At 41.1% G+C, this 144179-nt stretch overlaps 3 protein-coding genes across 10 annotated transcripts; 2 read left to right on the top strand and 1 right to left on the bottom strand.

Annotated features, from left to right (window-relative positions):
- Nucleotides 1-89050: 89050 nt before the first annotated feature.
- HNRNPA3 (heterogeneous nuclear ribonucleoprotein A3) lies at nt 89051-104715 on the top strand. Of its 4 annotated transcripts, none has more exons than XM_045066690.1 (11): nt 89051-89149; nt 91140-91262; nt 91347-91493; nt 91572-91782; nt 92046-92135; nt 92220-92312; nt 92392-92472; nt 93349-93492; nt 94605-94727; nt 94834-94906; nt 94999-96944. In XM_045066690.1, the coding sequence occupies exons 1-10, from the start codon at nt 89144-89146 to the stop codon at nt 94884-94886; spliced, it is 1071 nt and encodes a 356-aa protein (XP_044922625.1). In that variant the 5' UTR covers nt 89051-89143; the 3' UTR covers nt 94887-94906; nt 94999-96944. The 4 variants fall into 4 exon arrangements, with proteins under 4 accessions (XP_044922625.1, XP_044922623.1, XP_044922624.1 ...); XM_045066688.1 differs by lacking the exon at nt 94999-96944 and adding an exon at nt 97675-104715 and having other exon boundaries at nt 89060-89215; XM_045066689.1 differs by having other exon boundaries at nt 89060-89215; nt 93349-93489.
- Nucleotides 104265-138554, bottom strand: NFE2L2 (NFE2 like bZIP transcription factor 2). 5 transcript variants are annotated; one of them, XM_013046813.2, is made up of 6 exons: nt 138339-138554; nt 117241-117439; nt 108310-108576; nt 107721-107810; nt 106668-106859; nt 104265-105994 (listed from the first exon to the last, which is right to left on the bottom strand). In XM_013046813.2, exons 2-6 carry the CDS (start codon nt 117247-117249, stop codon nt 104768-104770), a joined length of 1785 nt encoding a protein of 594 aa, XP_012902267.1. In that variant the 5' UTR covers nt 117250-117439; nt 138339-138554; the 3' UTR covers nt 104265-104767. The 5 variants fall into 5 exon arrangements, with proteins under 5 accessions (XP_012902267.1, XP_004774465.1, XP_004774464.1 ...); XM_004774408.3 differs by lacking the exon at nt 138339-138554 and adding an exon at nt 137179-137647; XM_004774407.3 differs by lacking the exon at nt 117241-117439 and having other exon boundaries at nt 138339-138553.
- On the top strand, nt 124361-126013 carry LOC101672114 (securin-like). The gene has a single exon (XM_013046816.2). It carries the CDS (start codon nt 125249-125251, stop codon nt 125942-125944), a length of 696 nt encoding a protein of 231 aa, XP_012902270.1. The 5' UTR covers nt 124361-125248; the 3' UTR covers nt 125945-126013.
- Nucleotides 138555-144179: the final 5625 nt, after the last annotated feature.

Genomic DNA, 144179 nt, shown 5'->3' with positions numbered 1-144179 from the left:
CTCTGCTCATACTCTCTATCTCTCTGTCTCAAATAAATAAATAAAATTCTTTAAAAAATCATAATTTCACTTTTTACTCTTAAAGTGTGGCTACTAGAAAATTTTAAATTACATATGTGGCTCACATCATAATTCTATCAGACAACACTGCATTGAGTGGAGGGTCTCAGTGCAGTCTCAGGGCCCGTAGCCTTGGCATCCCCTGGGAATGAACATATGAGAAGTGTAAATTCTGACAGCACCCCAGACATACTGAATCAGAATCTTTAAGGACAGAACCCATCAATTTGTTTCAATAAACCTTCCAAAAGATTCTGATCCAGGTTAAAGTCTGAGAACCATTGCTAACCAATGCTTCTCAAATTTTAATATATATGCGAATCGCCCAAGGGGTGATTCAGGTTCTAGTTTTGAAAGTGAACAGTGGAACTCGGGATTCTGCAATTTTAACAAGCTCCCACCAGATGTTAGACACTGCAGGTTCTGGGCCATTCCGCAGCTACAGAGACCTAGAACACTGACTCCTCATCTAACATTCTAACCAATACCCATTACAAACAAATCAGCCCATTTCTCCAAACTCCAAATTCACATCTCAAGATTCCAGCTGGACTGCTAGAAGAGAAGGGAAGTGTGTTTCTCCGACAGAGGGATTCTGCCAAGACCACTGGAAAGCCATAAAGAAATTCTTCTGCTTCTTTGCCTTATCAGACAACCTGCCACGTTCATTGAATGAGAAAGTGTGTATTTGTGTTCCCATTTTTCCAGTAGGTTAATAGTGATTCAATAGACGTAGAGTTGGAAGCTACTTTGACTAGCCTGGATCATTTGAATGAAAAATGGGCACTCCAGCTGAATCTCCCTTGGCAGAGGGATCCTTTTAATCAGCACTCTTGTTTCTAACCAGATAGCAGGTTTTGTTTGTTTGTTTGTTTTAAAGATTTTATTTATTCACTTGACAGAGAGAGATGGCAAGCAGGCAGAGAGGCAGGCACAGAGAGAGGAGGAAGCAGGCTCCCCGCCGAGCAGAGAGCCCAATGCGGGGCTCGATCCCAGGACCCTGAGATCATGACCTGAGCCAAAGGCAGCAGCTTAACCCACTGAGCCACCCAGGTGCCCCCAGATAGCAGGTTTTAATCTGAGTTACTATCTGCTGGTTTTAACTAAGAAAAGGCAAAGAAAATAAGGAAAGGAGAGGGAACTCTTCTCTAAAACTGTTCTGAGTCCATTTCTAGTTTATCCATCACGACGAGAGCCACTAGAGATGGGCTAGACCTTCTCGGATTCTGCTTGCTTCCCGGGAGACTCCACCATACACCCAAGAAACAGCTGCTCCCATATTTGGAAGGGGTGTTATTTTTCTTGATTTCCTCCTCCTCTGAGTCTCTTATTATATTTTCCCCACAATCTGCTATAGTGGAAGAATACAGAAAAGCAAACACATTTACAATTGTCAGGGGGGGTGGGACACAGCTTACACTCCAACTGAAATGATAGAAAGTGACGATTAACTGTTTAGCTTGTATCGTACCGTATTTTTTTAATAAGCCAGAACACAGAAAGGAGAAGTTAGGTAATGTGTCCTCTATAAAATTTTGCCAATAGTCTTTGAAATACAACTACAGAATGCTTTCTTTTTTAACCAAAATCTCTCTCTTTCATTGTTTACTCTAAGTATAAGAAAGAAAAAAAAAAACAGAATTAAATGGGCGAGGCTCTTTTTTAAAATACATGATTTATTACCCTTCTCCTTCAGTTTTGACAAAAACCTATAACACACAGTACATTATCCATGCTAGGTACAAGAATAGACTGTAAAATGGATTTTTGGTATCTACACATATACATGTATATACAGACTATGTATGTGTATACTTGTTTTTTTCAGCATTTATGCAGTGACTTAAATCCAGCCATTAAATTTATAAAACTCTTTAAAATTTGTTTTTAAAGATTAAAAAAAAACTCTTAGTCGTGAAGTGCATGTGGGTGGCTCAGTCAGCTAAGTGTCTGCCTTCGGCTCGGGTCATGACCCCAGGGTCCTGGGATTGAGTCCCGCATTGGGTTCATTGCTCCGTGGGGAGCCTGCTTCTCCCTCTGCCTGCCTCTCCCCTCCTTGTGCTTTCTCTCTCTGTGTGACAAATAAATAAATAAAATCTTTTAAAAAATCTTAGTCACAAGAAGTCAGTCCATTTTGTGCCTAGGCCACATGCCATTTGAAGAGACAAAGAGTCATATAATGCTGGGCCAATAAAATGAAAAATCTGGCAGTTGAGATCTGTGAAGATTGCTCCTTATTGGCTATAAATATAAAACAATCATTTATTGTTTAGACCGAGACCATAAAAACAAATCCCATAAATCATTAGCTACAATACAGTAAAAGGTTAAATCCAAACATTCACTGCACTTGAAAACAGACAATTTGTATCTTTCGCACAAATTTAGATCTACGTGTGGTCATGGTGAGGCATGTGCTGTGGAAATTGCATTTGCAGGGAAAGGAAAGCAGCTTGTAGAGCCAGTGAAGAACATCCTGGCATGGCTGGACTTCAACAGGCCATCTCCTAGGGTAGGACACTCAGTCTCCCTCTGATCCCACGGAGCAGTAGGACAAATGCCCTTACACTGTCCTGCTTTCGGATCCTGGCTGTTCCCATTCTAAGCATGTTGACTTTGAACAAGTCACTTCCCCTTCTTCCAGCCCAGCTTCCTATGCCCAGGCAGATCCTGAGTGCAGAGTAATGTTCTTCCCAGTGATCTCTGGATAAATCGTTTTCTTCCTCAGACTCCAAAACCCTGTGATTTTTAGTTTCTTTCTAAAGGCAGGCCAACGGCATTATTGAATATGTTAAAAAATAGTATGTGTCCGTTTCCCAGAACAAGCTGGTGTTCAGTAATCACACTGTGCAAATGTGGAGGCAAACCCAGGGGACTGGAAATGAGCAGGGAGAGAAGCAGCAAGTCTCTCCATCGCCCTCCGATACGGTGATTCTGCCTCCTTTACTTCTTCGAGTAAACCGGTACTCCTCAAAAACCATGGGATTTTCCGTTAGTTCAGAAACAATGCTTACTCGGCCATGTTCACATTATACATTTTCCTTGCCATCACAAGTCCTAGCTTTGTCCACTTTTCCACGTTCATTCACCAAATGTTTATTTAACGCCTACTGGGTTCAAAGTTTTCATGCCAGAGGAACTGTTTTTGTCTAGATGTCTCTAACTTTTCATTCTGTGGGAGCACATGAAGCACAGGGCCCTAACCCCGCACCACTCAGCTGAAAGACCAGCAGAAAGATGATACCGAGTACAAACTACACGGATATAGGGTCAGGAAGAGTCCACACCGCATTCAGAGTCAAATGCCAACTTCTCTGTGTGGTCCCAGCTGACGTCTCCAGGAGCTCTTCTCCCGACTCTGCACCAACAATTCTCAGAGTTCAGACATTGCCTTCCCCTAGAAGCAGCCCTAAAGCCTCCATCCAGCCCTCTCTACATCCCCACAGCACCTACCACCATCTGCTAAACTGATGTTCCTCATAGAGACCAGCGGTTATCAAACTTCATCTACGCCACTGGAGGACTTGTTAAAGGCCCGTGCTGGGCCCCACCCCCGACGTTCGGAATTCGGAGGTCTGGGGTGGGGCATGAGAACTTGCTTTTCGGAGAAGTTCCCAGAAAGGCTACTGCAGCTGGTCCAAGATCACAGCTGGAAAACCACTGCTCTAGACGACTAGCTTCTTTTATTCGCTTCTCCCTAGCATCCAATACAGAGCATGACCGACAGTCGATATGCAACTATCTATCGAGTAGAAGCAATGTGCGAACTGCTGAATCCCTGGCTATTTCATTCGGAGATTGACAAATTCATCTCACAGGATAAGAACCCAAGACACTCCCCCATTCGTATTAAGCTCCCTCGAGAAACCATCAGAGACTCTTTTTTTTTTTTTTTAAGGTTTTATTTATTTGACAGAGATCACAAGTAGGCAGAGCAGCAGGCAGAGAGACAGAGAGAAAAGCAGGCTCCCTCCCGAGCAGAGAGCCCAATGCGGGGCTCGATCCCAGGACCCTGAGATCATGTCCTGAACCGAAGGCAGAGGCTTAACCCATTGAGCCACCCAGGTGCCCCCATAAGCGACTCTTAATCATAGAAAACAAACTGAGCGTTGCTGGCAGGGAGAGGGTTGGAGGGATGGGGTCACTGGGTGACGGACAGTAAGGAGGGCACCTGAGGTAATGAGCAGTGGGTGTTACATAAGACTGATGAGTAGTACTCCATGTCACTCGGCATCAGGGAGATATCACCTCACACCAGTCAGAATGGCTAAAATCAACAAGTCAGGAAATGACAGATGCTGGCGAGGATGTGGAGAAAGGGGAACCCTCCTACACTGTTGGTGGGAATGCAAGCTGGTGCAACCACTCTGGAAAACAGCATGGAGGTTCCTCAAAATGTTGAAAATAGAGCTACCTTACAACCCAGCAATTGCACTACTGGGCATTTACCCTAAAGATACAAACATAGTGATCCAAAGGGGCACGTGCACCCGAATGTTCATAGCAGCAATGTCCACAATAGCCAAACTATGGAAAGAACCTAGATGTCCATCAACAGATGAATGGATAAAGAAGATGTGGTATATATACACAACGGAATACTATGCAGCCATCAAAAGAAATGAAATCTTGCCATTTGCGACAACATGGATGGAACTAGAGCGTATCATGCTTAGCGAAATAAGTCAAGCAGAGAAAGACAACTATCATATGATCTCCCGGATATGAGGAAGTGGTGATGCAACATGGGGGCTTAAGTGGGTAGGAGAAGAATCAATGAAACAAGATGGGATTGGGAGGGAGACAAACCATAAGTGACTCTTAATCTCACAAAACAAACTGAGGGTTGCTGGGGGGAGGGGGTTTGGGGGAAGGGGGTGGGATTATGGACATTGGGGAGGGTATGTGCTTTGGTGAGTGCTGTGAAGTGTGTAAACCTGGCGATTCACAGACCTGTACCCCTGGGGATAAAAATATATGTTTATAAAAAATAAAAAATTTAAAAATAAAAAAAAATTTAAAAAGAAGACTGATGAGTCACTGACCTCTACTTCTGAAACTAATAACGCATTATATGTTAATTAACTGAATTTAAATTTAAAAAATAAATTAAGCTCCCTCTTAAAACGGGCAGAAGCTGAGAGCCCCTGCGCTAGGCTCTGAGACACAACATGCTGACTGGTGTTGCTGAAAGCTGCCGTAGGAAAATCTTCCCCTTACTACCTGAAATCTCCCCTCTAGGATCAGAGCCTTGGTTTGATTGAATATTAAAATGGTAAACCTTCTCTTCTGTTAAATATCTCTTCTACGATAGTATTCATATGTGAATAAGTAGAAGACAACAAATAAGCCACCAGCATTAGAACTAGCTTCATTTTAAAAAATGGGATATTAAGTGCTCTTTCCCAAGACTGACACCCTAAATCAAGTCAGCCAAATTTCTCTGACCATCTGGGAGTCTTGTTTAAAATACGGGTACCCAAGGCCCTCCCGCGGAGAGTCTCAATTCAGATAGGTATGTGATGGGGCCCCCGAATCAGTCTTTTTAACAAGTTTCCAAAGGGGCCCAAATGGTTGTTTTTTTAATCACCCCAGCCAATTTTTTTTTCACTTTTTTCTTCTTTTTTTAGTCTCCAGCCAATTTAATGTACAGTTAGGACTGAGGACCACTGCAAGAACCCAGGTAAAAGTTTTCCTCTGACATTACTTTTGACCTAGTATTTTTCACCTGGAACAGGTTAGGTCATGGTGCAAAAGGCCAGGTTCTCAACATGGAATGTGGCTTTGTTGCCCTTTAGTTTCCTGGAAGGAATAAATGTGTAAGGTATTTCTACCAAAGATCAAGTTTTGCGTCATGGCTCTATGGAGCTCGACCCACTCCAACAATAACAATAGAGCCATTAATCAGAAGACCTCAGGAAAAGGGGAAACTTCTCACAGGATGACGCGAATTACCCAATTATTCTGAACTCAAAAACTAAACCTTGAACACTTGTCTTATAGCATCAGAACCATGGGTATGATCTGGAGAAGTAATTAGCATATCAAAATTCTATGCTGGGACAATGTCAGAGTAAAATACAGATAGGCTCTGGAATGTTACAGGGGATGGAACTAGGAATGGTCTTGCACTTCAGTGTAAATATGGTGATGTCAACAATTAATCTTCCATTGAAAAAATTTTTCCTGTTTATACATATGCTCTGGTGGGGGAAAAAATTTGATGTCATTGAATATTATGTTTTGAATAGAACTTCCTCTGCGCCAAGTTTATTTAAGGTGAATTATAGTTTTAATTCAGAAAGTCAGAATTTCTATTTTTTTTTTTTTAAGTAGACTCCATGCCCCACATGGGGCTCGAACTCAGGACCCTGAGATCAAGAATTGCACATTCTAACACTGAGCCAGCCAGGCGCCTCTATCTTTTTATAAATCACAATGTCTCAGAATTATTCTTGCTTTCCTACCTCTCTTCATTCTCTTGCCTTCATCAAGCCCCAAGAATAAAATCTAAGCATCTTGCCAACACATTCTGTATTGGCCTCTGCTCAAGGGTCTACGGGAGGCCAGTCAGGCTACGTGAGGTCTGATGTACCTCGGTTCATTAAATTATTTAGTATCAGCACTAACTTTTACAATTGTGTAATAAAAGCAAATGTTTTCCAGAACAGACAGCAGACAAAAGGAGAACGGTATTTAGGATTCTAGGAAACAACTCAGGGGGACTTGACAGCTAAGGAGTCATTTTTTTAAATACAAATAGTGGGGGCACCTGGGTGGCTCAGTGGGTTAAGCCTCTGCCTTCGGCTCAGGTCATGATTTCAGGGTCCTGGGATTGAGCATCGGGCTCTCTGCTCAGCAGGGAGCCTGCTTCCCCCCACCCCCTGCCTGCCTCTCTGCCTACTTGTGATCTCTGTCTGTCAAATAAATAAATAAATAAATAAATAAATAAATAAATAAATAATCTTAAATAAATAAAATAAAATACAAATAGTGTTGCAATTTCCCATTCATTCTTAGCCCAGCATCAGCACACAGGAGCCGCCTGGTGAATGCTTGACGGCATTCCCTTCCTTTAGATAACTGCCCGTGTCTTTCATTAAACTCCTACCATCAAAAAAATCGTTTCTTACAAAAGAATGCTTTGAGGGATAAAAGGCTGCCAATGTGCAAACTAAAGTTCATTGCATTTTTAATAAGAATTTCGAGCACAATAAAGATTTTATATCCAAATATATTACAAAGAAATAGATGTAATGCTACATTAAATGATTACTACACTAGCTTCATTTACTCCTTTCTCTTTTTCCCATGCCCAATGCCATCGCCTTCCTTTTTTTTTTAAGATTTTATTTATTTATTTATTTATTTGACAGCGGCAGGCAGAGAGAGAGGGGGAAGCAGGCTCCCTGCTGAGCAGAGAGCCCCATGTGGGACTTGATCCCAGGACCCTGGGATCATGATGAGCCAATTAAAGGCAGCTGCTTAACCAACTGAGCCACCCAGGTGCCCCTCGCCTTCCTTTTGAAAAGGACGAGGTCTGGGGCACCAGGTGGCTCAGTCAGTTAAGGGGCCAACTCTTGGTTTCAGCTCAGGGCCCTGATCTCAGGGTTGTGAGACTGAGCCCAGTGTGAGGCTCTATGCTCAACACAGAGTCTGCTTGTCCCTGTCCCTCCTACTCTGCCCCTCTCTCCTCTCTTTCTCTATAAAATAAATACAGTCTTTTAAAAAAAATAAAAAGTATGAAGTCTGAGATTCATGTGATAGTCCCCCATTTTTATGTCTGCAAATCTTTGGGCATCATGTGGTCCCCTGGCCCCCACTGTTGATGACAGGAGCCTGGGCTACCTGGGCCAAAGAAGGGGCCAGGGCTCCCAGCTCAGGTCTCCACAAGGTCTTCCCCTTACCCCTCTCTCGAACTGGCCAAACTCATCCTTAACAATCCCTTGTGTGAGAGATTCAGTAGTTGTCCTGTGCAGAAGAGCCTACACCAGGAAAGCAAGAACAAGGGAACCCCCTATCTCCCATCACCCACATTCGTGTGGCTATTTAAATGTGTTAAATTCAGGACACCTGGGTTAAGCTTCTGCCTTTGGCTCAGGTCATGATCCCAGGGTCCTGGGATGAGCCCCACTCGGGCTCCCTGCTTGGTGGAGTGACTGCTTCTCCCTCTCCCTCTGCCTGCTGCTCTGCCTACTTGTGTTCTCTATCACTCTGTCAAATAAAGAAAGATAATCTTTAAAAAATTAAATGTGTCGGGGCACCTAAGTGGCTCTGTGGGTTGGGCCGCTGCCTTTGGTTCGGGTCATGACCTCAGGGTCCTAGGATCGAGCCCCGCATCAGGCTCTCTGCTCAACGGGAAGCCTGCTTCTCTCTCTCTCTCTGCCTGCCTCTCTGTCTACTTGTGATCTCTGTCTGTCAAATAAATAAATAAGATCTTAAAAAAAGAAAAAAAATTAAATGTGGTAAGTTCAGTAAAATCCAAAATTTCATTCCTCATTTGCACTAGGCACACTTCAAAGTGCTCCACAGCCTCTGGTGCCTAGAGATGGCCGTATTCAACAGCGCAGACATAGAAAGGGCTATTGGACAGCACTAGTCTCCGGAGGACGTAGCTAAAGAGGGGAGTAACAGTGCCCTTACCACTTGGAGCATCAATCAAGGAAAGAAGGAAGACCTAGGGCAAGCCACTATTTCTCAGAGCGTTTGTTTAGTCCCACCACATTGGTCCCTTTCTCCCACCTCCAAAGATTCCACCCTCCCCCCTCCTCAAATCTTTCCCATATTTCCTGAGCCCAGGGGAGGGTGGGATGGCAATGTGTGAGAGACTGTGAAGGCAACTTCAAAAACAACACAAAAACAGGGGCACCTGGGTGGCTCAGTGGTAGCTCATTAAGCCTCTGCCTTTGGCTCAGGTCGTGATCCCAGGGTCCTGGGATTGAGCCCCACATGGGGCTCTCTGCTCGGCAAGAAGCCTGCTTCCCCCTCTCCCTCCACCTGCTGCTCTGCCTACTTGTGCACACTCTCTCTCTGTCAAATAAACAAATAAAATCTTAAAAAAGAAAAAAAAAACAACAGCGAATTCCTCTTGTGTGCAGCTCACTGGAATAGCTTCCATATGGACGTTGCTCTTATAATCCCTAGATGTTCAGCAGGGGCACATTTATCCAGTTATAATTATAATTATTTCATATATTATTAGGTTACCCTATATACAGTTAATGTTATAGTTATAATTATTTCTGTCATAGAATCCTCATACTGGTTGAAATTTGGAATTCATATTCATGTTGTCTCAAGTAATAGCTATGGTAGTTTAATTTCAAAGCTTTAAAAGAATAGTTTTAATATTGAGGAAAACTGATCTTCTACTACTTTTAAATAAAAACTAATGGCCAAGAATCCCATATATGTTAAAATATAAAAAGAATGAGGGCACCTGGAGGTACTCAGTTGTCTGGTGACTGCCTTTGGCTTAGGTCGTGATCCCAGAGTCCTGGGATCAAACCCCGCTTCAGACTTCCTGCTCAGCTAGGAGCCTGCTTCTCCCTCTCCCTCTGCCGGCTACTTCCCCTACTTGTGCATGCTCTCTGTCAAATACGTAAATAAATAAAATCTTTAAAGTAAAATATTAAAGAAATGATGACCGATAGTAACAAAGTCATTTTGTGCTTCATGTGGGGAAAACACAACCTTTTTATTTCCAACACACATGAGGAGTGTAGCTGAGGAGACTGGCTTTAGCAGACATAGTTACAGACCCCAATATTCAAGAAACACAAAGATTCTAACACTCTCATCCCTTTGAACTTAGACATGACCCTGTAATTATTTGTGACCAATGAAATGAAGGCAGAAGTGAATCACTTCCAGGCAGAAGCGTTAATTGGCAGTTCTTGACTCCATGCTTTGAGGAGCCCTGAAATACTGTACTGCAGGTCACATCTGAAGATGGTAGAACTGCCATCTCTCTAAGAGATGTAGAATGTAGCAGAACTCCCTCCCCTCCTCTACGTACCATCCAACACTGGACATCGAAGGTGATCAAGAAATAAACCTTTCTTGTTTTAGCCACTGATGTTCGGGGTTATTTTTATTGCAAGCCCAACTAGCCTATTCTGACTAGTACACCAAACCAGACCCAACGTAGTCTCCCTGTTGGCAGAGCAAACCGTTGCTGTTACTTAGAGCGACAAAAACAGATTTTTCCAGACATTTGTCAGTTAGACACCTTCTGAAATACCACTTATTATTGCTTTTAGGGATTTCCTGAGAGTGGGTCTCTAGCAAAACTCCACGATGATATGCCATGGATTTAATCACACACAAACACATCATACCTCACATGCCCAGAGCTGTCCCCTCAGTACCCTCTGAAATGTTACCGTTGCCCTCTGACACCATTGCTCTGTATTACGCTAGTGTAGTTTAGCGAATCCCTCCCTGACGCTTCTTCCCTCCTGCACTCCCAGCGGCAGACCTCTGTTCTGGCACAACACATCACGCTATTGCTACCCAGATACAAGAACGTGAATTGCTGGGAGGGAGGAATCCTATTGACTCATCTCCATTTCCCCAGCACATTAGCTGAGAGTAGCTAACTACTAACCATTTGGGTGGGGAAGGAATAGATGTATTGACAGGTTTGGTCATGCTCTCTTTAGCCCCTCTCTATTTTTATACCCCTCGTCCGGCACCATCTCAGGCAAATACATAACCCTGTAAAAATACCGTTCTATGAACACTGCTCTGGGGCTAAGTCCCTGAACGATCCATCCTGCTGCTGAAACTGTAGTACGTCGTGGTTAAGCTCATCACCTCTGAAACCCTCGGTTTCGACTCAGATTCTAGTTCTGCTACTTACCAGCATGACGATTCTGGGCAAGTTGCTGACCTTGGCCAGGGCTCAGTCTTCCCCTCTGTAGAACAGGACCTCTGGCACAGGCTTGTGAGAATCCAGTGACTCCAGGGCGCCCAGCGCAGGGTCTGGCACAGCCTCAGCCACCCACTACTAGCAGATCTAAGGCTTTGCTGTGCTCCACGTGCTCCTCCGCCCTTCAGTTCCCACATCACGTGGATGGTCGTGAGCAATGCCTCGTGGTAGGTCCCACTTTCAGCCACTTAAACCAAAATCTGCTCTTTCACAACCCCCCCCCCCAGGGAATCTGCAAGCTCATTGATGTATGAGAAGCACTACTCTAGAATGTTGCAAATTCGCCCTATTTTAAATGATTTCAGGGGCACCTGGCTGGTTCCGTCTGAAGAGCATGCGAAGCCTGATTTCAGGGTTGTGCGTTCGAGCCTCATGTTGGGTGTAGAGATTACTTTAAAAAAAATTATTTCAAATGGTGTGAATGACCCTGTTTGCTCAAAACTGGAGGGCTTAAAGCAGTGGTTCTCTACCCTCACTGTGCCTCAGAATCCCGGGTGAATTTTCTTTTTTTAAACATTTTATTTATTTCTTTGACAGAGATCACAAGCAGGCAGAGAGGCAGGCAGAGAGAGAGGAGGAAGCAGGCTCTCCACGGAGCAGAGAGCCCAAAGCGGGGCTCAATCCCAGGACCCTGGGACCATGACCTGAGCCGAAGGCAGAGGCTTTAACCCACTGAGACACCCAGGCACCCCCACCAGGGTGAATTTTAAGAAAAAATTACACATGCCTAGTCTAACCCCACCTAAACCCATACCACCCCCCACTAAGCCCACCCTACCCCCTGCCAGAGACGAATTCTATGGATCTCAGGTGGGTGCAATTTGGCATCTTAGTTGTTTTACAAAATCTCCCCAGGTGATTCTCATGAGATTGAGACCCGCCTGTTTAAAGACAGCATTAAATTCTGACAAGATCTGTGGTGACCTCGATCACCAGGAAAAGAAAGAAACGGGATCAGTAAAAAAAAAAAAAAAAAAAAAAGGCTACCCTGCCACTTGAGGAAAAGATTGAAGCAGCAAGCCCTGTCAGGTTTTTAGGGACTTCCACATTCTCCCCTCGACCATGAGGACCTACGAGAGTTTTTCACACCTGCTCCTCCAATCCTGACCCAGCTGCTTGGACTGTAGCCTGGAACCTTCGCCTACATGCCCTCTCTGTCTGCCTCATGCGGGCGCCATCTATCCCCACTTCAGGCAATGTCTGCTGCCCTGGTCCTGACTTCTCAGTGCCCTTCCGCTGGTTCACCCACATCCTGTGTTGACTCCGGGCTGCTCCTGGATCCCGATTCCAATCAGAGCTATAAGAGACTTTCTTAGGGCCATGGTTCTGAGGAGAAAACAATACAAACCCTTCCCCCCAAAACTGAAGACTAGGGGAGCCAGGGAGAGATGCTCACCTGCTTAAAGACTACAGAAACCAGGGGCACCTGGCTGGGTCAGTCTGTGGAGCTTGTGGCTCTTAATCTCGGGGTTGTGAGTTCAAGCCCCATGTTGGGTATAGAGATTGCTCAAAAATAAAATCTTTAAGAAAAAGAAAAAAAGGCTGTAGAAACCAGCCTCTCACAGCTGAGACTGCCAGCAGCTATGAGGCATTAGCTATGCCTCAGTCTTCCCCCTTCCCAAGCCAACTAATTTTATCAGCACAATATCTAGTAACAGAGAATATTCAACAAATGTTGCACTTGTGCTTTTTCCTTAATTTTGAAAATTAATAGCTAAAATCTCTGGAATTAAAACTTACTCTTACCAAAGAGAAAGACAAGTGCTGTTTGATATCACTTATATGTGAAATCTAAAAATGTTAAACCTACAAAAAACAGTAAAATGGTAGTTACCCGGGATTGAGGTTGGGGATGAGAAAGAAGGTGTTTAAGGGTACAAACTTATAACAAGTACTATAAGCCATAGGATCTTAATGCACTATATAATGAATATAGACAAGAATTTTATAAGGATGTAATATGATAAGTATCAATATACCAGCAATCATATTATTATAAAATATAAATGTATCAAAGTAACAAATTATACATTTTTAACTTACACAATGTTACACATCAAATTTATTTAATTTTAAAAACTTGCTTCTGGGGACGCCTGGGTGGCTCAGTTGGTTAAGCATCTGCCTTCAGCTCTGGTCATGATTCCAGGGTCCTGGGATCCAGTCCCTGCTCAGTGAGGAGTCTGCTTCTCCCTCTGCCTGCCACTCCCCCTGCTTATGTGCTCTCTCTCTCTCTCTGACAAATAAAATCTTAAAAAAAAAAAAAAAGAATGAAAGCAGGGAAAACAGCTAAGAAGCTACTGCAGAGGACCTAGCATAAGGTGACAAGTTGAACTTGGGTGATGACAGCAGATTCAAGAGGTATTTTAGAAGTAGAATTAGCAAGACTTGCTGATGGATTTGATTAGGTAGAGAAAGAAGGAGGAATAAAACCTAACTCCTAGGTTTCTGGCTGGAAACTCTGGGAAGAACTTTTACTATAATGGAAAGATTAACAAAGACAGAATCTTTGGGCAGACCCACTAATGTCCCGGCAAGCACCCAGCAAAAAGAGAAGCGGCAAGTGGAACCACCAGGTGGAAGCTACAAAAGTAGTTATCATGTGTGCATTTAAACTCTATAAGAATCTAGTGCCTAGAGTGGGTCCTCAAATACCAGTGCACCTCTCCAGGTATCCAAACCTTCAGTAATTAGGATATTTGTCAGAGAACAAAGATAGATTCAAACAAGGGAGAAGAAAACAAAGACCAAGGCACAGAGATAGATGGAGCCTGGAGATGAACCATGAAGCAAGTTCTAAGACCCAGGACTCCAGGTCCAGGGTAGATGAAGAACAGCAAACAAGGTCCTCTTTCCTGAGATGTAGTCCCAGAGTCCCAGCACAGTGCTTGCTTACGTTTGGTGCTCCAGTATTTGTCAAATAGCTTTATTTATTTAATAAGTACTTGCATAATGCTTACTATGTATCAAGCACCACTCCAAGGGCTTTAAAATATTAACTTGTTTAATCCTTACAACAACCTTATACAATAAGAACCACAATTCTCCCCATCTTTCAGATGACAAAACTGAGGCATGTCAGATTAAGTAACTTGCCCACAGTCGTACAGTAAGTAATGGCAGAGCCAGGAGCCGGCCTCAGGGCTCATGCCCTCAACCACCCTGCCACATGCGTGAATGAATAAATAAAGCCAGAGGTGCCTCCTTAACCAAGACAGAGACTTTGACACAGATTTCTTGTTTCAGCTGCTGCAAAACACAGGTAAGTTCGAAGCTGTTGCTGAGAGGGTAGGTGGTCAGCTGTCCTTCCTACCCCTCTCCACTACATGCTTCCATACTTGGGCTCTATACCTTAATTTGTCCGAATCCTTTGGAATTATGTTGTGTTACTCTCTTTGTGGCTGTTTTAAATTTCTCTCTCTCTCTCTCTCTCATACACTCTTCACTAAACACTGTCTTTTAAAATCATAAGATGTTACCGTAAATCTCTATTTTCCCCCCTATGGCAAGATAGGCCTCCACCACGTTTTAGTCACTCACTCTTTGTGGTGGACACATTGGGTGCTTCCAACACCCCGCTACTGCAGACAAGACTGGGATGAACTTTTTGTGCCTACCCTACTGGACGTGGGGAAGGATTTATCTGGAATATATACATAGAAGGGATCATAAGATATTCATACACTTGAACTAAATACTGACACATGACTTTCCAGAATAGCTATATAGTCCAGACCTGCATCGACAGTTCTTAAGGGTTCCCAATGCCCACATCCTTGCCAATACTTGCTGTTCTCCACCTTTTAATTTTTGCCATTTGGATGAGGATGAAGCGATAACTTGTATAAATCTGCTGTTCTCTGATTACTGATAAGGTTCAGCATGTCTTCATACATATTTTTGTTAGATTTTCCAGTATTCCCTCGTGAAAATAATTTATCTGTATCTTTTGAGCATTTCTCTGTTGGGTTTCTTATTCTCCTCCTGTTGATTTGCAGTAGGTCATTGTATATTCTTTGTATTCATTCTTTGTTGCTTTTAAACATTGAAACTATCTTTTCCCAGTCTATCACCTGTCAGTCAGGTGTATCTACAAACTTTCTACAATTTCTATGGCAAATAATATGAACTTTTGATAAAATGACTTTTTTTTTTTCAAGTAGAATGGAGAAATGTGAAGACCTTCAACTTTCATTATTGTAAATTCACTCCTCCATCAAACCAGGGGACACGAAGACTAAAGAGAGAACCTGAAAATAAATAAATTTGAACTTCTAGTTCCCAAACTACTAAATTGGTGATTAATGAACACTTTTGGCATATGCTATTAATAAGCTGAAGCCATTTTTTATTTACCCCCACCTTGTTCCACAAAGGATCTGAGGAAGCTTACAAGAAAACAAGCAATAAAATTGAAAAATATAAATAACCGAAAAATATAAATAACCAAAAAATCAGGAACACACAGCAGAATAGAAGGTCAAGACCAGGAGGAAACTAAGAATGCAGATGTGTAGGCCACAGGTTCGATAAAATTACTAATGTTAAGCCAAAAATTTGGCTCTGAGCTTCTTGGCAACCAGAGGGAAAAGGGAAAAGGGAATACAATCAGGCACAATCAACGATATTCTTTGTTGATAAGAAAACATACAAGTTCCTCAGAGGAAGATAAGCTTTTCCTGGCCCCAAGTTCTAAAAGAATTTCTCAGGTGGGCTTCGTACTGGGAACGGTTCCCTCACCAACATTTCTGCAGTCAAAGCCTGTGTCTCATTTCTTGTAACATTTCTGTAAAAGCTAATGGCCACCAAACTATATTCTCGAGCATGAAAAATCATCCCGTCTCTGATCTGCCAGTTAAATGTGAGAGGGGGAAAATGAAGAGGAGAAGAAGAGACCAAAGAAAAGTTCATCCTAGCGTGCAGTGCTTGAAACTTCAATTTAGTATGAGTGAAGCCAAAAACATCTGGAAGAATTAACGATGTATTAGTTAAGATAACACTAGTTGCAGACATAGAAATGCCTGAAAATCTCAGAGGCTTAGCACTGAATTTGAGTGATTTGGGAATAGAAGATCTTTCTTTCTTTCTTTCTTTCTTTTTTTCTTTCCTTCCTTCCTTCCTCTTTCTTTCTTTCTTTCTTTCTCTTTTCTTTCCCCTTCCTTCCTTCCTTCCTTCCTTTTTCTTTTTAAGGTGGCTCCAGGCCCATCATTCACGACCCTGAGATCAAGAGTTACATGCTCTACTGACAGAGTCAGCCAGGAGCCCCTAGAAATGTGTTTCTCGTTCATGTAAAGCCAAAATGAGAACCAGGCTCCTTCCATTGAGTCCCCACCTACTCAGCATATGGGAAAAGAACAAAGAGCAACGTGCCTGGGAGGTTTTTATGGGTCAGACCTGGAAACAACAACACATCACTTCCACTCATGTTCCACTGGCTAGAACTTAGAATACTCTCAGCCACAAATTATCAGTTATATCTTTCCAATATTTCTTCACAAATAATTTTCTATACTAAGGTTCAGCAAATTACAGCCTGTAGGCCACGTCCACCTCACTGCCTGGTTTTGCATGGTTCACAAGATAAGAATGATTTTTTTATTTGTTTAATGGTTGAAAGAGAAATCGAAAGTGGAATAATAGTATACAGCACTTGAAAAGTACATAAAATTCAAGTTTCAGTCTCCATAAATAAAGTTGTATTGGAACACAGCCAGTATAGCTTGCACTGCACGACAACAGAGTTGGATAGTTCCAACAGAGACCATATAATTGACAAAACTGAAATATTTTTCTACCTGGCCCTTTATTGAAAAGGTTTGCCCACCTCCTGTTTAAACTAATAAAAATTGATGGGATTTGAGCAACAGGTACTTTTAGGCCTAAATGACTAAAATTCTTGATTGGTGATTGAAGTGATTCTGTAAGCGTTAGTAATCAAATGAACTGATAGTAAAATTCATATCTTTGGATAACATTAGGGAGTCTGGCCATTCTTCTATATGCAGAATTGGATCAATAAGAACCTGCAGGCAAAGCCAGGATTTTTCATAAGAATTATTTCTGGATCCATAACAGTTCAAAAACAAATAACCAATTAGCCATTTTTACATACACAAGTAAAGAAACATTGCTTATTTGGAAATTTGTTTTCCAAACTTCTCAAATAAGAAAGTATTTCTTCAGTGGAATGATGAGATATTACACTAGCATGGTTTGCGTTTTAAAATAATTCAAATAAATTTTAGGGTGCCTGGGTGGCTCAGTGGGTTAAAGCCTCTGTCTTCAGCTCGGGCCATGATCTCAGAGTCCTGGGATCGAGCCCCGCATCAGGCTCACTGCTCAAGCGGGGAGCCTGCTTCCTCCTCTCTCCTTCTGCCTGCCTCTCTGCCTACTTGTGATTTCTGTCTGTCAAATAAATAAATAAAAATATTTTTTAAAAATAATAATTTAAATAAATTTTAAATAGCTGGTCATTTTATTATAGGGAGGATACTATTTTTTGAGGATTGTACATACCTTAATTCTAAAGGTGAAAAGGTAGAGGATAAAGGTAAATAGCTAGGAATCATATTTCATGAAATTATTTATCAGGAAGTTTATTTATAAATAGCTTCCTGATGATTCACATAACCTTCTTTGTTTCTTGATAATTTGAGAGTCAGATCAAGAACATAGTAACTCCTTTTTATCAGAATGCCTTATCGCCCTAACATTAACTGACAGCATTTCTTTCTACTGAAGTTCAAAAATAAAAAGGTTCACAGGGAATATGCGCTGTTATACATACACGAAACCAATTTAAGACTTTAAGAAAGAGTAAAATATAAGAACACATCAAAATAAGCTTTAGGGGCTCCTGGGTGGCTCAGTGGGTTAAGCCTCTGCCTTTGGTTCAGGTCACAGTCTCAGGGTCCTGGGAGGAGCCCCTGCTGAGAAGAGAGCCTGCTTCCCCCTCTCCCTCTGCTTGCCTTTCTGCCTACTTGTGATCTCATTCTCTCTCTCAAATAAATAAATAAATAATATCTTTTTTTAAAAAAAGCTTTAAAAATAACCTCAATACTCATGGCAATAGGCATTCCTCTTGAGCATTCATGGTGACATAAAGGACAAAGTCTGTCTCGTAGCCACTGTGACTGCAATTATCCTGAGCAAAAAAACCTCCCAGTCCTGAGGACTCAGGCTCCCTGAGAATAGGATCCCTGAGAACATTGGGAATGATCTAAGAGATAATAACTGTACCAGGATCCAATATGAAACTCTTGCTCTGTATAAGAGGAAACTGAGCACAGACCGGGTAAGAGACTCTTCCAGGGGACGCAGCCAGCGTTAGAATCCAGCCAACCCATTTCCCACCCTGTGCTGCTTCCTTACACTACAATTCATCCTGCTAGGCACCGGCTCTCTGGAGCTATCAGTTTGCAAGCAAGGTTCCAGTAGCTTCCTTCTCAGAAAGATAAATTCATGAGGCACCTGGGTGGTTCCATCAGTTAGGTGCCCAACCGTTGATCTCAGCTCAGGTCTTGATCTCAGGGTCCTGAGTTCAGGCCCTGCTTTGGGATTCATGTTGGGCACGGAGCCTCCTTAGAAAAAAATAAAATAGAGGCACCTGGGTGGCTCAGTCGGTTAAGTGTCTGCCTTTGGCTTAGGGTATGATCCCAGAGTCCTGGAATCAAGCCCTGTGTCGGGTTCCCTGCTCTGTGGGGAGCCTGCTCCTTCCTCTCCCTCTGCTGCTCCCCCTGCTTGTGCTCTCTCTCTTTCTGTCAAATGAATAAATAAAATCTTTAAAAAGGAAAGGAAGGAAGGAAGAAAAAGAAAAGAAAGTAGGTGAGTTCAAATTCAAGTCCCATACCACTTTCTGCAGGAATGTCTCCCAGTGAGACCTATAAAACAGTGGCCTGTCAGTTCTGTGGGCCCCAAAGATCCCACACTTTTTTATAAGAGCTGAGTTTACCTTGACTCTTTGGCCTAAGACTTAGATGTCTTCCACCTTTCCCTTCAGGCTGCATTGCTTAGCCATGGTTCTTTTCTTCCCTTCTTGCTTCCTACCTCTTTCCTCCCTGCCCTCGGCTTTGCAGATCATTCTGTGGTGTGCTGGGATGGTTACGCCAAGAAGCACACAACAGCTCAGCTGCTAGAGAACAGTTCTGGGCAGCCAGACCCACCACTTTTACCTGAATATTCCAAATTTCTGTGTGAAAATCCATGACATGTTTATAGATTTATTTCTGTTAACACAATGAGCTTATTAACTAAAACCATGATGAAATTTTGCCGATTTATAAAGTTTTTTCATTCTTCTTCTTCTTTTTTTTTTTTTTTTTAATTCTAAGACATCACAACCTGGGCCACTTCCTCCTGGTACGTTATTTGGGGGAGAAAAAAATCTCTAATCAACTAAATTTAATGTTATTTGTATTACTTGACAAAACTAGTGACTTCCTATTTCCCTCCATTTTTTAATAAGACTAGATCTCAGTTTATAGCACTGATTCATTTAAAAATAAAAATAGCAATCACTCTTTATTCTCTAGCTCCCAATTGTAAAATCTCACAATCTCTAATTAACAGGGATTCATTTTAAGCAAAAATTGTAGCAACTTTTAATTTTCTCTCCCATTCCCAAAATCTATAGTGTTTTTTAGTGCTTCTTCTACCGCAAATCGGATAGCTGAAGTTCTTTAAAAATCTAGCATGAGGGACACCTGGGTGGCTCAGTAGGTTAAGCATCTGCCTTCGGCTCAGGTCATAATTGCAAGGTCCCTGCTCAGTGGGGAGTCTGCTTCTTCCTCTTCCACTCCCCCTGCTTATGTTTTCTTTCTCTCTGCCATCTCTCTCTCTGTCAAATAAATAAAATCGTAAAAAAAAATAAAATCTAGCATGATAGATACCATCAAAATGAGTAAACACTGCAATCCCAGTTTTCGAACTTCTTTTGTAGTAATGGCTTTCTTTTCTTTCTAGAGCTTGAACTATGACACTTTCAGGTAGTCAGCTCCTACAGTTTCTGATTTTTTTTCACCTAGACCTAACCAGCATTAAAACACAAAAACATGACAGTACAACCTCAGAGGCTGGGGACACAGAATGTAAAGCATCAAGATTAAAAACTTTAAAAAGGCAGACATCTTGGGGTAGCTGGGTGGCTCAGCTGGTTAACTGCAATCTCAGGCTCAGCTCAGGTCTTAATCTCAGGTTTCTGAATTCAAACCCCACTTTGGGCCCCACACTGGGTACAGAGCCTACTTTAAAAAATTTAAAAAAAAAAAAAAAAGGCAGCGATCAGATATCTGGATGTTTGGGAGCATATATAAGTCATCAAGAGACGGGTTTGTTTTCTGGGGTTTTGTTTTGTTTTAAATATGTATATACTTTTTTTAACTTTTCCCCATGTTTTCATTTTTTTTCCACAGAGACATTTGAAGTTTGAGTTTTATATGAGTTACAGATGGAAGAAAACATGAAGATCATACTGTCCTACCTTTTTTAATAAATAAATAAATAAATAAATAAATAAAGCAACCTAGTTCTGTGGCTAAGAGTTCACACTCTGGAATTTGTTGGTCAGGGTTCAAATCTTGACTCCATCATCTTCCACTCTATAAAGTCGATCAAGTAGACTATCATCTATATAGCTCTATCTTCTATAAAACAGGGTAATGATGAAATTTACCTCATTAGTTTTATAAAGATTAACCAAAAGTAAAAAACACATATTTCGGAGGAACACCAGGAAAAAAACCTATCTTTTAGTAAATGCTTTTTTCTTTTTTTCTTTTTTTTTTTTTTTTTTTAGTAAATGCTTAATAAATATTAGATATTTTAAATATGAATTAAGGGGCCGCCTGGGTGGCTCAGTGGGTTAAAACCTCTGCCTTCGGCTCGGGTCATGATCCCAGGGTCCTGGGATCAAGCCCCGTGTCGGACTCTCTGCTCATCGGGGAGCCTGCTTCCTCCTCTCTCTCTCTCTGCCTGCCTCTCTGCCTACTTGTAATCTCTGCCTGTCAAATAAATAAATAAAATCTTTTTTATAAATAAATAAATAAATATGAATTAAGAAGTTAAGGCCAGAGAGAGTATGTGACTTACCCAGTCTGACAACACGGGAGCACTGGAGTTCCTGGTCTTCCTACTCTATCTATACCAGTGACTCGACTTAGCCATTTTCTTTCTTACAAACGTTTTGATCCAATAAATGTTTCAATCTGGTATAAACATTGCTTAGCATTAAAGCAACAGCTGAGGCAAATGCAAGTGCTTTTCTCAAGAATAAAAAAAGAGATTTCACAGACATGGATGCAAGTTGCATGGAGTTTTCTAATTGAAGGCACTTCTTTAATACTGCCCACAGTTACATAGCCAATTATGGTGACTTTGCTGTTATTCCCATTAGTTGTTACTCTTACTGTCCTGTGAGAAGGGGGATTAGTATTATCCCTACCTACAAAAAGGGAAGCTGGAGAACAGAGTTGATCACAGAAACCAGGCTCCCTATAAGCCTGTGCTTTCATGAAATGACACAAAAATTTAGCTAGATTTATCAACTCCTTCCAGGACATGTAAACATTTAAATTTTTATTTCTTCTATACATAAGACTAACTCTAAGGAAAAAATAAATCCCATTTGTATGTCATAGAAGATCAAATGAAGCCAAACAAATCTTCTAAAATGAATTTGAGATAGAAAGTAATTCCATTATCATCATCAGAGGAACATGCCCTGGTTTAATAATTTTTTAAATCTTAGGCCATCTCATACACTAAAGAAATGCAAATAGGTTATGTTTTGTTTTAATATGAGGATGGAAGGGAAAGGGACTATAAGCTCACTCAACTTCTGATAGTTTAAAAGAAGATTTTAAAACCTTTTGTAGGCAAGTGCCCAAAGATGTACGAACCAGGGTATCTTTTATAATGTTGTTTGTATCATGTATAAAGTAGACAACCCGGGGCACCTGGATGGCTCAGTTGGTTAAGTATCTACCTTCAGCTCAGGTCATGATCCAGAGTTCTGGGATTAAGCCCTGCATCGGGCTCCCTGTTTGGCTGGAAGCCTGCTTTCCCTCTCCCTCTGTCCCTCCCTGCCTTAAGATTCTCTTTCTCTTGCTTGCTCTCTAATATAAATAAATAAAATTTTTAAAAAATAATTAAAATAAATAAAGTAGACAATAATTTAAATACCCAATAAGGGAGGACAGAGTAAGTTAATTATGGCATATCACTATTATAGAATATTATACAACCATCAACACAGATTATTGGGCATATATCTATCATGTAAAAATGTTATATTGATTAAAAAACAGCAATTATAAATGGCAATTTGTTATGGTCCCACTTTGATAAAAATCTAAGTGAAAATCATGTTTCATATGCATAGGAATACATAGAAAGGAAAGGTTGGAAAAACACATCAAAATAATAATAGGTTTATTTCTGGGTAGTAGAATTATTTTCTTTTTTATATTTTCTAGCTGCTTAATATGTTTCACTTGCTTTAAAAAAAGTAATAAAGTTTGGGACACCTGGGTGGCTCAGTCAGGTAAGCTTTTGTCTTCAGCTCAGTTCAGGATCCCACGGTTCTGGGATCGAGTCCCACATCGGGCTACTAGCTCAGCAGAGAGCCTGCTTCTCCCTCTCTCACTGCTGCTCCCCCTGCTTGTGCCTGCTCTCTCTCTGTCAAATAAATAAATAAAATCTATTTAAAAAGTAAATAAAATCAGAAGCAGACCTAAGACCAAAACCCAAAGGTTCAGAATTTCAATTCCCATTACTAAAGTTCATTAATTCAATAAATATTTATTATGCAGCTAAAATTTAAGGAGCATAAGAATAAGTTATAAACAGATCCTACTCTCAGAGACCACAGTTACTAAGAGCATAAAGAATCTACTTGAATTAAAAGAGATAGTGCTACAGAAAGGTATGTATGAAGGAAGAGTTTCTTTCTACTCAGGGAGTTAAGTATTAGTAAACAATAAAAAACAACAAAGTTTTGATATTGGCAAGTTGAATTTGTATGGTTATATGATGGGTGTTACCTTAGAAAAATAAACTCTGTATAGTTCTAGGTGAAAAAAGCAAGTTTCAAAATACTATGTGTGTTTAATAAACAGATATGCCTCAGAAACGTAGATGCCAAAATGTTAAAATGATCATCTCTCGATAGGGGAATTACAGGTGTTTTTTTTTTTCAATCATTTTGCTATCTATCATGTCCTACTTTGCAACAATAAACCTAAAGGGTGTAGTCCAATCAGTAAACGGGGAAAACCTGCCCACGGTGACCAAATAAAATCTTGCATCATGCCATGATTAGTGCCGACCATGAAGGAACTAATGCTGACGTGATCGATTGCAACCAGGATAAGAGACTTGCCACCTTTTCTGAATATACCTGGTTCTGACTTTCTCCATCTGACAACATTGAATGAGTCATACGAAATTATCATCTCTGCTTTGGTGTAATATTGAGAACTAAGTAGATTATCTACAGACTGAAAAAAGGACCAAAACAACCAGAACTCGTAAGTGTGTTCGCTAGTATATGATCATGAACCAACAGTAGGACTTCACGAAGAATGTCTGGGTGGTAGAAAGTCAGCTTCTTACGTAGGAAAGTAGCAGACCTGGTAGATCACAGAACTTAAGCCGATGAAAACCTAGCTTTATTTGAGGAAGGCTTTTAGATCCTGTCCTATAAGACATGCTGGGAAAATAGCAACAGGAGCAGACAACTCTTCCCATGCTGATGAGGAAGCAGTAAGCTAAACTTCTCGAATTTAGGAGATCACAAACAGTGTTTTGTAACATCAAACTGAACAACAATGAGAGGCTAGAAAGGGTGTTCAGGAGGGAAAACACCAAGCTAAGACGAACCAGTATAAATAACCAGAAACCATATTCAGATTAAACTTACTAAGAAAAGTGTGCTCCAAATATACCTTGATTGTGGGAGATAAAGAATTAGAAATGATTTGGATAGAAAGCTGACTTACCAATAGGCATTGCAATAGCAGTTAGAACAGTGTTCTGACACGGCTAGGGAATCAGGCTGTAACATACAAACGCACGTGGTTCACACCCACATCAGCCTTTACCACAGGCTGCTGGTCATTATTTCTTGGCCACCTTGCTCTCCCTCAAGTTTTTTTCTTTCTTTTTCCTTTGCTGTATTTCCAGCACCTAGCCAAGCCTGGCAAGAGGGACCTTTCTATAAATCCTTAAGAATGAGATCATCCTCCCGTCTTCCTCAGGATACCCCAATAAAACACTGAGCTCGCTCTTGGAACTCTATATTTAAAGATGGATATGAGTAATTTTCCAACCATTCAGGGGAGAACTTAGAAATGCTGAGAGGTCAGTAAATGAGAACAGGATTATCAGTTTATAGAAATGGATTCTTCCATTTTTGAAAGAGAAAGCTGAGGTGTATTAGGTACAATCTCAAATTCTGAAGAAATCTGACAAAGGAGACTTTTTTCCTCCAAAATCTGACAAAGGAGATGTCTTTTTCTGCTAAAAATGTCCCCAAGTGGATGAGTAAGAAGCCCAGATTAGAGAAATGGGCCATTAAATGTTGTAATGGAGAGTAACAATATCAACAATGACAAAATTAAAATATATTTTACCAAATGCTTTCACAAAAGGGCTGGCTCCTCAGCTCCACTGATGAGGGTTATATGTGAGCCCATGTCAGTTAAGGATCTGACCTCTTAAACCAACCCCTTCCAGAGCCAGAGCCCCACAATTTCATAATTTCATGATAAATATGAATAATCAGACATCATCAGAAGCTTTGCATAAAAATGCAAAACCCAATTTTATTTTTATATTTATGTTGAATACATCATAGAGGTCCATAACAACAGAAAAGAAAATACACTGTGGAGTGATAGGAAGTAGATTTCTGGAAAATCCCATATTTTCTCTTCGTGTATATTTGCATATATTTATACATCTTAAAAATTAGCTGGTTATTTAGTAATTCAGAATGCTCTATATAAAACCTGATATTGAATATAATAGAATAATTTCAGTTTCAAAATGCATGACCTTTGTACTTAATGTGTTCAGAATACCCAGTAATATATGGTTGTAGTGAGAAATTGTGAGAAAACAACCCAACTCTTATTGATTCATCCAATGTAGTTATTGAATATTATAGTCTTCTATTCTTCGGCCATTGTTTTTATTTGCAATACATAACTGTTCTAATAACTCATCTGCCACCATAAAGAACCTTTGGGTTTCTTCTCCTTTCCAAATAGCAGTGAAAGGGTCCCCCAAACCTACTGATTTAGCACCAAATTTAAATAAGCCTAGACACCCTCTCACTTTTCACATTGAGTAGAACAAGGTCAGATTGGGCATCTTCCAAATGCAAAGGCTTAATTGGACTAATTCTTTCATGATAATAATGTATATTTAAGATAGCCACTAAAAATTGTCAATGCTAATTTAGTAGATCAATTCCATTAAATGCTTTGAACTTTTCACCACTTGCTAATCTCATTTATTAAAGCTGCTGTTTTTGTTGAAAATCTGAAGCTATAACTTAATATCAAATTACAATTGCAGCCAGACCTAAGAAATATTTCTTTATATGTGAAATATAACCTTCAAGGATCTTGTGTTCAATTGTAAGAGTCTAGCCATAAAATTTCTTGCAACCAAAATGCAGAGAAGTCCTAGGAGTCTACTGGCAATTGGTGTTATTGTAAGAAACGTGCAGCAGTGTTTCTGTTTCAGAAATACACGTTTCTGGTCTCTGAAGCAAAGCTTTACCACCTGTGATTATTGATTATAGACCAACCTTCATAGAACTATATGGTTTGTATTTTTATACCAAACACCATGTCGTTGAGGTAATAGTTCAATTCAGTTCAATAAAAATATCAAGATTTCGTTCAACATTCTGATGAACAGCTTAAGAATGTAACTCACCAAGGTAAAAATAATAATATATCTATTAATCAGCTAAGGAAGAATTCGGAGAGAAGAGACTCCACGGCACGATCACATAGCCAACCATGTGTAACATTTGTTTGGAACTAGACTTCCAAGGCTATTTTTATTCCCTGTGATTTACCACCAGTATCCTCTGGGTGATAGTGGAGGAAACAGATGCTGGGAATCTCTCTCTGCTCAGTTCCTGAGAGGAGAATTCTGACTCACAGCCCTGCCAGCTCCTGGCTTTGTACTCACATGCCGAGGGTGGCGGAGAAAAACGTAAATGACTGCCTGATTTCCAGTCTCCTATTGCCAGTTTCCTCAAAGTTTCCACTTACGCATTTGACTCCTTTACCAACTTCGTTTGAAGTTCCCATTCCAAAATCCTGAACGGCATGTTCCCAGGATACATTTGATTTTTTTTTTTTAATTCATTCAGTGGGGATTTTCCACCTGAAATAAAAAATGAACTGAAACTGGGAAGTGGGCATTCTTTTTTGGGGAGGAGTTTTTCTTTCACTGTTGACTGAGAGTACTGATTTCCGCAGAGGGAAGATGCAGGGGAAAAAGAAATTGAAAAATATTCCCTGCCAAGCTCTAAGCACACTTTCTTAGGGAAAACCGTAAACCTTACCCAAGTTTCCTGGACCTCGTTATTTATTGTGAACAGATTTGAACTAAAACAGATCTGCATCTATTTGGAGATTATATTTAAATTGTTAATAAAAAATTAATGTTTATTAAATTTCCACAAAGCTTAGAGGCTTATTCTTTCTTAATGCATCTACACTAACAAGAAGATAAGAGAGGTGGATGGAATCTACACAGTTTAAATACGTTTCGCAGTGGATTTATAACAGAAGCACATTACAGATGGAGAACTCCATTTCACAAGGCAAGAGTTTCTCTTAAAATACTATTTTATGGAGAAATTAATTTCACTGGCTAGTCTATGTTCTTACAAAGTTTTTTTTTTTTAAAAAACCTACTTGAGTTGAAACAATAGGACCTATACAGGTGACTTTTACAATTTAATTTTAGGTAAATCAATGAGTTTCCTTATCAAGCACCACTGAATTACTAAATGTTTACTTACTAATCCTGTTATTCAGTGTTTAAGGATAGCCTAGAATAACTGAATTAGGATATTTTTTACATTAGGAAAACTTAGCAATTGTTATTGCATTTCGGATAAAATGAGTTAAGCGGATGAATTAGGCCTCACAATATAACTGCAACAACTTCTGCTGGTGTGTCTATGTGACACTGAGGCGCCAAGTCAATTTACTAATCTAAAGGAAATCTATCCATGGGGGGGTTATTAGCATATAGATCAAGCAAACCACCTAAAGACTAAATTATTGCTTTTCCTTCATAAAGACATCTAACCTCACTCAAGGTTACCACCATATGATTCTCTGTGGGAGACCCCACTGGTAGATTGAACACAAAATCACTACAACCAAATAAATATTTCTTCCTAGCCACACACACACACACACATACACATACACACACACACACACACACACACACACACACACATACACTATATATATATGTATATATGTATTATATATATATATACACACACACACATAAACACACACTCTGTGCCAAATTAGTAACATTCTATTGGAAAATTAGGCAATTCGAAAGGAGAAAACTACTTCATGAAAAAATTTGGTAAGATGCCTACACTGAGGGGTGCCTGGGTGGCTCAGTGGATTAAAGCCTCTGCCTTCAGCCCAGGTCATGGGTCCTGGGATCGAACCCCGTGTCAGGTTCTCTGCTCCACAGAGAACCTGCTTCCTCCTCTCTGTCTGCCTCTCTGCCTACTTGTGATCTCTCTCTGTCAAATAAATAAAATCTTGAAAATAAAATTAAAAATAATTTTTTTTAATTTTATTTAATGAATACTTCAACTCGGGTACATGAATCACAAAACTAAAACCCCTCCAATATACTCAAATACAGTTGCTTAATTTAAAAGTCCCAGCCTCAGCACCAACAGAGATAAAACATACTCTCATTTTAATGCATCTGTGATGTTGTCAAATGGCCTAATAAGTGTAATATTGAAGATCAATTCTATGGCACCTCAAGGGTTAAGTTCTGTGTTGTGACTAATTTTGAAAAAATATTCTAGTATGAATCAGGTTTAGGCTAGTTCAGCAAGAGGAACCGTTCTATAATGAGGCTTGGCCTGGCCCAGTCCCAGCAGAATTAATTTTGTGCCGTAGAACACCTAGATAAATAGTTTTGCTTTAAATATTGAGTCCTAAAAGAGTTAAAAGAGGGAGAATATCAATCAATAATTTTTAGATTAACTACTTTATATATGACAAAACAAAATTAACTTTGGCATTATAACCCCTTCTTCTGGCATTTCAGATGAACCCCAAGTTTAAAATAAATAATTGGAGATTTAAAAACTAACCAAACATGTGCATTTGCTTCTTGATACAGAATACTAATTCATTGCTTGGTTTGTAAAAAGAAAAAATTACTTGTACATTTTGCAAAATTACAAATATGGTTCTTATTTTTAGTTATTAAAATAATTGTGCCTGAGAATTAAGACTTGTGAAAATATACAGAAATATATTTTGTAGGGTTTTTTTTTTTATGGGAACACTGAAGTAGTTAAGCTTTAAAATTAAGTGGAAAAATAATATCTCAGTTAATAATGTTAGATTCTCAAAATTGTATTTTAATTGATTAATTTCTCCCATGTCCACCCATTATTTCCCTTTATAAAATTGATTTCTATGGAAATATTTGTGCAGAATTAAAATCATGTCTACAGATGGCAACAAATTTAAGCTAAAACTCCCTTGTGTCTTGATGGCTTTTTCTGGTTAAATGCCTACCAAAAGGTAAGTATAAGATTTATTTCCACGGGAGATGAAATCAGGCTTTTAACCTGGCCAATTGCCCATATAAACAATCTTCAATGTTATTTGGTCATCATTCGGTAATTAAAATGGCAAATCGCAACCATGCTGAATTTACATCCATGTGCCGAAAAGTTATTTAGCAGATAACTAGAGATAGAGGAAATGTCTCTTTAACAGATTCTTTTAAGAACACATCTACAGGAAGCATCCGGCTTTCAACAGTCATAAAAAACAAGAAGCAGTTGAACAGTGGCACCCAGAGGTGAAAAGTATATTACTTGTAGAGATTTATACGGTTAACCGTTGTCTGGTTTTTAGACATCCTTCTCGTCACCTCCAGATATTTTTACTAGTAATGTACCAGAAATCATTTTTTCTGAGTTACATACTGAAATACCATAGTTTAATGAAGAAAAATTAATGTCTTCACTTTCAAAAAGTACTTTACTTCTGGATTACAAGGCATATCAATCCCTCCCTCAAAACAATAAGCTAACCAACTAAACACCAGGCAAAATACTTTCCAGAATTGAGTTTAAAGCCTACTTGTCTGCTTCTAGCCTAACGAACATTATTAACAAAAACAGTTTTTTAAGAAATAGTTCTGTTGATTGCTATACAATTTCCATATACCCCATATTATGTGTTTTTCTAAAAACATTTCTTTGAACTATTGTGTAGCCCTGAACCCAAATTATAAGTCTGAGGAGATGTTAAGAATTTTCTATTGAACCCTTCCATTATCGTGACAGCAAAAGATGGGGACGGAATAAGAGGTGGGCGAATTCGAGCAAAGGAAATAAGAGTACTGTTTTATTCCACAGGAACTTTAAAAATAACAGAATCTCTTTTGACCAAAATTAAAACGAACCTACAATTCCTTTAATTAACAAAGCTCCAAACCTTTTAACCTGCCAACTCGCAGCTGCATGAAGCATTTGACTGGTGCTGAGTTCCTAAACTAACTGCAGGAAAAAACATCCCCTCCTGAGTATAATCACCTTCAGGAGCCCCAAATAAACCTCAGTTTCTGGGGCCAGAGTAGGTCAGTTTTTTTAAGAGCCTCAGAATAGTCTTATTTCTGCTCTCGAGCCGAAATGCATTATGTGTCCTTTAGGAGAGAGGGTTTTCGCCGCTGGTTCTGCCTAACCCATCGCCGATTTTCATCTATTAACTGTGTTTCCATTACCTTTTGTCAGATGTTTTCTCCAAGATTCCACTGCTTCTTTTTAATCACCTAAGAAGCCACACTGATGTGACAAGCTCCAGAACGAGGCTCATTCTTTCTGATCTGCATCTTAAGCCTAATGATGAGAAATGGGCTCCCATAAACTTGAAAGAGGCAAGGAAATGCTGCCAAAGTCATTATCCACTACTCTGAATTGGAAAGAAGAGATGTGTCCCTTTCCAGAAGAATCTTAATAAAGTATAAAATAATTCTACACAGCCTTCAACCTTTCATTTGTGAAATAAAGGCAACTGCCCAGTGTCATTCAAAAGAAAAACAAAACACGTCATCTCCTAATATGTGAAATCTACATCGGAATATACCCTCGATTTTTGCATCTGGAGTGTTCAGTTGTTGACAGAAAAGGCAGAGGATCATGCATGCATGAAAGCTAATATTAAGATCTCTCCTTTTCCCTGTCCATCTTCTTGTCCCTTTTCCCGTTCCCCACAAACAGCAGTGTCGTGGCCTAAATCAGTATTTTGGCTTTAAGAGTAGCTACTATGTTAAAAAAAAAAAAAAAAAAGAGTAGCTACTATGTAGCTTCTAAGTCGCCAGCAAGCCATTTGCCCCCGAAAAGGCTGTGAACTGCAGCTAAATAAACGTCCGTCTGCCCGCTGCCTGGGGCTAAGTCTGCTGCTGCGAAATGGCAGGCGTTCTCGACTCAAAACCACAATGTCGTTGCCCGTACTTGGTGATTCCATTACAATAACAGTGTGAACGGGCTTAGGGCATTTTGGCTTACAGCATTTGGAGCAGATCTTTAGGAAGCTGTTGCACACGGACCTTACTGATCTCTCCAGCCGTTCTTAGAAAATCCACCGCTGTTCCCAGGACCTGCGCCCCGCGGAGGCAGGACGCTGCGGTAGATCTGGGCGCCATCTAGTGGACTCCACGGACCTAGGGAAGTCGGCAAGAGATTGGGGAGCTGTGTGAGATTCTGGGAACAATCCCTACTGCCTCCTTGTTTAAAAAAAAAAAAATGTTTTGCCTCAAACGACAATCGAAGCAGTGGGGAAGGAGGTTTATCTAAAAACAAAGGGAAAGAAGAATATATATTAACTCAAATGATTTTTGAAGGAATTTCATCCCTGGTTTTTCAATACGAATTTTTAAGTCTCTGAAATGTCAAACGTGTTTCACTATTTATATATTTATTATAAGAAGGAAAATACGAAAAGTTTATTTTGCCCAAATATTACCATTTTCTCTTTCCTATAATCTGTCAAAGTGGATACTGTAAGATTATGTTTTACTTTAAGTATCTGTGATTCAATAGGGCAATCCAAATGAAACTGAATCCTTATTTTTCCTAACATCTAATAAATATATGCATGTTAAAGATGCTTCTTATAAAATACTCCACCAACTATTTCTCTCTTCCTCACCCCAATACCGTATGCTCCTAACATTTCCCGAAAGAGATGGTCTTTGCACACACGTACCTTCTGGGAGAAAGGCCTTCAACTTTCTTCTTGGCCACGTTATGTTCGTTAGTATAAAATCAAATTCAAAAGACAACTCCTGGGAAGCTGCACCCCTGGCTGATCCACGATTACTTTTTACTTTATGTTACCAATCATGTCTTTGTTTTTTATCAAAGTATAATTGCCATACAGTGTTATATTAGCTTCTGCTGTATTGTCGAATCACACGGTGATTCGACAATTCTATACATCATGCAGGGCTCATCACAACAAGTGTACTCACCATCTGTCCCCATATGTGATTACAGTATTATTGACTATGCCCTATGCTGTTCTTTTCAAATTTTTTTACTGAACTATAATTAACATACGGTGTTACATTAGTTTCAGGTATACGACATCCCAACATGTCATATTGAACAGTTGTCCCTTGTCTGTGATTTCCTAATTGCTTATCTCCACAAATAGTACTTTAGTACAACTCAGCCTCTGCGACAGCCCAGGAGCCTATTAAATGCTGAATACATAGCCATGACATTAAGTAGATGACTGGCTCTGTTAAGATCTGTTAATAAATACTCTAGTATTTATTATAAATACATCAACAACAACAACTAACTTCATTGACCCTTACTAAATTTAGCAGGCCTTGTAAGTACTCATAATTTTCTTATTGGGTGATGACAACAGTCTTATGAAATAAGTACTACTACCATCTCTATTGTATAGTTCAGGAGAGCCAAGTCTGAAAGGTTAAGAAATTCACCCTGCTGACATGGGGAGTAAGAGGTAGAGCAGGAACCTGATTTCAGCCTGCCTCCAGAGCCTGGACTCAGAACCACTGTGCTACACTCTGTCTGTCTTCTATGTTGTTATTAAATATATAATACACTCTGATCTTATTACTGGTTGTATTATATTTCAACGATTCGTGTCACACAAGCTAAATAGTTATCATTTTATCCCATGTAAAACCAGTTATTTTAGATAGCTGCTAAAATTATTCAAGTTGTTCATATTTTTTACCATGTTTGTTCTTCAAAGAATGAGCTTACTATAATTAAAAGACTTGTACAGAGGAAGGAAAAGAAATTACTTTGCTGATCAAAGGACTGATGTAGGAAAATATGCAAGCTGACTGCGTTCAGCTAAGATTGCAACAATGAAGTGGAAAAGCTAGGGGAAATGGGGGATCTGGTAATAACTCTTTCTTTGTTTTTTCAGTTCACCTGACCTCTTTAAACATTCTAATTTAGAAATGCTCCTCACAGTCCTCAGGCTTGGCCTCATGAGTAAGCAAATCAGGAACCCAACAGCAGCCACCTGTGGGGTTTCATTTCAAGAAAATTAGAAAGAGTTCCCAACCCCCTAAAATATTTGAGGATATTTAAAATCGCATTCTTAGAGCATCTTGCCTTTCTTGCCTTTGACTTAACTGAAAAAGGGACAACATTGGTCATAATCACTCAAAACTGGAAATAACCCACATGTCCCTAGACAATCAAACAGATAATATGGTAAATTCATACAATCAAATATTATTCAGCATTGAAAATGAATGCACTAATGTCACATACAACACAAAATATAATTTTTTATAAACACAATTTTTTTTTTTAGATTTTATTTATTTGACAGAGACACAGTGAGAGAGGGGATGAGAGCGGGGGTGTGGGAGAGGGAGAAGCAGCCTTCCTGCTGAAATAGGGAGTTTGATCTGGGGCTCAATATTAGGACTCTGCGATAGTGACCTGAGCCAAAGGCAGATGCTTAACAACTAAGCTACCCAAGCGCCCCAAACACTGTATTTTTTAAAATCTGTTTTATTTTAAGTAAACTCTATCCCCAACATGGGGCTCATGAACTCATGACTCCAAGATCAAGTCACGTGTTCTACCAAATGAGGTCAGGCACCCCAACACAAAATATAATTTTGAGCAAAAGCAGCAAGCCTCAGAACACATACAATTCTCCCTGCATCAAGTGCCCATGAAGGCACAACTAAACTATTGTTTAGGGCTGCATAAGTCAGATAGGGAAACTATTGAGACACCAAAGCTGGGCTAGTGGCAGCCTCAGAGAAGAAGGAATAACAGGAAGGGAGACAGACAATTTCTGGAGGTCTGGTAATGCTCCCTCAAACTGTACGCTCATGTCATGTTTCTATTTGTAAGTTATAGTTCACAATAAAAAATGTAAAATAAGCACATCTAATGCTCATTCCAAAAATGCATCAGGAAAAAGAACACATTAAGCTTTACTCATCATTTATGCAGATGTGCAGGGAGAGGGGAAAAGAGCAGGCATGAAGACTCCCAAATTCTAGAAGACAGAAGTAGCAGACAGACCTGGATTTGAACTAGGGGCTGCTACTTGCCAACTATGGGCCTTGGGCTGTTGTATAAGCCTCTCAAACTCTGTGCTCTCTCCACCTATGAAACGAGATCACAGTAGGGCCTCTCACAGGGTCATTATGAAGCTCCCATTATGAGGCTGGTTCTCATTAATCGCCTGATGGGTTTTTTTGTTTGTTTTTTCTTTCTCTGAGATTGGGGATAGAGGAGGAAATCTCACAGGGAGTAGAAAAGGAGAAAACTCAAGAAACTGCACTCGTTATATTTCCTTTCCACTCAGCCCTGGGTGATTCCTCAGCCCCACCAGCTTCAAGAACCACTCAGTTGAGACGGCTCTAGTAAGAGTCACCAGGGACCTACTTGGAACCCAACAAACATATTTTCTTGACATCACTAAACACTGTCCTTGAGCTGTCCTCTTCTCACCAAACCCCTCTCACGTGTCAGGCCTTTGTCATTTCTCTCCTGTCCTCTCCCAGCCACCTACCTGGTCCTCTCTGTTGTGACCCTCCCCCAATTCTTTCCCACACTTTAGCCAGAGGGCTTATCCTAACTGGTAGATCTCATCACGCCTCTTCCCTTGAGCCCTCATATGAACCTCTATAATCCTCAGCGCTGGAGAACCTGGTCTGTCTGCCCATCTGCAGGCTCATCTACTGCTATGCTAACCCACCCAAATTCCTTTGGACCTTCTTGCCTTTCTCCCACCTGCTCTCTCTACCTGGAAAGCCCCCCACGGCCACCTCACACTTCACTATATTGTCTGCCTCACTTGTCAATCTTCAAAACTCAGGACAAGTCTCCCTTCCAGGTACCACCCACCTTTTTCTAGATTACATACCTTCTTTTGTCATTGGTATAATTCCTGATCATTCTTAAGTTATTACACTATTTGTATAATGGTCTATATTCTCATAAGGCTGTATACAACTCTTCAAAAGTGGACACTGTTTCTTACCCACTTTGGTACACCACCACCCATCACAGTGACCAACAAAATCCTGCTTAAGTGAATTAATAAATTGGGCAAATAATCGATGCTCACCTCACAGTATTACAGGACTGCACGGCTCTCTCTTCTATTGTAATCTCTCTCTCTCTTTCTTTCTACAAGGGAAGAGAGTAATGTGCCATATTCTTGGCCCTTAAACCCTGTCTTCCAGCATTTCCTGGTCTTGTCATAATTATTATGCTTTTCCACCTGATATTTAACCAATCAAAAACTTTACAAGTAAGGGGCGCCTGGGTGGCTCAGTGGGTTAAGCCGCTGCCTTCAGCTCAGGTCATGATCTCAGGGTCCTGGGATCGAGTCCCATATTGGGCTCTCTGCTCAGCAGGGAACCTGCTTCCCTCTCTCTCTCTGCCTGCCTCTCTGCCTACTTGTGATCTCTCTCTGTCAAATAAATAAATAAAATCATTAAAAAAAAAAAACTTTACAAGTAAATTAAAGCTGTCTGATCTTGTTCAATGTACTATGGGTATAAATGGACAGCCATGGGTTAAAATCCTAGCTCAACCAGTAACTAGCTCTGGGACCTTAAATAAATCATCCATCCCAAGTTTGTTTTTCACTCTAAAGTGAGGGTAAAAATATCTACCCTCCCTGACTTGTGAGGCTAATGAACTAATGTACATAAAGCACTTAGCACATTGCCTAACACAAATAACTATGCAATAAGCATTATTTATTATTATTATTATTAATGCACAATTACGACACTTGTGCACTTTGCAAACTTAAATTTGTTAACCATTCATTATAGTGCTCTCTACTTTTCAAAACTGAGGGTCACCTGAGTTTTAAATGAAGGCCTTGGGCTCCTGGGTGGCTCAGTGGGTTAAGCCTCTGCCTTTTGCTCAGGTCATGGTCTCAGGGTCCTGGGATCAAGCCCCGCATCAGGCTCTCTGCTCAGGAAAAATTTTATAACTGAAAAAATGTCAGAAGTATGGAAAGTTAAATGAATATATAAATAGGTTCCACTCAACAAATGCTGGAATTTTCACTGTGGAATCAACATTGTTTATTAAATACACATTAATCATATACATTATTCACTGGTGAAATATGCCTTAAAGTATATAAAATGAAAAACGCAATACCACAAGCTTAAACTGCTATTGCTGTTTTCTGTGCTTCATATTGTAATTCAAATCTGGTTAAGTGATAGTTTTGAAGAACACAGTAAGAACAGAAAAATAAAAATAAAAGGAAACAAAATTCATTAGCTAGAACTGTATGAGGAGACATGCATGGCCTTTGGAAATACGAAGACAATAACTTTGGAATTTATTCCTGATCTCCATTTATATTAGAGGGATATTATATACTTGTATTTTTAAAAATCACTCATCTAAAAGTGAAGGATCTGTTTGTTTTATCTATGAAACTTACTTTCTCTCTCCCAATTGCCCCCAAAAAAGGAAAACCAAACATGAGCCACTTTATTCAAAAAGAAGAATCTCATGACAATAGGATTATTATGACAAGCATTTCCCATACTTTATTCTTCATGCCCAGAATGACATTGGTAAGATAAGACATTTTAAAAGTCAATAGCACTTATTTTGAAGTTTAAACTATCATGTAAAAAAAAAGTCATTTCCTTAAACAGGAAATGTATTAATAATGGCACAAAAGACAGTACCAGTCACACTATAGAGTACAATGTTGCCCTTCAAAAAGAAAATAATATCCTTATCCTCAAAGGGTAGTAATTCTTGAACAGAGTTGTTTAAAAAATAAATACAGGGGGGGAAATCTTGACCCCCCTCATCTCACATTCACATATATTTTGTTGAATTCTGATCATGTGTTTTAACTAAAGATTTAAGCTGAAGCCATCTAAAATTTAAAGTTGCAACAATATTCTCCAGTTCTTACCAATCAAATAAGTTCTCTTTGCTTTATATATAAATTTTTACACCAATATTTGCAAAATGATCATATTTTTGCAGCTAGTCCATTCTGTTAGCATTACACCCCAGAAAGCTCTGCGAAGAATGACTTACTAAAATACCTTTTTAGAGACTCCTAAGGCCTTTAAAGTTATAGAATAAAAATTTAAGATGAAAACATTTGGGTTATTGTTTAACTTGTATTTTATTTCCTATTACTTCAGATTAGATAGTATTGGGGGGCGGGATTCCAAGAAATGTAATTATGCATGGATTCAAAGTCTTGAGTTGTCGCAAACAGTAGATTTTAATTTCCTATTAGCTAAAAATATAACCTTACATTCTGTTTCAATTCACTGCCTATCTCAATTTATTGAAGATTTCTTAAAATTTATTTATTTTAGAGGGCATGGTGGGACAGAGCAGAAGAGGGACAAGCAGACTCGTACTGAGTGGGTAGCCCACAAGTGTTTTGATTCCACAACCCTGAGATCATGACCTGAGCCAAAACCAAGAGTCAGCCACTTTAACTGACTTGAGCCCCTCTGCCTAACTCATTCTACCAACAGGTCAGATTTTCCTACTCTTGGATTGAGGCAGTTCATTGAGTCAGAATGTTTGTATGTAAACGTTACAGAAAAATTGTTAACCCCAAACAAGTCCCGTATTCTCTAGGGTCTGGATTTAAATTGGGTTCTGGAAACAAACTGCTCTTTACTTGCTAAAACTAACTTTCTAAGATGGGACACTCCTGAGCTTCCAAAATTGTTGGTTTGCTCTTGAATCGAGATGTAGATTACACTCCTGAAAATAACTTTTTACTAAAAACTGGTTCGAGAAGTGATCCAGAAATAGTAATTCTTGGGGCACCTGGGTAGCTACGTCGGTTAAGTGTCTGCCTTTGGCTTGGGTTCTGATCTCAGGGCCCTGGGACTGAGCCCTCCTGGGATGAGCCCGACATCAGGCTCCTGCTCAGCAGAAGTCCCCTTCTCCCTCTCCCCCTGCCCCTCTCCCACCCCACCCATCCCCCTGAGCACTCTCTCTCATAGATAAATAAAATCTTTTTAAAAAATAATAAAAATAATACAAGAAAATAAATAAAAAGAAAAAAGACTTATTCTTAAAGTCTCGTTTTTATGAGCAAAGAGGATCAGTTTGGGCTTGGTAATAGAAACAGCAAGGAGGGGATTTTATTTTTGCATAAAACTGGAGGTTGCATAAATACACGAACATGAAGACACATCTTTTTAATGTGAATTACCTGAAAGTTGATTTTAACCAAAAGATGAGCTAGAGAAAACACAGTAAGATCAAATCTGCCTCGCTAATAGACGGATTTGTTTGAGCTGAGCTTGGGGGGCTGGGAGGGGGGTAGGCGGGGTTTGGCAGAATCACTCCAATTGGTTGATTTAGTAAAAATTAAGAAATATACTCCTGAGCACATCATGGATGTAGGATGACTCACTCTTCCACTGTTTTTTGAACTGTTTTATGAGCAAAGATGCCTGTTACTTTGGTATGATTTGAAGGACTTTAAGGAATCTAGAATTTCCTCATCCATTCAAAAGACAAACAGACCCCAAATGAGAATTCTTTTTCTGTCCCAAAATATCTTCCTTACTAATGTGTAAAATTTCACCACCATTTTATTAAAGTAAATAAAAGAGCAAGTCTGTATATTTTAAGAAGACAGAGGCTATAACTATCTCACAGTTCTGTCCCCAGGATGAGATTCATGCCTGCCACAGAGGCTAATCAACAAATATCTATCTGTTGAATGAACACATTTCCTGACACTTTTATGCAAAGGAGAATTTTTTAATGTTGTTTGCTTTTTTTTAATCAATTTTTTTCCAATCCATAAATGCTAGAAATTACCGAAACTTTAAGAAATTATTGAAAGGCAAGAGAAGGGAGAATTTGAGAGTAAATAAAGTATACTTATTCTTTCAAAATAATGGAAATGATGGCAAATGTCTGATTTTTAACAATTTTTTTTGGTCAACCTAGCTACGATCTAATAAATGAAAAAGGAAAGAATGTGTTGTCTTTTAATATATGGATTTAGTTACTAATCACTGGAGTACATTCTTTACCATCAAAATTTTGTGACCCCAAAATCAGTGGGTGGTAGTGTGTCCTTGTCTTCATAATTCCTATGAATCCTAACTCTAACCTTATTTAATTAAACAGTTGGGGTGAGAGTGGTGGGTTAACTGACAGATAATTCTAGTGCACAGATTTCTCACCAGCCCCTTCATGCTCTCAGATCCCACAGTAATAACATTTACTGTTGGGACTGAGCATTAACACACTAAAGAAGAACAAATAACTGATGCTGGAGACCTCTTTTTTTTTTTTTTTTTTTTTAGATAATTTTAATCTTTATGAAAATTCTTATGTGAACAAAGTCATTCCCCCACACCCTCAAGGGCCTGTGGGCCTGGGTTAATCTGCATAGTCTGTAACCTTAAGTCTGGGTAAAGTGTTGGTATAAGTCAAATGCAGGGCTGTGTACTGTCGTATTATGCCAACTACTGGATTACCTTTTAAAGAGGGAAAAAATATATGGCACGTTTCATTTCAACACTCGAAAGAAAAGGCAATTGGGGGATGTTAAATTCAGAAAGGAAAATTGTTTCGTTGCATCTTTGTTAACAATTTGGAAGCATCCATTGTATTACTTCTGCAGTGGTATTGAGCTAGTTTTATTAAGGCAAATTTATAGCAATGTTAGAAATTAATACCACTCTTATTTCCTCCACTGCCTGACTTTATTGAATGCCATGGGGCATATTAATCAGTAAAGCCAAGTAGTGCATGAAATAAAAGTATAAATTAACCTGTAACATGAATGTAAAAGGGGCTTAATAAAATAGAAATAAATAACACTTTAATGATAATCAACCTGCCCTGTCTGAGCCAAGCAAAAATTGTGATAATGCCAAACACGGGGTCTAAAGAGCCCTATATATTTTCGTAAAGTTAGATGGAACCGAGCATTGACACAGAAGTCAAAGTAGATCATTATGGCTATATAAACCACAAATGATGTGTTGCAGGAATCCTGGTACTATTAGTCCAATAGACAAACATATGCAATGCATTAAGAGAGTTTGAACAAGGAGCAGCTAACTATTCAAATTTTCCACTTTTTTACCACCCTGAACGTGCCCAGTCTCATCTAAGTTCCCACTTTGGGTGAGGTAATTTAGAAAAACATGATTGTCTTACTGGGCTCCCTCAGCCAATATATTCTGGCATTTTTTTAAAGTATAATATATGCTTTTTAAATTTATTGATGTAAACTGTATTTTCTTCAAATTTTTATATAAACTGTATTTGCCTCAATTTTTAAAAAAATATATTTTACTAAAATTTTAAAGATCTTTGTCTACAATTTAGAGTCACTTTTGCTACTTTAATGTTACTGTACCTTTTCTCATTCTTTCTGGATCAAGTAAAAGACACTATTAATAACAATACCAATATAGCATATGCTATAGCAACATATATAACTGGATGACACTCTGTTTCCCTCCCAAAAGGGTTTGCTGTGAGTATATAATTGAAGCAAAATAGGACCACAGTGAAAGACACCTACAAAATGAAATTCAAAGCTTCTTTGAAACAAATAGCCATAGGGGGCACTTGGGTGGCTCAGTCAGTTAAACGTCCAGTTCTTGATTTTGGCTCAGGTCATGATCTCGGGGTCCTGGGATCTTGCCTGTGTAGGGTTCCCTGCTCAGCAGGGGGTATGCTTCTTCCTCTTCCTTTGCCCTCCTGCTCATTCTCACTCTCTCTCAAAAAATAAATTAAATAATTTTTAAAATAACCAGAGAATAATACTGTCAGCACTTCACAGAGAACCAACAGAGCCATAAGCTTCAGTCTAATCTCTCAATCTACATTTACATATGCAACCAAAAAGACAACATGGGGGCTAAGGGTCGGGCTTGTAACACCTGTTATTTTTATAAGTATCCGTTAACCTTACCAGGTTGATGAAAGAACAAAATAATATGTTGATATCTGGAATAACAAAACATGCTCTCCCCAAATGCAAGATGCTATTATTAATATTCATGGAAAGAAAATATTCACACACAGCTCTACTCAGACTTGTTCTCCTGGATTTCAGCACGGACTCTAATAATCAAGGAAGATGATATAAAAACACTTTACATCATATGCTAAAATTATGTGAACAGAAACTTTATTTTTTTGAAGATTTTATTTATTTGAGAGCGAGCGAGGACAAGCAGGGGGAGGGGCAGACAGAGAGGGAGAAGCCAACTCCCCACTGAGTAGGGAGCCCAACTTGGAGCTCCATCCCAGGATTCTGGGATCATGACCTGAGCTGAAGACACACGTTTAACCGACTGAGCCACCCAGGAGCCCAAAACAATAACTTTAAATTATAACTTCTTTTTGCTTTCTAATGCTAACGCTAAATCAGTTTGATTAAATCTTCAAGGATCCTATTCCCTGTCACCAAATCAATCTCCCTGGAATATTATTCCTCTGAGTATGTCTCCCTCTAAAACCCTTCCTGGCTCCCTCTGCTTCCAGAATAAAGTTCTAACTCCTTAGCTGCACATCAAAACTTCATGATAACGCTAATTCCTTGTAGGTAGCCAAGGTTCCTATGCTCTGGTCTGTGACCCTTTCCAACTATGACCCTCTTGCCTGAAGTGTCCTTCCCTCTCACTACAGCTACCTGCTACAACCCCACCATCATCCCCACGACATTCTTCCCAAACTTCAAAGCTCTGCTCAAATGCTACTCTTCCTAAACTTTTCTGATCACTCTGATTGCATTTTTTTAAAAAATTTCAGTGTGGGGGCGCCTGGGTGGCTCAGTGGGTTAAAGCCTCTGCTTTGGGCTCAGGTCATGATCCCAAAGTCTTGGGATTGAGCCCCGCATCGGGCTCTCTGCTCAGCAGGGAGCCTGCTTCCTCCTCTCTCTCTCTGCCTCTCTGCCTACTTGTGATCGATGTCTGTCAAATAAATAAATAAAATCTTTAAAAAAAATTTCAGTGTGGAGGGAACCAGAAATGTGGATCCACAGAATTGCTGATCCATCATAGGATTTTAAATCTTAAAGTCTATTGGCAAAAAAAAGAAAGAAAGAAAAAAGAAAAAAAGAAATGAAATGAAAAAAAGAAAAAATTAATTATTTTTAAAAAATTACATGTATTGTACCAACATTCAGTATTCCCATCAATGTACAGTTGATGCTCAGTTTTAAGCTATTTCTTTTTCTTTAGGGTTTTATTTATTTATTTGACACAGAGAGATCACAAGTAGGCAGAGAGGCAGGCTGGGGGTGGGGAGCAGGCTCGATCCCAGGACCCTGAAATCATGACCTGAGCTGAAGGCAGAGGCTTTACCCCACTGAGCCACCCAGGCACCCCAGTTTTAAGCTATTTCTTAAGAAATTCAAAAATTATTCAATATGAATTGTTTAAATTTATAAACCCCTTTTAACATCACAATGAAACGTCATGCTGTGAGGGGGCTTTTCTGATAGCACGGGCAAAATCACCAATGCAGGTATGTGAGTATCACTCTAGGGTTCCTTCCCCTCCAATAGAGCAGAATAATCGAGGAGGGACTCCAGTATATAGAACGCATGCCTAGACATTACAGTGGCTTATTTAGAGAGCAAAAAGGCATTCAGATATTCTGAATTACTTTATGGTAGTGAAAACCTACTGACCCAAGGATCTCATCAAGAATAAGAAAACAATATTAAAGGCCACTGCGCTTTTGCATTTTATTAACTTCAAAATGGAAAATTAAGTCTGGGTCATATTAGAATACCAAGCAATTGTGGTAGGACCTCCCCCACTATTACAGTCTCAAAAATATGTCAGTTGGTATATTTTAATTTTTACACTTTATTTCAAGGAAAAAAAAATAATAAAAGGTGTAAAGTGTAAATGCCAGAGAATAGCCACAAGAAATTATATAGGGATTTTTAGCTGATTTCATTTTCTGATAAATAAAATTCAGAACAAGTTTTTCCCTAGGTTAAAAGGCAGGGAAGAAAATCCCTACTGCCAGATTGTTACCTATCAATTATTCTTAGTGCTATCCTAATAATTTCATATAATTAAAGAATAAAAATTGACCCTCTGTGACTTAAAATTATAATAGTCTGGCACATGGTGATTATCTGAATTCTAAACATCTATGTTATAAATGTGCATAGACTGTAAACATCTCTGTTATAACTGTAAAACAACAACTATAATAATTATTATAATAATCCTTCAGTCAGAGAAACTGCAGAGCATAAAACAGTATGGGCTCCCCCTGCTGTTTCTACTGCTAAACTTAACTAACATTTCCGGTTGCCAGGGCTCGGTGCCCTGATTTTAAGGCTGATTCATAAACAAAGGGTAAACAAAACAAAATTAAAATGCCATTCTATCAATAAATCAGTAGGTCCAGGCGGGGAAGGAGAAGCGAGCTTGTCAGTGCATTTCGTGTAATAAAGAAGCAGGTACGTGAAGGTAAGCATTGCCTGGAATTCCAAAAGCTACGCTAATGAGCTTCTGGGGAGCATCAGGACTGTCCTGCCACTGCATTTAGATAAAGAAGTTTGTAAGTCGGACTTGCCATGGAACTTCGTCAAGCCTGAAAAACCACATAACGCCCCTCGGCCAGGTGGACACGGCGCCGCCATCTTGACTCTCTGCGAGCGGGACACGTCGACCAGCCCAAGCCTGACAGGGTACACTAAGGAGATTATTTTGGAGAAGTCCTAATGACATTGAACAGGAGGCTAGCTTAACATCTTGTCCAAGTGAGATCCCAGGCCTCCTCCGTGATGGTTGCTTGGAGTTCTGTAGGCTAATGAGGGGAACCATCTGTAGCATTTTGCTGGCAGATGCGTCCCCTCCTCATACTGTGCCAGAGTCTCCTAATGAGGAGGTCTGTAGAGGGCCCCGGTACCACTCTGTGAGGGACGACTGCGCTATTTAGGAACCGTGCAATCTAGAAGCCAGACCAAAATTTGATTATTTGTACATAGGCGTTTTGGTATGCCTTGTCTTTTTGAATGTGAACCTCTGAATGTGTGACTGTATTTACGTTTGGTTTTATGTTGCTACATTCAAGAACACCACCTACCAGTAAAAATGATATCCTATGTTTATTTCTTTTGTAAAAACTTTATAGACTATTTCAAGTGAAAGGAGAATCCAAATTGAGTGAACCGGTTATAAATAGTGATAACAATTTCAAAATCATCAGAGAGGTCTCCAAAGGGGAAAATATATATATACACACACTCGGGTATATTCCTTATTCCTTCAAATGTGTTTATTTTGCAATGTAGAATTAATGTCTAACTTTATAATATCAAAAAGTAATAAGAAATCAAACCCAAATGATAAATCTTAAATTCTTCATGAGTAAATTTCAAATTATGATGGAAAGACATTTCAAAGCATTTACTTGGCAGCATATGGGAAATTACATAAGGATTATAGTAGGCATCAAAATATTTTAAAGCGACCATTAAACCGTTTTAAAGATAGATCTAATCACAAACTCAGCGTTTAAAATAAGTAGTTACATACTACAAAACTGTTTTAAATGAACATAAATTAGTTTATCTTACTGTAATTCCCCAAATTTTATAACAATTCCACTCTATCATTTACTTCAGTTTCAATTAATCTACTGTCATTGAAAGAGCCTCTTTAAAATTAATTTTCTTTTTTCCAAAAATAATAAAAATAATACTACTTAAAACTCACATTCATTTAGATAAGTTCAGCTTCCATCACAAAGAAAGATAAAAGAGACTCAGAGGAGACCAGATAAACTGAAGATTTTAAGATTTTTAACTAGGGCCTTAATTATAGACCAAAAGTTACAAGATGCTTAAAAACCAGAGAGATGTCTACACTTTCACTTGGTTGAAAGGGAGGTTAGGTGAATTTTTAATATGAAACATGCAGCTTTTAGCAGAAGTGCAAAGTAAGTTCAAAGTTCCAGTTTACGTAAATCTCACAGAGCAGCCCCATGAGCAGCTGGTTATTTTAGCATCTGATATCTCCCATAGAGAAGATTTTAAATGTGTTTCCCCAACAGCAGAGTAACACTTTCGGCTGCCAGGGAAGACTGTGACAATAATTTCTGCCTGAAACCCCCACTTAAATTAGATCTGCCTTCTAAAAATGTTATTATAAGAAATTTTCATTCAGATTATCCTTATTCTCTAGAACTGACATAGAGATAAACAAATGACATTTCTTTTAAAATAATAAATTATTTATTTAAATTCAATTTAGTTAGTAAATACTGTATTATTAGTTTCAGGTGTAGAATTCAGTGATTCATCTGCTGCAAACAACACCCAGTAATCAGTAACAAATGACATTTTTTTTAAGTTCTTTACAAGCTTCAGCTTGTTTTCCTTATAAATTCCACATCGAATATTAGTACTAATAATTGATTTTAGCAACAAGTAATAAAGTTATAAACACTCCTGCTATTTAATGAAAAATCTCCCAGATTCAGGTTTTATTTCTTAGCATTTGAAGTCCCTCCATAACCCTAGTAAGATCAGCTATAGCTTAATTAAATTAGAGAAATGGCCTGCCAACAATTCTTTGTTCTTAAAGTACATATTGTATGTTTGAAGTTTTCCTGCAGATCCTTATAACCTATTTCAACTTGAGAACAGATTGGGCTCCAAGCCTAGGTTCACTTCGTGCTTCCCCCAACAAAGTGTCTTTTGCCTGAAATTATTATATATATTTTTTTCACAATGTACCAGCTACAAACACTGTCCTAAGAGGTTTCTGTTTTATTAACCACTTGAGAGTTACTCATCTAGAGTTGTACCAGTGAGAAGATAGCAGAGCCTGTTCATGTAGAAATATTTGCTACTTAAAAATGAACACAAATTTAGACTTACAACATGTCTGTCTTCAGTGCTGTGTTTGTGGTGAAGTTCCAGAGTTATTACATGTCCTAAGTATATATTCAAATATCTCTACAAATGAAAAACAAAAAGCTAAGCATTCATTTGCAAAAGATTGAGCTGCTCCATCAACATGGCAGGAATATTTTAAATAAATGATTTCTTCTCAAATCCATTGGAAGAACGAAATGCATTTGTCTGGCCTTTCCTCTCTCCGCCCCTGCCCACCATTTTTCCCTACTTTGATCTGCAATTCCGCCTGCCCCTCTCTGGCCAAGCGGCACTGATCCTCCATTACAATGATGGAGGGAAAAAATGGGGAAGGACGAGGGCTAAGGGGAGACAAGATGAGAGCCGCCTCCCCTGATTTGAAAAGGACCACGCGGCTCCCCTCTCCTACCACTAGCTGGCGCCAGAGCTCTAAAGATGCAGTGATATATTGCGTCACAGCCTGCCAAATTAACAAGGCTGTTTCCAAACTGACCGCAGTTAATCCGAGGAAAACATGAAATGATTTTAATTGTGATCATGTAGCAAAGCAGCACCGCAGAGGCTGCCATTTTGATTAAAATAAGCCCATTTTATGCCTCCTAGCTTTTGTCGAAAGGAAGAAAGAAAAAAGAAAGGGAGGGAGGGAAAGAGAAAGAGAGAGAAAGAAGGAAAGAAAGAGACATCACTGAAGAATTTGAAGAATTTTTTCTTATCTAAATAATAAACCTAGGAGAAGCCTTTTTTCCCTCCACCAACTATTCACTATACATATAAAACTGTAAGATTTTCCAGTTATATAATGCTCTGTTAACCTAAATAAAGTGCCGTCTTTTATTATGCCTTTAGTCTAAGAAATGTCCAACATAGGAGGGTCACACATGAAAAGCGACTTTACTGCCTTCGCTCCTAATTCGCTCTTCCGCCCTCCTTCCTTGTAACAAGCTTCAGCTTTGCACTCCCAGCAAGCATGCTCCGCAAGACCAGCTTCTCTCAGGCTGTCCTTGCTTCCTCTCAGGCAAGCAGAACACGGGTCATCCAGACACCACCATGGCTGCAACTCTGTGGCCAGGAATGGCAGCCAAACGCACATAATTGCTCATTTTAGGGAAAGATGGCTCCTGGACAAAAGAGAGGAAACAGCACTGACAACATAAATGATTGTCATGCGAGTAGATACTCTGAGACAGAGGTCTGGCTCAAACAAAACTGTATGTGAAAAATTCAAAGCATTTGCTGCCATGGAAAATACTGGTTTTCATCTGAGCAAACGTCATATATATATATATATATATATATATATATATATGTACTACAATTTTACAATTAGAAAAGTGGCAGACAGATTATTTTGGCAAGAGAAGGAGAATTTAGACAAAACTACAGTGAAATATAATTTTCTGGAGCAATACTTTTTAGTTTAACTTAGCAATAGTCTAAATGGCAGGTAATCCCCATTCGGATCTTGTACCTATTACCCACTCTGTTTCCTCCTGTCCTCCAGGACAGTAGAGGTGGACCACATGGGCCTGGGGAGGAGGGAACAGGCTTCTCACAAACAGCCTTCCCCTGGCTTTCCGGGGCACAAAACCGGCAAGCTTTCCTTCCCTCACCCTTGCGCTAATTCCTCAAAGAATGAATACTAAGCTTTATCTTGGGCGGATTTGCTTCACCTCCAGAACGAATGAGATAAACGTGTTTTCTGTACTTAGGAGCCCGTCCCTCCCTGAGCCAAAGTATACAAGGGGTGCCTCAGACTTGCAGTTTTAAACCTTTCCTGAACTGAGTTTTCCCTTGGGATATCAGTGAGTCATTGTCCTTTCCTCTCCAAATAAGGTCCCAGAAATGAACCGGGACAGAGTGTGACGTGTTATACCAACTGATGTTTGTTTTGGTGGCTTTTCAGTCTAACACTTGCAAACGCTTATACAATGACACCCAGGTGACTTTGATGAAGGAGGGAACATTCAGAAGGTGATAATAAAGTTTCAAGACTGTCAAAAATTCTGCAGAGCAGACACAATGGAAGAGCTCAGCATATCTGCAGCGTGGAGAGTCAGACTTACTCTTTGTTATCAGTCCTGATTTGGCTGGGACTTTCCAGGAGACATAATGACAGGGGAACTACGTTAACCACAATTTGGAATGCCTTGATCTTCATGCTAACTGCCGTTTTCTTTTGTTACTTACTGGCCTTGACCTATAGATGGACTGCATCAGTTGCTACTGAACCCAGCAGGTTCCTAGTGCAAGCCTGAGTCTTACGCATAGTTTAATTCATATTCCATTCAACATGCCCATTTTATTTCCAGTGGAAATTGCTCATTTAATTGCACTGTAAGTTTTATGGGGTATGCCCCAGGCTGTGTTCTTTATGCTAGGCATTTCAGTATTTATGAGCAGAGCTATACCCAAAACTTCAAACATAAAGTAAAACCAGCAAAATGTGCTCTCCTCCAGTTCCATAAATACTTTTCCCCAGTTTCATTATTTTTTTCCCATGAAATTAAAGGAGTGTGTTAAACCTGTAACGTAGGCTATTGCTTGGTGTCTTCAGACCTGCTTTTGTCCTTCAGGTTCATATCTGATACAGTTCTGCTTTCCTGCTCAAGGATGAAACTACAAGAGATAAAGAGCAGACCATTCCACGCATGGGTTTTCTTTCCAGTAACAGAGAAGACTTCCTCTGTCCATAGCCTATAGAATGTTTCCCATAAGACTAACCTGATTTTTTTGTTGTTGTTTTTTTTTAATGAACTGTGCCTGCTTCTAGGTGACACCTATACACAGTAAATAAACACTCTGGATTACAAATTTAATGGATGTGTTGCACAATAGTCTGGGTAAAAGAAAGAAATATGTCAGCCTTCTGCCACAGATGCCTTCTGTGTTGGTGCGCAGGGGCAGACAGACCTGATTTTACCTGTAGCGGATCAGAATACGTTCCTAAACCACTCAAATGCTGAGGTTATACTGTGTTTTATTAAACCTATCATTGCTTTTATCTACTACTGTTATCCAGGGTATTCTAGAGATTTCGACAAACACTTCCTACTGACTACAGCATTGATGCCATCATTCCTGTATTGGTTGGGATTCAGTGAAGCTGCAAGTAGCTGAAAAACCAAAATAACAGCGGCTTAAACAAGATAGAAATTCTCATACTCATCAGGATAGTTCACATATTCTGCTTCTTCTCCCATTGGGGCACAAAGAAGGATTGTACTTCCCTACCCTCTTCGAGGTTAGGCTTTTTCTTTTTTTTTTTTTTAAGATTTTATTTATTTATTTCACAGGCAGAGATCATGAGTAGGCAGAGAGGCAGGCAGAGAGAGAGGAGGAAGCAGGCTCCCTGCTGAGCAGAGAGCCTGATGTGGGGCTCCATCCCAGGACCCTGGGATCATGACCTGAGCCGAAGGCAGAGGCTTTAACCCACTGAGCCACCCACGCATCCTGAGGTTAGGCATTTTGATCTGACTTACATTAGCCAATAAAGGGATGTGTGTTTTCACATGTGTGAAAATGTAGGTTTTCAGGTGGAAGCTTGGAGAATATACAATTGACTACATTCCCTTTGTCTGTCTGGACAGTCCGTGGAAGCACTGACTGAGAGAGAATGCTTCAGCCCGGGTCTCTCAGGGCCCTCAACGAGGAGATTTCTCTACTGACCAGCACTGGACAAGTGGTAGGATCAGGAAATAAACGTTTGTTGTGTTAAGCCACAGATTAAATTTCATTGTCACATAAAAGTCGGGATGGAAGGGCCAGAACTGATATAGTATCCATGGTTTTAGGAACCCAAGCTCCCCTGCTGGGTTGTTCAGGGGAGCATAGCCAGGTGCTCATGTTCTAAAATCCTAAATGGCAGGAGGCTCCCAGAAGAGGTCTCCCTTCCATTCAGCTCCCCTTGGGTGGGACTTGGTGGCCTGGCACATCTGGAGCTGCAAGGGAAGAGGGATAGATGAAAGCTCGTTGAGGCTCCACCAGAACTTGTGGACTGCTTTCCTACATGAGAGGAGACAGCTTGCTGCTGCTGCTCGGCTCTCACTCTCAAAAAGTCCTTTTGTGGGGCGCCTGGGTGGCTCAGTCGGTTGTGTCTGCCTTGGGCTCAGGTCATGATCCCGGGATCCTGCATTTGAGCCCCACATCAGGCTCCCTGCTTATCAGAGAGTCTGTTTCTCCCTCTGTCTGGTGCTCCCCCTCCTCGTGCTCTCTCTCTCTCTCTCTCTGACAAATAAATTTTTTTTAAAGTTGTTTTGTAAATAGATGCTGGTGCTAGGATTGTACAGCCCCCATCACAATCATCTTTTATAAAATGTAGAAGTAATTAGAATTACTGATTAATGTGGGTGATGAGAGATTGAGGCCACCTGAATTTATTTTGTTGTTGGGAATAGGTTCTTTCCTTCCCCAACATCTGTGTTGGTAAGAAATTCTGAGACAAAAATCCTCACTTACAACCTTCAACAGAATTTGAAATGATACCGTCTGTATTAATTCCATATACTTGTTCATCTGGCTACTTTGATCTTATATATTTTTTAAAGATTTTGTTTATGTACTGAGAGAGAGAGAGCACACCAGGGGTGCCTAGCTGGCTCAGTCAGTGGAGAATGCGACACCTGATCTCAGTAGCAGTTCGGGCCCCACACTGAGTGTTGAGATTACTTAAAAATAAAAATCACAAAAATCAAATTTCTTTTCTCTTCTATGATATCTCACTACCAGTCCCAGAAATACAAAAACAGGGATAGTGAGTTTGGCTTCACCTTCACTGTTTCTTGCACAGACCAGACCTGAAGAAAACCCGATCAATGTGATCGATTCCAACTCTGGGGAGTTGTTTCCCCATCGTGTCTCACTGAAGCTGACAGCAGGAGTTAGTGATGACGTCTTACATGCACACCGCAAGTGATCTGGTGACACTGGGCACATTCAAACGTTACGATAATGCAGAAGGAGCCTTGTTCTTTTAACAAAGCACTCAGGGCAAAGCAAAGTAAAAGCCTTTTTGCTGGCTTTAGTTTCACATCTAAGTTCACTTTTGGTCATCCTTTGGTCATCCTTCCTTGTGCAGGAAAAAAAAAATTTTTTTTTTTAATTGTAAAAAATGTTTCCAAAGCAGTTCTAGTAAACACTACAGCTCAGCCGGGAGGGAGTCTGACTCTCCAAGGATTTATGGTCTACAATGGGGAGGGAAGCAGGATAGACCAGTGGGAGGACCCGATGTGAATTGCTGAATTGGCCGCCCACATGCAAATCTGAAGTGGACCTGGGGCAGCACCAAGTTGTGCTGCATTTTCACTCTCCTTTCTGACTTTCACTTCTCTTCCCGCTTCCTGGCCTTGTTTGTATGGTGGGAAATCTACTGTCTATTGGAGGAGTTCCTGAACATGATTGCCAGACCGGTGGGGCAGGCCTTGGGGAAGCCTAAGGGGCCTCTGGCAATGAACTCAAACTGGGTCTGCTACTTAAATTTAAACACATCCAGACAAGTCTGGCAAATGAGCAGGGGTAGAAGGGCGTCTGGGTGAGACGCACAAGCCTCCCCGCAGAAGAACTGCATTTTCAGGGAAGAGCAGGAATCTTATTTGCATGAGCAAATAAGACTTATTTGACTTATTTTTCCCTTTCTAAATCATTCTTTATTTTTTTCTGATGATTAAGGTATAATTGACCTACCTTATATTAGTTTCTAGTGTACAACATCCTGATTGGATATTTGTATATACTGCAAAATGATCTCATAATTAGTCTGGTTAACATCCATCACCATACACAGTTACAGAATTTTGTTTTCTTATGATGAACGTTTTTTGAGGTTTACTCTGTTACCAACCTTCAAATACATGACACAGTATTACTAACGAGAGTCACTATGATCTACATTACACGCCCGTGACTTTTATTTTATAACTGGAAGTTTGTACTTTTGGATTCCCTTTACCCATTAAACCCACCCCCACCCCGGCCACTGGCAGGCACCAATCATGCTTTCTCTGTATCGCTTCAATTTTAGTGTACGGCTGCCATAGTGAGCCCTCAGAATAACTCTGATGATTGTTTTGAAGTTCCTAGGAAACTGGGACACGGGGTCAGAATCTTGTATACCCAATGGGATCATCACTGCTGCAGACTTCAGCAGGATTTGCTAGCAGATCAGAAAACAAGTCTCATGGGTGCCTTCGTATTCATCAGAAAAAGATGCCCTACCACAGAGCCTGGCCAAGGGAGAGGCTGGGGGCTGGTACCTGCAGTTCAAAACTCAGAACCACACATGGAGGCCCTGATGGGAATGATAAGCATGCTGTTAAGCCAAAGGACTCCAAAGTACCCTGCTCCCATGTGAGCCTCTTCTCCTCCCCATAGGCCCAGGGTAAGCAATTTAGAAGTGATGAGAAATGGAAATCAAAGAACCATATGCCTAAAACCCCAATGTAGAGCTCTCTGATCCTAGCCCAAGCCGATGGTTTAGGCTCACCTCAAAATGAGGTCTCTCCTTTTCCTCAAATTCATCTTACAACTTGGCATCTTCCATCCCTCAAGCCAGCTAGCCTTGTGGGATAAGAGACCAAAGTAAAAAATAGCCCAAATGGTGACCTGAAATCTGACCTAGCAATGCCTGAGAAAGGAGCGGTCCGAGGAGAGGTGGGGGAGAGCTGGGAAGAGTGACGAAGGCTTTTCAATCACCAATGCTTCCTGGTCATGGGCTTGACCATCAGAGTCCTCAGAAAGCAAGTTTAAGGAGTCGCTACAAAAAACATGTGAGAAAAAACCATTAGGAAGCCAAAAGTAATGTGGAATAAATGAATACAGTATTCCAGTACCACAATCCAAAAAAGAACAAAAATGCTAATCAGAACTTAAGGAAATATTAATTCTGCTCCCTGGCAATATTAAAACACAGAGGAGTGGCAATTTCCTGGAACACATCCATTTCTGTAATTACTTAGCTGACTAATCCAACAAAGTCACATTTACTAAACTCCAAGCCCACAACTAAGGATTTTTTTTTCTTTTGGGAAAAGAAACATTTGAAAGTACTTGATGCAGTTGTTTTATGTAGATTTATTAGAAAGCTTATGGAATGGAATGTAACTGCTATAGTTTTAGTAAATAATAAAATTATACTACAGTCTCTTAAAATAAAGTGATGTGATTCATAGTTCTTCAAATTATAGGTAGCCCCCAACTTACGGTGGTTTGACTTACTTTTTTTTTTTTTTAACTTTACAATGGTGTAAAAGTGATACATATTCTGTAGAAACCACACTTCCAATTTTGATTTTGATCTCTTCTGAGGCTAGTAACATACAGTACGATACTCCCTTGTGATGCTGGGCAGCCCCGGCCCCCAGTCAACCCTGCCATCATGGTGGGGGTGAGGTGTAAACACCCTCACAAAATCTTGCTGTACCCATACCACCATTCTGTTTTTCACTTTCAGCACAGTATTCAATAAATCACATGACACATCCAACACGCTGTTAACAAACAGGCTTGGTGTTAGAGGACATTGCCCAACTGTAGGCCAGTCTGAGTTTCTGAGCAGGTTTAAGGCAGGTGAGGCTAAGCCGTGATACTCAGGAGATTAGGTGCCCTTAAATTCGTTTTTTACTTTTGCTGGGTTTATCAGGACTTAACCCTATCATAAGTTAAGGAAGATCCGGATAATATTCACTACGCATTTTACTCAGAAAGGAAGAAAAAAAAATCCAACTGAGGCATGGTGTTCAAAGTTCTTCATGGCCACAAAACTTTTTCAAAAAAAAAAAAGCTGTATTTCACACAGATATTATCTACATAAATACAGAGAAAAGCAGATCTGCTCCGGGGATGTGCTGGTAAATGTTTAACAAGGAGCTCTCCAAGAAACACAGATGTGGAGGTTCACTGCTTTCTGTAGTATAAATGCTCCCACCTTGGCCATCACCAAATGAAGGCTTGGAAGAGATACACCAAATCTGCACCTGTGGGCTGCGAGCCTCAGATGGCCCTGCACTAGCTCCCCTCCCCACCATCTCCCCACTCAGTCCCCTCTCCCTTAACACCCAAGGGTACAGTTTGAGAACTCTTAGTGAGATAATTTTAAACAGGGAAGCTTTTTGATGGTTATCCCAAAGATTGCTAAACTGCCTCCTAGCAGTACTTAGAAATCCAGTTTCCCTTGCCTTGTCTTATAATTTAATGAGAGCTCTAAAAATACACAGCAGAAAGTTAGTAACCCCCAATACACAACTCCCTCCTTGATTTAAATAACCTTTGACTCTCATCATGGACATTCCTAGTATATACTTTATATACATTTTGTCTCAAATTTAGCACTGTATGGAATTCTAAAGAGGACACACAAAAATTTGCTCTTAAAATTCTAAAGGTCAGAGGCGCAGATGTTATCCGACTCCCACTTTCCCTCCCTCTCCTTTTCCTTATCTTTTGCTCTCAAAGTCTCTCAAACCGCCCCCTCCTCCCTCTCCTTCCCTATCTCTTTTCTAAAGTTCTAGTACGATTGGAGCTGGTCTGCCTAGTTGAATGAGGAATTCGTACAGAAGTGGAGCACATTGCAATCCCTTACCTTCCCAGCCTTAGACCTGAAGGATGTGGATCTTTTGATTTGGTGGAGTCTAGAGAGAAGGCCAGAAGCAAATGACCCTCCTGGTCATTCTGTCTCAGAATGCCCAGGGAGTAACAACCCTCAGCTATCGTCACACCAGAGAAACACCCAGTTAGAGAATGCCAGGGGAGACAGTGCCCTGCGGACAGAAGCGTGGAAGGAAGAACTGGTTCGGGATCCCAGTTCATGTCACACTTCTTAGCAAAACCCACGTTTTATCCCCTCTTTTTATGGGTTTGCTCTCTTGTTAGCAAATAACCCACTCCATTTTTTTCTTCTTTTTACGGCTCTCTCTAGCCACCTTACTTATTTTTTAAAATTCTGTTGGATTCTGCTATCAGCCAACAAGAAATAAACATTTCCTCAGATATGGTAGGAATCTACAGTGAAATCTGCAGTTTCTTATGGGTAGGTCAAGTTAATCTAAAAAAGGGCCGGGATGGGGGGGTTGGAGCCTGATCTCCAAAATGAAGTCAAGTCAGGAGTCTTCTCAGGCTGTCCTTCCCAGACTATAGGTTGGCTGGGAAGCTGGGCCAGTTCAGTATTCCACACACGTTTATAATGCTCCTACTATGTGCTGGGAACTTGCTAGGTGTGGAGGCTCTGGAAATCAGTTCTACTTTTCAAGAGCCCCAGGTTGCCCTCATTTTATTGTTATTGTTATTTTTTGCAGAGTCAGGGAGCTGGGTGATCTATTCTCATTCTAGACAGCATTTAAATAAATGCCTGGCATACACTCACAGACTTATCTGAGACTCTAAGCAAACAGCTCCCAGAGGGGCTGCACCACCAAGTCAGGGAGGGAGGGACGGTGACTTGGGGAAGGAATGTGAAGAGTAACAGGTCCTCTGGATCAGAACAGGCAGCTTGAGGGCTTTGGGAGAGGAGTTTGTGAAGGATGAAAGACTTTCAGGAGAAATCATAGGAGAGGATCTAAAATATATGAATTTAGGAGAGAAGACCTCCAGGAAGGAGCAAGGTTGGAGACAACAGAGAGAATACCTCCTAAAGGGAAGCTCACCACAGGGAACCTGCTCAGACGGGAAACCCTCCTAACCGGGAAATACCCAAGAGATTCCAGCACCCAGAGCTCTGGATGCACAGCCCACGCGCCAGTCACGTGGCTAGGGGAAGAACAGAGTCGATGCTGGAGGGCAAGTCGGGTGAATGAGAGCAAAGCCAGGACTCGGTCCACTTCTCCAGAAACCAGAAGGCCAAAGAGACAATTCATCCTAATCGGGGGCATAGAAGGATGATAGGATAACTAGCATAGGCTGGCCCAGGGAAGGAGCTAGATGAGCTAACATTCAGTGTGTGCCAAGCACTGTTCTAAGTACTTTCGTGTATTTTCGTTCATTTAAACATCAACGATAGCTCTGTGAGATGGGTGTTACTATTATACCCATGCTACACATGAGAAAATTGAGAAATGGAATGTTTACTTCTGCACAGCTAATAAGTAATATAGTCAGGGTTCAAGACCAGGTAGTGTTGCTCTGTGGTTACAGAACCCACACCTTCGATTCCATGCCAGAGTACTAGAAAAGAACAACCGAGCAAAACTGGGCATATTTTCAAGTGAGTAACATGAGATTGGGTTTTTAGAACTTCCTTCCTTCATCACTAAATTGTGTCCCAAAATTCTTTTATGTCATAGTGAAGGTATTTGTTCCCATGACATTCTGAGCACACTGTACAAGAAACAAGCATTCAGCAAATATAAATTGATCCCTTCTCTATTCCAGGCACTAGAGTAAATGATAGGAGTTTCCTGCTTTCGTAGCATTTACACTCAAGTGTGAGAACTCAGTGGTCATAGGTTATTACTGGAGAAAGCAAGATAGAGAAAAAAGTTAAAAAAAAAAAAAAAAGAATTGGGGGTACCTGACTGGCTCAGTCAGTAGAGCAACTGACTCTTGATCTAAGGGTGGTGAGTTTGAGGCCCACAGTAGGTGCCAGAGATCACTTAAAAGATAATTTAAACTTTAATATAAAATATTGATTCCATATTATGTACGAAAAACTTCACACGTAATTGCACTGTTCCCACATTAACTCTACCTATCATACAAAGAAAATGAGGCACTGAAAAGTTAAATATATTGGCCATAGTCTTAGAATTCAGGGATTCAAATCTAGATTTCTCTGTGATGAAAATCTATGTTCCCTCTTTGACTCTACACTGAAATAAAGAAGTCTCAGGAAGAGGCACCTGGCTGCCTCAGTTGGAAGGGCATGTCTCTTGATCTCAGGGTTGTGAGTTTGAGCCCCACGTTGGGTAGAGATACTAAAAAATGAATAAACCTACAAAAAAAGAAAGAAAGAAAGAACAGAAGAAGAAGACATCCGTGAAAAGAATGAAAGTTAGTGGGGCACCTGTGTAGCTCAGTCAGTTAATCAATTGCCTTTGGCTCAGGTCATGATCCCAGGGTCTTGCCATTGAGCTCCATATCCCACGTAGGGCTCTCTGCTCAGTGGAGAGCCTGCTTCTCCCTCTGCCTGCCACTCCCCCCGCTTGTGCTCTCTTACAACTTCTCTCTGTCAAATAAATAAATAAATATTAAGAAAAAAAAAAGAATGAAAATCAGTGATAGCTGAACCTCTGTGGACTTTCTAAATCATAATCACAAATGTTGAGCTTTAATACGTAAATTTTTAGTAAAACCCGTGTGTATATTAGACAGGGGGTGGATTTGAAAGCAGGGGAATGTTGGATTAAAGGCCTGCTTGTTCTGAAATTGAAATTTTATAGGAAATATCTTGAGTTTAATGATGATAAATACTTAGCCTTTAATTAGCTCCTCTTTTAAGGGTGTTTGAGGATAATGGCATTCTCGGGGCAGCCTTAAGATGTGGTGAGAAACTTTACCTAATTCCTAGTGTAGGGGGTAGAATAAAGTCCCTTAAACTACTTTGCATTTCTGTTAGAAAGCTCCTAGTGGCAAGCTGATCTAAACACTCTGTACCTCCAGGGGATGGTGGAAAAGCTTGCCTCTTGAGAAAAGCTGTGGTCCTAGTTCAAATTTTGGACCACCCCCCTGCCATTTTGTCCTGTTTTGGTGGAAATACAAAGTAACCCAAGGCAAGTAAAGGTAGTACTATCCTCAAAATTAATTTGTTCTGTTTACACACACACACACAGTGATCGAGTGGCCCTATGAAAGCATGTCCTCAAGAAAGTGAAAGGGAAAATAAAACAGGACCAATGCAGTAACAAGCAAAGAGGAATACAGGGGCATCTGGGTGGCTCAGTTGTTAAGCGTCTGTCTGCCTTTGCCTCAGGCATTAAGCCCTACACCCCATACAGGGCTCACTGCTCAGCGGGAAGCCTGCTTCTCCTTCTCCCACTCCCCCTGCTCGTATTCCCTCTCTCTGTCAAATAAATAAAATCTTTTTTTTTTTTTTTTTTAAAGAGGGATACAAATGATATAATGAAATCTTCATGAGGATCCCCATGACTGTCCTTCTCTAAGGGATCCTCTAAGCAAGTGCCACTTTGTAACAGGCTTTATTTCTTTGGTCACAAGAGCATCTCATAAAATAATAAAAAAGAAGAGTTAGCTGTTACCACTTTGATGACTGGATCATCTGGGGAATTTTGAAAACTCTTGATGCCCAGGTTTGATCACCAATGATTACAACTGTATTGGTATGGGGAACAGCCTGGACATCAAGACTTAATTTTCAAAGTTTCCCATCTGATTCTAATGTGCAGCCAATGTTCAAAATCATCACCGTGAGGTTTGAAACATAAGGCGTGATTGTTTTTCATCTAACCGTTTAAAAATAATTGGTGTGTTGTGTCTAGACAGGGCAGCCCCCGAATTCCTGACCACCCATGGATAAGAATCTAGACTATACCCCATTAACCCTTTAGAGGACAGCTTTTATGGCCACCCTTCCAGAGGGGACATGGCAATAGGACACATGACTGAGCCATGCACTTCTGCTGGCCTGCTAAGCCCAAGTAGCAGAACCGTCATTCTTCTCCTGACATGATAAGGGAAGTTAGTTTCTAGGAAGGCAGACCCTCCCCCCAAACCTTCCTCTCCACATGTCTCTGCTATCATTGTACACAGATCCTGCCTGGAAAAAGCCGAGAAGCTCTAACCCTTAGATGTGGAGGCATCTATTTCCCAGGTGTAGGACCTTGGTAAAGTTTCATGTTAAATGACCAGGGAAAGAGTAAACATTGTACTCTATTGGCCTAAAGGATATTAACCACTTCTGTATCTACTGACAAACTCATGTCAGTATTCCTCATATGTATATGTGTGTATATACATAATACTTATTAATACTGATATTTATTGATAAAAATATGTTCTTCAAAATATCCTCTGAATTAATCTTACTCTTACTGGTTCCCTCATCAGTTAATGAGCTGATGAAATTTTGATACATCTTCCTTATATATTTGCATGAAAATTATGTTTTAACTTTTTAATAAAATGAGTTTAGCACCATGGATGTTTCTAGGAGCACTTTTATTGGTTCATATGCCAGCAAGTTCAAAATGAAAGTTTTACTTTCCAAAAAATATCATTCCATTTTCAAAATGATTCAGTTTCGCAACAAATAATTTTTCCGAATATGAATTTAAAAACATACTCATCACATAATTTTTAAATGGGCTTGAAGAGAAAAAATTAAGGGGTCCCTGGGTGGCTCAGTGGGTTAAAGCCTCTGCCTTTGGCTCAGATCACGATCCCAAGGTCCTGGGATCAGGCCCCCACATCACATCTCTGCTCAGCAGGAAGCCTGCTTCCCCACCCCCCCACCCCCCACCCCCGCCTGCCTCTCTGTCTACTTGTGATCTCTGTCTGTCAAATAAATAATTAAAATCTTTAAGAAAATAAGAAATTAAGTTAATTACTTTAAAATCAAATCTTCAAATAAAATGGCAGATTAAGAGCAGATTGATCTGAGATTGTGAAAATAATAAAATTAACAGTTGATTGATACTAAAGATGTATGATTTTAATTCCTATACTAGACAAAGGTCAACAGCATAATTAGTTAAGCTCATGTTTCATGAGCATTTACACACACACACAAAGATCATTAGCTCAGAATTATTGTTGAGGCAAGAATTAATGTGGAGTGTGATCCATATACCCACTTTGTTTTCTCAATAAATACGTGTTTGATTGGCTGATATCTTAGAGTAAATACTGTGTGAAAATGTTCATTTATCCCCCAGATCACTTGCATTTCTCCTTTAAAAGTTTTTGGTCAAAAAGGGCAGCTGGGTGGCTCCACTAAACCTCTGCCTTTGGCTCAGGTCATGATGTCAGTGTCTTGGGATCTCAGGGTTCTGGGATCAAGACCGGCATCTGGAACCCTGCTCAGTGGGGAGCCTGCTTTTCCCTCCCCTTGTGGCCCCCCACTTGTGCTTTCACTCTCTCCCTATCAAATAAATAAAATCTTATTTTAAAAATCTTTAAAAAACATTTACCTATAAGTATCCTAGTATCTCTGTTCTTAAAAGTTAAGGCATCAAGTAAACAAGAGTGTAATTTAATGTACTCTGTATTTTGTTTCCTAAATATTTTATTCTATTGTCAAAAATGTCAGTGGAGTAACGCAGATCTTACCTTGGTAGGATTTAAGCCAAAGAGAATAAGTGTGTTAGGATTACACAGGTAAGATTGTAGGTAACACTAGTCTTTGGTGCCTCACTTTCTCCCTTTCAGCTCCCCTTCCTTCCAGAGATCCTCTTCTTCAGGATTCTTCTGGATGTGCAGGAACCCTGTTATCTTGCTCTACCCAGGCTGGTCATTCCAGCTTCATCCCTAATACTGTTGATGGTAGGCTTTCACTCACCAAAACCTGATTGTATTCTGTTTCCTTGGGTTTATAAAAGTCGAGGAGCTGCTCCTTTCTTCTAATTTCCTTTCTCACTTTTGTCTAAACCAATCCGCAAAAGGAGATGTTGTTGATTGGTCTGAGCCTGACACATCAAATTAGGCCAAGTGAACACTTGGGCAGATTTATTGTGTATTAAAGGTCATGTGCACCTCTCTCTTTCCTGTGACCCTAGATCAACTGGTAGCCTGCTTCGGATTCCTAGCTGTCTCTGTTCTCATTCTAGCCTTTCATGTGGCCAGATCATAAGCTCTTAAAGCAAGTTTGAGAACAGAATTGTCCAACCTCAAAAGAATGTAATCTTTCTTAAATTTGATTTAACTCTAAGCCAGCATTCTCAAAAGTACCTGAGGCAAAACAAATGCAAAGGTGAAAAAAATGAAAACTATTTCAGGAGTGATCCCTTTAGGTTAGGAGCAAGGCAGTCTGTGGAAAATTGGATAAAGACTAAAAAAGGAAATTAATCTGAAGTCACATTTTGTGTTTTATCTAATCATAACAAGTGACATATTCACGAAAATCTTTCTCTGTAAGGAAGGCAGAAAAATGTGCCTAGTTAGTGGTGGATAGTTGTCCTGGAATGCAGTGAAGAGGAAGCTACCATACATAAATACAAATATAAAAAGGATCTACAGAAATTTCTGTTTAACCTGGAAGCGATAGGCCAATGAACTGAAGAGAAATAAGCAGAGAGGATACTCTTTTACTGGAAGATGAACCCAGTGAAGCTGCAATAGGAAAGGGAGGGAACTATGGTTTCCGTCTGTTGCTTGGAGCTCCCCTGAGAAAACACTAGCAGCGAGAACATGCTACTGGTTCTTTCGTGAATCTGTTTTTATTATTTCATAAATGCTGTGGAGATTTTTTTTAAGATAAAGCGAAAGAACAAGGAATAAAAACATGGAGTTTTATTTGGGCTTTACTTGTGTTTAGCAATTTGGCTTTGGTCAAATCACTCAACCCACAATGAGGAGATAACAATTTTGTTGTTGTTGTTTTTTAGATTTTATTTATTTATTTGACAGAGACCACAAGTAGGCCGAGAGATAGGCCGGCGGCGGGGGGGGGGGGGTGAAGCAGGCCCCCTGCTGAGCAGAGAGCCCAATTCGTGGCTCGATCCCAGTACCCTGAGACCATGACCTGAGCCAAAGGCAGAGGCTTTAACCCACTGAGCCACCCAGGTGCCCCGGAGATAACAATTTTGACTGAGTGAGGAGGAAATGATAATAAATCATTGCTAAGTATTACTAAATACCAGTATGATCAAGATTTGGCAGTTCTTATGTTTATTTTTGCGATTAAATGTAAGCTAACTGTTTAATTTCTTAATCCTGAAAACATTTTTTCAGCAACATGATGCTAGCCAGTGAGGTTCCAGAACCGTCCTGAAGCTGCCTGTAGAGACTACGCAGACAAACCCATTTAAAGGAAGAATACTTCAGAAAATATCAAGGTGTAGTTTCTATAAAAAGGATGGTGGTCTTTTATATCAAGGTAAAAAATTGAACCATGTTCCTGGAGGGGTGCCTGGGTGGCTCAGTCAGGTAAGTAAGTATCTGGCTCTTGATCTCAGCACAGGTCTTGATCTCAGGGTCTTGAATTCAAGCTCCAGGTTTGACTCTACCTTAGGCATGGGGCCATTAAAAAAGAGACGGGGAGGCACCTGGGTGGTTCAGTTGGTTAAGCATCCAACTCTTGGTTTTGGCTCAGGTCATGATCTCAGGGTCTCTCCTGAGATGGAGCCCCATGCTTGTCCTCTCCCTCTGCTCCTCCTCTCTCTCTCTCTTTCTGGAATAAATAAATAAAATTGAAAGGAAGAGAAGAGAAGAGGAGAGGAGAGGATTGGAGATGTTCCTGGAGAATATCCTTTATGTGCCTCAAGATCAGCCCAGTCAAACCATGCTGTTTATGTCTTTCTTTATTCCTCTTGACTCCTACCTTATCCTTACAGTCTCAGGAGTTAGTGATACCATCATGCACTCCATTGAAGAAACTTCAACTCCTACTTTACTTAGGCAGTTACTAACTCTTGTAAATGTCCTTAGAACCTGTTTATTTTCCTTGTATACCTCTAACCACTCAGCCCCATCCCTCCTAACTAGTCTATCCCCTCCCATGTCTCATTCACCCCAATAACAACAGTTAGCTGAAATGAAATAACTGATGTGTTAAACACAAAAATTCAACCGAGTAAATCTGAAAATCTAACTGGCTTTCTTAAGTCATTCAAAAATTGGGCAACATCCCGTCTAGCAAGAAGAAAGGAGCTCTGAAGAGTTGTACAAAATGGAAGGAAGGTGGGGCAAGGAAGTAAGTAACAAAAGAAAGCATTGTTTCAGGCAAGGTCACTTTCCTGAGGGGGAAGGGCAGTGGGTCTTACTATACAGATTACCTCACCTTCCTTTGGGGGGGCGGTGATAGAGAGGGCCCACATGATAGATTACCTCACTGGTACCAATCAGAAAATTCCTGACTAACTGGTTAAGACTACATTTCTGAGGTTGCAATTAGGTTAAGGATCAAGCCCCAGTTTGTTGATGTGGCCTAGTATATATTTACAAACCCCTTGAAGAGAAGGAAGAAAATTTAGCTTTGATTCATCAATTGTCATGTACTGAAAATACATTGGATTTTATTTAAAAATCGTGTTATAGGGGCGCCTGGGTGGCTCAGTGGGTTAAGCCGCTGCCTTCGGCTCAGGTCATGATCTCAGGGTCCTGGGATCGAGTCCCGCATCGGGCTCTCTGCTTAGCGGGGCGCCTGCTTCCTCCTCTCTCTCTCTCTCTCTCTCTCTGCCTGCCTCTCTGCCTACTTGTGATCTCTGTCTGTCAAATGAAATAAATAAAATCTTTAAAAAAATAAAAATCATGTTATAAAAATTTCAAATACATACAAAAGAGAGAGAAGGAATAATGAAACTTCATGACCTATCACCTCTCATTGCTCCTCCTATCTGCTCTTCTCCCAACTTTTTTTCTCCTGAAATACTTTGAAGCAAATTCTTTCATCTTATTGGCTCATCAGTATATACTTCATATACTGAATTTTTTAAACTTTAGTTTCACTCAAAGAGGAGAAATTTATAGCTGATAGTCTGAGAACACAATCTGTCCTCTTAACAAGAATTTTCATAGTCTTTAGGAATTTTTCCTAATTTTCTATCTTCCTTTCCTTCATAAATTACTCCTTAACAATTATATTGAATTCAATTATTTAAATTCAAGTAGGAGTTTTTATACTGAATTGTGAGTTCCCAACTAATAAGCTGTACTCAGGTAAAATTAAATTCTTGAATTTCACTCCCAGATCAACAAAAACTTACAGGTCACATACTTGAATGTTAAATAATGGACTAGAAGATCATCTGTTGATGAGATTAATTTGCTTATCTCCAGGATATCCCATAAGTCAGTAATATTCTAAAGTGAATTATTATCTGTGTTCACACTTACGTAAATAATCCTATATTTCCTACACTTCTACTTAATAAGCATTATTTTTTTCTTTTTAAAAAATTTTTTAATTGATGAATAGTTGACAAACTATATGTGAGATTCAGGTATACAACATAGTGATTCAACCTTTATGTACACATATAAGACGTGCTCACCACAGTAAGTATAGTTACCGTCTGTCACTACTGTTAAGCATCTACGTTATCTATAAGGGAACGTTCATCATTAGTGTTTATTTTTAATTTTTTTTAAAGGTTTTATTTATTTGACAGAGAAGGAGAGCGCAGGGGGAGCAGCAAGCAGAGGGAGAGGGAGAAGCAGGCTCCCCAGCAGAGCAGGGAGCCCTAGGTAGAGCTAAATCCCAGGACCCTGGGATCATGACCTGAGCTGAAGGCAGTCATTTAACCAACTGAGCCACCCAGGTGCCCCATAAGTGTTTATTTATTTATTAAACAAAATTGAGATGGCCCTTTTGAAAATGTGTTTGAAGACCCAGATTTGAAGTTTAAATTCAGTTTTGTTTGTTGCTATTAAGAAAATTATCAAATCATTAATTTTTTTTTAAAAGATTTATTTTAGAGAGAGACAGAGTGAAGGGGAGGGGCAGAGGGAGAGCAGACTTTGCATTGAGGGCAGCGTCCAACACAGGGCTCAATCTCATAACCCTGAGATCACCACTGGAGCCAAAAACAAGAGTCAGACGCCTAACTGACTGCACCACCCAGGTGCCCCAAATCATTAAATTTTTTATATCACAAATGAATCTGGATTTCACTGGTGAGGTCCAAGCAGTCTGCAACCCCCAGGAGTATTACAAGGAACGCAAGAATGGTGAATCCTTCCCAAGTACCAAATCCAGTCTGCAGGCCTTCACTCAGGGTTTGAAACCCTTACTAGGAGCACCTTTCTGTATGCTCTCTACCAAGTCAGGTATTACCCATCCTTAAAAACACCATCCAAAAGTTTCATTTTGTGATGCTGTGTTTTATCATTACAGACATGTATTTGGTCTTCATCCCTGTTTCTGGCACACAGCTCCCCAAACCCTGGGAATTTCCTAAGTGAGGAGAGCAATATAGATGTCTTCTGGTCTGTTAATGAGGTGACTTTTGGAAAGCACCAAAAGTTGAGGGCAGGTTGCCAGGACAACCAACCTGTGATTACAGGGTTGGAACTTTCTGTCCCCCCCCACCCCCCGCCCCACCTCTGTGGAGGGGAGGAGGGCTGGAAGTGAGTGAATGGCCAATGATAAAACTAATCATGCCTAATAAAGCCTCCATAAAAACCCAAAAAGATGAGGTTCAGAGAGCTTCCATGTTGGTAAAAACATGGCGGGGCAGGGAAATGGCACACTCAGAGAGGGCATGGAAGCTCCGTGCTCTTTTCCCTCTCCCCACATGTTGCCCTAGGCATCTCTTCTACCTGGCTGCTCCTGAGTTACATCATTTTACAACAAACCAGTCATCTAGTGAGCAACATGTTTCCCTGGGTTCTGGAACCTCTGATCTATAGCCGGTCCATCAGAAGCACAGGTAGTAACCAGGGCCTGCAACTGGGATCTGAAGCGGGTCAGAAGCAGTCTCACAGGACTGAGCCTTTTAAATCTGTGGAATCTGATGCTATCTCAAGGCAGGTAGTATCAGCACTGGGTTGAATTGTAGGACAGCTGGGGCCTAAGAATCGCTGGTTGGTGTGGAGAAACCCTCCCTTCCATGTTGGAATTGGAGGCAGAACCCTTATCTCTCCACCATGAAATCTTCCGAGATCTTTGAGACCATCTATAATTTCCCCACTTCCCTGAGGCACCTTTGGTCAAGACCACATGAGTCAGTATGTCTATATTGTATCCCGGTTCTACCTATATTATGAGGACAAAAAAGGTGTCTTAAGCCCTTTTTAGCATTTCTGAAGATTTGGAATGACACATGTACTTGATTCTCAAATTCTTGATCAATTAGGATATAAGAAAGAGTCTTAGGAGTCTGAAGGAAAAAAGACAAGCTCCAAAGTTTCTATCTAAGCACTAGAGCGTCTCCAAATTCACACTGAAACAATTACTTATCACATACACAATTTAAAGATATTGGTATAAAAATAGGTTTTTATCAGATATTCCTAAGACCACTTGCTCTTGGGGGGCACCTGGGTGGCTCAGTCAGTTAAGCATCTGACTCTTGATATCAGCTCAGGTCATGATCTCAGTGTTGTGAGCCAGTGCCACACTGGGCTCTGCACTGAACCTGGAGCCTGCTTAAGATTCCCACCTGGCTCAGTGGGTTAAGCCTCTGCCTTCGGCTCAGGTCATGATCTCAGGGTCCTGGGATCGAGTTCCGCACTGGGCTCTCTGCTCAGCAGGATTCAGGGCGGGTCACCCCAAAATATGCCACTTTGACATACTGATTATTTTGAACTAATGTTACTTAAGAAACAGCTGGTACAAGAAGGTCCTTTTGTTCCCCTAAAAGCAAGAAATAAATTCCCCAAGTGAAGGCTACCTTTCCCATACCTGGAGGGAGGAAAGCATCCTTATCACCACAGACAGGGAATTCAGCCAAAAAGGCCATATACACAAACTTGGTTACTTCTTCGTTTATTTGCTACCCCAAGCCCAAACCCTTTTGTCAGTTCTTTACAAATCATTGTTTCATTGTTTAAAAGTATAAAGGCTGCCTGCTTTGGTCACTTCAGGGAGGCTCATATTTTTATTGGCTCCCTTATGTTTGAAGATTATTTATTTATTTGACAGAGAGAGAGAGAGAGATCGATCTCAAGTAGGCAGAGAGGCAGGCGGTGGGGGTGGGGGTGGGGGAAAGCAGGCTCCCTGATGAGCAGAAAGCCCGATCTGGGGCTTGATCCAAGGACCCTGGGATTATGACCTTAGCAGATGGCAGAGGCTTTAACCCACTGAGCCACCCAGGCACCCCTCCCTTATGTTTGAAATTAAATTTTTTTCTGTTTATCTGTCTTATGCCAAATTAATTATTAGACCAACCAAAGAACATAGAGAGGACACCACAGGCTCTGATGCACACTCCACGGTATTTGGACAAGGAATTCGGGGGTTGCAGGTAGCCAAAGCATGTTCCAGACGCGAAGGGCTGTAGTCCCAAGAAAACTACAGAAGTGCATGTCTTTCTGCAGGTAGTTGAGAGCAGCAGACTGGATCTGCTTGGTTTGGGCCTGGAAGCCTTCCCAAGTGTTGCCTGTCTGCCACATCGGCACTGCTCGTTTTCTGCAGTTACCTGGGCGGGCGGTTGGTGTGAGTGGCTGCATATCTTTCTTCAGAGAGATTACAGGCTTTGTTTGTTATGCAGCCATTTTTGTTTTGTTATTCTATTATGTAAATCTAGCCAAGGAATTGATTATTGACGTTCAACAGTTTACAGTGCCAGATTTATTTTGCGTAGAGAATTGCCAAAGCAGAATGGGGTGAAGATGTTAGGAACTAGATGAGGAGAGATTACTGGGTGATAATTACAGCTTCACTTTAAAATGTGTGTTGCAAAATACCTGCTTTGTTTCTCTTGTGGATGAGAAGGTAGGGAGGATTTGAGGATTTAGCCAGTCTCTCAACCTAATTTCTCAGGGAGAGCGCTTGGAAATCACTCATTTTTCTTGCATGAAATGATATCATACACCATTTTTTTTTTAAAGTGAACTCTACGCCCAACATGGGGCTCAAACTCACAACCCCGAGATCAAGAGTCTCATGCTTTACCAACTGAGGCAGCCAGATGCCCTGACATCAGACACCATTTTGATTACAATTTATGCCATTTTGTTCTTTAATCTCGGAAATTTATTGTATCTTGTGATAAAGTAGTTAGTTGCTTATCTTATACCCCTTAACTTACACATCTAGTTAAACGAACAAAATACAATTAGCATCTAAATTTCACACCACTTTGGAAAGAAAAAAAAGGTCTTTACTGAAAGCCAATTCTGAGTCTTAAGAAATGAATTGCCCCTAAATTGAAAGAACCAAAGGAGGAAAGATTTGAAAGCACAAAAACAAGCCTCTGCAGTTTATTTGAGGTGACCAGAAGAGAAAGCTTTGGTACAGGTATCCTACATCACCCTGCATGGTAAGCTATACCAACTCCTTATGGAGAATTTTCACTACAAAACTGCTAATAAAAGAAGCAATTCAATATCATACCTTCCATTTTTATGGCATCTTACTACAAATATACTCAGCAGGTTATGGTCTTTATTTTAGAACTTAGAGCTTCTACAGGATGGCAGTTGCCTTCATTCTGCACAGAGGCCCAGAACAGCCAAAGCTATTACTGCTTCGACTGTCTGGGGAAGCCAGTGGAGAGAGACAAGGGTGAGTGGCTTACTGAGTGAGACATTCATCTCACGCTATCTCTGTTTCTGCTCAGAAATGTTCTCTTTCAGTCACTTCTATTCACCAAATGACCTTAGGCAAATTACTAAGCGTCTCTGACCCATAGCGACCTACTCTCTAAAATGGAGATAATTGACCTACCATGGCCAATAAAAGGATTCACTGAAACAATTTGCAAACACCTTTGGTAATTAGTGGGCTCTTTTTTCTTTTCTTTTTTTTTTTAAGATTTTATTTATTTATTTGAAAGAGAGTGAGCAAGAGAGAGGAGCAGGGGGAGGGGCAGACTCCCCATTGACTGGTGAGCCAGATGTGGAGTCCAATCCTGGGACTCCAGGATCATGACCTGAGCCAAAGGCAGACACTTAACTGACTGAGCCTCAAGTGCCCCACTAGTGGGCTCTTTACATGTAAGTTTCCAGCTACCTCCTATCTTTTAAATATAGGTAGAAAGGAGGAACCACACTGTTCCTACCTTGTTATTTTTACTGCCTAGAAATTCAAACTCATAGCGCAAGAAATAGCACAAAATCTAGTGTCAAAATCGACAGAGAGCCAGGGGTGGGGGAACTGACTGTACTGTTTTTACCTAAGAATTATTTAACTCTAGTGAAGCAAGTTCTCAAAGGAATAAGCAAGAATTTTTCTAAATTTTAGATATCTTTCTATTTATTTATTTTTTTAACTATTTAGGAGTTTGACTTTATGAACACTTTTTAGAAACAATCTTTGCTCCACACTTTAAGGGATACTTTAATGACACCCTCAGACTTGGCTGACACTATCATGTAAAAAATGTATTGGCTAGAATGTGATGTTCTTTGCAACTAAAAATAGCCTAGCTGTCTGTCCTTTCCATTGCTATGCCGAAAGACTCTTTTCAGTTCTCAGAGGTGTGTGGTCACTAAAACACAAACAAAACTGACATGTTTGGGCCTGAAGACTTTAGCTTGAGGACTTTAGAACACATGCTTCTTACAGCTGAGATGGTGCCTTCTCCATCAGAGCACTACAGATATTAATAAATATAGAAATAACTTTTCATTGTCAAATAGCACGCCATTCAAAATGTATTATAAGACTACAGTAAGTTTTTCAAATTTGTCTATGTAGAAAAATCTCAGCATCTGAGACTATTTATTATTATTTAACGTCTATGTATATTTGAGGCTCTGATAATTATGAATTTGGGAGAATCACCTAAAAGTTGGTTTCCTTTCCCGTAACAGAAACCATAAACATGGCCACCTTACTTCATAACTGTGAATACTACAATTATTTCAAATTTTAAAAATCCATCAGTTAATAATTATGTGGTAAATGAGTAAAGCTTTATTGATAAAGATAAAGGCCTCATCTGAGTTTTGTTTCCTTTCCAAAAAGCACTTCAGGGGCGCCTGGGTGGCTCAGTGGGTTAAAGCCTCTGCCTTTGGCTCCGGGCATGATCCCAGTGTTCTGGGATGGAGCCCCACATCGGGCTCTCTGCTCCTCAGGGAGCTGCTCACCCTCTCTCTCTGCCTGCCACTCTGCCTACTTGTGATCTCTCTCAGTGTCAAATAAATAAATAAAATCTTAAAAAAAAAAAAAAAAAGCACTTCATCTGATGTAGTTCCAGATTTTTCTAATTCCTTTTTGCTACCTCAATAGTTTATCTATAATTAGAAGGAAAAAATATGGTATTAATGAATGAGGGAGTTGGACTACATAATTTCTAACATTTCTTCCAGGTCTAATATACTAAGACTTATTATACTAAAATTTCATAAATATAAAGAAAGTTAGAGGTGAATAATATCATAATCATGAAATACCTGAGGTGTAGAATCCTTTGAAATCCAATCAGGCAATGCTTTCTTGATGGGTTGAATATACCTGGAACTTCATTATTATGAACTGAATTATAATAACTCTGAAGTGAAGTCCCTAGACAGTAAGCAACACACTCACAGTTAGTGTCACTCCAGGGCACGATTGTTAAAATTTATCAAACATCAAGAGAAAAATCTTTAAATAACTTTATTAGATCTTATTTGCCTATCTTAGTTTGGGCTACTACAACAAATATTACAGAGTAGATGACTTAAACAACAGACATTCATTTTTTATGGTTCTGGAGGCTGGGAAGCCCAAGATCCAGGTTCCAGCAGATCTGGTGTCTGGTGAGAGGATGGTGGCAATATTGCTGTCTCCTCACCACACAGAGAAAGACAGACCATCTCTCCTGTGTCAATACTGCTCCTATGAAGTGTTTACGCTCTTGCCAACTGAATATCATAAAATCTAGCTAGCATACTAAGAGAAAATATCAAGGAGGATGAAAATGTAGTAATTGTTACTATTTTCAGATGTCATTGATCTTCCAGTTAGCTTTGCATTTCATCTTCCGTTTTCTTTGCTGTGATGGATAAGACTGATTTTAAACATCCAGGAGTCCTACAACGCCTGTTTTTTTGGCTGGTGGCTCAAAGACCGCTATCTGAGGTAGAACTAGTCCAATCCCTGGCTTCCCTGTATCAAATCATATTCTGTCTCTCTCCCCTCACCACCACTCCTCTCAAATACTTTGAACAGCCACTGAAAGCCTGAAGGAAGCTATGCTGGTAGGTCAGACTTGGAGACTGCCTGCCATTTCGGGAACAGGTGCGTTAATGTGCCAGCAACATGAAAGAGGAAAGTGGAGAAAATGTGCTAAGAGAAAGGGAAAGGAGACACCAGTTGGCCCCAGTGAGGATGCAAAAGGAAGAAGATAGATTCCTTGGTTCCTGATAGCTTCAGTTTCAGCCTTATTTCCCATGAAGTCTGACTGCATTTGATTTTGTGAGATCTTTGCTATCATGCATCCCGACCCCTTTTATTTGAATTAATTAGATTTCTGTTCCTTACTTACAAAAAGAGAAGAAGCTAAGACAACTGGGGATATAGCCCAGTGACTGCCTGTAGCACTGGCTCGCCTGTGATAGGGAGTTAAACAGAAAGCAGCACTTAAAAGGACTTCATGGACCATCTGAGGTCTTGGTTTATAATGTTTTATATTGCTAGTTTACTGGGAACAAGGATACGAGTGCCTGGCCTGGAATTAACTGACCCGAAGTGCTTCCTGAAGACAGACTGGGACACCCAGGGAGACTGGAGAAGCAAGGACCACCAGGCAGCTTGAGGCGTGCTTACCCACCCCATTAGCTATACCATGTTACAATATTCTACCTCTCAGTAAACAACAACACTCACTGAAGGAGAGTTAGTTTTCTATTTCTTAGAGATTTAACTCTGATTATTGACAGTTCTAACTTTAGCAGTTACACCAGGATGTCACTGGTTTGTCTTCATTACTATTATAAGGTTTAGGCTAAGGAATGTGTAATTCCAAATTTGAGAAATTGAGGTCATTTTTTAGCCAAAAAGACAAAAAACTCAAAATCATTTCAAATTGGGGAATCAAAATATGTGATATTCTCCCTCAGATATGTGGAATTAAGTGTTCTGAACATGTTAACACATTTTGAGGTGCTTCATGCCAAATGATTTATTAAGCTGTTTAGGTCACTGCTAAGGTGTTTTCAAAACACCTTTCTCTTCCTCCTCCCCCCAAAAACATTTTATTGCTCTATTATTTAATAACAATAAGTTTCTGCTTTTTAAATTGTCTTATACCTAATAGAAGTATTTAATGTTTAAGAGAAATCCAAACTTAAAACAATATTAATGAAGTGATGTATAAATTTTATTTCTAGACCTCATTAAAACTGCTTTAAATCTAAATCACTGCATATTAGAATATTACAATTATTCTTTTTATATGGTTCATATGATATCATCTCATTTAAGGGACATTTCACCAAGACATAATTAACCTACTGGAAAAAAAAGTATAGCAGAAATGTAATTACAATATATAGATAATTAAAATAATAAAAATTGAAGAAATCTAAGATATAAACTGAAAATAATTAATCTGGCTTTCCTAATGCATCTAATAGTATTTAAGATAATACAACTACAACTTTACAAGAACATGGCAGTACTTGAACTGAACAGAATTCACCATTGATATTGTAAGCTTGAAATAAATACACAGTGCATAATGGTTGGCATGCTCTGTCAATAAGCTACAGGATATAAACAAATCCACAGATGTATTATCATTAGAAGTTCCACATGGTTAGTCCTACTAAATGGAGTTTCCTTATATCTTGCAAAAGGAAAGAGGGGAAAAAGAGAAGACATTCAGGGTTGTATTTACTTTATCCCGACAATCTTTACAGTGTATTTCTTATAATGCCTGAGTTGTACTGGGGGTCTAGCTTTGTTCTCTTATGTTTACTCCTGAGAACAATCTGAATTGCACTTTGTTTTCTTCTTCTTTTTTTTTAAGATTTTATTAATTTATTTGACAGAGAGAGAACAAGCGGTGGGGGTGGGGGTGGTGTAGCAGGCTCCCGTGGAGCAGGGAGCCTGATGTGGGACTCGATCCCAGAACCCTGGTATCATGACCCGAGCCGAACACAGACACTTAACCAACTCAGCCACCCAGGCACCCCAGGACTTTGTTTTCTACTTGCAGTTTTGTGATTGTCATAATTGCTATAAGGGACCAACCGAAAGCACACATCTGTGATATAATCAGTTTTCACCCCATTCGTGCCTATCATATCTTATGGATTTAAGGTAATTTCTGTTGCATGAATTGATGATGCAACTGAAAGTATTATTTATTCCTCTACTAACTTTTGCAAGGATTATAGGTTATCACCATCTACATCACACTATATCAACGTTGATGAAAATCAATAAAAACCTATATCCGGAGCCTATGGAAACTCCTTTTTAAAAACCTTCCATTTTGGGGATGGCTGAGAGGCTCAGTTGTTAAATGTCTGCCTTGGGCTCAGGTCATGATTCCAGGGTCCTGGGATCGAGACCCACATTGGGCTCACTGCTCAGCAGGGAGCCTGCTTCTCCTTTTCCCTCTGCTGCTCCCCCTGTTTGTGCTCTCTTTCTGACAAGTAAATAAATAAAATCTTTTAAAATAAATAACTTCCATATTTTCGGCGATTTTCTCCATTTTGTTCTGAGACATAATAATACATACTAGCTAACTTTTTTTTAGTTTTTCTACATATCATGTTTTAATTAAATCAATTCTTACAAGAAACTTCTAAAAACCTTGTTAAAAAACCAAAACAGGACCACTTGTAAGAACTCTGACATAATAGGACAGATGCTAACAGAGCTGTAGGGAGAAAAGAGAATCTCAGATGTTGCTCTTGTACTTAGATACAAGCAAATAATCTCAGTTTGGTCCGACCAAGCATACGGAACTTTACAATGATAACATACCTGTGGTCTTGGTTACATCCTGTAGTCATGGAGTATGAGGAAGGTATTTGTATGTAGCACTTCCTTTCATATAGGAAAGTTACAGACATAGCAAGGGGTAGTGCTGGGGTTCAAAATCATATAGTCTGGCTCCCAAATCCTCACTGTAAATCACTATATATGTGGCCTCTGTGCTCATGTGGCATAAATTAAATGGCAGAGCAAAGTGGAGTCCCCTCACAAACAAAAGGCATCAGAGCTGTGTGCATCCCAAAATATACGCTGTTCCCCCGCCACTGCTCCCCAGAGCCAGCTCCTGCAGCAGGCCAGAGGTCAGGCCCTGTCTTCCACGTTCTGATTAAGGTCTTTCCTCCTAGCCTTAACCCTACCTCCAGGCTCTTGAGGCAGCGTGATGAACAGAGATAGCCATCAGGCTCCCTTCCCTCCTGGGATGCATTTTCCGAAGCAGTCTTCTCACATATAATTTGTAGTAAAGACTGAACAGGACTAGTTATAGCCAAAACGATAAGATAGGGAACATTTGCTACTTTCTCAGCTAACAAAACCCACTTTCCAGCCTCTGGACGTATTCAGACCTAACCTACGTTTGACACTCCATTCCTTCCTACAGGGTTGCCTTTCGGCTGCCCAGACCTCTGATCATGGCCTTCAACTCAGTACTGCCCTCCACATTGGAAGACTCATTCTTCAAACTACCTTTCTTTCTGTTGCATAAAGTGCTAGTTATTCCCCAATATCTGTATGTGCCTTCTCCCATAATGACAGAGCTCCCACTTCCTGGCTCCCGTGCAGTCAGTTATGGCCATGTGACAAAGTTTTGCCCAATGGGATAAGAACACACAGTGTATATGCAGTTTGCAGCAAACGTCCTTAAATGAAGGTGATGTACCCTTCACTCCCCTCTCCTTCTGCTTACTGGGTGCAATGTAGATTAAATTTCTGTGTGAAACATAGCAGATAGGAAGACTGAGGAGTCTAAGTCTCCAAGTCTTAATGAATGCCATGCCAAATTTGTACAACCTCATGAATTCAAAAAAACAAAACAAAACAAAAAAAACACACAACACAACAATTTCTGAAATATGATGGAGAAACAAACTTCTTTCTCGTTTACTTTTACCTGGAGTATTTTTGTTACTTGCAGGCAAACTTAACCTAACTATTCCCCCTTCCTGCTATTGAGCTGTGAGACTTGTGGTTTTATTAATATAAACAGAAAAGTATCCTCTAAGGGTGCCCGGGTGGCTCAGTGGGTTAAGCCTCTGTCTTCGGCTCAGGTCATGATCTCAGGGTCCTGGGATTTGAGTCCCGCATCAGGCTCTCTGCTCAGTGGGGAGCCTCCTTCCCTTTCTCCCTCTGCCTGCCTCTCTGTCTACTTGTGATCTGTCTCTCTGTATCAAATAAATAAATAAAATCTTTAAAAAGAATAAGAAGAAGAAGAGGAAGAAGAAGAGGAGGAGGAGGAGGAGGAGTATCCTCTCTGTATACCACAGAACTTTATGAGCTGGTCCCTCCTGCTTCAGCCAACGAATAATAAAAGGATTTGGAAAAATCCTCTCTTAAGATAAAAATTCAGCATGCAAGCCTACTGACATACATAATACTCCTTTGCTTTCCAATGCTGAATATTATGTGGATTTATATTTTTGCGTCCTTTGCATCTCAAATCTTAATTTCCCTGTTCTGCCAGCTAGATCACCACCTCTGCTGATGAGAACTAATACTATATTCAGAGAAAAGCAAAAGAGAAGGACATTATTATGGTTTTCCAAGTTTATCCCTTTGAGTTACCCAAAGGAAAAGAGTTAAGTCTTGTTCCTCTGCATTCCTTAAGCCATTTCCCATCCACATAGCCACCAAAGTTCACCTTTTACAAATGACAGATAAAGAGTGCCTGAGTGGCTCAGTTGGTTAAGCATCTGCTTCCAGCTCAGGCTGTGATCCTGGGGTCCTGGGATTGAGCCCCATATTGAGCCTCACACTGGGCTCCCTGCTCAGCGGAGAGTCTGCTTTTCGCTCTGCCCCTTCCCCTGCTAGTCCTCTCTCTCTCAAATAAATAAAATCTTAAGGGAAAAAACCCCCTTAACAATGACAAGTTTGTAGAGAGAGAGAGAGAGTAGATTTGAGGTTACCAGGGATGGGAGGAAGGGGGAATGCGAAGTTATGACTTAGTGGGTACAGAGTTTCTGGTTGCAGTAATAGACAAATTTTGGAAATAGCAGTGATGGTTATACAAATTGTGAATATAATTAATGTCATTGAATTGTACACTTAAAATTGGCTAAAATGATACATTTTATGTCATATATATTTTACCACAGTGAAAATAAATAAATGTTAGAGAAAAACATCTATTAAGAGAACAAAGGGAATGATGCCCACGCTTCAAGACTTATAATAATCTGCTTCTTCTTATACCTACTTTTTAAATTGTATTTTTCTCACCTTTTTAAAGATTTATTTATTTATTTGAAAGAGAAAGAGAGAGAGCACAAGTGGGAGGGGCAGAGGGAGGAGAGAGTATCTCAAGCAGACTTCATGCTGAGTTTGGAGCCCATCGTGGGGCTTGATCTCACAACCTGAGATCAGGACCTGAGCCAAAACCAAGAGTTGGGCCCTTAACTACCTAGATGCCCCTCTATTTTCTAATATTTATGTACACTTCTGGAGGTTAAGGAATGTGGGTAAGATATGCTGCCATGATAACTGGCATATTTTATTTGCTTAGCTGAATAATTGTAAATAAAAATACTTTGCTTAGCACATGGTTTTCTCCACTTATAGTTAATGATATGGAGGCAAGAGAAGTAACTTCTTTTTATTTTATTTTATTTATTTATTTATTTATTTATTTGTCAGAGAGAGAGAGAAAGAGAGAGAGTGCACGCGAGCACTGGCAGATGGAGGCAGAGGGAGAAGCAGGCTCCCTGTCGAGCAAGGAGCCTGATGTGGGACTTGATCCCAGGATGCTGGGATGATGACCTGAGCCGAAGGCAGCTGCTTAACCAACTGAGCCACCCAGGCACCCCAAGAGAAGTAACTTCTTAACCGCCCATACCAAGATTCCTTTTATAGAGAGAGTTTGAGCAGAGCTCTATGGTGAAAGAGAACCTAAGATGGTTTAGTTACTCCCTGTACCAAAGCAGAGAGGGGACACTTGAATTACTTGTAAGCCTATCAAATCTAGGTCCTTGCTTAACTTACAAATTATTTGTCCTCTAAGATTGTGTATAAGGTCCTTGCTTAACTTACAAATTATTTGTCCTCTAAGATTGAGTATATAGGACTAACAGAATCCCCTTCATATTGTTTCTAGGAAATATTTAACTACATCAAGAAATCACAAAGCTCCTTGTTAGGAAAACTGAAATATAATAACTTTTTTAAAAAATTTATTTATTTGACAGAGATCACAAGTATGCAGAGAGGCAGGCAGAGAGAGAGAGGAGGAAGCAGGCTCTCCGCTGAGCAGAGAGCCCGATGCGGGGCTTGATCCCAGGACCCTGAGATCATGACCTGAGCCAAAGGCAGAGGCTTTAACCCACTGAGCCACCCAGGCGCCCCTATAATAACATTCTTGATGGGAAGCACATTACACTAGATCCCAGGATATTAACTAAGGCAATGATAGTAAAAGGACCTGATGAACCAGAAGAAAGGGAAACACAGGGAAATGAAGGTCAGCACATAAAGCATAAGTATTTTAAAATCTATGTAGGGATCCAAGTAAACAGAATGAAAGAGGTGGAGGGATTATTGAAAGGATTGGCAGTCCTAAGTGTCTCTTCCATTCTTCACAGTTATTTAAATTTCCTACATTAAATATGTCTTGAGCATTACTATATTCGCAGCAATAGGAAAGCATTTGTCCTTCCTTCTGTAAGAAAGGAGATTGAATATCTCAGGGTAATTTAATCTTCTCTATCTTCTGCATGTTCACAGCCATAAAATGATAAGATTGTAGGCAGGGCGAGAGATAGGTAGCAGAACAGGAAGTAGCTATGATGGTGTGACTTACGAAAAGAGCCTCCCTCCAAAATCAAATTCCTCCACTGACTTCTCAGTGACCCCATTCCCACCCTTTGAAAATGTTTGCTTTGGGTTAAGGTATTATTGCCACAAGAAGTTTTCTTAAGACATGGCTTTCCCTTGGGATAGCTATGGTAATGCAAAGCTGTGGGATTTGTTGTCAGTGTGAGAGCTCAGAAGGCCATGAAGGAAAAAGGTGCTAGGCAGCCAGATTTCTGTGAATAGACAGCCCAAAAGTATGCTGTTTCAGTGTTTCAGTCAGAAGTCTCTCATCACCGTACACATTAACATGTGTTAGAAAACACACAGGCATATTAAAAATTTTGAGTTTATTTGAGCAAAATCAATTCAAATAGGGCAACATCTGATTGAGTAGACAGAACAGCATTTCAAGGAGCTGTACAAAATCAAGACTTCTATAGGCAGAAGGGAGCAGCCATGGGGAAGTTATGCAGGGCAAAAGAGCCTGTTGGTTATCACAAGATTACTTTCATTTAGGGGATGGCTGGGGCCTGTCAGTGATAGGACCTATAAATAGTGCTGATCAGGTGATTCCTGACTGACAGGTTTAGGAGTCCATTTTTGGGTGAGTGAAACTGTGATTGAGTCTTGGATTAGTGATGTAGGACTTAGCCTAAATGAATCCATTTTAGATTCATTCTCTTATTTTTAACTACGTGCTTTCCTCATTTAAGGTCCCATATTACTACTGATGAGTATTTCCCTTAAATTTTTTTAAAATTAGTGTTTATTTATGTATTTAAGTAATCTCTACACCCAATGTGAGGCTCAAACCCAGCACCCCAATGTGATCAAGAGTTGCATGTTGTACTGACTAAGCCAATCAGGAACCCCCCTCTTTTATTTTAATTAATTATATTTGGGCCATGTTATCTTGACTCTTCTACACTGATATGTAGGCAGTTTTTAATTTACAAACAAGTGAAACATTCATATAATAATTTCAGCCTCCCGCTGCCAAAAGATTCTGAAAAACAACGGAGCCTTTGGTGAATCTTAGGCTGTGAATGTGAAGGAAGGGAAGATTCCTCAGGTCAAGATGAGCCTAGGCCAGCAGACTCTAAAGACAATCTTACTGGCTTACATATCTATAGGCCACTTTCTCCCTTTCCTCATCTCCCAATCTTTCCACACACTGCCTAAAATTCCACCATCTACTGTTTGTTTTGATTAATAAAATTCAAATGCACCTGAGAGAGAGTTCAATAAAACTTTTTAAGGCTAATGGGTGCATGGGATGCCTGGCTGGCTCAGTTGGTATAACATGTGACTCTTGATCTTGGGTTGTGAGTTTGAGCACCATGCTGAGTGTAGAGATTACTCAAAAATAAAAAAATCTTAAAAAAAAATAGTGGGGCATGACACAAGGACATAGAAGACAAATTTGGGGCAATTTACATAGCAAAAGGAATAATCACTGCAATTGATTATAAAACATTTAAGAAATAAAAAACCCAGGGCACCTCGGTGGCTCAGTGGGTTAAAGCCTCTGCCTTCAGCTCAGGTCATGATCCCAGGGTCCTGGGATTGAGCCACACATGGGGCTCTCTGCTCAGCAGGGAGCCTGCTTCCCCCTCTCTCTCTGCCTGCCTCTCTGCTTGTGATCTCTGTCAAATAAATAAATAAAATTAAATTAGAAAAAGAAATTAAAAACCCACGGCAATGTGATTATAGAAAAGGATGTCCTTCTTAGGTTATGCAAGCTAAAGTATTAGGTGGAAAAGCGTCATGATGTTTGCAATGTATTTCCATAGAGAAACACGAAATATGTGGCAAATGTTCATCAATTGTTGAATCTGATTGGTAGGTATAAAGGTGGTTTTTGTACAGTTCTTTCCATTTTTCTGTATTTTAAAAAAATTTTATAATTAAAATAGAAAAAAAAGTAGCTCTGAGAGAATTTAAGGTCTGTCAGTCAATTTGGATGTTAATCTCATTTTTTCAATCAGATTACTTTCTTCCTAACAATAGCTGAGACCAACTGTACTGACAGTGACACCACCCAATTTTTTCTTCAGAGACTAAAACTTCATTCTATTTTCAGTGTGTGCACTGATATTTCTCATCCACAAAGAAGCCAGGTTGGTACCTAATGTTAAAACTAACATAACTAAATCAAAAGTAGGGTTTTGATGGGCAGGAATAGTAGTGGTGCTGGTGGTAAAAAACTGTTGAAGTTCAGAAATTAAGATAAAACTGAGGGCTGGCTACGCAGAACTACCAAGATACCATGTCAGGGTGGTTACATAGAGCACTGCCCATTGGAGGGAAGTAATCCTGAGCTGGGGAAACCGTCCACCAAAATTAAGTCAATCCCTCTTCTAGGAGTTCCATCTCCTTTCCTCTTACTTCATCTGCCTGGCTCCCTCCTCATGATATGGGAAACAAAGGCAAAAGGAAATGTAGATGAAATTAAATGTCCTTATAACCTGCAGCCCATGGACAGATACTTCTGGCCTGTAGAGTTTAACGTTCCTCCAGGAGGCTCCCAGCTGTCTTCGTGTTAATGCCTTGCTAGTGGGAAAAACAGCCTTGGCTTGACAGTAACAGCCTCAGATTTCAGGAGTCTTCTTTTAACATAGAAAAATCCTCTTGGAACTTCCTTCACCTTTACCTCCCACCAACCCCAAAGTATAATAATCAGTTGCTTCCCACAATCCTGGGGCAGCATGGGGCAGCAGTTTGTTCTGCCCATGAGTCCTGTCCCCACACTTTAGTAAAAGCCACCATTATGCACCGAAGACCTCTCAAGAATTCTTTCTTGGCTATTGGCTCCTAGACCCCACCAAACCTCACCTATATTCAAAAATTACATCTGCCTTTGGCTCGGGTCATGATCCAGGGTCCCGGGATCCAGCCCTACATGGGGCTCCCTGCACAGCTAGAAGCCTGTTTCTCGCTCTTCCACTCCCCCTGCTTTTATTCCCCCTCTCTCTGTGTGTCTCTCTCTGTCAAATAAATCAATAAAATCTTTAAAACAACAACAACAAAAAAAACCCCACAAACCTACATCACTAACACCTGGCTCTTACTTCATGCTCAATTCCTCTCAGTTTCATTCCAAAGTCTAACCTTAGTTAGCTCTGAGGACTGGATTTGACAGCTCACCCTCAACTTCACCAGTTCTGAGTCCCTCTAGCCCCAGGTCATTTCAGTTCTACCTATCATGCACTACCATCGTGCTGGGCGGGATTTGAGTTGCGTTCATTGATCAGAGATGAATACCAACACTCTACTGGGTTTTTGTCACCATTGAGGACCCAAGGCTTTCCAAATCCCTCCCCTCTAGTGGAATACCAAGTAGACATTGTGTTGTGTTATAAGGACACTCCTGCATATTATCTCATTCAACCCTTAAAGAATATATCACTATTCCCACAGCTACTAAGTAGTAGAAGTGGTTCTGCTAACTCAAAAGTTTACCTTTCATCTTCTTTCAACTACCTAGCATCAAATTCGACAAAAGGCCATCTTATTTTCTCCTTATATTTTATCTCTAGCCAAGATGTTTTCTCACTTCCCTATGTTAATTTAAGATGCACCAAAGATGACCCAAGAATTCTTTCTTGTCCATTGGCTCTGGAGCCCACCAAAGCTCCCCTATATTCAAAAACTACATCACTAACACCTGGCTCTTGTTTCTAGTACAGTTTCCTTCTCTATTCCAGCCCTACTGCCATCAGGGATAAATCCGGTGTCCATCTCTAACTAACCTATCACTCAGGTTTCAATTTCCCTGACTCTAACATCTGGCTCACATTTGGACAATAACAAAAACCTGAAAGAGGATCAAGAGCCAGGGCAGGGATGAATGATAAAGTTCACCTCCTATATAAGACTATTCCCTCAAGACTGGAAGAGATGACAGAGACTTAAGGAAAATGAAGAAACAGGTGTGCCTGGGTGGCTCAGTCAGTTAGTTAAGTGTCGGTCTTCAGCCCAGGTCATGATCCCATGGTCCTGGGATAGAGTCCTGTATCAGGGTCCCTGTTCAGCAGGGAGTCTGCTTCTTCTCTCCCTCTGCCCCTCCCCACTGCTCATGCATGTGCTCTCTCTCTCTCTCTCACTCAAATAAACTAAATCTAAAAAAAAAAAAGGAAGAAACAGAGAAATATGCCCCCCCCAAAAAAAGAGTACAAGAGAAAACCCCAGAAACAGAACTTAATGGAACAAAGATAATAAGTGCTTTACCTGCTAGAGTTCAGAGCAATCCTGTAAAAACTGAAGCTTCAAAACTATCCAACGGTTTCTCCTGTCACAGTAAAACTCAAAATTCTTACAATGTCCTACAAGTCCTGCATGATCACATATCCCATTATCTCTAATCTTTCTTCAGTTCTGTTCCGCCTCACTCACTTTGCCTCCACCAAATGAACTTCCGGGCTCAAATATTCCCAACAAGACACAGCTTCGGGATGTTAAAAAGAAAGCCATGGGCCCAAGATGGAGTCACTTGCCCCACCACAGCAAATCAAGGCTTAATTGCAGTTTCAAAACGTCTCCAGGAGTGGAATCTTAAGCCGAAATCTGGAATTTTCTGGTAGCACCACAGAGGTAATCTGTCACCTGGGCCCTCTCCACCCACCCTAAAGGAAGATGAGGTAATTGACCTAATAAGACACTTTTCCCCTGAATTCTTCCCCATAGGGGAAGGACCTTGCCTGAAACAATCCTTTCTTTCATCTTTTTTATAACTTCTTACCCTACCCTTCTTTCTATAAAAGCCTTCCATTTTGTACAACTCTTCACAGGAGGTCCCTCTATTTGCTAGGTGGGATGCTCCCTAATTCACAAATTGTTTAATAAAGCCAATTTGACCTTTAAAATTTACTCACTTGAGGGGCGCCTGGGTGGCTCAGTCATTATGTATCTGCCTTCGGCTCAGGTCATGATCCCAGAGTCCTGGGATGGAGCCCCGAATCCCACTGCGTTGGGCTCCCTGCTCAGTGGGGAGCCTGCTTTTCCCTCTCCCACAGCCCCTGCTTGTGTTCTCTCTCTCGCTGTGTCTCTGTCAAATAAAGAAATAAAATCTTTAAAAAGAATAAATACAAAATAAAATAAAATTTACTCAGTTGAATATTGCTTTTTAACAAGGGTCTCTGCACTTGCTATTTTCTATTCCTATATAATTTATTTAGTTTTATTGTCTGCCTCCCTCGGTTTGAATGTAAGCTCCATGCATGTTGTCTTTCTTCTTTTTCCCCCTCCATATCCCTAGCACCTAAAACATTTTCAGGCACATGGTTGGTGCTCAATAAGTATTTTCTGAGTGAATAAATACCCAATGAATGATAAATCACTTGCCCAATCCTAAACCATAAGATTGACCATAGTTAATTGACCCTAGCTTAGAGGTGCCACCAGCAAGATCCCCAACAACCCCCTTCTTCATAAGAATGTTAACCTTATCTTTTAGAGGCAAACAACAGGAAGAGTTCCTGCTGGCGTAGACCAGTTTGAACTCAACCAGTGACTCACACCTGCACAGATGAACCCTGCAAGTGGGCCCTGGTGTGTTGGACAGTTAGTTACCTCTCCCTCACTACGTTAAAATCTCCAAACAAGGAGTACAAACCTTGTTAACGTGACATGCAACACCAGTATAGGCATGTTTCCTAAGTATGCATGTATAACCTTATGCTCGTCTCTGCATATGATGACAAAACTCCCCTTTCTAAATGTTTACCCCAACCCTAAATAAAAAGAACCCACTCACTCTTGCCTGGGGAGTCACAGCTTTGGAAGTTATTTCCTGTGATCTCCTTACTTGCTGCAGATAAAGTTTCCTTTGTGGACAACTCCATTTGGTGTAGTTCTTTATTTGTAACTCAGCAAGGAGCAAACTCTTTAGTTAAGTTACAAAGGGATATATATAGTGTTCCAATTGGCCAGGCCTAAGTCAAAAGGGCTTTCTGTGGTCAGGGTTGGGATCAGCTAGCTCCCCCTGAACCCTGTAGTCTAAGAATGAGAAGTGGGTAGTTCCATAAGAAAATCAGAGTGCAATTACTAGAAAGAAACTAGATGCTAGGCAGGTGAAATCACAGATATCCATTACACAAGATGTGACAAGGGAAGTGCAGGGAACGTTTGTAAAAGACCTATTACAAGGATAGACTTTTATCCTTTTCAAACTTCCAAGTTGGGACCTGTCTGGGAGAGAGCATAATCAGTGTGCATTTCTCATTACTTTCAGTATCAAATTTCCTCATCCTTTAACTCACCCACCTGTGGGGAGTGTGTTTGTGTGTGTGTGTGTTGGGGAGGAGGGTGTTGTGATCTATCCCATCCTTTCAACACACTTATCAGAACTGACCACTACTTTAACCTGAGAAGCATGTACAGATAGATTCCCTGAGGATTCTGTGTTACAAATCTCATGGAAACAGAGGGAGAAGGAAAGGGAGGAAAGGATCCAGAAGGGAGCAGAGAGAAGAGTGAAGGGGAGAATCAATGTCCTTTATTAAGACAAGGTAGGAGACTACCAAAAGGAGGGATAGCCAGTATCGTCAATCCCCGGGTTAGGGAGATATGCTATGGATTGATTATGTGTATTGCCCCCAAATTCATGTGGAACCTTAATCCCCAATGTGTTGGTACTTGGAGATGAGGCCTTTTGGAGACAAGTCATTAGGGTAGAGGCTTCATGATGCGTTTAGCGTCCTTCTATAAAGAAGAAACACACGAGCTATCTCTCTTTTTCTCTCTCTGGTGTAAGGACACAGAAAGAAGGCAGCCATCTGAAGTCAGGAAGAGGGCTCTCACAAGAACCCAAGTATACTGGCTGGCACCCTTGATAGAGTTCCCAGTCTAAAACAGTAAAAAATAAATGTTTTTTTAAAATTCTCCCAGTCTGTGGTATTTTGTAAAACAGCCTAAACTAAGTAAAAAAGATTAAGACTGAGACAAGATAAATTAATTCGATGGTTAGATAATCATTTATGACTTTGAAGAAAGAATTTCTATAGCCTGAGGCATGAACCCACATAAGAACTGAGGGGCTGATGAGGAAGTGTAGATACATCACAAAATGAAAAATGAACAAATTGCTTAAGAGACTGAGAGCCTACTCTAGACAGAGCACTACGCTAGGCACCAGGGTTAGCCTCATGGGTGTGTATGACAAGACATTCTACACGGGGTACACACGAGCAAGGGGAGGGGTAGAGGAAGAAGGAGAAATAGACTCCTGCTGATCAGGGAGCCTTGAGTAGGGCCTTATCCCAAAACCCCGGGACCATAACCTGAGTGAGCTGAAGGCAGGCATTGAACTGACTGAGCCAGTATGGGATGCCCCATACACATTCATATATTTTTAATGCACTCATTAGGTCTAGAGAAATATAAATGGAATTTTGTTTTATGTTTTACTTTATATACTCCTTATTTAAAAACCAAGATTTTAGGAAAATAAAGCTATTATTACATTCAGAATATAGTGGTGGATAACAAAACTTAGAGTATACCACAATTCCTCCTAAGAATTACCTTCCTCCTTCCAAAATATTTTCAATTTCCATTCTCTTTAAGTTCTGACTCTGGCATAATTTGCTATTAATCTTAGAAAAAATCTTGGTCTGCAGAACAGCTTCTTCATAAAATGAGGCACACGGTCTAGGTAGTGCTTTACAACTACTGAAATTTGGCATGCTGGTGTCCTGAAGGTGGATTAAGGAACTGACCTCTCCTGCAATGGGGCAGTTGAGAGGGGTCAGGGAGAGCCAGAGTTCCCTAGGTCAGTACCTCTAGCCATGAGCCACCTTGTTTAGGTCTCCTTAGAGCAGCCTGTGCAGAGCAGTCTGGGATATATGCCAAACCAGCAGCAAGCACTGTGGACAACAACAACCAGCACTTACAGTCCTGGTGAATGTGCATGGCCAAGGAGATGTCTGTCACATGGGCATCCATATGCAAAGCACTTCACTGCCCATCATGGACCAGAGAGATGTGGAGCCAATTCTTGAGTGTGTGATCCAGATATCCAAGGGGCAGAGCACACAGTCTCAACAGCAGTCTGTTAGAGGATAAAAGAGGAGCCTGGGCAGAGTGGGGTTTCCAGAGGGCTCAACTCTAGGCAATGCCCTTAATATTTTTCTTAACATATAGTGGCTATTTCTACCATTTGTAGCAATGCACTCTTTTTTTGGCTAGCTGTTGACAATGCATGCATGTTCTGAAGGCTAGTTTTAATGTGGAAATCCAGATATAAAAAAAATACTATTGGGTTCCAAATCTTTTTGCATTATCTTATGAAATTGCAATATTACATGTAAAAGAAAAGGAAGAGTTGTTATTCTTTAAATTTAATTGTAAATTCTGAATGTTTATATAAAATAGTTTGAAATATTTTATCACCCACTTATGTGATCAGAGTCCCTCACTGATAATTACTATTTGGAATATGATAAATTTATCATTAAGAAGTTTAGATCAGGGACACCTGACTGGCTCAGTTGATTGAGCGTCTGCCTCTGGCTTGGGTCATGATTCCAGGTCCCTGGAGTCCAGCTCCACATGGGGCTCCCTGCACAATCTGGCACCTGTTTCTCCCTCTGCTTGTTCCCCTCACTTGTGCTCTTTCTCTCTCTCTAATAGATAAATAAAATCTTTAAAAAAAAAAAGCTGGGGCACCTGTGTGGCTCAGTTGGTTAAGCAACTGTCTTCAGCTCAGGTCAGGATCCTGGAGTCCCAGGATTGAGTCCCGCATCTGGCTCCCTGCTCAGAGGGGAGTGTACTTCTTCCTCTGACCCTCCCCCCCCAACCAACCCCTCGCCCCCGTTATACTCTCTCTCTCTCATTCTCTCTCTCTCAAATAAATAAATAAAATCTTAAAAAAAAAGTTTAGATCAGAAACTACGTAAAGTCACTTCAACCATAGAACCTAGTATGAAAATATATTCACAGAAACAAGTTCAAGTTGATCATTAAAAAATGTGGAAAATTTTGATTTATTCAAACGTAATTTTTAATATCTTCTCTAGCACACTGTAATTTATTTTATAACTATGTAATTTAAAGATAATGCTATGAATTTTTTTTTTTTTTTTTTACCATTACTTAGATGCTTCCAAATCTTGTTTATGTAACCTAGGGTGCTATGCAAAAATTATCATTTTTTGTATGTGTTGTGATATGGAAGAAGCAGAGAGGCCCTGATATAATTTATTTATTAAGTGTGTCTGCCATGTCATCTCACCCTAGGGCCCTTGTCCCCTGCCTCCCCCTCATATATTACAGGGATAGATAGCAGCCAAGGTTCAAGTCTGTATCCAACAAGGTCAAGAACTCCAGCATGGCTATTTGTATGAGATACCATGTTGCTGCAGGGCTGGAGGGCAAGTTTAGACAAAAACATAAAAAATAGCTCATGTCTAAAAATCACAAAGTCTGGATGAACAACAAACCTGGACAAATCCAGAGAGAGGAATCTATATTTACTGAAGGACAAAAGAGGAGAATAAATGGACTGACATACCATTCCTGGATGAAGTACTTATTATCACATCTCCCATCATTTCTCATATGAATATAAGAATTTAATACAGTTCAGGGATGTCTCAGTGGCTCAGTCGGTAAAGCATCTGCCTTCCGCTCAGGTCATGATCCTAGGGTCCTGGGATGAAACCTCACACCAGGCTCCCTGCTCAGTGGGGAGTCTGCTTCTCCCTCTCCTCCTTCTCTCTCTAATAAATAAAATCTTAAAAAAAAAGAAAAAAAGAATTGGGGCGCCTGGGTGGCTCAGTGGGTTAAAGCCTCTGCCTTCGGCTCAGGTCATGATCCCAGGGTCCTGGGATCGAGCCCTGTATCCGGCTCTCTGCTCGGCAAGGGGCCTGCTTCCTCCTCTCTCTCTGCCTGCCTCTCTGTCTACTTGTGATCTCTATATGTCAAATAAGTAAATAAAATCTTAAAAAAAAAGAATTTAATACAATTCAAGAAAGAAAGAATTATAGCAAATTATGATTGTTATTATTGATTAGGAATAACTTGGTTAGGAAACATCTAGACAAACATTCCCTATAGTGAAGTCAAAGGATCAGACTGCTTGATCACCTCTGAAGCACCTCTTAGGTACCTTGGTGTGGATACCATCTTCCTAAGGTCTTTAACTTTGTGTTTTCCTAGGTACTCAGTACTGATTAAGTTACGCATGACTATTTCACAGTAATCAAACTCACAAAGCCTTGATGTATAAACAAATCACTAAGGGTATACTTTTTTCTAAAGTCTTAACTACTGTTTGTGGCTATCAGGAGTACCAGATAAGAATACTTAATGGTTCGCTTGTGATTTGGAATCATAGTAACAAGAGGAGTCTGGTTTGGAGGGTTATTTCATTCAAGTTATATTAAGGCCTGGTGACTGGTTTCGGCCGCAGAACAGAGTACTTTTTGTTCATGTCTCCCAAAGAAAACACCTGTTCCGCTTGGCAGTGATAGATGAACATCAACAAATTCTTACTCTGTTTTCCCTTTTCCAAACTCCAAACTGACCGTTCCCCATTTGGTTTTTTGTTTGTTTTTCCATTCTCCACTTAACACAAACTTTTTCAAGCAATTTATAATATTTATGAATTTATTTCTAATCTTTCCAAGGCAGGGCTTGATCAAATCTAAAGAAGCTGCTCTTACAAACTGCTACATTAAAATACAGGGCATTTCTAAGCAGGGCAGGGAAGACTTGTAAATTGTGGTCACTTTAATCAGTACCTTTGTTTAAACATGAATCCCTGGATTATTAATTTACAGTTCTCACAGGTGTCGGCGATCACCTAATTTCACTCCCATTTTCATTAAAAAAAAAAAAACAAAAACGCAAACTAAAGCTCAGCGAGACTGAATAACTTAAAATTACTTGGTTAGATCAAGGATTATTAGATCTCTGGTTTTTAACTCTTTATCTCGTTCCTTATACTTCGAGACCGAGTTGGAAACATTAAAGTAAAACCCACTCGCGCAAAGGGAGCCTATCTGTCCATCTTTTAGAAATCTTGTGAATCGTTCCTTATATTAAATCCGCGAGACTGCTGCTTCAGCTCTTGCCACAGTAACCGTGAGTTAGTAAACAGTGGCGACAGATTTCTTGAGTTCGGTGAGTACTTGAACTGACCTCGACCAGGTCGGCCTTAGCTCATTAAGGGTGAAATTTCACTGTCAGCCGCGTTTTCGAGGCCTTTCCAAGGTGCCAATTGATTCATGTAAGTCGGGGTCGCCAAGAACGTTCAGGGCAGCCCTCACAGTGGGCGTCGCAAAGAAAATGTTCTCTGGCATCCGGAAACGTGTGAGATGCCGAGAAGCCTAAAGAGCTTTTCTGCAACCTTTCAGTACAAAAGAGAAAAGTGGGGTTTTATTCAGGCACTGGAAAGAAATGAATTCGAAAATGAATACCGAGAGGTCTACGTGGGGGAGGGGAAAAAAAGGCCAGAAGAAAGAGAAAGGCCTTTTTCTCCAGTGACGAGCGGTCACAAGGCGTACTCCAGACGTGGGCGCTCACCATTCGCTGAGTCCGAGATGACGTCACCGCAGCAGCCCGGGCGCGAACGGCGGAAAGGGCGGCACCGCACTGGAAGTTGGCGAGGCGCGCGCGCTCCCGCGCCCCGGCCCGCCCCCGCTCTCTGCCGGCCAACCCGCTTGTCCATTCTCTTTTCGCGCCCAGTTGGCCACGCCCCCTTCCCAACTCGCCCCTCCCCCACCAGCACGGCGGCGCGCGGAAAGCGCGTCACGTGATGACTAGCCCCGCCTCTTCCTCTCGGTCCCATATTGAACTCGAGTTGGAAGAGGCGAGTCCGGTCTCAAAATGGAGGTAAAACCGCCGCCCGGTCGCCCCCAGCCCGACTCCGGCCGTCGCCGCCGCCGCCGGGGGGAGGAGGTATTAGGGGGAGAGCGGGGGGTTGATGGGTAGTGGCCGGCATGGGGGACCTAGGTCGGTGGGAGCGGGGAGGCCGGGTGGACCGGATCGGCCGTCCCGCGCTCTGCGTTGAGACGGGCGGTTGGGGGGAGGGGAGCGGGCCTCAGAGGTCGCCTTGGGGCCCCTCGCCTTTCTCGCCTTCTTCTTCGGCTGCACAAATGGCCCTTCAGAGGCTCTGCGTGGTTCGGGAGACCTCCGGAGGGGACCCGGCCCGCCGGCCGCGCGGCCTCGGATTCGAGGCCGAGGGCGGCATGGCGGGCCGCGGCGGGAGCGGTTGGGAGGAGGCGGTGGGGGAGGGGAGGGGACGAGCAGTCACATCCGGGCGAGCGAGCAGGCGGGCGGCGGCCACATTGACATTGATCCGCTGCCGCGTTACGAAATGGCGCATTGGGCCGCAATGGCCGCCGCCTAGCTCCGCCGCCCGGAAAGAGAGCGCGGGATTGGAAGGAAGCGGGAGGAGGCGGCCCGGCAGAAAATGCCACAAATGGCTTCGGATCATGCGGCCTACTGCTTTCGCTGAAGTTAATGCCGGCGCGTTTCTAGTCCTTGTAGATCTCTGAGGCGACGAGAATTTTAATTCTCCTGTTTTTTTCTTCTCAGTACCCAGTTCACAGTACGAAATTTTTTAAAAAGTTTGCTGCCTTAAAATACTTCTTTTCTGCCATTCTTTCTCAACTATTTAGAATTACACGTATCTTCGCGTCGTGCGGGTCGGCTCTGGTTGTAGTTTCTTGGATTTTTGTTTGAGAGGACTGCAACCACAGTTGAATTTTTCATGTTAGAGATAATTTTATGTGGGTTATAATTGTATTCTGTCATCTCTGTGTTCTGTCGATTAATTACAAGTAACCAAGATTTGAAACGATGAGACCAGGTGAATTGATGCTTTAGGCTATTAATCATTTAACATTTTTTTCTAGCATGTCACAGTGTTTTCATATTAAATGCCTTAACATCTCTACTTTGGAAGACACAGGAAGACATTAGAATGTAAATGTGAGCCCCTTTATTTAAGGACTTTGGATGAACTATACTTAATGCATGCATTAAATGGCAGCTAATTTACTGAGGAGCTAATTCAGTTGCAAAACAATTCAGGCCGTATCTTAATTTTTAAAAGTCTGTTTCTCGTGCTCCATTATTGTCAAAAAGCATATACTATATTTAATATAAGTGCAGCTTGCCCTGTTTGTGACCGTGTATTTTTGAAATTTTTGCCATGTGATACAAGTGCAAATAGGTAACTTTACAGTATATACTCTAAAACAAATTGGTTACAGAAAGCTATCAAGATACTGGTCGGTGTCTTTTTGTAATTTTGGGGGGTGGGGGAAGAGTGCTGGTTTAGCCTTGAATTGAGGAATACCTGTTTTAACCTTGATATGCTTGAAAGAGATGGATTTTTAAAAAATTTGCTGCTCAGAACCTTTAAGTTACATACTTCAGTTTTGTGGTTTAACATTAAATGTTTGAAGTGTAGACTGATGAGGGAATACATGAAAAATGGTATGGATGGAACACTACTTTTACAGCACTTTGTTTTCTTACTTAAAGAGCAGTTTGTCAGTAGCAACTTCTAAAAAAATTTGTCCCCAGATGCTTTAGTTGTAGTCCAAAGTTAAGGGATTTTTGATTGTGGAATTTTCTTGGACTTAAATGTAGTTGGAGTGATATTGGCATTTGTAAGGCTGTGTAGATTTTTTTTTGGTATTTGGGTACCTTTCATCAGTCGGTGTGTGGTCTTACTCCAGTTTTTAATTGGACAGTGCTAATGGTACAGGAATCTGATACTGAGTTTATTAAATATTTGTAGCAGATTAAAGAATTGTGTATCTCAGCAATTTACCTGGTAAAAGAAATAATTGAAATGTATTTGTTTCCTTAGGGCCATGATCCAAAGGAACCAGAGCAGTTGAGAAAACTGTTTATTGGTGGTTTGAGCTTTGAAACTACAGATGATAGTTTAAGAGAACATTTTGAAAAATGGGGTACACTTACAGATTGTGTGGTGAGTTACTAAAGGAACAAAAAAAGGCTGGGGGTGTAGGGCCTGTACAGATGTATTTCAGTACTTTAAAATTTTGTTTTATAGGTGATGAGAGACCCCCAAACAAAACGTTCCAGGGGTTTTGGTTTTGTGACTTACTCTTGTGTTGAAGAGGTGGATGCAGCAATGTGTGCCCGACCACACAAGGTTGATGGGCGTGTAGTGGAACCAAAGAGAGCTGTTTCTAGAGAGGTATTTTCATAATATTACGCTGTGTAATATGTGAGATAGTTGGAGAATTTGGTTTTTGACTAATTTTTTAATCTGTAGGATTCTGTAAAGCCTGGTGCCCATCTAACAGTGAAGAAAATTTTTGTTGGTGGTATTAAAGAAGATACAGAAGAGTATAATTTGAGAGACTACTTTGAAAAGTATGGCAAGATTGAAACCATAGAAGTTATGGAAGACAGGCAGAGTGGAAAAAAGAGAGGATTTGCTTTTGTAACTTTTGATGATCATGATACAGTTGATAAAATTGTTGGTAAGTAGAAACTTACTGGAACTTGAATGAGAAAACAGAAAAGTTCCCTTTGTGCTATGTTAGATTTGCCAGATTGCGTTATCATTTTGTATTGCATTTAATAGCCTATAAAGCATGTGGTTCAGTTTTCATAAATGACATTCTGGAACACTCCCTCATTCTTGAAGTGACTACTTTCTTGATATTTAATAAGTTATGTAGTGATGTGTTTTTCCAAACATCAAATAACTTCTGTTTGTTTGTTTGATTAAAAAAATTTTTAGTTCAGAAATACCACACTATTAATGGGCATAATTGTGAAGTGAAAAAGGCCCTTTCTAAACAAGAAATGCAGTCTGCTGGATCACAAAGAGGTGAGTAGTACAATAAATACACATAGAATAGGTATGGGTGGCATTTGTAAGGTTTTTAAAGCTCTCCCTTTCTCTTGTTTAAAGGTCGTGGAGGTGGATCTGGCAACTTCATGGGTCGTGGAGGGAACTTTGGAGGTGGTGGGAACTTTGGCCGTGGTGGGAACTTTGGTGGAAGAGGTAAGAGGGTGATTGTGTCTACCTGAAGTTATTGGTAAGTTGTATGTTTGGTTTTAATTCATACCTTGTTTTTCCTCAGGAGGCTACGGTGGTGGTGGTGGTGGCAGCAGAGGTAGTTATGGAGGAGGTGATGGTGGATATAATGGATTTGGAGGTGATGGTAAGTTTTTAATGGGTATTTGATATTTTGATTTTGTTTCTATACTAAATGGAAAGTTATGTATTTGTTTATATTTTTAATTTCAGTTATAATTGGCATGGCTTGACTACATTAAAGTAGACTTTCCCCCCTTAAACTCATAACATTAGCTAGTTCCTTTTTTGGCCAGTAGCATTTACTGTACTAGCATTTGAGCTGAATTGTGTCTTGCGAGATAGTTTACCATTTTCTTTATTAGTGAACTTAAAAGTTCAAAAAACTAGAATTTTTTTTTTTTTTTTTAAGTATGGAAAGATACTTAAGCATTCGTCTTAAACTCTGTCCCACAGCTGCCGCTGTTGCTGCTGCTTTGGACTGCACAGGCAGGGGAAGTGGAGAAGCAGTTCCCCACTGAGCAGGGATCCCATGTAGGGCTCAGTCCCAGGACCCTGGGATCATGACCTGAGTGGAAGGCAGCCACTTAACAGAGTCAGTCACCCAGGTGCCCCAGCCCAGGGTTTGTTTGTTTTTTGTTTTTTTTTTTTTTTTTTTTTTTAAGATTTTACTTATTTGTCAGAGAGAGAGAGTACACACAAGCAGACAGAGTGGCAGGCAGAGGCAGCGAGAGAAGCAGGCTCCCTGCCCAGCAAGGAGCCCGATGTGGGACTTGATCCCAGGACCCTGGGATCATGACCTGAGCTGAAGGCAGCGGCTTAACCAACTGAGCCACCCAGGCGTCCTCAGCCCAGGTTTTTGATGCTCTGTTAATGAGGTGTTAACTAGTCTTGAGTGTTAAATTAAGTCATTGGTTTATTTCCAAGTTGACCAATTGTAATATAAATTAGAGTTCAGTAACTTAACACATTGATGTTTTTGTGTGACTTCCATTTTTCTTAGGTGGCAACTATGGTGGTGGTCCTGGTTATAGTAGTAGAGGAGGCTATGGTGGTGGTGGACCAGGATATGGAAACCAAGGAGGTGGATATGGAGGTGGTGGTGGAGGATATGATGGTTACAATGAAGGAGGAAATTTTGGAGGTGGTAAGCTTTCATTTGTTTTATATGTTCAAGATGTTTATAGTTCATAACATTTCAAAATGTGTTAAAATGCAACATTTGGTCAAATAGTAATACTAGAAAATACTAAAAAGATGAATGATTAAACTGAATTTTTTTGCTTTGCTGGCTGTTTAGCAAATTGGTAAAATATGAACATACTTTTTATGTTCATGCATTTTTATGTAATTTTTCAACATCTTTCCAATTTTTCAACGTTTTTATGTAATTGAATGGATGTTTCTCAGTAATTTATTTATTGCTAGAATTTTGATTCTGCGCACTTTTAAATTGGACAAATGGGAACAGTAAATTGAATGTGCAGACACATTGAAATGAATAGAGTGGTCTGGAGTTCGGGACAGAAGTACTTGGAATTTTAATGTCCTAGGTACATTTTATTTAAAAAAAAATTTTTTTTAAAGATTTTATTTACGTATTTAACAGATCACAAGTAGGCAGAGAGGCAGGCAGAAAAAGGAAGGGAAGCGGGCTCCTTGCTGAGCAGAGAGCCCGATGTGGGGCTCGATCCCAGGACCCCGAGCTCATGAGTTGAGCCGAAGGCAGAGGCTTTAACTCACTGAGCCACCCAGGTGCCCCCCTAGGTACATTTATCTTTAAGCTATATGCCCCACGTGGGGATTGAACTCATGACCCCCAAATCAAGTGTTGCATGCTCTACCCACTGAGTCAGCCAGGCACCCCTAGAAAAATTTTCTTAACAGCCAATTTAGAATACCTTCTTTGTCACTGACTGAAAAGTTGAGCTAGTCCTAATTAGAGCAGGTCAGGTATAGTTGATGATAGTGGTATGAAGGCAAGAATGTGTGCTAGGGTGTTGGCATCTGATATGGACAAAAGATGGCACTTATCTGTATATATGCTTTTCCTGGACCATCTTTTTATATCCTCTCTTCCTACTTAATGCCTGAGGTCTGCTAGTGGTACTCTTTTGGAGTCAGTACCTCTGTATATGGTTTTCAAAGGGTCACCTTGTAATAGAGTGATGTCATGATTGTGGAAAGGTAATAATCAGTATATTAAAAAGAAGAAAATAATTGTGTAGGTTAACCACAATAAAACTTTTGTAATTTCAGGTAACTATGGTGGTGGTGGGAACTATAATGATTTTGGAAATTATAGTGGACAACAGCAATCAAATTATGGACCCATGAAGGGGGGCAGTTTTGGTGGAAGAAGCTCGGGCAGTCCCTATGGTGGTAAGTACTTTTCTTCGCCTCCCCACCCCTACCCCTTTTGGTTAAAAATTTTTGCTGATTTCTTAATTAAAAACTTACATTTTTTTAAAAACCTGTGTATTTCTAGGTGGTTATGGCTCTGGTGGTGGAAGTGGTGGATATGGTAGCAGAAGGTTCTAAAAAATTTTCAGAAGAAAAGGGTAGGTATCTTTAAAATTTTATCATGATGATAAAGAATATGTGGAACTGTTCACTGAGTGTAATAATTTTTTTATCCTGTATTATTCAACAGGCTACAGTTCTTAGCAGGAGAGAGAGCGAGGAGTTGTCAGGAAAGCTGCAGGTTACTTTGAGACAGTCGTCCCAAATGCATTAGAGGAACTGTAAAAATCTGCCACAGAAGGAACGATGATCCATAGTCAGAAAAGTTACTGCAGCTTAAACAGGAAACCCTTCTTGTTCAGGACTGTCATAGCCACAGTTTGCAAAAAGTGCAGCTATTGATTAATGCAATGTAGTGTCAATTAGATGTACATTCCTGAGGTCTTTTATCTGTTGTAGCTTTGTCTTTTTCTTTTTCTTTTCATTACATCAGGTATATTGCCCTGTAAATTGTGGTAGTGGTACCAGGAATAAAAAATTAAGGAATTTTTAACTTTTCAATATTTGTGTAGTTCAGTTTTTCTACATTTTAGTACAGAAACTTTAACAAAATGCAGTTTTGAAGGTGTTTCCTTGTGAGTTAACAAGTAAAGAAGATCATTGTTAATTACTATTTTGTATGAATTTTGCTAAAGTTAACTGTAAAGAAACACCTGCTGACTTGCAGTTTAAGGGGAATCTATTCTCTGCATTTCCAAACCATGAAATGAATGGGCTCTGACATGTGGAGAGAATAGATAATTTGTATGTTTGCAATGTGTGTTTTAGATAAATAGAATTGGGTATTTAAATTAGCATACTTGTGAATTTAATAGCATTAAGATTTACCTTCAAATGAAAAAAATATCAAAATTTCTATTTGGTTTTTGTGCATTTTCTTTCAAAATGTAATCATATGATTTTAGTGTGTTAGTTTTGCTAAGAGTCCTAGCCATGTTTAGAGCATCTCCATTCTACATTCACCTTGGTCACATGTGAACTGCCATAGTTTTATTTGGGTGTAAAGAATGTCTACTGCCCTTTGTTTAAATTCTGGAAAGGGGCAGTGGATGTTTTCCCTTTCACTTAAAAACCATTCTTAAAAATTTAAAAATACAAGACCACTAAGCGTGCTGTGTCTGAGCAAATTAGTGGCTACCATTTTTTTTCCCCTTCCCAAAGCACAAGAGGCCCATAAATCTTCGGTTATTTTCCTTGGTTTAATATATATATTTTTTTAATACAAGCTTTCAGAAGCAAGAGAATAAAAATCATGCGTTGTTGAACCCTTAACTGGCTGGCATGCTTTCCTGTTTGTACCCTCTATTGGATAAAACCAAGGACAGTCTAGATAAAATCATAAATGACTTCACTGCAGTAGAAGTGTAGCACAGTTGCTTAGTACAAGCTTCTCACTCTCCCACCTGAATTCAAAGTTGAATAGTCTGAGTTCTTGCTCACTTAAAATCTAAAAGAACACACTGTTACTCCATGTGTATGGTTGAACCTGAATCGTGTCGGTATGAGTTAACAGTTTGGTTTGGAAGACCTTGGTTGAGAAGAGTTTCAGATAAGGTCATATATAAACACCAATGTCTACTGTTTCGCGCCAGCTAGTGCTTACGATCTCATTCGAGCCCTAAGTTATGTGCTCTGCTGTTACCTTTCTTTGGCAGTTGAACGTTGAATTCAAGATTATTTTTGTTTTCAGAAGTACTAAGCAAAACAAGCAATAAAAAGGGGAATGGGGCGTGCTAGTGTTTGAATATGCTCTCTTGTTGCTCTAATTCTGTGCCTCTGTGCATTATTAATATTTGGATGCATGCAATGCCAGCATGGAAATCGGTCTTCACAGATACTGCAGTTTTCCAGAAAACACTCACAAACCAATAAATGTAACAGACAACATTCCATTTGTTAATGGACATATGTGAATAAGCAGTGTAGAAAATAGGCTAATATTAGAAAATGGTTAAGTCTTTAACAACTTCAAATGTGGTTATATAAATGGACACTGTCAATGTTCATAACTTAAACCTGGGTACCTGGTCAAAGTACTGCTTGGGAAACATTTTATTAAAATTGAGCTAAATTGTCTCAAGTTCTTTTATTCATATAATAAAGGTTGAAGGAATGGGGGAGATTAACATTTCCTGTTGCTATGTTTGTGAAATTGTTTGACACAACCTTGACAGTATCCTTTAATGGCATATGAGGTTAATTGTACTGTTAACAACCTTTTTATGTTCTGGAACTAGTTTAATAGTGAAAATATTTTCAGTAAGTTGATGTTTGCAACCTATAAGCAGGTGAAATCTGTGTATGTGACCTGTTTATAAGTTGTATTAGCTTAGTTCTTGTGAACAGTGTGGAAAAGTAAGCCATGAGGAGAGCGATTTAACCAGCATTAAAGGACCTAAGGTGTGCATTTTAAGCACAGTCTGGATCAAAGGAGACTCACTAAGACAGGACTTCAGCAGCCTTTTGAGTATGGACAAGTCAGCATAAATAAAGAATGACAAGGCAGCAGCAAGAGCTTCAACTACAGAGAAGTGAAGGCATAAGATACTATGGTGATAGTGAGCAACTTTCCAAAAGCTAGTTAAATCTGCTTATTACAACTGAAATATCGAAGAAAGTCTAGCAGGAAGGAGCTCTTCGCCTATTGGAACATCAATGAGAGATAGTTGCCACAGTCACTAGGTCTAGCATTTAGACCTGCAAGGAAGGGCAATAAGCATTAGGTAAGGCTTGAATTTGAATTTTTTCACTAATTAAAGAGTAATTTTTTGTAAAGCAAGGTAAGAGTAATCTTTTTGATTTGCAGGTTGAATGAGAACCCTTCTTGCCTAAATGAGGAATGTCTTTCCTACCATCTTAAATACGAAGGTTTCTGGCTGGGTAAGGTTTGTAGCTCACAGTAAAAGCTGATGACACCATTTGTTCCCTACAAACACATATTACATATTTTCAAACTTAGGTACACTAGCAAAATTATTCAGCTGATAACATCGAGAACCACATCCAACACATTTTAAAAACAGTTTTAGGCCCTGGCAACAACCATGAGTATCTTGAGTCAGCTATGGCTCCATGTATATGATTTATTCTTGGTGTCTTTAGGATAAAGTTAGTTTTTGGTAAGAGGAGTAAGGTAATAAGCAGGACACTTGTAAAAGAAGCATTAAGCTGCCAATCCTCATTCTATGAAAAACCCCTTAGAATGAACTTCCAAAATTGCCAGGTGATACAGACTGAAAAATGGTCTTCATTAATTGGCCTCCAATTCTCTTGCATGTAAATTCAGGGAATTACTTGAATAGGGTGCATTTTTGGTTCTTTTTAACCAGTTAGCCAGAAGTAGTAGGGGCCTAATTATGCTATTCCCTTTTAAAAAGATTTCCCAAAGAACAGTTAAAATATTCCTCAGTTACTATTCATATCAGTTAGTGATTATTCATAAGGGCTATTGCTGCCCCAAAAGGGCTTACTAAAATTTGAGATTTGAGGGGTACCTGGCAGGCTCAGTTGGTAAGAGTTGAGCATGCAGCTCTTGCTTGGGTTTATGAGTTCAAGCCCTGTTTTGGGCAAACACTTGGGCAGGTTTAAAGCAGTTTCTAAATTATAAAGTTCATACGTAGTAGATTTAGTTTGCCAGAGTTTATTCTTGGAAAATGACTGGTTGGCTCTATCTGTACCTAAATCAGGATTGAATTTCTACACAGAAGTGTTGAAGAAGGTAATAGTATTTTGATGATTTTTTTTTTACTAAGTGGTTGTAGTGTGACATTAAGATAGGAAACATTTTTAAAAAGGCATTGTTCTTTCTTTACAGTCCATCTCATTTCTTGCAAAATAAATTGATTTTATTTAAATGTTCCATTGTCATTCCTGAAAATGTGCTCTTCAATCATAGTAGCAGTTTAAAAAAAAAAAAAGGAAGTAAGGAGGGGGAAATGGTTGAGGAAAACATTTCAATCAATCTTGTCAAGCCATCTCACATGTTACTGCTTCCCACGCTACATTTTTTCAAAAACAACAAACCTGATACACAAATCTTGAAGAAAATTGGGTAATACAGGTCATTTAAGGATCTGAACAACTGAAATGAGCCTGTTTAAGAGTTCCACTATGTAAGTTACAACTTGAAACATTTCTAGTTATGGACAGTCTCTCAAAGTTCCAGTAATTGATGTCACAAGTAGTTGAATGATTTGCAAGTTAATGCAGGGGTGAAGTAAGGATTGTTAGCCTATATAATATTCAAGATTACTTCTAAATTCAATGTTTTATCCTGATTTTTAAGACTTAAGAGGTGGTCTGTAATGGATTCAAATGTTTCATTTGTAGTATAATGAGATGTTTACAGAAAGATAACTTTTTCATTAAAATATTTTTAGAAATGTGTGTGTTGTTTTGTTGCTTCACAGTGTTGATGTGATTTAAACACTAGGTGAATATTACATTAGTAAAATAACAGGAAACTTGGAATGATCCTTTATATAGCAGTTAAAGATCATGGATTCTATTCAGTGGAAAATGAATACACGACACTAGAAATACATGTTAGAAAAATAAACCAAAAGCGTATTATTTAAGGATAGAAGTCTTGAATACCAATAGGTGAGATGTTGGGGTGATGAGGAATCTGAACTTCCTGGAGAAAAAATACAAAGTTACGGACACTCGGGAAGAGATGGGGACAGGGTTTCAGATGTTGGATGAATTCCCCTCCCCAGCCCTATTCAAGGCAGTGGATTGCTTGAGTCTACTATGGTATGATGGGCTGGGAGGAAAAAGCATGAAATTTTGTCAGACTGCAGTGGTGCATTTTAATAAAGGTGATAAGAGCAAAGTGATCAACTGTAACGGCTTTGAGAATTGTGACTTTTAGGAAAACTATAGCACAAGTATTTAGATTCTTAGTGTTAATAATAGCATATTAAATACAGTTGAAGCTGTGTGAGGAATTTGAGCTGTTAGGATTGCAACACATTTTGATCACAACGCAATATATGCAGTGGTTTCATATTTTGCAGCTTTAAGTACTTTATAATCCTGTTTTAATATTTGACTTCCAAAGTAATTCAGCAAGGGTGGACTTAATTTCTACCAAAAGAAGTAAATTTGTCTTTCAGAGTGAAAATGATATTCAGGCAACAAAACATTGGAATCTTCCATGTATTCATAGACTAAATCTTAGAGATGAGTGTTTTGCAAAAACTGGACCTATGTTATAGTTGATTTAAGTTAGGATTGTATAGAAAGTACCAAGGATTGGGAAGGGGTTAAGATTAATAGGCAAAAGATGCTATTTTTGGTTAATTTTTTTAAAGACCAGTAATTACAGATTGTATTGAACTGCCTTTCAAGCGATAAAGGTTAAGTGAACACCATACTGAAAGCTAATTAGGAAATAGGAATTTGCCCAAGATACTCAACTTGAACAATTTACTGATAAATTTAGATTAAGTACAAGGTGTTGGCAGCTTTAAGGTATGAAATGGTTAAGTGTCACCTAATCCATGTATATAGCCATTGTTGTTACAAAGGCCTATAATCACAAGGGCAAATCAAGTGTAACGTTACACTAGACGTCAAAATACATCGTTAGTCTGCATTGTTGACAGAAATGTTGAATAATTTTTGCTTTTCAAAATACTTAGGAAAAGAACTGATAGGTGCTCTATTTGGATTTAATCTCATTTGTCTCTTACATCCTTAATAGGTTAGAAAATTCAGTTAGGTTTTTGTTTCTTGGAATCAAGTTTAACAGTAAAATACTTAAATACAGAAGTTGTTTTTGTGAGCTTTGGCAAGTTTACTTGGGGTTTCTTTTTTATGCATGCTACACGTAGGCAGTTAGGTGATGCCAACAGACCCCTAGGAATGGTGGTTTTATATACATTAAATATGTAGAATTAAGCATTACATTGAAAATAGTAATCAAGGGACACCCGGGTAGCTCGGTTGGTTGGGCATCAAACTGATTGCAGCTCAGGTTGAGAGATAAGCCCCATTGTTGGGCTCTGTACTGGGCTCTGCTCGGCCTGGAGCTTGCGTAAGATGCCTCCCCTCTCCCCAGGAGTAATCAAAATATACGAAGTTTAACTTGGTAGGATATGCTTCAAGTATTAAATGAGGCTAGGGGGTTTGACTTTGGATTTTGAGATTGTGATGCATAAATGGTATTCTGAAATAACAGGCAGCTGGTAAGGATTTTTAATAACCATTAAAGCACCAGTGTGATTTGTTCTCTAATATTGAAGGAAATGTTCAATTTCATTAAATGTCAATAACTTGGTTCAAAATTCTCTGACATCCTGTCCAGATTAGTGGCTGTTTTGACCTAATTTTTTTTTGTTGTTGTTTATGAAATGGAGATTATACCTACCCTCGTTAAGCCTGAAGGTTAAATCTGATAGTGGGTTTAAAGAACTTAATCTGTTACCTGGCCCATGGTCCCTAAAGATACTTTCGGTAATAATTATGGGTACGGTCTTAATATCTTCAAGCATAGTTAAAATTTTAATGGATAAGGTTAATTATGCCTTTTTTTTTTTTTTTTAAAGATTTGAGAGCAAGAGAAATAGGGGGCACGAGTGGGGAGGAGAGAGAATCAGTCTCCCCAATGAGCAAGGAGCACGACTTGGCTCTGTCCCAGCACACTGGGATCATGACCCTAGTGGAAAACAGATGCTTGACCTTGACTGAGCCACCCAGGGGGGGTCCCTGTTATGCCAATGTCTTAAGGAGGTTTTTTTTCCTCCACAAACGGTGAAAGTTTTTGAGATCTTTAAATTCTTCTCCAGCTCTCAAAAAGTATAAAATGCAACTGAAGACTGAACTTGTCCTGGTAAGTATTTTTAAAATAGGAATGAGAATTATTCTGCGTTATGTTTTGAGGCTGAGAAACAAGTATGGTATGAGAAGTACAAGTTGAGCAGCCACCCCTTCCCTAAAAATCCTGGCCTTGAGAAATCTCAGCAAATGTTTCTTTGCATAATAAATGCAGTATCTTTCAGCTAAGGTTTCTAAGAATGCTTGACGTATGTCAGTGTAAAAGGCATAGGTACAGATTTTAAAACGAGTCTAATATTTCAACAATTGGATTGCCATACTTAATCTGAGGACACTAAAAAGTCCAGGTGGACTCAAGTCCAGATGAGGAGAGGAACACTTGGCTTCATTTTGTCATGAGGTTAGGATTTGCTGTATTTAAAATTGGGGTTTCTAACTCTGCATAGTATGGTTAGTACTTCAAAATCAGTTTTTCAGGTACTGTAAAGAACTATGGTTACTTGAATTAATGAACTGCTCTCTGGCTAGAAGTCTGTTGCAGTCTGCCTGGCAGTGCTTTTCACTCCTGTTAAGTGCCAGCCCGTTCCAGGTGTTCCAGGTGGGGCTGCTGGTTTTGGACTCCTGCCACATTCTCAACTGCTCACACACCTGTAATTTTGTCTAAGGGTGGGGCACTTTTGTCAAGATCCTGAGATTTATTTTGTTGAGTTTGGAAAAAAGGTTTCCAGGATCTCAACACCACCACTTACAGGAGATACTTGACTGCAGGAGGAGGACCAGGGCAGAATCTGAATTATTAAGATACACCCATTAGTTCTTGAATTCACTTTCAACCCTGAGCTTTGACCTTTGAGTCAGATTCTCTAATTTGCTAATCTGACTTCAGTTTCTTTCACTAGCAGCTAAAAGGCATTCTAGTAAGGCTAATAAGGAAAATAAGAAAACACCCATTTGCAGAGTGCTTAATGAACTAGGCACAGTACTTTCTGTGTAGTAACTCAATACTTGCCCTACAGATGAGGAAGTGAGCCTATGTGCTTTGAGTTACTGGAGATCATTCCAGGAAAATGGTGGCAGCAAGCTCAGCCAATCTGGCTTTAGGGCCTGCGGACCTCTACATGTATCACTCCTAAGGGATTAATAGGATTCAGTGAATAATCCACATGTACTTAACTCTAAATGTACATAACTCAAGATGAATCTTGAGATTCAGTTTCCCCACAATAAAAACGTAAGACAGATTAGATGAAGAAACAGTGAATCAATGCTGAGTGGTCTACTGGACAGCCTGCAGATAGTTTTGTGGGGCCTTAACTTTGTCTTATGTTTAATCTTTCAGTATGTCCTAAAGTGAATGAACTTTCCCACCTAGACTTCCCTTCTAACCAGTCTTCATCTCGGGGCAACTCAGTTCTTAAATATGTTCAGGTCCTTGAGTGCACCTTCACCCAACATCCATTCTATCAGAAAATTCTTTACCTTTGAAACCTACCAAATCCAGTGCCTTGTCATTCCAGCTATCACCACCCTAGACCAAGACAAAACTATCCCTCCTACGTGAGTTATTTCACAGCTTCCCCACATTCATCTAACTGCTCCCATCTTCACCCTCTAGACTATTTTCAACACATAAGGGTAAGAAAACGTAACACAATAGCTCCCCATTTTGTAAAAGCCAAAGCCGTCATGAAGGTGTTAGGGGTTCTGTGCCACATTACACTCTACCTGCCCTCTCTCTCCCCTCTCCATTTTCAGCCATGTAGTCCTTTTTCTGTCTCAAATAGGCTTCAGAGCCTTTGGACTTTGGTGTCTTGTCTGCCGTCTCTTTTTAGCTAATAGAATGGGTTTCCCTCACCTTCAGATGTTGCCATCTCAGTAAGGCCTTTCTTCTTTGCAACCCTATTTATTCTAGCATGGGGGCAGAGGGAGAGGGAGAGAGAATCATAGGCAGGCTCCATGCCCCAGTGCAGAGCCTGACACAGGGCTTGATCTCATGACCCTAAGATCATGACCTGAGTCGAAATGCTGTCAGACACCACTTGACTGAGCCATCCTGATGCCCCTCCAACCCTATTTTAAATCTCAATGCATCCTTTCTACTGGCCTTCCCAATCCTGGCATGTGTAAAGTTTGCTGTCTTCAAAAACAGATTTTGGGGCACCTGGGTGGCTCAGTCATTAAGTGTCTGCCTTCTGCTCAAGTCATGATCTCAAGGTCCTGGGATTGAGCCCCACATCAGGCTCCTTGCTCAGCAGGGAGCCTGCTTCTCTATCTCCCACTCCCTCCACTACTGTGTCTCTATCAAATAAAAACCTTAAAAAAACAAAACAAAACGGATTTCCACTGTGTCCTTTGTATTTTAAAAAATATCTAGCACATGGTAGGCAAACATGCACTGGTATGAGTAAATTTTCCTTGGTTGAGAGGTACTTGCTATTGAAAGAAAATACCTTCTTGATATACTTTATAATCTCTGGAACCAGAAGTTTAGTATAAAATACTTGTCATATTTTCACTGACTGGAAACATTTTGAAAATGCAAAATGCCTGAATATGTTAAGTGTGTTACTGTTCTGGAAAATAACTGTAAATAAATGCAAATGAATTCCAAAGAACTTAACGGTAATATTCCTTTATTAGTACCAGCTTTTCAACTAAATTGGTTTGCCAGAGCTAAACAATTTAATATAAAAAAAATGCTTTTGTTCATACAGTATTTATAAAAAAGTACATAGTGGTTAGTTTTACAACAATTTGCTTTTAGCCAGATATCATATAAATCTATGAATGTAACAAATTAGATAAGAACAGTATAAATAAGAAGTTTTTGTAGTATTTACACTTATACAGAAACTAGCCCAAATGGTGTTCTAAGAAATGAAGTTTGCAGTTAAAGTGAAACTACTGATTCAGCATACTGATGAATTATTTTAATGCTTTTTAAAGTCTGTATTATTTTCTATACTAGTTTTGACTACAGTTTTGCATAGAATTACTTATAAAGTATATTTTTGCATTTCACATCACAGTAGGAGCTTTTAGTATAACAGTACAAAAACAAAACCAACCCCCCCCCAAACAACCCACTAGAGCTCAGAAAAGGTCAGATCTTCCCAAATCTAGTTTTTCTTCATATCTGGCTTCTTACTTTTGGGCACAAGGAATACATTGCCATCTCTTGTCTGCTGCAGGGAGTACTCACTAGGGGAGTAAGGTTTTCCATCTTCATCACGGAGCATGCTGAACACTTCGAGATACAAGGTGCTGAGTTGTTTTTTCAGTAGATGGAGGCTTTTGTCATTCTCCCCTTTTTCTTTGAGCAATTTTTCTTTTTCATCTTTTAAATGATCCAAATCTTGTTCCAGTTCCACTATATTTTCCAGTTTTCTTTTTCTGCAATTCTGAGCAGCCACTTTATTCTTACCCCTCCTGCGAATATCTCGAATTAATGCCAACTGAGCCTCATTGAACTGCTCCTTGGACATCATTTCATTGAAGTCATCAACAGGGAGGTTAATGATCTTTTCAACAGGGAATGGGATATGGAGAGCTTTTGCCCTTAGCTCATCTCTTGTGAGATGAGCCTCTAAGCGGCTCGAATGTTTATCTTTTGTGAATGGGGTTTTCCGATGACCAGGGCTTACAGGCAATTCCTTCTTTGGCGTGTTTTCGCACTGGGTATCACGTACAGGAGCGCTGTGCCCTGGAGATGGTGACAGGGGTTGGGCTGTATCTCCAGCAGACTGTACTGGCTGTGTTTTAGGACCATTCTGTTTAACACTTCCAGGAGCACTATCTATCTCTTCCATTTCTGAATCACTGAAGCCAAGTGGTGTGTCTCCATAGACTGAAGATTCCACCGAGTGTTCTGGTGATGCCATGCCAGGACTTGTGTTGAGTGAAATGCCAGAGTCAGAATCATTGAATTCTGTGCTTTCAGGCTGGTTCTGATTGAAGGCTTTACAGAGTGATAGATCTGAAACATCAATTGGCCCATTAAGAAGTTCAGAGAGTGACTGGCTTAATGTAGCAGAGGAGGGCACGCTGTTGCTACTACTGGGTTCTGCTATGAAAGCAGAATAAAATTCATCACCAAAATCTGTGTTTATTGTGGCATCTGAATTTAATGAGTTCACGGTCAACTGGCTGGAATCTTCTGTGGAGAGGATGCTGCTGAAGGAATCCTCGAAAGCACTTAGAAAATGTGGACTACAGTTACCTACTTCTTTTTCCAGTGAGGGCACTGATGAGTAGAAATGGTAACTGTTGTCGATTTCTGTCACTTTGGTTTCTGGACTTGGAACTGTGCTAGTCTCAACCAGTTTGTCATTTTGAATATTAAGACACTGGAAAAGAAATTTTTACTAAATGTAAATCAGGTTAAATATTTTAATAGCTAATAATCTATATCTCACGGCAAATATTTATTATTTATTTATTTTTAAAGGATTTTATTCTGAAGTAATTTCTACCCCCAATATCGGGCTTGAACAGCACAACCCCATGATCCAAGATTCACACGCTCCAGTGATGAGCCGTCTAGATGCTCCTAATGGCAAATATTTTTAATAGCGGATAATCTGCATCTGATGGTAAACTCTCTCCCCACCCCCATTCTTTCCAGGCTCTTCTGTAATTCAGACAATTCCCATTTTTGACAGATTCTTATGTCTAAGCATACGTATTATTTTCAGAGTTCCTAGATCAGACTTCTGTCCTACAAAGACCAGATCTTTCCTCAAGACATCCAGTCCACTTAATTAAAGTGCATGGAAGTGAGCACGAACAGCCCTTGTGACTAAATTTATTTAAGTAACCTCTACACCCAGCGTGGGGCTCAGACTCCCAACCCCGAAAGTCACATGCTGTAGGGAACTGGGCGGCCCTCCTACGACAGATTTAAAAGCCCCCTCCAATCCTTCCCCTAAGTCGGTGACATGTAAATAACTGCAGTAATTAGTTTAAAGGCACTGAATATGAGAGTGTCTTTGGCGTTTTCTAACAGTAGATCTTAGTTACCTGCAATTCTGGAATGGATAATAGCTCCTCCCAAACTTGCTCAATGTCCTGCTGCATATTGTCTAGATCAGCAATGACTGACTGAACGAGGAGAGTCGGGGATGACTGAGCCTGATTAGAAGCAACGAAGACGGGAGTCTCCATTTGACTGGGAATATCAGGAACAAGTGACTGAAACGCAGCTGAAGAAACCTAAAATTGACCAAGCATGTATCTACGTGAGTCTGCGGGCAACACTGAAGAAGAACTCCCAGGCCCCATCACAACACCTTACACTGGACCTGGCTAAACAGTTCTGTGCTTCTCTAGTTAGAACCACTTATGACCCCTATTTCTACATAACGAAAACACATCTTTTCTCCCCTGCCCAACTGACTCCAGATGGACTCATTTACTAGTTTAACTCTTTTATGCTATGCATTTGAAGGTAAATTTCAAAATAAGTAACAATCTTGAAGTTTTAACTTGTATCTCTCGGTAAAAATACCTAGTACAGGGCTTCAATCACATACACTATTAAACTGTTAACTGAGCAAGTCTTGGTTTATTACCAGGTTTGCTTTTTACTCACCAAAATTTCTTTCTTTTTTTTTTTTTTAAGATTTTATTTATTTATTTGACAGACAGAGATCACAAGTAGGCAGACAGGCAGGCAGAGAGGAGGAAGCAGGCTCCTCGCAGAGCAGAGAGCCCGATGTGGGGCTTGATCGCAGGACCCTGAGATCATGACCTGAGCCGAAGGCAGTGGCTTAACCCACTGAGCCACCCAGGCGCCCCACCAAAATTTATTTCTAAGTACCTATAACCAGTGGATTATTTGTTTCCATGGTTATGCAGATCCATGCTTCTAGGTATGCAGGGTAAGTGGTTTTGGTTTGGTATTGTGTAGGGATTTGATTTTTTTGCCTTTTTTTTTTTTTAAATTGTGAAGTTAACTGTAGGCTAAGTTTTCTTCGACAAAATTTCCTCCTAAAATATTTTTTTTAATGGAGACACACTTATAGGACATATTAAATTTAGTTGGGGAGCTTCAGTGTTAGTCAAATGCTATACCTCATTGTCATCGACAAACGGGAATGTCTCTGCCAAAAGCTGCATGCAGTCATCAAAGTACAAAGCGTCTGGTTTGGGAATGTCGGCAACCTTGATAAAAGGGAAGGGGATATCAAAGAAGAAAAAGACTGCTCAGTGTCAGACAATGTTTACAATACAGTTAACCAAACACTTATCTTCTTTAGAGATCAGTTTAGTATAGAGCACAGAATCAAACCACCAAGACCATCTGGGTTCCAATCTTGGCTTCCCCCATTTCTTGAGTGCTCTGAGCTTCAACTGCTCATCTATAAACAAAATGCTAGCAATCTGTACTAGTAGTTTTACTACTGCTAGATCCTCACGTTCTGTTCCCACAGCTTACAAAGCACTGTCAATGTAACGTACGCCCTCGCACTCCTTACAACTCTGTGAGGGCAGTCAGTCAGGTTTGAACTCGTCAGGAGGCTGAGGTTGGGAAGCTGACTTGATTTGGTCATGAAGACAGTAAAAAAGGCAAAGCTGGAATGCAAATCCAGACGTTTTAACTCTTGGGCCAGTATCTCTTCCTTAAACCCTGACACCTTCCCAAGAACTGAGTTTTTTGTACCTGGGAGTAGTTGGCAGAGCTGCTGGTTTCTGATGGGATGTGTTGGGCTGGCTGAATTGGGAGGAATTCACCTGTTTCTTCATCTAGTTGTAACTGAGCAAAAAAGGCTTTCTCTTGCTCCTTTTGGAGTTGTTCTTGTCTTTCCTTTTCAAGTTTTTTCTGTTTTTCCAGCTCGTGCTCCTTCCGTCGTTGACTAAAGTCAAATACTTCTCGACTTACCCCAAGATCTATATCTTGCCTCCAAAGTATGTCAATCAAATCCATGTCCTGTGTTAAAAAAAAAAAAAAAAAAAAGCCACGGTTAAGATGTTTTTTAAAACGACAGGTACCATATAATTTACATTATGCCATTGTTGATGGGGGTAGGGTAATGACCATCTGAAAGGGAACACAGATCCAGTGTTCTGGAAGGGCACAGTTAATTCCATTCAATGAATCCATTCATTAAAAGAAACAACAACCTACAAACACAGCCATCCATTCTAACCACTTATTACTTGATTATTAACGACTGGATGATGGCAGAGTTCACCAAAGAGCAAAGTAACATGCTGCACATTAAAGTTCTTGAATTTTAAAAAAATCCCACACTTGTTTAATGGAATACAGAAATTATAGCCAGGACTCCAAGTCACTGGTTTCTTACGAGAAATGGAATTTGGAAAACATGCTCAAATATGTGGAATTTTTTCTAAACCCATTTTACAGCTGGAGGGAAGGTGGGGAATGGGACCCTTGTTAAATGTCAATCCAGCAGCTGTGAAATTTCACCTTCTTTTGGTATTTCCTACATGAAGTTATTTCCCCCCATCATTTCTTGCTATTCTTGTCCCCATGACTCATTTATTAAAACAATTTCCTCTTGACTTGAGTTTTAGCTCCTGAGGCGTGAACAAATTAGTAAAGAAAAGTCCTAGCTAATGGTGATCTTGTGACCCATAGGTGAAGCAAGAGGCTGCCTTGAGAAAGAGGTAGTGCTCACTAGTTTCGCTTCTGAGAAATCACAAGCAGCCTTAAGAAAATAACACAAAATGAAAAACAAAAAACCATGGCTCCAGGGAAGGATGGAAGTTACCAAAAATCTTACAATGAGGGATGGTTATTTTGATTTCTGTAACAAAGCTAGGCCTTGGTTCCATGTCCAGACTTTACTAACCATGTGTTAAAAGCAGTTTTCTGATTTATACCTTTCGTTTTGGGGAAGTCTACACAGATAGGAAATTTAAATCACTCTCCACTGAAGAAAGTCATCTATACTGAAAATAATATAATGAGATTGAGACCAGAAAAATCAAGACATGGGGGAAGGGAGTTGGGGTCCGAAGGCAGGGTAGACACAGTGTGCACAACCAACACCGACATTTTTGGTCCCGGTGATGGCGGGCCGCACTAGGTTGCCCCATGTGTCTGGACTCTATTGCTTTCCACCTCCAAGGACAAAAATAACATGGTTATTGCTTCACTGAGCAGTCAGGCTATTTTTCCCGACAAAGGAGGAGCAGGCCACCCAGCCTAAACGCAGCACAGCGACATGGACAGCAGAGGCCATTATAGCCTTGGTGGGAGAATCCTAAACACCACGAAACACTGCTCCTGGGGCTTATCATCCTTCTAGCCTTGAGCAGGGTTAAAAAGTGTCCCCCACACACGGCAGGTACAGTTAGAACAGCTGTAGCTCTTCTGAACTACAGCCAACGTCTGTCAAAGGCTTTCTACATGTCAAGCATCATTTGAAGTACTCTATATACAAAGAGATCCACAAGACGACCATATGCAGACAACATTCTTATTTTACAGATGAAAATACCAAGGTTTAGAACAAAGGGAGACTGCTAGAAAGTGTACAGGGATATGTCCTGGGCAGGCCCAAACTTGGACTTGTGCTGTCTTAAACCACAGGTTACACTAAAATGTATAAAATCTGATCATTGACCAGTGGGCAGGATATAAAATCCACTGTCACACACACACACACACACACACACACACACACACACACTTTAACATCTTGGCAGTGTGAAAAAGTGGCCAGTTTACGGAAGGCTGGATTGAGCACATCCACTCAAGTCATCTTCCTGGCCATGACAAGAACACAGCAACCACAGAGCATTTATTCATACGTGGCTAGTTCCTCAGGAAGCTCCCCACAAACAGTAAGCACGAAAATCATTTCCAGGTTAAAAATGATGGGTTTCCATTTTAATGGACATGTTTTATCCAAAGGCAGAGAGAAAGCTACTTCAAAATTCTGATCTTGGGGTGCCTGGGTAGCTCAGTGGGTTAAACCTCTGCTTTCGGCTCTGGTAATGATCTCAGTGTCCTGGGAGAGAGCCCCACATTGGGCTCTCTGCTCAGCGGGGAGCCTGCTTCCCCCCCTCTCTCTGCCTGCTGCTCTACCTACTTGTGAGCGTTCTCTGTCAAATAAATAAATTAAAAAAAAAAAATCTTTACAATTCTGATCTGGAAAAAAAAAAAAATTCTGATCTGGTTAGGTCGTAGCTTCTCAGTAGGTTCAGATGCAGCCAAGTAGCCCATCCAGCTCGGAGAACTGGACTAAGGCACCAAGATACTGAGGTCTTCAGACTATTTACATCCACTAAAAGCCAGCGCTGAAAATTAAAAGAATGCACGGTCACACAGTCTCAGCTGAACTCCAGTCCCTCTCAAAAACGGATGCAGACTGCGTGCTAAGCTCTTCAGAGCAACAGAAGAGAAATGCGCACACGTGTCCCTGCAGCTGGGGGTCACTCCGGCGCATCCCTCCCTCACTTCCCCAGAATGCCCAGGCGGGGGCTTCTCCTTGTCAAGCGATCCCAGGATCAAAAGAACACCCAGTTTTGATTTGTTCCTGAAAGAACTGAAAAGACACTGAAGCAGTTTTTGCTGCAAATACCTGCTCACAATATTCCAGAGTATCCCCAAAACCCAGTTCTATGGGCTGAAAGAAAATTTCTACTGTAATTTACTCGAAAATTATCAGTGGCGGTCACACCAAGAGTTGATACAACTCTATTCCTTCCTTTCCTTCTCCAGATGAGCTGTCTTGAGTGGGTTCAGATGGTTTAGCTCCACGTTCACGACCTAATTGTTCTATCCCACCCCTCCCGCAGATGTTGGTAGATCAAGTGAGACGTGAAAGAAATCGCTCTTTACATGTGAAGTCTATGCGAATGTCGCCGCTGGCAGCGATGGTTCTAGTACTCGCTGTCATAGGAGTGAGATCGCACTTGGGGCAAATGGATGATCATGAAGCTGTGGGCCTAAGTGTAGCAGGAGACCGTGACAACCTTCAGCGACGAAGCTACTTGGTTCCTCCTCCTTTGGGGAGGGTCTGAAACAGACTCATGGGCTTGTGCAACATGCATTGAAAACCAAAACACATAACACACACTTTTGTGTTTATTTTCATGTACACACCCACCCACACCCATTCAACTGTCGTTAGATTCCTGACAGGACTACCCTTCAATGCACAGCTTGACTGATTCAATTTTTAAACATTTCCCTAACATGCTCAGAAAAGGACACCTTGCCGGAACTTTATCAACACAGGACAACAACACAGATCACAAAGCATCACCCCGCCCAGCTCTTGAATATCCTGTTCTCGGACCTGAAACAATGCACGGCCCAGGGAGGCAGAACAGCCCCTCCAGCCGGAGCATACGGTCTCTACCAGGAATGCCACCAAAAGAGGTTTCAAGTGACAACATCTACTTGTTCTTAATGCAGACTGGGCAGCCTTCAGTGAGGTCACAGTGGGCCCAAAACAGGTTTCAAAGTGTCCTCAGAGGGTTTTTCCTCTGTGTTTTAAAGTTTATTTTGACGTAGTGTTTATTGTTGCTATGAAAAATCTCTAAAAGAAACCTTCTGCTTAAAAATAAAAGCAAGGGTAGACTTAACCACCTCGAATTCCTTAAAGCAGATGTTCTGATCAAATTTATAATGAAGCAACAATGGGTTTCCTGTCCTGGCATTCATGTATTATCCTCTGTGTTACTCACATTTCCACATCATTTTCAAAAGAACACGCCTTTGGGGATTTGATATTGTTTGAAATCCTCAAAGCTCTATGTTGCAAATGAGAACTGTGTCCACCCAAGACTTGCCGCTGGGGAGCCCCATGGCCTCAGGACTGTTCTTTGCTACCCTCACGGGCAGGGAGCACTTCCTGCAAGGAGCCCCATGACTGGCACATGACTTCTTCCACAAATGACCCATCCCTGCGACACTCGTGCTACATCTGAGAAGAAGGCGTCCGGGTGGAGCCCATCAACAAACAAGAACAGGACACCGGACAGTGGGGAAGGGAAATGCCTGAGGAAAAGCTAAAACTGCTGTAAGGCACATAAATCCCAGGCCCTGAGAAAGAAGAGCTTCTAATCCCTTCCCAAGCCCCTGAAGAGGAAGGCCACCACGCTAAATGGCAGCTCAGTCGAGTCTGGGGAAGGAGCGGGAAGCAGGGGGACAGCTCCCGAGGCATTCCAACAGGTATTCCTTCGGACTAGGCAAAGAGCTGGCTGCGAGCCTTCACTCGCCATATGGAGCCGCTCAGCATCGTGAATTTTTTTGTTGTTGTCCTTTAGTGATTCCTGGGTGTGTTGCAAATTATGCTACTAGCTTGGCTTACACAAAAGATGACAATTTAATAAGAAACATAAATGTTTGACAATTCGCATTAAATCACCATCTGGTCCAAAGGAATTCTTCATATTTAAAATGTATATATCATCATTTGCCATCTGTGTAATCTATTACACATTTTACGGGGAATCTGAAGTTGGATTATTAACTTATACCACTTCAAAACAAACATCTCTGTTCCAGGATAAAGAAAGGAGAAAGGCCTTGAACAAGTCAGCATTTTTCATACTCAGATGATCCAAAAAATTAAAAAAGATAAGGCAAGATAGCATCATCTCCTCTTAAGAAATTCTGTAATCTGAAGCTCTGGGAAAATATCTGAAATGAAAAATAAAATGGCTTCTATAATATATTCACACATGTAAATGAGACTTGCACCTCCCAACCCACTGCCCTCCCCTCACTCTCCCGTACTTTATTGTCTTGAGGATGGGAAGGCAGTGGGAAGTTTGCTTCTAAAAACAAATCACCAATCAACTTAAAAAATTAACTCTGTAGAGTACGAAGCTTGTGAACAGAAAATGAAAACTCCTCACTTTCTATTTTACTGTGTAAGCATGAAACCATGTCTCCAGCTACTCCTAAAAATCATGTATTTCCATTAAGAAAGTAATAAATGAGGCTTTTAAAGTCTATTCTCCTTGAGATCTCTCCTTCATCCAAATATTAATTACTGGCATTCAGAGTCCAAGATCCCCATTCATGTCAGTCTTTCGATTATGCCCAGGTGGTTACATTATTCATCTGAAAATGAAATCTGGGTATCTGGGTTAGTATTTTTTTGACAGAAGATACTCAAATATTTTTTATCAAAACCAGATGGAACAAGTCCTATCCTGCTGTCGGACATGAAGAGCCAAGTGGGCTACAACACAACCAAGGGCCTGCTCAAATTCTGAAGGAATGATAAAACAACAAATCTCTTCTTGACTCACAAGTCACAGTCCTTAATAAATCAAGTAAAATGAAGGGGCGCCTGGGTGGCTCAATCGTCGGGCATCTGCCTTTGGCTCAGGTCATGATCCCAGGGTCCTGGGACTGAGCCCCACATCGGGCTGCCCGCTGAGCAGGGGAGTGCTGCTTCTGTTATCTTTCTTGTTGTCTCTATCAAATAAATAAATAAAATATAAAAAAAAAATGACAACAAGCAGGTGTGGTTTTAAAATATTTTTCACTGAAGACTATTATATTTCATAAATAATTATCTGCCCATTCATTTCTCTTAGCTTCTCTTCCACTGCTTCATTACAAGACGATACACAACAGGGACACTTGGGTGGCTCAGCTGGTTAAGCCTCTGCCTTCGGCTCAGATTGTGATCCCAGGGTTCTAGGACTGAGTAATGCGCTTGGGAGCCTGCTTCTCCCTCTGCCTGCTGCTCCCCCTGCTTGTGCTCACTCTCACAAATAATTAAATTAATTAAAAAAAAAAGGTAGAAGATAGACAACACAATGCCAATTGTTTTTTCAGTGAGCATTCTAGAGAAGGCAGATGACAGGTTATTCTTGCACTGTTGGTTCTACTGGTCTGGTGGGCTAACATTTAAATATATTTGCTACAGTAACTGTGAAGTAGGTAAGAGTCACAAAGTGGTGTGCGTGTGTGTGTGTGTGTGTGTGTGTGTATGCTCATATGTAAAACCACAGAATGTTAGGTGTGGAAGGGGCCTTTCAGCCATCTAGGTCAAGTACAGATGTCACTGAGTTAACTTCTGTGTAACTACAGCTCCATTTTTAAAAATAACTGGCCTAACAAAGTTCTATGTCTGCAGAGGCTCCTAGTAAGTAGTAATAGTTACCACTAGTCCAAGTTTTCCTTTTAGAGAAATCTTACGGACGATTACTTCCCCAATCTTCAACAACCAGCGATTTCTAACAATAAATATTCTCTCACATATACCAAGATCACAAGTTTGCTCTTCCCTGAGGACTAGAACCATCCTTCCCAACTTTCTGTCTCGCAACTGGAAAACGGTCCAGTTTCCCGAGTCTGGCGTGTTACTATGCACAGACATTTTCATGGGCTGCTTCCTGTTCACAAACAAGTTTCTCAGCAATGACTCAGTCTAAGAAATATGATCCAGCCGGTTTACTGGAACTCTCACCCATTATGCTTGTCTACAAGCTGCAAACACAATACAAAGATAAAGCAAAACCAGACAGTGAACAGAATAGGAACTTGGACTGCTGGTTTGCTCAGGAGGCATGTACGTGTTTAGCCAAAAAGAAGTCGGAAAGGACACCGCATTTCCAAAAGGGTCGGTGAGCCCACCTGCTGCAAAAAGTATACAGATCCAACTCTTCCATGAGAAGTTTCACACCTGTGTCCCAACAGACTTCTTCTGGGTATTTGGGTGGATGGGGCTGCCAGGCCTGGGAGGGCTTCTAGGACGACAGCTTACCCTGAGTTTGCCAGGAGAATGGCTTGGTTTGATAAGCAAACTTGATGATACATTTTTATAAACTCTTTTGCATTTTTAATTTTTTTATTTTTTTAAAGATTTTATTTATTTATTTGACAGACAGAGATCATAAGAGGCAGAGACACAGGCAGAGAGGAGGAAGCAGGCCCCCTGCTGAGCAGAGAGCTGGATGTGCGGCTCGATCCCAGGACCCTGAGATCATGACCCGAGCCGAAGGCAGAGGATTAACCCAATGAGCCACCCAGGTGCCCCTCTTTTGCATTATTTAAAAAAAGATTTTATTTATTTGACAGACAGAGTTCATAAGTAGGCAGAGAGGCAGGCTCCACTGAGCAGTGAGCCTGATGTGGGGACCCTGGGACCATGACCTGACCCTAAGGCAGAGGCTTAACCCACTGAGCCACCCAGGCGCCCCTCTTTTGCATTTGTTTTTGGCTCACCCATCCACGCTGAGGTCCAACAGCGCTGTCTGCCCATCCTGGTGTGCCTTCCTCCAACAGGGTGGCCCCCAGGAGGGAGGAGCAGTGCTCTAGCACAACTCAAAGGCTGGGCTCTTTACAGCCACTTCTGATACTTCTAAACACCCTGTGTGATCCTTCACCCTCTTTGGGTCCTGCATTTTTTTTTTTTTTTAAGATTTTACTTACTCATTTGTCAGAAAGAGAGAGATAGAGAACAAGCAGGGGGAGTGGCAGGCGGAGGGAGAGGCAGGCTCCCTGCTGAGCAGGGAGCCTGATGAGGGGCTGGATCCCAGGACCCTGTATCAAGACCTAAGCCAAAGGCAGATGCTTAACCATCTGAGCCAACCAGGTGCCCCAGGGTCATGCATTTATAAAAAGAAATTATTTATTTCAAGCTTAAAGCTCCTTTTCAGATTTAACTGTCTACTATTAGCTTTAAGTAGTAAGAATCAGGGGCGCCTGGGTGGCTCAGTGGGTTAAAGCCTCTGCCTTTGGCTTAGGTCATGATCCCAGGGTCTTGGGATTGAACCCTGCATGGGGCTCTCTGCTCAGCAGGGAGCCTGCTTCCTCTTCTCTCTCTCTGCCTGCCTCTCTGCCTACTTATAATCTCTGTCTGTCAAATAAATAAATAAAAATCTTAAAAAAAAAAAGAAGTAAGAATCAGGGGAGTCAGTCACCCAGGCTGGGAGGCTGAGTAAGCACTATGTGGTAGGTGACGGCCACTAGCCAGAGACCTTGTTTGCCAGGGCGAGGGTGCATGCTGAATATTAAATACAGACACAGGAAATGTGGTAATACATAGAAACTACCTAAAACACTAAGTTTTGCTTTCCTTTTTAAATTGTAGGTTTGTTAAAATACATTCTAAGGGGTCTGCTTTTTAGCTTTTTTTTTTAACATGCCGTCTTCTGAGTATGAAGTTATTTCCTGAAAAAAAAAAATGAGCTGCTGATGGCTAAAACCTCATTTTACTGGGATGGTGGGAGTTATAATAAGGGGGGTGGGTCAAGAGCAACAAGACTTGTGCCTGTAACTACCGTACACGGATCATCACTCCGCCTCCCCATCTAACACGTGTGTACAGAGCACCTCTCAGACACCAGCAACTGTGCAAGGGGCCCGGGGGGACCGTAAACAAAGACAGTCTCTGATCTTAGTTCGGACACGCTGAGCGGCACACAGAAGCCAAGGCAGCATGAAGGCAAGTATCACTAAACTGCACAGACAGACCTCAGCGAGGTCACAACCAACAGAGTCACAATTATGTGGACGTGAATGTCCCACTCGATAAACAAGGGTTACACCTGGTCTGCAAAGGTCTACTCCAAGCGAACATCTGAAAGCAAAGGAGGTAATGGAGGTGGAGAGAACAGAGAAGGATGAACACCTCACCACTCCACTTACTTTAGGCATTCCTGGTCTCCTCTCTTGGTGGTGGTAGTGTGTGCCCGCCCATTCTCCCCACAGGGGCGCGGCTTCTCCAGAACAAGGACAATTCTCCGATGCAGAGACCTCCTCCCCATGTGGACTTCTCTGTCAGCGTGACTCGTGTCATCTGAGCTGGGCATTACTGCTCCTGCCACATGGTCACAGAATGCTGCAACTGGAAGGGACCACAGAGCTCACACAGACGCCCCGTTCATTTTTCAAACAGGGAAACAGGCCTGAGGATGAAATGACTTGCCCCAAGGTCAGAGGTCAAGGATTCCCAAACTACCAACTTCTCTACTCTGCAACTCTTCCAAGTTATTTGGCAGAAGGGAAAAGATACACTGATACATTTTTGCTCCATCTTAATTTTTAAATGAACCTCTCTTGCTCTAACTTGCCAGCCTGTGGGCTCTTATTACAGCTGGCCTTTGCCAAGCACTCATGGGCTATTCGCGGGCAAGATCTCATTCCGACCTCCCCGCAGTGCCCCAGGGAGCTGGTTTATCTTCATTTAGGGATGAACACACTTGCGCTTTGGGCACCAAGGAACCCTGCCCCAAATCACATGTCTGGCAAGCAGCAGAGCCAGGACTCCAACTCAGAACAGACTCTGGGCCTGCCCAGCTCTTCCCAAGCCATGGGGCCGCTGCCTGGCATTCACGCCCCAGCAGGACAAGGTCTGGAAACTGCTTTAGCCCCAGTGCCCCCTCCCCAGGCAGGCCAGGAAGACTTGGAAGCTGACTCTCTTTACACTCAGACCTGCTGCCCTGGTGACTGCTGGCAAATCAGGTGGACTTAGCTGTACCAGGAGACATCCACATCTCACTCTACCTTCCCGTAAAGACAGTAGTTACCCCATACTTCCTTATGTCCTCTCTGCGTTCTCTTAAAATGCTCTGATTCAACTGCGAACGACTTTAGGGCAGGACAATGTTCTTTTTCAAATAGATAACACATGTGTTTGTGGTACAGAATTTAAAAGATGCAAAAGTAATCACCTAGTTACCTTCCCCAAGGCAACTGCTGGCATCAATTTTTTGTGTTTTCTTAGGAAGATAGTCTATTAAATACACACAAATAGCGTATTATCATTGTGCTTTCTAATGTATTTTGGAGACAGTTCTAAATCAGGGCATAGAGATGTTCTAGTATTATTATTATTTTTTAAGATTTTATTTTTAAGTAATCTCTATACCCAACATGCAGCTTGAACTTATGACCCTGAGATCAAGTCACACACTTCACTGATGAAGCCAGCCAGACTCCTGGTTCCATTATTTTTAATGGCTGAGCGGTATTTCACCATAAAGATGCACAAGAATAATGTATTATTTCATAATATAATCATTTCATTAGTCCCTCAATGGGTTTTGAAGTGATTTTTGGATCTTTTACTACAACAAATAACACTATAATGAATATCCTTGTACAGAAATCATTCCATAAGTGTGTGAAGACACCCGTGGAATACAGAATTATAAGTGAAACTGCTGGGTCAAACAATACAGCTGACCCTTGAATGACGTGGAAGTCAGTGGCACCAACCTCCCCACAGTCAAAAACCCATGTGTAGGGACGCCTGGGTGGCTCAGTCGGTTAAGTGGCTGCCTTTGGCTCAGGTCATGATCCCAGAGTCCTGGGATCGAGTCCCATATCGGGCTCCTTGCTCAGCAGAGAGCCTGCTTCTCTCTCTCCCTCTGCCTGCACTTTGCCTACTTGTGTTCTCTCTCTCTCTCTCTCTGTGTCTAAAAAATAAATAAAATCTAAAACAAAACAAAACAACAAAAAAACCCATGTGTAACTTTGGACCAGAAGCCTCACCAGTAACAAACAGTAGATTAACACTGGTTTTGTATGTTCTATGCATTATACATTATATTCTTACAATAAAGTAAGCTAGAGAAAAGAAAAACATTATTAAGAAAAATCAGAAGAATGGGGCGCCTGGGTGGCTCAGTGGGTTAAGCCGCTGCCTTCGGCTCAGGTCATGATCTCAGGGTCCTGGGATCGAGTCCCGCATCGGGCTCTCTGCTCAGCAGGGAGCCTGCTTCCTCCTCTCTCTCTCTCTCTCTGCCTGCCTCTCTGCCTACTTGTGATCTCTCTCTGTCAAATAAATAAATAAAATCTTTAAAAAAAAAAAAAGAAAAATCAGAAGAAAGAGAAAATAGCCAAAAACATCTGTGTATAAGCAGACCTGGCCAGCACAGCTCAAACCTGTGTTGTTCAAAGGCTAACTGCGCGGGCACCGTCATGAGGTCAGATACTGCCGGACAGCTCTGCGCAGCAGCTGTGCCTTTTACACTACCCCCAACACTGTGTGGGGTGCCCATCTCCCACTCACGTGTCCAGCGTACCTGTATCATATTGGTATGTGGTACCCTCACGATAAACGTGTATTAACTGTACAAGATCTCCTATGTTAACTCCAGAACCATTTCAAGACCAGCCCCCCCCCTACCTTTTAATAATGAAATTAAGGCTAACAGTGGATAAACATCACAGTCGGTTGACCAGCAAGCAGATCTTCTCTAACCACCAGTCTAGGTCCAGCCTTGCTCCTGCCAACTTAACCTTGGTTGTTACCTTTGGAGCTAGCGAACATTTGTAGGAGCAAGAGAAGGAGAGGCCAGCGGTACACACAGGTAAGGTAGAGGCCGGGCAAGGCCTCAACAGCGGAAATACCAAGCAGGTCAGGCAGAACCAGAAACCTCTGCCTTTCTCATGGACAAGGCAAATGTCAAAGAAAAAAAGCAAGTCCAGCCTAGTTGCCCTTCTCCCAAGTTCTTAAAGACTAGGAGAAAGCATTCTTTCTTGGAATGAATCTCTCAGGAACAGAGGTTTCTTGGTTATTAAATTACATTTAGAGTACGCAGACTAAGGACAGCTGACCGTGATCTTGGGAGACCACAGTCCAAACCCCAGGTTTATAAATGAGGTTCCTGAAGCCATGAGAGGCTAAATGAGTAACTGTCCCTAGGTCTCATATGATGAAGCAGAACCAAGGAGGGGTCATATGGTCAACCTAACACAAATTAGATTTTAAGGGGGACTTTCTACTGCAACGTCTATTACTTAGGACACAAGAAATATTAGGAATTACTCTGAAAACAGACCCTCACAAAACTGTTGTGTGGCACTGACTCATGCAGCCAAATTAATGGCCTATAAAACCCTGTTATTTGACCAATGTCTAACATGCCTTTTTCTGTGCAGGACTTTCCTTCCGCCACTCCCAAGCTCTAAATAGCTTCCTGTTGCCCCTGTTCAACACAAGAGAGGTAAGCCGCTTCAGGCAGATCGTCTCTGCTACCACAACAAAAGCAACTCAGAATCAATGTGGACAGAGGGGACAGTGTTCCAAATCCCCAAATCCCAGAGATAAGGCCATGGACCCACTAAATGCACATTCCAAACTTGATGGAATCATCAAGGTTCACTGAGAACAAGTGCAGTCCAAGAGCTAGTTCTATACTATGTATGAGAAAGAAAGCCATTGAAGACAGCAGCCCATAACACAGTGCTTTAAGATCAGAAAGCTCTTTCACAAACATTTTTTTTTTAAATGTCAAAGAGGGAGAGAGTGAGTGAGCACATGTGCACGCCAGCGAGGGGCAAAGGGGTAGGGAAAGGGAGACGGAGAATCTTAAGCAGACTCTATGCCCAGGGTGGAGCCCACCTCGGGGCTCTCGATCTCACAGCCCTGAGATCATGACCCGGAGCCGAAATCGAGAGTCAGAAAGACTCCCCAACTGAGTCTCCCAAGCACCCCTCACGTGCGTTCTTACGTCATTTAATCCTCACGTTACTCTGTGTGAACATCAGCGGGATGAAGAAACTGAGGTTGAGAAGGGCTGCATGTCAAAGGTTGCATACTTGTCACCTGTGTTTTAGGCAGAAGCAGCCTCCTCTAATCTGATGGACATACTCATAAATCGAATCACCACCTGGTAAATCATAATGCCTCAAAATACAAATAAAATTCAGGTTCGCTCTAAGAGTGTTCCTTGTAGTTTGTGGTGGCTTCTTTCTTTCAGTTTTTCTACCCTTGTAAAACAATACCATAAAACAGACCTAGACTTTTACCAAATGACCTAAGACAACCTACCTAAAGAATAAATACATGAAGTCAAGCTCTTAGCCTTTTTCTCAAGGACAAAAGCTGTGGTCTGGTTTAAAATCCTCTGGCTTTGGGAACAGGACTTCTTAAAGTATGAAAGCTAGATGTGTGGAGGTTTCCAAAGTAAATGTTCACACAAAGCATGGGAATTATTTTTACCTTATTACTATTCCCCCATGACTATCATTATACAGCCCAACAAAAACACATGTCAAACCCGAAATCGACCATCCTGTCCACTGGTAGGCAAAGCAAAAAAATTATTTTTCCTTACCATGGAAATAATTTCTTCTGAAAAGCCTTTTCTTCAGACTGCAGCTGGGGAAGTTTAAGTTCTTTGCAGCCCTTTCCAAGGCCAACCAAACCACAGACCCAAGGCAGTAAGTAGGCTATCAAGAACACCGGTTTCCAGTCCCCATCTAGTCCTGCCATTTAACCGTATGTTTTAGCCCCAGGTTCTTCCTCTGACAAAGGACAAGCCTGGGTTAGGTAACTCCTAAGATCCCTTCCTCTAAATACCTCTGACTGTATGATGTCCAAAATGTAAGTCTGAAATCTAATTTTGAATTTTAAGACAAGCTAATTTTAGCTATCTGTAATAGATGCTCTAAAGCAGTACTGTCCAACAGAAAAATAATGCAAGCCACCTGTATCATTTAAAAACTTGGGGGGGGGGCACCTGGGCAGTTCAGTGGGTTAAGCCTCTGCCTTCAACTCAGGTCATGATCTCAGGGTCCTGGGATAGAGCCCCGCATCCAGGCTCTCTGCTCAGCAGGAAGCCTGCTTCCCCCTCTCTCTCTGCCTGCCTCTCTGCCTACTTGTGATCTGTCTCTGTCAAATAAATAAAAGAATCTTATTAAAAAAAATAAAAATTTTTAGTAGCCTTAGTGAAAAGACAAAAAAAAAAAGGTGAATTTAATTTTAACAAGATATTTAATCCAATAAATTAAAAAAATCATTTTAACACATAACCAAAAATTTAAAATTATCAGTGAGGTATCAGACGTGGAGAGCACACTCAATATCCACTACAACAGATCTCATGGTCATGACCACATCACGTGTAGTGCACTCCCAGAATAAAAGTAACAAAAAATCTTAACACCATTTCTGTTCTAAATTTTTTTTTTAGTTAAGCTTAAAGTAAAATCCACTGAAATTAAAAATTCAGTTTCTACGTTGCATTAGTCCCATTTCAAGGGCTCAGAAGTGACAAGCTGGTTAATGATGGGGCACAGCTCAGAGGGAACTTAACAAAGTCAGCCCTCCATACTCCTATGGGAAAAATTATAGTGAGCCAACTCTTCTGTTTTGCAAATTTCTTCCTGAGGATACAATGGGAGCATTAAGTCTTCCAAACTTCACTAGGTAGTACTTATGCCGCTAGCAATTATTTGTAAAAAGCTACTACAGCGACCTGCAAGCGCCAGTGTGACTCTGAATGCCTAACCGGGCTCTTAAAGACTGACCGGACCTTGATGGTCCCTCAGCACTTGTCTAGTCCAGATGCCACACAAATACCAGACTATTGCAAAGGTCATCGGAAGAATGGGGGAGACACAGGGGGCTTAGGTGATGGGGAAGCACTATCTGTTCCAACTAAGGATATGAATTACCGCTGAGCTGGCAAACTATTTCAGCTACTTTCAGATGCAAACGTTTGAGGACGCACAATACCCACTGTTGTTGCCAACCGCCAGGCAGCAAGCTGGACCTCTTGGAGAAAAATTGTAATTAGTGTACATACCCTATTTCATGCTCTTAAGATCTGTACAGAAATCTTTTATCTTCCTTAATGTAAATCTTTTCAATTAACTTGTTAAATGAATATAAAGTCAAGGGTTACCTGGTGAGCCTCCACATTAAGATTTGAGAATGAAAGATCACTGTGCCATAGGATTCCAAATCCAGATAAAGAGAGGTATGACGCAATCGAAGTCATACTAATGATGATGCCTACCCTTTACTGTGCACTTTCCATGTACTTGACACTTCTGCAAGTACTTGTGTCTATTATCTCATTTACTCACACCAAGCTGCAAGGTCGGTAGTATAATAATCATCCCCTTTTGGAGCAAGGAAACTGAAGCAAAAGACCCCCATATCTCTTAGATGACCATGAGATCCAACCCAGGTCAGAATAAGCTAGGCTTCTGCTGTTAACTAACTGCAGAGAGTAGCTTGGACCTGGCCACCTGGCCTCACTGTGCCACCCCTATCAGGAGTAACTGGGACACTAAGACTAGCCTCACAGAGTTGTTTTCTGTAGGAGAAAAAAAAAAGTATGTAATGCCCCTTAAAAATATAAAGGACAACCAGGGCTGAGTCATTAAAGCTGTTAATAAGTTCAACTCCTGTTGCGATATCAAATGAACATGAAAAGCCTCTAATTTTTAGGCTTCTGGGTCTAACTACTACATAAAAAATAGAAGGTGAGGTCATAATTTATTTATGTACAGACATCTGTATGGCAACATCAAAGGGTAGTGAGTATAAGACAGTTTCAGCTGTGTCATCTCCCCTCAAGGGTTTTCTAGAAGGTCTTCTTTCCCTTTACCATTCTATTCCTTAAGGCCAGTTACTCAGGGGTAGCTATTACAAAAGCAACATTTCAGTCCTGAAAGACTAAAAGAAGGAGTAGGATTGGGAAGAGGACAAGGTTGCAGGATCAGCTCAGTTCATGTTTGGATATGGCCTTGTACTAATACACTTCTATTCCCCAAACTCTTTCTGTTTGTTCAATTTGCCTGTGGACACTGCTTCTTTTCCAGACCCAGAACCCCAGAGTAAGCAATTCTGCCACGAGTGAAGGAGTCTGTCTGGCAAGGAGTTCAATGAGATGGCTTATCTATCCGCATCACTACAGGGAATCTGGCAGAAAGGCTGCAGGGTCCCCCAGGGGAGACCAGGGCAGCAGGAGGCCCTCTATGGTTCCAGGGCACTTGTGAGGTCTTGCCACGGACTGGTTTTCTGTCTCTGAGACTTCAGTGCCCAAGATGAGGGACATGCACAAGGAAGACCACAGGAGAATGTTTACAGCAAAGAGCAAAAAGGGGCATGAATGTTCATGCCACTACACAGCTAGAATTCAAGGAGGGTTTTTTTTTTTTCTTTCAGGTGTGCTCAAGAAATCTGAGCCCCCCCAACATCAATCATCCCTGACCGGGAAGAGACACAATCGTGGTAACAGTAAGCAAGCACAGCCACTGTTTGTTGAAGGTGTGCAGGGGGCTCGCTCTCGGGCTGGTTCTTTTCTGGCTTAACTGTAAGAGCGCCAGGGTCAGGGTCCTCTCCGTTCTACTGATGAGGAAACTGAAGTACGTGCCACTGGAATATCCCGTAGCTTTGCCTCTTGAGGCCTCGGTTCTCTGCCTGCAAGACAGGGATCATGTCCACCTCACAGGGCAGAATCAAGAGTGCACAGGAGGCGATCAGTGTGCTGAAGCATGAGCACCTGCCCAGCACTGGGGAGAGCCCGAAAGACCGCAGCTGCCACCACTGGTATTGTTAGATGCCCCCTCTGTTGGCTTGGGGCTCACAAGCAAAACACGCGGGGGGAGGACAAAAGGGAGGATATTGTCTGTTTTTCTTCTCTGGGGTGAATACGGCTCATCACTAGGCTTGGAAGCCAAGGATGAGACTGTAACAGCTGAATAAAGGCCATAAGAGTGAATCAATCTTAGAGGAGGGCCCGAAGAAACAAAGTCCCTCTGTGCCACCTTGGAGAAGAAAACAGAGCCATCGCTCCAGCAAAGCTGCAACTTCTGGCTCCTCCTCCCTCCCTTCCCATCAGGGGAATGAATACAGTGGCAAACGCTTTCTCTTACAACACTGGAACAGCAGGGTGTGTGAGCTTGAGTTTGGATGAGTTTGGCTGTTGGTCCCGACGTGGGTGGACCATGGGTTTGTGACTGGCTGGGTGCGCGGGTCCCGCGAGGAGGAAGCTGGTCCAGAATGGCTACCCTGATCTTTGTTGATAAGGAAAATGGAGAACCAGGCACCCGTGTGGCTCCCAAGGATGGGCTGAAGCTGGGGTCGAGGCCTCCCGTCAAAGCTTTAGATGGGAGATCTCAGGTTTCAACACCACGGGTAGGCAAAATGTTTGATGCTCAAGCAGCCGTACCTAGAGTTGCCAGAAAGGCTTTGGGAACTGTCAACAGAGCCACAGAAAATTCAGTAAAGACTAGTGGACCTCTCAAACAGAAGCAGCCAACCTTCTCTGCCAAAAAGGTGACTGAGAAGACTGTCAAAGCAAAAAACTCTGTTCCTGCCTCTGATGACACCTACCCAGAAATAGAAAAATTCTTTCCCTTCAATCCTTTAGATTTTGAGAGTTTCGACCTGCCTGAAGAACACCAGATTGCACACCTCCCCTTGAATGGAGTGCCTCTCATGATCCTTGATGAGGAGAGGGAGCTTGAAAAGCTGTTACACCTGGGCCCCCCTTCACCTCTGAAGATACCCTCTCCACCATGGAAGTCTAATCTGTTGCAGTCTCCAAATGTTCTGTCGACCCTGGATGTTGAATTGCCACCTGTTTGCTATGACTTAGATATTTAAACTACTTAGCGTTTAATAGTTTGTATGTTTTGTATTAATAAAGCAACTCTTTAACAGAAAAAAAAAAAACGGGCCTCCAGCCCATCCCTCTTCTGATTCATGGGCCATAACAACTTCCTGTCCACATCCAACTCACGTGTCTTGCCCTTTTCAAAGCCTGTGATTTTGAGCTCTGTACATAAAACCTGAAACAGCACCTGTGGGCACTGTAGGACTCTCTACAGTCAGCCCCAGATTAACCTTTTCACCCCTAGTGATCCAATCGGTTGCCAGAGCATAGCTCCTGCCTGCACCCTTCTTGAGGTTTCCAACAGAAGTGTGAGCCAAAGAAATATGACTGACTTAAAACAACAAAAACTAGTTAAAACGCTACCTCCTCCAGGATGTCGCCTCTGAGTACCCCAGTTGGAAATAACATTTTCTCCTCTGTACTGTCACAGAACTGTCACACGTCACCATGAGCTCGTATAAATACCAAGCTCATGGGGGGCAGGAACAGGCTTGCCCTCACTTTACTGAGCAACTACTACTACATGGACACTAGGCACGATGCCAGACACCAGAGTTATAAAAATGAATAAAAAACATTTTTTGGGATGCCTGGGTGGCTCAGTTGGTTAAGCAGCTGCCTTCAGCTCAGGTCATGATCCCAGCGTCCTGACATCGAGTCCCACATCGGGCTCCTTGCTCGGCAGGGAGCCTGCTTCTCCCTCTGCCTCTGCTGCCACTCAGCCTGCCTGTGCTCGCTCCCTCTCTCTCTCTGGCAAATAAATAAATAAAATCTTAAACAAACAAACAAACACACATTTTTTGTCCCTGCCCTAGAGAAAGTCATACCATAAGCAGAGGGGACACAGATGTAAAGTAATTTATGCTCATGGATATGAAACATGTACAATCTAGGTTTACAAAGAGCAAAGGGATTGATTGGGAGGAGGGCTATTTGAACAGCAAAAGTCCTTCAAGAAGAGACAACACATTTGCTGTATTATCTTGGTATTATCTTACTGTATTATCTATTAATTTCATGCCCTGGAAGTTCCTAGGGTGTGTAAGTACCTAATAAATATTTGTGGAATGAGTTAAGTACTCATTTAGGCTCAGGATTCAGTATTTTAACTGAATACCTAAGGCATCTGGGATCAAAGAATTCTAATTATTTAAATAATTAAATAACAAAGATACCATGTTTGATATCAGTTATGACCCAACTACTAGCCACAGAAAAATTATTTAACTATTAAATTCACTTCATAGTTACCAATACTTCAAATTACTCCTTGGGTGCTCTATTAAAAACAATGTATCACACCTTAAAAACTATAAACACCTCCCCCCTTCAAGTTAACCATATAATTGATTTTTTGTGGGAATCAACAAGATAGTATCTTCAAATATCCACCAAAGAATCTTGCAACCTGAGTAACACATCAGTCAACATAAATGCTAAGTGTATGTTCTTACAGGACAACAGTTATATCCCTCAGACTGACGGTCAAACATGGCAAACTCACTTGGCCCCCATATTCTGACTTTTTTCAAAGCATCGATCTATTACCATAAGGTCTTAACCTCTTCAACTATTCTATATGCAGTATTCAAGACTTCTTCACGAAGTCCCAGTAGAAATGGCAGTAAAGACCCAGAGAGATAATGGTACATGACCTTTAACTTCATCTTGAAAACTTGAAACAATGTGTAGTTTATCTTGTGAGGACAGGTTCCCTGCAGCTGTAGGCCTGAGAAATGGTAACTATCAGCAGGGGAAGGATTAGGGCATCAAATGACACTGAACTCTGTGTTAAGTGAACTGGACCCGACACTCGACCCGACACTCGACCGGAATAAATGAAATGTACTTGGCTTTCTCGTTTCTGGAGCTTTCATCACTTTCTCTATCACTCCCTTCTAGTTCGGAATAAAAGGTGTGAATACGCTGCCATCTGAGGAGATGGGGGCTTCCCTACAAAGAACAAGGGAAGGACCCATGGAGAGGCCCCTGATCCGTGGTTTCATTCTCCACCACTTTCAGTGACCTGCAGTCAACCAAGGTCCAGAGGCAGATGATCCTCTCTTGATGTATTGTCACAGGGTCAACAGCAGCCATAGCAAGGCCTACGTCATTCATTTCATCTCATTATGTGGGCATTTTATCATCTGACGTCTTCACAAGAAGAGTGAGTATAGTATAGTATTTTCAGAGACCACTTCTTAACTTTTATTACATTACATTGTTACAATTGTTCTATTTTTATCATGCTGTTGTTAATCTCTTACTGTGCCTAAATAATAAATTAAACTTTGTCCCAGGTATGTAGGTATAGGAAAATCATAGTATGTATAGGGTTTAGCACTATCTTGGGTTCAGGCATCCACTGGGGGTCCTGAACTTATCCCCACGGATAATAAGGGATTACTGTAATATCCTTAGCTTTCCTGGGAACAGTAACGTCCTAGCTTCAAAATAGCTCTAGAAGTTGGCGGATCACCGTGGTTCCAATGAGGCTGGGACTACCCCCATGGAGCAATTGATCCTGGATGGGGATGAAGAACGGATTTTCTAGTTGTCACAATGGTGCTGAACATCCTGGAATGTGGGACAGTCCTCCACACCAAAGAGAAGTCCAGCCCCTGTGCCAGCAGCACTCACTCCTTCCGATAAACACTGAGCAAGATCCATGAGGTAGGGACACTGCCTTGATTCATCTTTGTAAAGGAGTCCCCCTCACTCTTGAGCACCTAACACAACACTCACAGTCATTAGACAAGCAAAGAAGAAATGGAAGGAAGGAGGAAAACAGGGAGGGGAGGACAGGGACTATGGGCATTCTAAATTCCTGTTCTGCCATTGGAAGGGCCATGGCCCTGGAGAAGTTACTTAATTAACCTCTTTGAATGGGTTTCCTCGTCTGTGAAATGGAGGTAATGGCTCTTATCACCATAGATTTATTGTCAAGATCAAGTAAGAGAACATGCCCAAGACTTACTACAGTGCTAGCAGGTGTTCAGTGATCGTTAGCTTCTCTTCCTTCCCTTCCCTACAAAATCGCTAGCTGTCTCTATTCAGATGTCTTGTAACATCAAAAGGCTGACTCTTTTTCACACCAGAAGTGAGTTAGTGAGTTGGTAAAAGGTGAACTGCAAAGAATAATTGTCCTCCCCGCCCCCACCCATTACCACCTTCACCAGCAATGCTGAAGAAAGGGAGAAGGATGAGCTATCTAGGGGAGTCATTTCTATTCCCATCTCTCTGCGCAAGAAAAGGCTTTATTTATTAGGATCAATGAGAAAAGATGTGAGGTTCCCCAGCTCTCAAGATATTTTCCCCCTCCTTTCTGAACTCCCCAAGTTCAGGACCCAGAGGCCAAAGTCCTTCAGCAACACCAGAAGCAGCCCTAAGCGTAATCTATCCTGCCCTTGCATCCCAGGGACACCTCAAAGGGGAAAGAAGCACATGACCCAGCAACAATGGGGGCACTCCCCCAAACTGGGAACTCCCTGAGTGGAGACTGTGTCTGTCCTCCACAGGAATTTCTAAGACTACATTATGACTGAATTGCCCAGTGGTCACATATGTGCACTCAGCTAACTAGAAGGGGTACAGGAGGGGTGCTGGGGGGTGGGAGGGAGAGCTTTCATCTCAGGGCTGCCAGCTCCTGACATGGTGCCAACTTCTGGCTGCTCATCTCTGGGTTGTCTGCCCATCACCTAAAGAACTAATTTCCTATATTAAATTCCCTGCTTGAAATATCATGTGGTTTCTGGTTTCCTAAATTGAACTCTGGACTCCTTAACTTCTCCAAAGAGTTTTCTCAAGAACGACCCAACCCTGTATTATCAGGGTCATTACAAGAACTAAAGGTTATGAGTGTAAACAGCACAAGTAAATACTCGAAAATGCTCTCCCTGTCCTCACATAGAGAATCTAAGGGCAAGCTGCAAAGTAGTAAGATTTAGAAGATCTTCAGTTAAAAATTCCAGGTCCAGGACGCCTGGGTGGCTCAGTGGGTTAAGCCTCTGCCTTTGGCTAAGGTCATGATCCCAGGGGTCCTGGGATCGAGCCCCACATCGGGCTCTCTACTTGGCAGGGAGCCTACTTCCTCCTCTCTCTCTCTGTCGGCCTCTCTGCCTACTTGTGATCTCTGTCAAATAAATTTAAAAAAAAAAAAAAATTCCTCAGGAAGAATCCAAAAGGATTATATTCTCCCTGGGTTCATTAAAAGAAATCCCTTAAGCTAGTTTTCTTTTTCCTCCCAATCTCTTTCCCTTTCATGATAGAACCTTTCCCCCATGTCAAATAGAACCTGATATTTTCCTTCACAGAGTCATCATCCTATTCTCAATCCACTGCCCCAAGGATTCTCTCAAACACGCAGCTGGGTAAAGAATTTTCCAGCACAGGGGGCGCCTGGGTGGCTCAGTGGATTAAAGCCTCTGCCTTCAGCTCAGGTCATGATCCCAGGGTCCTGGGATCGAGCCTCACATCCGGCTCTCTGCTCCTGGGAGAGCCTGCTTTTTCCTCTCTCTCTGCCTGCTTTTGATCTCTCTCTGTCGAATAGGTAAAATCTTAAAAAAAAAAAAAAAAAAAAAAGAATTTGCCAGCACAGGGTGAGCCTTTGTCTCTGGAGGAGGGGAAAAAAAAAAGCCTGAATTCACAGAATGGTTCTTATTCTTGGTCCTCATCTCAGCCTGGGAACCAGCAGAAAAACACACAGGCCAGGGCCCACAGCTAGCACAATGTAAACCAGCCCTGTTCCTGTCCTTTGGGGCTGTTCTCTCAATGTATATTTTAATTATGTTTCATTGAGACTTACCAAGAACAAAAACAACTTCAAATTTTTCCCTACTTCAATTAAAAAATACAGTTTTTGTTTTGGGTGGTTTTCATTACCAGAATTTTAATGTTAATACTTTTTATTTTCCCCTGTATCAAAAAATTCAAGGTTCCTCAACACTGCAGACACAGCAGCAAGACTCCCCGATCAATTCAATACTATAAAACAGAGCAGCAAAAAGGTCAAACCTCAAGCTCCTATAGAAGCAGCAGCATTCTACAGAACACTACGGTTCACTGTGTGTCATACCTGTGTTCCAGTTCTGTTCACAGAAAGCAACAAAACACCATAATCCTTCTCCCCTGGATTCTAATTCCGCAGACTGGAATAGGCCGGCTTCTACATGCATGTGTGTTATTTTGTGCAGAGGCTGGAGCGCGCTGCCTGTTCCCACCCCGTCCGCCAGGCGGGGCTACGCCAGCTTCAGAAGGCCCCGAACCACCTTCAGTTCTCCCCGGGGGTACTCCTGTGCCATTTAACACTCGCAAATGATACAGAAATTAGCCTCAGTTTTCAAAGACGTACAGCAGAAAGCTATTCAGCTAAGTACATCTTGCAGCCACTGAGGTAGAAATATAAAGTAGACTTCACCAGGCAGAACACAGGGAGTCAAAAAAATGAATTGCTAAAAGCTGCCTTGTAGATTTAAGGTTTTTGTTCTTTTTAAATAGGATAATGAGGCCAAGGAATGCAGAGCAAGGAACTTCCTGGAATAAAGCAAAGTCTGTCCTGACCGCCAGGCTCCCCAGCATGTACCCAAGCACACAGCCCTCACTGCCTTTTCTGTGCGAGTCCCAATCACAGGTCACGTTCCCCACCAAGGACAGGAAAATTCTGACCCACTTGGAGAAAACGTTTTGATAACAAAATCGCCACCCAAATCAACTTCAAGAGCTTAAAGAGCTCAAGTTATATATACTGAATTTCAAACATTTTGCCAGGCATCTTAAAAGAGTTCCCAGATTTAGGTGTAACCTTAGGTTGTGAAGGTCAGTGATCAAATATAAAACCACTTCTTTTCATGGATTTAAGACAGACATTCGAATACCATATCTTCGATGGGTACCAAGACCTGAGCTTGGGGCTCTAGGGCATTGGTTCATAAACCTGACTGCATACTGGAATCCCTTTTCAGAAGCTTTAAAAACAAAAACGAAACAAAAACTTGCTGCCTGGGTCCCATCATCACAGACTTTTCATTTAATGAGGGATAAGGCCTGGGGGCGCCTGGGTGGCTCAGTGGGTTAAGCCGCTGCCTTCGGCTCAGGTCATGATCTCAGGGTCCCACATCAGGCTCTCTGCTCAGCAGGGAGCCTGCTTCCCTCTCTCTCTCTCTGCCTGCCTCTCTGTCTACTGTGAACTCTCTCTGTCAAATAAATAAATAAAATCTTTTAAAAAAAAAGAGGGATAAGGCCTGGATGTCAGTATTTTGAAATACTGATGGTGATTCTACCAGACAACAGAATTTAAGAACCACTGTTGCAGGGAACAAAAAGAAACAGGTAAAGTAGAAACAACCCAAAAGCCCATCAACTGATGATTAGATAAATTAAATGGGGGGTATCCATACAGTAGAATAGTACTCTGCAACAGAAAGAAATGAAGTCCTGTGCAACCCCATGGTCGGACTTTATAAACACATCAACTGAAAGAAGCCAATCACACAAAATGGTATGATTTCATTTATACGCTATATCCAGAATAGACGACTCCACTGAGACTGGGATGGCTGCATGGTTACCCGGGACTAAGGGAGCTGAAGAGAAATGGGGAGTTACTGCTAGTAAGTACAGGCTTTCTTTCTAGGGTGATGAGAATGTTCTAAAATTGACTGTGGTGATGGCTCCACAACTCTGAACACACTAAGTCACTGAATTTGTTATAATGGGTGGAATATACGGCATGGGAATTCTAGCTCAAAACGCTGTTCTTAAAAAAAAAAAAGGACACAAATATAAATTCTATGCCCAGCTTTTAATGAATTTACAATCTAGGTGTACAGGGGAAAGAAAAAGAAACACAGTCAAGACAAGTATCAGAGATTTTTAAAAGCAATTTAATAAAATTGCTAACAGAAAATAAGAAGTCTAGGTTCAGGCTTCAAAGCCAAAATGATTCGATTTTTTTCTTTTCTTATACAATCATTCTTCACTTACTTAAAAAAAAACAAAATAAAACAAAGGCAATGGAGAGCTCAGATCTGGCCACTATACTGTTCCTCCGGCCCCAAAGTCTCCATTTCCAGGCTTGTGAGAAAGGAATGACTACTTAGCTTTGCCAAGGAATTTTTTTTAATCCTCCAGAACACAGGCTTTTGATGGGATTATAATGAGTCTCAAGAGTCAGTTATCAACAGGACCATTGAAAGATGGACTTGGTGATCTAAATCCTTCTCCTGTCCTAGATTTCTCTTTACCACCAGAGTTTAGGCCAAATAAATTTACGTGCTTACATACACAGCAACTCTCATATATGTGGCTTTATGACACAAAGGTATTATAGGTCACATGCAACAAAGATGACTGGTTAAAAGTGCCTTCTACACTAAGAGTTCCTAAAATCCTTCTTTTTCTTCATCTTCTTCTTCTTCTTCTTTTTTTTTATAAAGTAATCTCTACACCCAACGTAGGGATCAAACTCATGACCCTGAGAGCCAGAGTTGTATGCTCTACCAACTGAGGCAGCCAGGTGCCCTCTTCCTAAAATTTTTAATAGTTAAACAGTTTTTTGTAGCAGGGGCTGACCCACAGAAAACTCCCAACTTTAGGCAGAATGGAATTCTGTTTAGCAGTGTTGATTTTTTGAGGGGGGTGTCCATGTGTATGGGAGGTTAGTGTAAGAACACCATTTACCCCCTCCAATACTGTTTGAGAATGTAAATATTATTAACTTGAATGTATTTTTGCTTTTGTTTCAAACAAGAAAACATACCATTACCAACTGAGCAATTGAAAAAGCCTTGGCCTGTTATCTTAGAGCTGTTTAAACATTTGTTGGAGCATATTTAAAAGCAGGGGACAGGGGCGCCTGGGTGGCCCAGTGGGTTAAGCTCTGCCTTCCGCTCAGGTCATGATCTCAGAGTCCTGGGAACCACCCCACATCAGGCTCTCTGCTCAGCAGGGAGCCTGCTTCCCCGCCTCCCCTTCCCCATCCCCTGCCTACTGCTTTGCCTACCTGTGATCTCTCTCTGTCAAATAAATAAAATCTTAAAAAAAATAAAATAAAAAATAAAAGCAGGTGGCAGTGAAATCTTAGTAACCCCTAGAAATAGTATTACCAAAATATAAATTCTTTTCTCCATATTACAGTAAATTTAAAACAAACATACAGCCAAAGGTAAAGGAGGCAGGCCAAATACTGCATTTAGGAAACCTCTGTTCCTGTATCTTGGTGTGCAGCAGATTTCAGCAAACCTTCATAGTGCCTGGACCATGATCCACTCGATGGCAGCAGCATCCTTAATTAGATGAATAAGACAATAATTCTGAAAGTCCCTTGTTTAACAATAAAGACTAAGAAATAATATATTTAATTTTGAAATGTACTAACTCAAAACCCTAATTTAAGCTTCAACAAGACAGATGGGAGCTCTTATGCTTGCTTCAGTTCAGAAATGCCCCAAACAAGAGACCCGTGCTTAACTTGAGCCAACAAGTTTCTCCTAGACATTTTCCACTCAGATTCTCCCCATCCTACCCACTGACCTTCAACCTAGCTCAACCCTGTCTCTCCCACTCTTCGCCATACTATGTATCTTCACTTTCAAATTTATTTTTGACTACTACTTGAAAACAAAAAAAGCCAATGGAACAGGAGAATATACCAACTAACTAGACGAATAAAGGTAAACAAAAAGTCTGGAGCTAACAGGTTTAGTTAAGAAAAAGGAAAATGGTCCCTGAAGAATGTGATGTCTTAACCCCAATCCTATCCTTAATCTGGAACACTGCTGAGATCCCAGAATTTTGGGGTGGTCCTGGGGTGCCTGGCTGGTTCACTATAGCATGAGACTCTTGAGCCCGGAGTTTTGAGTTTGACCCCAAGCTGAGCACAGAGAGAACTTAAAAATAAATCTAGAACAACAACAACAACAACAAAAAGGTCTTGCCTCTCTAAATTAAACCCCTCTAGGACTGTACCTTCCTTAAAAGGCCCCCATGCAGCAATTCCATTGACAGGCTATACTTACTCTCACTGTATTTAAGGTCCACCTGCCCTAATACACACACAGTTACTGAATTTCTTGTTAAGTGGAAAAGGTGCAGAGATCAATCTTTTTGATTCCTGCCTTTCCTTACCTGGGTTTTTCCTCAATTAATCCACTTTTAAAATAAAGTAGGAGCTTTTCCTTCTGTTTAAAGTTTAAGTGGTCCTGGTCTACTTTGGAAGCGGTGAGTAAAAGCCACTGGAGTCAGACTATGCAGGTTTGATTCCCATCTTCACCACTCGATAACAGTTGGGGCACCTCTGGTGTCTGGCTGGCTCAGTCAGAGGAGCGTGTGACTCTTGATTTCGGGATCATGAGTTTGAGCCCCATACTGGGAGCAGGGATTATGTAAATAAACAGATGAATTAATTTTAAAAAATAGTTGGGGCACTTTAAGCAGGACTCTTGGCCCATTTACTCCCCCTGGAAACTTGAGATAATAGTATTTCCCATGGGGTTAGTGCGGAATTATGCATGTGAAGCAATTATTGCAGCGCCTGGCACGAACGAAGTGCCCAATAATTCATCTAGTATCATCTTAATGCCAAATTCTTCCTGCACCCAGGAGTTTGCACTGAAAAATTAACCCCAGATTAAGGACAAATTAAAGAGAAAATATTATTTATGCAAAACCCCCTTTAAATTATGCCCAGCCAGTAGGTAGGCAATTTCCAGAAAGATGTGCTTACAGTCCACAGAGGGGTTCTTTTCTACATAGCTCTGAAGGATATTTCATCCTGAATGAAAGTCAGTATTGAAAAAAAATAGTCTATTTGGCTTTCAACTCATCCCGGTAATCTTAAAGACAGTTCTTTTTCTCAGTATTGTTTATAAAAACCCAAGTTAATGAGAAAGAAACATGCCAAAAGGCCCAAGTTATTTTTAATGCAGAAAAACTATTGTGAACTGTGTATTTATTCTCCAACATGCAGCTTTTATAATCTCTCAAAAGTCTAAAAAGTCGTATTTTAAAAAGTCAAGGTGTTCTTTGCTCAACATTCATTCAGATGAGAGGCCTGTCCTATTTTTCTTTTTAAAAATAATCTTATCAGTCTAGTCCAAGATCAACTTCATCCCTTCTTAAAAGTACTTTAACTCCCCAAGACACCCTTGGAAAGGGTAATGGATGGTTCCTTCCACTTAACGGAAATACAGAATCTAAGGCTCTCCATACTACCCTGTTTATCAACATCTCCTCCCCACACACAGAATGAGAAATTGTATCCTAATACCACCTCACACCTGCAATTTCTTTGACAGAGGTCAGAATCTATTTTGACTCCATGGAAATCTTTCCAGAATACCAAAAATTATTTAAGATCAAACAGATTCTAAATTTTATTCCATTTTTTTCATAGCCTACAGATATGAAAATTATGTCTGATTAAAGGTGGAAAAGTAGTTACCTTATCAAATAAAACTGTATATTCACTTTTAAAAGAGAAAGCAGTACACATGCTTTTTGAGCTTTTGTATGCGTGGAATATTAAATCACACAGTTCTTTACCATATTATTTAAGAATAACAGAGGACTCTAGGCTACAGTTTAGAAAAGCAAAAGTCCATTAGCCTCATATCCTCTGATCCTGAAGACTACTATATAAACGGCTACACAGCTATATGAATACTGTTGAATAGTAGCTAAATTGAAAAGCACAATTTACTTCATACTCGTGGGAGTTGGGGGAATACGATCCTAATCATTACTGGGAGAAAGTTCAAGGTAAACAGCTTCAAAGAAAAAAGCACAATAAATTATCAAAAACTTAAAATCTTACTTTAAATCTTCAAGATAAATGTAAAGCTTCACAGATAATAATATAAACATACGCTCTTACTGCACTTTTTACGTTACACATTTCCTTGAACCAAGTATTTTTTCCTAAGGAACCAATTACCAAAAACAGTTTCAAGTATAAATTATCTACTCCTTTAAAAGTCCCTACAAAGTATGAACAGAAACTTTTCACTTTTACAACAATTTACAAAACTTGTTAGGAAAACACTATGAAACACAAGTGTCCCTTCCCTCTGCCTTAGCGAAAGAAGCAACATGCTAAGAAATCGAGGCAAATTCTTAAAAAACAGAGAAACTACATAAAGCATCCAAGGAAGAAATAGTTTATGATAGCAGAAATTTTACTAACAACCTAAAATCAAGAGAATTTCTAATCTACACTCGAAACTCTTACCCTTGACAGCACAGAACAGAATATCCTGCTTTACACATTTTGTAACTGCAATTCTGAAACGTTAAATCCAAAGACAAAGCCGCCCTGGGGAAAATAACAATTGCGCAACAGATCAACAGCTCCAACTTGTCCCTTGGCCCTGGCGCGGCAAGGTTTGCACGCTATAAAGCAGGAAAGGGCCAACCAAGGGCCGCCGTGACAGCCAACCGGCCACTCTCATGGAGGCCGAGTCCACGCACGCGGCGTGCGCCACTGGGGGGCACCGCGCGGGGATCAAGCTGGGGCGCGGCGGCATCCGACCTCAGTCCGCCGCCTCGCCCCCCATTTACCGCCCCGTTGCCAGGGGATGACCTCGGATCTGCGAGTCCGAACTTTTTCCACTACTCGAGCGAGCGCGCAGGGCCGCTACGGCCGCCGCACGTCGGGGCATCAGAGCGCGCCCGGCACTTTGTGACCTCTTCCCTCCCCCACCCTGGGGGCTGGGCTTTCTCGCTAGGCTGCCTACCAGCGATCCGACAGACAGACCGACGGATTGCTCTGGAAAGGAGCGCTCTTGGACGGCTCAGCGAGTGGGCGCGCAGCGTCACAGTCCGCTCCCACCGAGGCCGTGGATGGGGGCGGCGGCAGAGCAGGGGCTCCGGGTCCCAATCCGGAGGGGACCTCAACTCCCCCCGAGAGCGGCCCCGTGACTAGGCACATTTTTGCCGGCTCCGAGGCGGAGGAGCAGCGCAGCCCCGGAAGGGCCGGGCCGCGCCGGCTCAGACCGCCGGCGTCCGCCCCCTCCTCCAGCCCAGCCACCTCTAACTCCGGGGGCCAGCTGGGGCTCCGGAGTCCCAGCTCCGGAAGCTGGGGACGCGCGGCTAGCGAGGCCCCTACGCCCGAGAACGAAGCCTCCAGGCCTCCACCCATCCACCCTTCGGGGGCCGCACCCCCTACTCCCCTCGCTGCCCCTTGGGTCCTCGTGGCCCTCGGAGGTCTCGCTCCTCTCCTGACCCGGGCCCGGCGCAAACGCAGCGGCTCTACTGTGCGGCCGCTGCAGTCCGGACTCCGGCGGTAGACGGGAGACACCGGCTGCGGCTGTCCCCGCCCGGTCCGCGGCTCCCTCACTTCCCTGCCCCCGTCCGGGCACCACCGCGGGGCTCCCAGGGTCTGGGCAGCACCTGCTGGGACGGCAGTCCGGGCGGCGGTAGCTCCAAGTCCATCATGATGAGCTGGTGACCGTGTTCTGGCGCTCCCCGACGGCGGCTGTGTCCCAGTTGCCGAGGCGCGGCGCGGACCGGGCGGCGGCGGCGGCGGCAGCGGCCGTAGCTCCTCCAGGATCCCCGGCACTCGCTATTCCGCGACACGGCCCGAGAGGCCAGTCGGGATGTTGCCCCGCTCCGCCTCCCGCCCCCCCGAGGGCGGGGCGAGAGCCCGGGTCCTTCCTTCCCGGGCTGGCGGCGTAGGCCGAGTTTCCGAAAATCCCCCACCCCCGCTCCAGCTGACGCAAGAAGCTCGCTGGCCGCGGGTGGCGAGGGGTGGGGGTGTCCTTGGGGTCGGCCGTGGGTGGCCGGGGGCAGCCATGGGTGGCCACGGGCGGGCGGGGTGCCCGGAAGAGGGTTGTATTAGCTCTCCGCCTCCTGAGCTCAAACCCTTCTCCCCCCGCAAGTAAAACCTAGGCTTTCGGCCCGCGAGATTAAGAGTTGTTTGCCGAAGGTCGCTCGGATTCGGGCGCTTTGAAACAGTTTAAACAGTTGGAACAAACACGCCTGGAGACCCGGCAGAGGCGCCGGTATCCGAGTTGCGCCTCCCTGATTTGGAAATGCAGAACCTTGCCGGACTTTATCTCACTCCTCCGCTCGAGAGTGGCGCCAGTCCTGGGGGCTGGGGCTAGAGGTTTGGACCCAAGCCGTGCGCAACGCGGACTGCCCTCTCGCCCTCGGTCCCCTCCGGGGTGGGGGCCAGCGGGACTCGCCCAGGGCAGATCTGGACCGCGCGGGGATCTCGTGCTCGCAGTCACCCTGAACGCCCTCTGCTTACTCCCCCGCCCTGGCACTCCCGCTGGGCCCAGATCCCCAAGGGCATATAGGGAGGTCTCTTTGGGTCGGGAGAGTGGTCGGTATGGCCTAGCAAGATTCCCACCAGAGCGCACACACCACACTACAGATGGCGTCTTTGAACATTGCAGTACTACAACATGCCGTAATCTCTACAAGTTTCTTTTCACGTACCCAGGGTAAAATTTTAAGAATAAAAATAAGAAAGACCAAGTTATAAAATAGTTTGGGTAGTATGGATCTGTCCTGTAAAAACATACGGTGTCTAGGGAAAAAAATAGTTCAACAAAACAGTAGTAACATCACGAATGATTTTTACCTTTCTCGTTATTTTAAGTAAATTTTAAGTCTACAATGAATACGTATTACCTTTTACGTTAAAAGCGATTATTTAAAAAGTAATCATTGTCCACGAAAAAACTTCAATTATTTGAAAACAGGAATATTGTGAAATTTTGAGAGAAGAGATAAATGGTTTTGTTTTCTCTTATGCATCAACAATCTTTCTAACTCTTTAAGAACAATCTAGTTTCTAGTTTCTTGGAATTATGCAAAGCTGGGTGAAGTAGACAGTGTTGTTAGAAGTTTTACTATTTCATTCAAGAACCTGGCAGGGGGAAAAAAAAAAAAAAAGCCTGACTATTGCAGATCAACGCCCGCCCCCCCCCCCCAAACTGCAAAGAACTTACCTTCTCTTGGTTGCGTAATTTGACACTCCCAGGATTTATCTGTAAATTTATATGTTCAAATATTCCTTGAGATAAATGAAGCTTAAATTAATTGCTTGTAATTGAAGGAAACGTCTTCAACTTGAATTAAACCTTTTCAGCTGTTATTTAAAAAGCCAGCAAAATGATCTGAACATTGAAAACAAGCTTAGGAGCAATTACTTAAAATGAACCTGACATGAAACAAGCAGAGACATAATGAAAAGACATTTCTGCATCAAAGAAGGGCACAGAAGTATATTGTTAACAATTCAAGTTACTTATTAAAACTACTCCATAGGAGAAAGTAGACAATGAACCCTGGAGGCAGGACATACCAGAGTCATATATGACACAGCTGCTGCCCTCAAGGAGTTAATAAAGTATTTGGTATTTCCTTGTTAAGCAACAAATTTCCATTGAGTTTAATGAATGAAATAACCTTTATTTTTCAAAACTGTAGTTGCTGGGAGTGTATTATTTTAGGCATCCCCAGAGTACATATTTTCAAAGGGAGGAGAGTAATATGATAGCAGTCTAAACATGTTAAAGAAAATAAACATTAATGAAAGCTGCTTGGTGTTAAATGGTGATTCCACACAAGAAAAGGGAACCCTAGTCTCAGACCATCCATGTCAAAGAAGTTCCCAGATTTTGTAGACACTAAAATGACGTTGTCCTCATGTGAGAAGCTAGGCTCTTCCTTGTTCTGTAAACTTTCCTATTGTGCTGTGGGGGCACAGATAATATGCACTGAGAAGCTGTGGAGGAACAGGAAGGAAAATGCTGGTTTTCTTCTGTCGGGGTGCCCTGGGAATCTTTACTGCCTGCTCCTGTAGCTAATAGTTAAAATTTCCCCCAATTTGTTTCACATGCTACTAAATCTTGCACATTTCCATTGATGTCTGAATTCTCTCCTGTCTATGGAAAAACAACCCTCCATATATGCTTCTAATGTTTCAGAATTATAATACTTTGTTCTAGAGTTATTATTAAAAAAATAAGCATTATTAAGTCTTCTGAGTACATAAAGTTTGTATAGTGGTGATGCAGTGACCCACTTATTTCACCTTCTCTGTGATCTAATCTGCCAAGTTTGACAAGGCTATGAAAGCACCTACTGCTTTAGAATCCTTTATCACCTTGAGGCGACTTCCCTTTTTTTTTTTTTCACTTTCTTTCTATTTTATTTTTATTTTTTAAAAAGATTTTATTTATTTATTTGACAGAGTGAAAGAGATCACAAGTAGGCAGAGAGGCAGGCAAAGAGAGAGGGGAAGCAGGCTCTCCGCTGAGCAGAAAGCCCGATGAGGAGCTCGATCCCAGGACCCTGGGATCATGACCTGAGCCAAAGGCAGAGGCTTAACCCACTGAGCCACCCAGGCGCCCTATTTTTATTTTATTTTTTTAAGATTTTATTTATTTATTTGTGAGAGATCACAAGTAGGCGGAGAGACAGGCAGAGAGAGGGGAAGCAGCCTCCCTGCTAAGCAGAGAGCCCGAGATTTGGATAGTGGTGATGGTGATCCAAGCAGAGAACAGAGGCTTAACCCACTGAACCACCCAAGCGCCCCTTCACTTTCTTTTTAATTGTACTCTGTGTTTGAGCTAGAAAATATCTTTTGGAATTATAGTCAAAATTCTGAATTTGTCCAGCATACAGTTGGAGGATATTGGGTAACTAGGTTCCAAAAATGGCACCCAGTGAATCACCCCTCCTCATATTGATATGCTTGTATAGTCCCCCTACATTGAATCAAGACTGGCCCTGAGTTGCTTTGACTTATGGAAAGAGGGTGAAACTGATACTATGCCAGGTCTCTGCCCAAGTCATAAAGTCCTGAAATTTTAAATTTTCTACAAGAAGTCAGCCATCATGGAAGAAGTCTATCAGAAACCCTGGAGGAAAAGACTCCAGGTGGAGAGGAAGGCTATGTGAACCAAAGCACCAGACATGGAGTGAAAAAACCATCTTGGAGCCTTCTAGCCCACCCAGTGAACTCCAGCCCCCAACTGCAATCTGACATCATCAATGAGAGACTCCAAGCAAGGCCTATAGAAGACTGCCTGGCTGTGCCTAATCAGCCCAGAGAATTGCAAGAGATTATAATCAGTTGTTTTCAGCCACTAAATTTTGGGGGTGGCTTGTTTCTCAGCAATAGATAGCAAAAAGCATATATTAAATATCAAAGGCAAGTTTTCTCCTGGCTGCCTTTTGTTTGTTCACCATCATTGGGGGCACATATAGGGATGGTATTTTGCAATTTAATAGAGTCTCAAACCCTTTGAAGCAAATTGACTTCCCTGTGAGTGAGGAAGATATCTTTCCTATAAAATAGACTTGTTGCTACATAAAAAGTAAGTCACTTTCTCACAGCATACATCAGTATCATACCATTAGATAGATGATGGTGGATGATGAGATATTCTTATCACAATACCCCTAAGGAACATAGACATTTCATCAATAATAGGTGGAGATATAAATGCATGTAGAAATTCTGACCCTCATAATGACCTCATTTATACCAGTTATGTAAGATTCTTGCTGAATATCTGCTGAGGGAATTTGAACTTCAGGAGCAGTGTGGCCAGTGAGCTCCTGTATAGCAGTATTCAAAGTAATCAGTGTATTAATTTCAAAACACACCCATAACCTTGGTTCCTTGGCGTGCAAACCTCACTATGCAAACTACTGATACAAAGAGCTGTATATCTCCAAAGCCAGTTTTAACTTGTACAGTTTCCTGCTGATAATAGAAACAATGCTCTGCAGAAACTGCAATGCAGTGAGTGAAGAGAAAAACCCAGTTTAAAGAGTGCTTTTGAATTCTGTGTTGATACTTATATAAATATATATGCATAGGGAAAAAAAAAGACTGAACATATATGCTCCAAAATCTTAGTCATAATTATTCTTTCTTTAAAAAAATTTTTTCTTTATTTATTTGAGAGAGAGTATGGGGGGAGAGGGGAGGGGGAGGAAGAAGCAGGCTCCCAGCTAAGGAGGGAGCCCAATGTTGGGCTCTATCCCAGGACCCTTGGATCAGGTTGAGCCCCTGGGATCATGACCTGAGCCAAAGACAGATGCTTACCCAACTGAGCTGCCCAGGCGCCCCAATCACAAATATTCTGATTAGATTACTTACGGTTTTTTCCCCCCTCATTTTTGTCTGTCTATATTTTCCTAAATAAATGCCCACTACTTTTATAATAATAAGCAAAAAAAAGTGGGGATGGGGTATGGGGTAGAGGAGGAACACTTGCTTTTCTCACGAGCCACTAGGTCCATTTCATTTTCAAATTGAATTTTAACCACAAGCTTTGCAAATCTTTTCATTCTGTATCTACAGAATGGAGCCTGGAGAATTTGTCCACATCTTTAAGTGTGGTTGTGGTAAGGGTCTAAAGATCCTTTACTCTTTCAATCTACTCTTATCTTTGCTAAGTTTCACTCTGAATAGGAGTCCCCACACGAAGATGGAGTTCTGTGAGTACACTGAGGAGAGACTAAGAACCATAACTTCAGAATGATACATAACATTGCCATATTAAAAAAAATAGAGTACAGAAAAACACTTATACATAGAGCTATGTCTGGAAGATCAGTTACCAAATAGTAATAAGCGGTGTTGGGTATCAGGTAATTTTCACTTTTATTTTGTACTTTTCTGCACTGTTCAAATTTTTACAGTAAACATTTTTAGAATTAGAGAAAAAAATGAAACTGTGTCTATTCTGGACAAACAAAAAGCTGAGTGCAATCATGGAAGAGCAAAGTATCCTCATGGACAGGACTTTCAGGCAAAGTCTTTAACACTCTCAGAGATTGGAATGTGAAAAAAAGAAGTAAGATTTGCCATGGTATTTGTCTTTTGGCGTTTGCTATTTCATAGATTCTCATTTTGGCCTTTGAGTAATAATCAGAATCAGAAAAACCTTTAAAGCTGACCAAAAGGTGGCAAGTACATTTTACTTTGATTACCAACTCTACAATGCTTTGTTGAGAATTCAGAAGCAGCTTCCCAGTTTGGTAGAAAAATTTCAGTGGTTGATTAATAACGTCTGCCCTGGGGTGGCCTGGGTGGCTCAGTGGGTTAAAGCCTCTATCTTTGGCTCAGGTCATGATCCCAGGGTCCTAGAATTGAGCCCGGCATTGGGCTCTCCACTCAGCGGGGAGCCTGCTTCCTCCTCTCTGTCTGCCTGCCTCTCTGCCTATTTGCGATCTCCGTCTGTCGAATAAGTAAATAAAAAATCT

This window comes from Mustela putorius, unplaced genomic scaffold, assembly GCF_011764305.1.
Source record: "Mustela putorius furo isolate JIRA1106 unplaced genomic scaffold, ASM1176430v1.1 tig00003869_pilon_pilon_pilon, whole genome shotgun sequence".
In the NCBI taxonomy this organism is placed as follows: domain Eukaryota; kingdom Metazoa; phylum Chordata; class Mammalia; order Carnivora; family Mustelidae; genus Mustela; species Mustela putorius.
The sequence above is the reverse complement of the archived record's forward strand: the minus strand, read 5'-3'. Positions and strand labels throughout refer to the sequence as shown.

Bases quoted from the DNA above. Each gene is read 5' to 3' on its own strand.
- HNRNPA3 (XM_045066688.1), top strand. From the start codon at position 89,144: ATGGAGGTAAAACCGCCGCCCGGTCGCCCCCAGCCCGACTCCGGCCGT. The intron at 92,313-92,391 runs GTAAGAGGGTGA...GTTTTTCCTCAG, and splicing joins TGGGAACTTTGGTGGAAGAG to GAGGCTACGGTGGTGGTGGT. The intron at 92,473-93,348 runs GTAAGTTTTTAA...CATTTTTCTTAG, and splicing joins TAATGGATTTGGAGGTGATG to GTGGCAACTATGGTGGTGGT.
- NFE2L2 (XM_004774407.3), bottom strand. From the start codon at position 138,383: ATGATGGACTTGGAGCTACCGCCGCCCGGACTGCCGTCCCAGCAG. The intron at 107,811-108,309 runs GTACAAAAAACT...CCTTTTATCAAG, and splicing joins GCTCTGCCAACTACTCCCAG to GTTGCCGACATTCCCAAACC. The intron at 106,860-107,720 runs GTATAGCATTTG...GGTCAATTTTAG, and splicing joins CGTTTGTCGATGACAATGAG to GTTTCTTCAGCTGCGTTTCA.
- LOC101672114 (XM_013046816.2), top strand. From the start codon at position 125,249: ATGAGTTTGGCTGTTGGTCCCGACGTGGGTGGACCATGGGTTTGTGAC.